This window comes from Leuresthes tenuis, unplaced genomic scaffold (genome assembly GCF_036924035.1).
Source record: "Leuresthes tenuis unplaced genomic scaffold, fLeuTen1.0.hap1 SCAF_20, whole genome shotgun sequence".
Taxonomy (NCBI): domain Eukaryota; kingdom Metazoa; phylum Chordata; class Actinopteri; order Atheriniformes; family Atherinopsidae; genus Leuresthes; species Leuresthes tenuis.
In genome coordinates this window covers 10,944,023-11,082,501 of record NW_027325374.1, presented here as the reverse complement: position 1 = coordinate 11,082,501, position 138,479 = coordinate 10,944,023, and the positions used below count along the sequence as shown (strand labels likewise).

Sequence of the window (138,479 nt, the reverse complement as noted above, 5' to 3'; positions counted from 1 at the left end):
ACTCTTTTTCTGACATAAGTAGACCATTGATATCCTTTCATCACACTGTGCAGTATAATTGTGGTAGATGGGATGCTGTTTTGTTTTGTGGGTTTCTGGAGCAAATATTTACTTTAGGAGGAAACGTTTAATCAGAATATATAAAAGACAAATGTTTGCGTTTTCCTCATGCGCATAGTTTAATGATTTCTTTCATCATCCTTATTGAAAGTGAAACCTTTGTACTTGCAAGAAGGCAAAAGAATGATGAAGAAATGTGTACACTTGTGTGAGACTTCGATACAGTAACAAGTAGTTTTGTGTTTTAGAGAAGAGCTCCATGGCGTCTGACGCTGCTATTTAACCTGACTTTTAGGATTTGCACTAAGAGAAGGATGTAACGAGTTGCAATGCAATGTCTGATCCAAAAGGGGAAAAGACAAACAGATTTCCACTATCACCATTGTCATTGTTCTCATTTTCATCATGGAGGAACATCAGCTAACCCTAACTCATTAGCCAAGGCCCTGGCTCTCTCCGCGTCTCTCTAACTTCCAAAGGGGAACCTCATTTCACAGGATCTCAAATGATCATCTTTAGCTGTGCTACAAGACATCTCCTCCCCACCCTGAAGCTGAAACTGACATCACAGAGGCCCTCGCCTGCTTTTTCAGTTCCCCCCGGAGGAGAAGAAAGCTACCCGCTGTGGAGCATTCCACTCTTCATCTCAGAATGATGGAAGAAAAGGAAAGGAGTGGGGAACAGAGCAGGGGGCTGGATCTGCAGCTCCGCTGTGTCCGAGGATCTCATTGTGCATTGTGTGTAATCGTGTGGGAGATGACGACACTATTAGCCTGCAGAATGACTGTCAGTTGGGGACCTCTGTGATTGATGTGCACCCAACAGAGAGAAGAAAAACTTTACTGAAAGCAACCAGAGCAGTAGTTAACTTGCAATGTTTTTCATCTATCCAGCTTGTAAAAGAAAAACCCATTCGGGTAGCTGATACTTAATTAGAATGTGAATGTAATATTCACTCAGTAAAACACATTTCAGGTCAGAGGAGACTTCTTTCAATATAAAACAAATCACATTCCCTTAATCAAAACTGTGCTCTCTCTGACTCTGCTATATACAATAAGTCTCACCTCTAAAATGTTGTACTAAGAGATAGGAGAGCAGCCGTGCTTGCGGTGCCTCCAATGTGCTCTTTTGCTAAACAGTCATTACAAAAACACTGTGGTATTGAGGCGTAAACAAGGAGTCTATGTGAGTTTTGCTCCTGAGAGCTGGTTAATCTGGTGCTGAAAATGTGGTATGATGGGAAAGTGCTTGCCAAAAAGCCTCCCACGCCGGGAGTAGAATGAGGACCTCTCTTTTGCTGAGAGATCATCCTCTCCATTCTTTCTGTCAGAAAATCTCCAGGCATCCTCCCTCTCTTGTCACTGCCAGCGCACAGGCTCTATCGGGATTGCCAGACGCAGGAGCCACTGTGAGTCGGTGCCAGGGCCCGGATTTACCGTGATGCTTCTGATGTCCTCCATCTTTTTGCTGGGGGATAATTAAAAGAGGAAATGGTGTTGGAAGAACAGAGTGGAAAAGTAGGGAAGGGGGGGGCTTGGACCGAGCAAATGGATGCAGCTGTCTGTTATGTTGAATTGTTGATATATTTGTATTTGCCTGTCTGCGATTTTGTGTTGAACTGTTCCCTATCCGGATTTAGTTTTAAAGTTTGTGGAAATCTGTGTTCCATACTTGTAATTAAAAGAAAACTATTAGGCTAATTAAGAACTCCTCTTAACAATGGATTGTTACCGTAAAGATTTTTCTAACTTGATTCGGATGACCCACAGGTGATCAGTAAGGTGCAACTGCCTAATAGGAAAATGTGCTTGAAGCAGATCTATTGTACCTCAAAGATTATTCCTTTTAATAAGCTTTTTGTGTTTACAGTGTGGACAGTTTTTTTTCATGACCACTCCAGTCTAACACCTTGCTGCAGAAGTATTCCAACTTCTTCACTAAATAAGTTTTTCCTTTTTATCTTATGATGGATTATCATAATTATCTTGGCTTTGCTGTATGTATCTGTTTGAACCTGCACTGTTTGGATCATCCAAGCAACTTTCTTTATTTGACTAAATCCATTCCAAATACTCCACCTTGCAGCCTGACCCACAGTCTGAGAAAAGCAGGACAACTTCTTCGTCAGACACACACCAGGGGGAGTGATGGCTTTTAGCTGCTCTCACTCCTCATCTTGACGTTCTGTTTTGACGTGGCATGTCTCCCGTACCCCAAAGCTTTCAAGGTTTAAAGAGCAACTTTTCACCCTGTAATCCAGGTGCATTTCAAATGAGGCGCACTGTTTACTGACACATGACAAAAAAGTTCAACCCCCTCTCATCTCTCCGCTTACAACACTGTAACTCACCTCAGTGCCTGGTAGTCATTCCTCCAGAGCACCTTGAACAAACAGAGTCAAGGCGAGAAGGGGCCCCTGCCTTTCACCACTCACTAAATTCGTAATAAGATGTGATGCTGTTGTTCACTTCTTCAAATTTGCCATCAAAGCAAATGTGTTCTGACAACAGCTAGTGACAAGTGCACCAGAGGAGAGGCGGCAAATCAGCTTATCACACCGCATATCAATTATTGATCATGTTGCTCCCCTCCCTTCCAACCCCCGCCACCCCACAAAGAAGACACCTTGTGATAATGAAATACATCAATTTAAAAAAAAAATAATAAACTGGGGTCGGCTCCATTGTTCCAAAGCCGTACGAGCTTGATTGACTGCCTGCACATTTTCCTCGTTGGCAGTCAGGCAGATCAAAGGAAGGTTCCTCTTATTGCCCAGGGCCACTTGCAATTTATTTAGAGGAGCAGTGCTGCTGTCCCAGCAGGTAACATTATTGGGCAGAGACACTCAGGATAATCATAGCTTTGAGGTGCCTCTCAAATCCTGCCTCTGCTTACTCTGTGATGCATGAACAAAAGTACATGCATATGATTTACAAAAAAACCTTTTTATTATACTAAATTAAGACTATGTTAAGATCCTCACATGGAGGATGCAGTTGCTCAAAGGCACTAACCTCTGCTGACCTACATATGTTGGACGGAATCAGCTTCAACTATATATATGTGTCAACATGGAATGGCTTTTTAGCCATCATATTATTCACATCCTGTTTGTCTAATAAACTAAAAATCCTCATATATCAAACCATTATGCTCATTTTACCAACCTAGGAATTTATAGTCTTGCTATGGAAAAATGCATCATGATGATAGATAAGACAAAAACTGTTAAGAAGAACAAGCAAGAGAAATGTAAAAATTTCAACAGGCAGACACAGCTGAAAATGAGAAAAGAGTAAAGTTAATATGTTTCAAAGTTGGCTTGTTCTTCAATGCACCTTGATTTTTCAATGTCTTTTCTTGTGGGTACCATATGAATAATACAAAGCAGAGAATGTATCATCAGTGTAATTTCTTCCTGACTCAGTCATTTACTTAACAGCACACATTTTTAAATAGCGTTTGTTCCCTTTCCCAAAAGAATCAGTTAAAACAAACTATTGTAGTTTTCAGCCAGTGTTGTGTCTGTGTTTTTATTTCAGCCTTTTCAGCTCAGCTGTGAGAAGTATTCAAGTTTGTAAACTCTGGAGGTTCATTTTCATCTGATTATGAGAATATATCAGAAAGTGAAAGAAAAGAAAGTGTATCTTGATTGTTTGGTGTTGTGAAAATGTTGCAGTAATTCAGAGAGAGTCTTATTCAACCCTTTATGAGGATAGATAGAACTTAAAATACCATGTATTTATGTAAATGAGTAAGATCATAGTTTAAAAGAAATAGATGGAACAGGCTGTTAAAATGTCAAAAAGAATAAATAAATATTTAAAAGAGCATATTATTGTAGAGCCAGTCTCTCTTTAAATAACACCTTTTGTTTCAATGATTCAAAATCTGTTAAATACAGAAAACAGTCTGTTTAAAGTTACATAGATCTTTAAACAGAGATCCAATTTTGATCTTTTACTTTAAATCAAATACAGAGGTTCATACAGTGGAATCTGCACATATAGGTTAATCTTTTATGAACTTTATTTTTTTATTATTGAAAGGTTGTGTTTATAAAGTTTTTGCATAAAGTTGCTGTGAAACACAATGCAAGGACATACATTTATTGTTATCTAAATGTCCTGTCTGCTTTTTTTCATCTATAATGGAGAAAATGTTCAAATCATTTTTGTAATGCATCAGTGTAAAACAGGATTGTAAGCTATATAACTATTAATGTTCATAGATTTATTTAAACTTTAAAAAGCACTATTAAAACGAGTATTTCTAAAGTGTTCCACTCAGTTTTCCAGTCAGTTCCAAACACTAGAGGGCACTAGAACCCAAAGCATTGTCTATCTGTAGGATGGTTGTTTTAAGTTCTTCATACAACAGCCATATCTCTGAGCAGCTTGTCTGTGTGTTTGTTTCCTTGAATATATTTGGAAGTAAGCTTGGACACTCATGTATGTAGACACGAGTTAGACAATGGCATGATTTCATGTGGCACAGTTCTTTGCATGTCAGTGCCATATCTCTTGTCTGTACTGATGCCTATCAGTGTGTCGACAAAGCTTTACCAAGGGAGAAGTTAAAAACAAATCACTAACAGGCTGACATGACCTGTGTCCCAGCGCACATGCTGCTTGTCCGCTTATTTGTAGAAGCAACCCACATTTTTTTGCTGCACACTCACACTGTAGCGTTTGAGTTGTTTTTAGAATGCTCGTTTCAAGCAAACTTTGACAAGGCGCAAACACATGCACACAGCACGGCCAAACAAAGTCTCAAACAGACAATGAACAGTTAGCTTTGTAGCAGTTTCAAGCCAGTATGTGTTTTTGAACTGCAGATGTGGGTGCTGACTGAAGGATCAGTGCACACACTGCAGGACTGCAGGGATGGCAGTTCTCCCATAGGGTCTGGCACAGCCCAGGCCTTTGTGTTGTACTGTTCATTTAGCCATGTTGAAAAGGTGGTGGTGCTCTGTGCCCGTGTGTTGTGACGAGGATCATTTGAAAGTACGTCCTTAAGCTGCTGCACGCACATTGTGCTCCATATGGCGTCTGTTTGCTTGTCGGCAATGGCTTGCGGGTATATTGTTTCAGTAAGATTTTTGTCCTGGTGCATTCAGGAGAGCAGTGTAAAAATCTATACAGCGTTGTCCATTTTCTTCTTGATACTGGAAGCAGCGTATCTTACATTTCTGAATTTACAGACTCCTTTATGGCAAGAGCTGATTTCTGTTCCTATTGGGAATCAGTTGCACAATCATACAAAGCTAGGCAAGATGCAATCAAGTATGTTATTAAGATTTGCGCACTGTTGTTTTGTGTTGAAAGATGGGGAGGTGAAATGCATAAGGGGCCTTACTTGATGTGAGTGAGGCCTCAGTGGAGAAGAGAAGAGACGCTGCTGTCCCTGGACCGCTGAGAAAACGGGCCCTCAGCAGACTCCCCAAAAGACCGAAAGCTCCACTCAGGAGAGTTTCAACCAAATTAAAAAACAATGATACACTAAGGGAGAAACTAATGCCAGTTTCCATCATCAAGACCCACATTCTTCACTGTTTTGCTTTTAACTTTTTTTTCTTTCCCTCTCTGTTTCTGACTCTCTTTCTCTTTTCCCTCTGCACTGTTGTTTTCTAGTTTGTTTTTCCATCCGTACTCCTCTGGCTGTCGCCGAACGCTACAGCCACTTTCAAAGGCTCGGCTGTCACGCACCGCCTTTGAGTCCTGTTTGAAATTTTAACGTACATGTTGTCAGGGTGCCGTCAGGAGTGATTGACAGGTCCGTCCCAGAGCAACACCGGGCTTGGCAGGCTGGCTGTCTTTTGTCAGAGGCAGCCGAGGAGAAGCAACAAAGAAAAGGAGCAGAGAAGGAAAAAACATACATAAATAAAACAAAACTGCTCTTACCCATTTCTCAATAAAGACCAAATTAGATTAATCTTAAGGCAGAGAAAGGCAGGCAGGCAGTTGTGGAAAAAGACTTGATATTTTTCTGGCTTTGTTCCCTGCCATTGATGGTGCACTGCTTCGACACCCTCTCAACAGGACACCAAAGGCAGCACAGCAAGAGTTGTATAAAGAGCCAGCTGTACATATTAATGTTTATTATCGCCTTCCTTCAACGCAGAGAAAAGTACTGAGCTTGTCCTAAACTCACCTTTGTTTGAAAATAGAGATATGATGTTTGTGGCCTTGTCATCAGCAGATGCTGTGCTTTAAAATATAAAAACTTGTGGCCGCTTGTGAGAAAATATAAAAATCCATCGTCATTGGAGTGCTGGTTCAATTTTTCAGCATTTTAAAGGTGGATTACAAAATGAATTTTCTGCTTGAAAATTAAAAATATTCATCACTCCACGACAGTCAAGATTCGACAGTTTCAGAAAAATCTGGCTGGCAGGACTTTTTTTCCAACCCCACGATGCGATTCAGCAGCAGAAGAGACAGACAGAAGAGAATGTGACAACACAGACCTCCATCCTCCTCCTCTCCTCTGTTTCCATCACCAGCACAGTTTTCTGAGCACACTTAGCACATTGGTCTTGGTGACCAGTCAGTTTACATTTGTTCACTTGAGTAATTAGATTTTCAAAGTATTTTGAAGACTGTTGTATTTTTCAATTACAGGTTATCTTATGCATCTTCAGATATGTTTGATTTCCTATTTGAAGATAAAAGTGAATGATTATTTTATTCATCTTTAGACAAAACTGGAAAATAAAGATAAGAAATTCATATCAGCTATCGGGGGTTTCAGCGTAGTACAGTTGCGCTCAAGGCCCACGGCAGCAAAAGCCCAAGATACTGAATCCTTGCCAGTTCCAGCCTGATCTGAACGCATAACACAAACAAACTCTCTCTGACAAAAGTAATGAGAATAGAACCATAGGTTCATGCTGAAGTTGTAAAAAAGTTTGTTTGAACAGTGCAATGGAGCTGTAGTTATTAGTTCAGTGGTGCACATAAAAACAAGCCCATTAACAATACTCACCACTTAGAAAATCAGGGACATCAACATCTCATCTCTCTTTTCGTACAAGTGTGAAGGGAGTTGAACATCAGCCAGAGGGGCTCAAACACGAAAATACAACTGTACATCCTGCATTGAGCAAACTGAATCTGTCAGTCATGAAATCTTTACGGGCCATTTTGAAATGTAAACATACGACTGAGGAGCAAAGGGTGCTGCAAGAAGACCTTGTAGCATTTTTAGAAAAGTGATCATGCACTGAGGAAAAGGCTTGTTTTAGCATTGAGGGTTATTAAATAATTAAAAGTTCCTGTATCTTCCTGCAGAGGAACAGTGTTGTTTGCCATCTCTTGCAACTTACTAAGTAATTAATCCCCCAGAATTAAGTGGGTTTTTTTACAGTTCCATTTATTTCAGCCATCAACAACTTGTGTAAGCAACCATAGATGTGAATCACAGGGAACAAGTGTAAGCTATTTGAAGAGCAAGGCTTTTGCTTGTGTGGAGCACCGCACATGATGGGATGACTGACTTCCACTCACTCGCTGAAAGGTTAGGCTTTTCCCTCTGCCGGTATCTTTTTAAAAGAAAACATGTCTGCTGTTTGATAACTGCTTGACATTTGACAGTCTTTTCAGACCAATCAGACAAGTTTTTTCATTTTTCATGTTAGCCGTCTGGAGGAGCAGCAACAAGGAAAACACATATAGCATTGTCACTTTCCTCAAGCCTTTCAAAGGCAGTCTTTCGCCACAGCTATCAACATCAGATACCGCTGGTGCTCAACTCTCTTCCCCCCCCCCCCCTTTCATTTGTGTTTATTTTTCTTATTTTCTTTTTTTTATGGCCAATCCCAGTCTACTGAGGCCTCATCACCACTATCAGAGCTGAACTTGAGAAAAATCCCACTCCAGTGTCAGAAGTGTCAACCACCTAACCTTACTGCAGCTTTGCCACAATGTGAACCTTTCTTGTCCTCTTCTCTGCAGTTCTCAAAATCATCTCTGCTGGTTGCACTGAAGAACTCTGTTTTGTTCTCAGTGGGGCATTGTCGCTATATCTTCCTTTAAACTTTCAGAATGTGTTCTACTGTAAATTATCAACTGTATGTTATCTTGGAGGAAAAGCGAAGAGCTAGAGGGAGGCAACAAAGCCAGGAGTCTCTATGGTTACATAATTCATGTCAGCCATATTCAAATAAAATTTATCACATTGTCAATCATCGAGAAGCAAACGGGTGTGTGGGTATGTGTGTGTGTGTGTGTGTGTGTGAGTAAGAGCAGAGTGATAAATTAATAACGTCCTACCATGGGAGCATGTGAATGAGCATGTTTAGTCATTCTGTTTGACAACAGAAGGAAACGGCCTATTCTGTGGGATAGGAATCAAATTTTTCACTTTTCATGGATATTGTTCCCTCCTCCAAATGTTTAAAATATGGAGCTCTGGTAGGGAGGTGGCTCAAAGAGTACTTTACCCTGAAGTAACTTTTCTTTTGGCCATAAACCAGGAGAACATTTTCACAGCAGTATGTGGTCTGCAAGTCCTTGGTTCTAGATTAAAAACTAATAGAGGATAATGCTGGTAATGCCACCTGCTTGTTTATTGCTATATTTTCCATTTTTCTTTGTAATTTCCAAGGATAATTCCCAGTGTCAGATTAAATCTGACACTGGAAATTAGTGGTACAGATTTCTTAACAAGAGAATTATTAAATACCAGGTAATTGAAATGAATGTGTAATCTGTTTAACACAAACAATGCACGTGCCCTCAGTACCGTGCTGTACCAGCTTGCCCACACCTGCTCTGGTAAAGCTCTATGATCTGTCTATAAAGATCTCCCTGAATTCATAGATTTGCACACATATAAAAAGTGACTGAATGGATGATTAAAAAAGCCTGAGACACACATACTTCTGTGCTGATTTCAGCTCTGAAGTCAGCCAGCCAGGTGTCGAGTGCTTGGGAGGAATCGTTTGAAAAAAACTTGTGAGAGACGGAGAGAGTGACTGATTGTGACTCTTGAGTGGTTATGAGCAAGAACAATGTGCCACAGATAAACAAGCTCTCACATCTCAAAAACTTCAACTTGAAAACGTTGAACGTTTGAAAGTCTTTTATAAGCGAGACGAGCCTCCCTCTCATCGGCATGGAAAGCAAGGGTTTTTTCAAGGGTGTATCAGCACAGACTACCACCATATGCACCCTCTACCTACTCCATTCTGTCCTGCTTTGCACAAATGTACCAATAGAAGTAGTCCTGGTCTCTAAACGGAGGTATGCCAAACAACTCATTCCCTTTTTTGTCTTTCGTTTCCTTTTGTGTAGGGCCAATCTGACCCCTGTCTTGCACCAGGTGTGCATTTCCTTGATCCCGCTCTCCTTCAACCCTCCCCTTTATATTTACACCCCTGCCGCCCGCAATGAATGATTCACTTGGAGAGGCTCCCTTCCTCCATCAGAAAGCTTTGCAACTATACACTATAGCCCAGCCTCTATTTCTCTGATCTCACTATGTTGTGTAACGCTTGAAACACCCTTGCGTTCTCTTACTTGTTTCTTTTTTTTTCCACGCTCCCTCTCTTGCTCTTTCTCTGAGTTACATTCAGTATTGACTGTTTATGCTTTTTAATGTTGTGGAGAGGGCCCGGGGCTTGCGGATGGGGGAAAAGCGCTCTTCTTGACACACTTACGCCCCCGTAGTGAACTCTAGCTCCCAGCACTCTAGCAAGTACACAGACCTTCTTTTTCCTTTCCCTCCCTTCTCTGTCTCTTTCGCTCCCAGTTTCTTTCTACAACTGGGAGCTCCTCTGAACATCAGCACCCCATGTTGCTCCACTCCAAAGATCACCTTATGGAAGATTAAGATGCTCAAATGCTCAAGCAAAATATTTACACAATAACCCCCTCGTTGCATCAAAGAAGAGGCAGTGGAGTTGAGGGGAGTGATCTCAGGAGTGTGTTAGAGGGCACCAGAGAGAGCAACAGTCACCTCTGAGCAGAGAAGGCCTCGGTCAAACCTGACAGAGAACAAAAGTGATCTTTCCATCTTTAGGTCCTGCATGTGTCTTGCATCTGTCAGCCCACCTTCAGATCCCCTTTTGACTCATACTCTCTTTTACAGACTTACTTTTATCAATCGATAGGCTGAAATCTCTCTCGCCCAGTTGTGATGAGGATTGACTTCCACAGATGATACTTAAATTGAACATGCAGACTTAAATAGTTATTTGTCTGCTGGTATATTTAACTGGGTTTTTTTTTCTATTACTTTTTAGCCTAGACAGGCATCTTCATTTTGTGTGGGTATTCTCAGAAGAACGTAGCAGAAATTAACTTGAGCTTACATATACAATAGAAAAGGCGATCTTAGACCAGAGAGCCAGAAGTTACCTGCTGTGTAGGAAGTGTGGGTCAGCCAAGTGTCTTGAATAGATCTCTTCCTGCACGGCTACAAGTCAAACAGGATCTCAGTTCTATGTAAATTGCCTTTTGCACGCAATACAGAGCTAATACAGAGCGACAGCTAGCTGCTCACTGAAAGGCCAGTTTCTGCTCTTTGTGTTGCCGCTGATACTCTTGCTGGCCATCTTCATAGACTTTGGTGAGTGAGTGGGAAGTCTATTGTATTATCACTAGATTCTCCTGTGTGTCCCCGCTGCTTTGATATCCAGTGATTGACTCCTCACTGGCATTTTCAAGAAAAAAAAAAGGAAACTTCAAGTCCCGCTCATCTTTCAAGTCTTGTTCATCTGCTTAAAGAGCATTTCATGGTCAAAACTTTCATTCAGATGCCTCTTGTTCTAGAGGCAGCCACTAATAGTCAGTTTGAAGGCTGTTTGGAGTGTGTTTAATGAACACTAGTACACAGTCAGATCCATCAGTGCTGGCTCTTTGGCGCTGACAACCAGATTCTGTAAAGTCGATGTTTGGAGATAATGCTACAAATTAAACAAGCACATCTGCCCCATTGTGCCCACAAGGGAATATGCGTTACAGTTAACGAAACAATGAAATACAGCTCCATCTAAACATATGACCAGATAGATAGCTATGATAAGAAGCACTAAATGGGATTGTAATGTGAAAAAAGCCAGGGTCTGTTTCTGCTGCTTAATCACAGAGCCCGGTGACAGACCAAAGAGGATGCTTTCACCATTCAAACAAAGGAGGAGAGAGGCTGAATCTGTGGTGGAGGAGGTTCACCACCCCCCACCACCCATCCCACCCCCCTTTTTCAACCAGAGGAAGACATCATTATGAGTAAATGACATGAGGCGGTTGGTTCTGTTCCACTCCTGGCCCCCCAAGGACTCTTTTGCCCCACTGTGTGTAGCCTGTTCCCATCCTGCTTTGCTGCTGGCCACAAGCCCTCAGAAGCTCAGGCTCAGGCTGCAACTCAAAGAGATGGACGCTCGCACATTATTGATTGGACACTCGATAAAAGGTCATGGAGGCCCTCCTCTGCTTTGGGGTCCAGCAATGGGAGTAAGCTTCTCTCCATCCAGCCACACACATATGTAAACACACACACAGCACTGTCCCCTGCATCAGCCACCTGGAGGATAGGCAGAGTTTGCAAACAAGCTAATCATTCTTTTCTTTTTCTTTCTCTCTTTCTCACACACACACACACACACAGTTCTTGAGTGCCTGACAAATGTCAGAATGGCTTGAGATTTTTAAGAAAATTATTTATTAATTGAACTGGTTAATTAGGTCCCTGAGGCCTGCACGCTAATTGAGAGCCACAGAGCTGGCGAGGCAAGAAAGCCAAAACAAAAGCGATGGCTCTAACAAATAGACAAGCGTTTGCAAACTGCTAACTCTCACACTTAACACACACACATAGAAATCTACATATACACTCATGAATTAACAAAAAAAAACAAACAACTGTTTACATTTTTTTCTTCTTGGGTTTCCCCTTTTCCTCGTATAATTCTGTGACCTGCCAAATGTTCTCCTCTGCTTGATGTTCCAGCGATGGCGAGAGATGCGCAGCCACTGAAATCTGCCACATTGCACAAAGCATCTGTCTCCACACAGCACCCTGCATTCATTAAGTTTGTACCAATTAACAGCAATAGCTTTTAGCACAAACATCCATTTGTGCCTCCCACTTTGAAAAATCTTCCTAAAGTGAATGTGTCCCTCAGTATGCCCTTGTGTCACCTAACTTTATCTTCACAAAGTCTCTTCTTCTTGCATAATTAGAGAAGAAATCCATTCCTTCTCCTATCTTCTCTCAGGCTCTGTCTTTGTCCCTTTTTACTTCGCTCTCGAGAGCACCTTGAGAGCGAGTGTTCTTTTGTCAAGAAATCACACCAAGGTTGTCTGAAAGACTCATGTGATGGAGTCATAGGCGGAGGTTGGTTCAGGGGACCAGAACACAGAGAGAGGCACGTTGACACCTCGACAGTTACACCTGTTTCAACAATTATCCTGCTCTCTGATAAGAGCTGAACTCCTTGGATTGGTACTCTGCCGAGTTAACTGAAAGTTTTTATCGAAGGCAAAGTCTTGTGTATTCTAACTTCCAAGCCTCAGTTTCATAGCATTTGAAGGTTGGGTTACTGTGAAGAGAAAAAAAGACAATGAGCTGATTCTGAACAATATAAATAGATCTAGAAATCTTTTTGTGTTTTAATTTAAAGTGCAACATGGGCACATAAGATTTTGATCTGTTGAGCAGACTTAAGACACTTGGTGCCTAATTGGTAACCTCCCTACAGTCCCTTAAATGTCAAGTGATTTAGTTACTCCCTCTAAACACCCATGTTGACATTGAAAATCTGGGTCTGGAAATGTTATTAAAAGTTATTACCACAACTTGAAGACTGTATTTCTTCAAATGCACTGTAAAACTTTTCACCGTATTTTTTCTTTACGTGCAACGGCTTCACTAGCAAAGTATGTTTTTAAAGTTTCTGTATTTGAGAAGTTTTATAATTGAAAATTAATTTAAAGCTAATTACCGCATTCCTGTTAATTCACAGCACAATACCGTTGACATTTTTTGTCAGTAAATTTCTATTTATATGCAGTGTGCAACTTGTATTTGGACCAGCAGTAAGCAACTTTTATTTGATCATTATTAAAGAATAATATTGTAATACTACTACAGCTACAAATATCACAACTTCAAAGAAAAATTATAAAGCATCCCGTATTGATTCCCATTTTATCCGGTTAAGCAGAGATAACCCAGCTGAAATAAGGGGAGATGCAGCACACACCCTGAACAGCTCACCCCGTCCTTCACAGGCAAAAACAAAAAGAGAGGAACCCACGTACACCCACACTCATAAGTACAGCTAATTTAAAATCACTAATTAACCTAACATTCATATTTTAGGAAGCCAGAGCACCAAGAGAAAAACAAAATAAGTGCAGGGAACAATGCAGTCTCATTTCAAATTTTATAAAATTGTTAGATTATGACAAATTCTCCAGTCTCCAAATTGTAGTATGTCTAAATTTGCTTTTGAAATTGTAGCATACCCATGTTTGTCACTGTGTGACGCTGTTAAATATGATCGAAAATTGGGAAATTAAAATTTTTTCGAGGCTTCAAAAATATTACATGCTCAGTTTTCTGATGAAAAATGTAACATACAGTCATACAACCTAAGTTTTGCATCACTTGTTACAAAAGTGGTATTGCCTAACTACAGCACGTTAGAAAAAAAATGCAATAAGCCGGTAGGATGGGATGGAAGGTGATATTACACCATAGACTTTAACGTCGGAGTTTGAGCCCCATCTGATCATTTATTGTCAAAAATACATATATTCTTTTAATTTTGCTCTTAGTTATGGTTGGTTAGATGCGAAGCATAAAAATACTTTTAATTTTTTTAATTGGCGAGGATATTAATGAATGCATTGCATTAAGACTTTCATATGAAAAACAATAAAGTGAAACATTACCATCTCACAATTTCTGCACCTTCATTGTGACAACTTTTTGTAAACATAGGCAAAGCACTTATTCCATATTTCCTTGTGAGAATAGGCTGCAGGAAAACATACCAACTCCACACAGCTAACTAGCAGGTTTGGACTTGCTGGTCTTGCATCACAGCACCATCAGGCTGTCCCAAGTTTAAATCAACAAAAAAATTCAATGCAACCTGCAGAAACAAACTTTTGTAAAAAAAAAAAAAAAAAAAAAAGGAATATATAAATTTATTTGATCTAAATACAAGTAAAGGATTGTTTCCCGGTATACATGTGGCCAAAGCTGCACGCATTATAATTCTTATCATCTTACCATGTTGCAGTCTCACCAAAAGGTCAGTGTTTGATATCAGGGGTAATTCTGAAGGCCTTTAAAACGGTCCTCCTTAACATTCATGAGCATACATGACCCCAGAAGCTAGAGCACTAACACATAATTATTACCCGCTTAACACTACCACATTGTAAAAATTGGCCCTGTACCCTCCTCAAGTAAACTCTGCCTCTGACCTGCATTGCCTCGTTCTTGAGGGACGGCTTGTGCTCTGTCTCAGAAGGCAGAGTCGGATGGTAGGGCACCAGGGTCAGATGCTATTGAGCGATGCTTCAAAAAAAATGTATGAATAAATTACTTCATAAATGAATGGCTGGATTGAAGTAACTGGAGAAACCCATGGATTTGTACTTGACTGAGTTGAATGCAGAAAAAAAAAACAACTAACTGACCTTTTTGAGTTTTGAAAATTTCAATTTAAGTTTCTTACTTTTTGCGCTATAGGTTTAAAGTCAGATCAAGGAGAAAACCACAATAGCACAGTAATGGTTATAGGGGTTTTGTTTTCAATTTAACAGACTGAATATAAATGTTATCAGGATATATCTACAGATATGTTCTGTAAGTGTAGGCCCACTGAAAATGAAAAAAGAAAGCAGTGTAAACATATTAGAGACAGGATGTATAAACAGCACAATTCTTTTCAGTCCTCAGAGCTTTGAAGTTCTGAAGGCCAAAGGCTGCTACATATGATACATAGAAGAGGAGGCTGTGCTTTGGCCAACACAGCTTGCTGCATGTGTTGATCATGGATATGTGTTGTTGATGTATTCATGTGACAGGCAGGAGTACATTGTGGTGCACCAAAGATCAAAAGAACTTTGCTTTTCTGGAATTCCTCACAGAACTGGAACAGTTATAAAAGATGTTTACTGTTTACAAGTGACAGTTTACAGTGCATCTAAGGCATGTCCAAGAATTCAGTAAAACAATAAAAGGGGAGTTTGCAACCCAATTTGTACCACTTTTTATGTGTAAACTGAGTTGAGCTCAAGCCCTCTCTTTGGTTTAATCTATGTTGCAGTTCAGTATAAACTATGGCTGCTATAGTATACATTAAAAGACCAAGAAAATTGTTTACAAATAGAAAAATAAGGAGAAACTGCAAGGTTGTGTGTGCTATTAAGCAGTATTTATTTTCATGTAAGTTACCCACTGTTGCAAACTCAAAATAAAATCCTTCAACGCCACTGGAATTCTTTAAACAGTTTGAGTTGATTTATGAAAAGTTTTTTTCTTTAAATTTCATTCATATATAGTACATCAGCACTGTTGCTGATTATGCTGTGCCACAGTAGAAGTTGTCATAAGATGGTCTGAGCTGTTGCTGAAAGGTCTGCAGTAGTCTGCCAGGATTTAGCATTTTCACTGCTGTATATTTCAGAAACTACAGTATGGCTTCTTTTTAGTTTATTTGCACAAAGATGATGTCCAATTTCAAGTATCCTATGAAATGTAGTTTCTAGTTCTAAAAAAATATAGTTTTCAAGCTAATTTCATCGTGTGTAGAATAACAATCCTCAGATAAGAAAGGTTCTGTAACAAATACTCTGACTCCAACGGAGGACCATTCATAGTGTCAGTATGGGATACACAAGGAAACAGAAACAACTACTTACATCCACTTTAGTGAGCTCTTCGATATGTTTGGATAATCTAGTAACCCAACGCTACATTACACCTTTAAATAAAAATTTTGTGACACCTCAATACATTATTTTTTTCTTTTACTGCATGAAGTTAACAAATAAAAACAAATACTCATAGCATGATTTGATCATTTTATGGATTTATACACATCCACTTCTTGAGATCTTAAACTAGATCTTATTGTACATTTGAGCAATATGAAGAGCCTTTGGGACTGTAATGATGACAGAGTTGTGTGATCTGATAAAGAAAAAAAGAGATCTTACTGTTTAGATCTCAATCATCATACTAAAATGAGAAGCCAAGCTGTCCTGTTCAGCAGAACAATAACCACATTATCATCTCTGTGTCCAAGCAGAGAAGATTTAAGGGTCTGCTGTGACTGTGCCTGCAGTCTTTAGCTGATGAAAATCCCCCTCTGCACCTCAAGGCCCTGCTGTCCCAATCCCCCTCAGACTGGCACTGATCGATAGCTGGTTGTTATTGACATGACACCTGCCGAGCTGGGCTTTAAGCTATCGAAAACCGATGTGGCACATCAAAAATAGAACTCCAGCTTTCATGTTTGTAAACAGTATCGATTTGCATAATAACCTTAAAAATTAGTTCCCTGGATTAGGCAAGGACAAACCTGTTTCAGCGTTTGTTATGATGCCTCCAGCATATGCCTAATTAGAGAAAAAGAGGCAGAGGCTGTGATCGGCTTGAAAAACAGGCTGTGATCGGCTTGACAAGTCGGTGCATTGCTGTCAACACCTTTTGGTATGCCACTGTTAATGAAAGCCACTTTCCATTGAATAATAAAATAAAAACACACCTCTAGACTTCTTGGCAGACAAAAGCGCTGATGCGTCACTTTTACAAGGATGCAAATTATCGCTGCATGTCACCATCGTTTATTCATGAGGGGGGGCCTTCTATCTCTTGGTGGGTTTACCTGCTCCGTGTAGGTGCTCTTTCCTCCATTGTGCCATGGTGCTGAGAGAGATGTCAGACTCTAGAAATGACGAGGAGACAGATGTAGTAAAGAAACAACACAAGCGTCTCTCACGTCACAAGACAGGTCCAGTTTAAAAGTCTTGAATAATGTATCTTAGCTGCTGACACAATCACAGATTTTCTTGCCAGTATTGAATATTTTCATTTACTGTTTCAAAGAGTGACTTAGTTGGACAATAAAGGGCAACAATTAGCTGCAGAGGCTTGCAGTTGTCTGACTCACAGAGAGGATACTACTGTCATCTGCATGCTTATGCCTTTAACGGAGAGATTACCCTCATCACAGTTTCTGAAATGAAACCTGCAGTTCTATATTTCTTGTGTATTTTAATACTTTTGCACTCCATTGCTGCAACACACAAGCATCACAACAAAAGATGCTGCAAGGCAAAGATGAAGGAGGCTTCTATTTCAACTCCCTGTTGTGGACATTTTTCGTATAATCCGTTGCAACACCATTCCTGCAACAGCAATTCCCCAGTGTGAAATGCAAAAGATTAAAAAAGAAGGAAAAAAAAGTTTATGGAAAAATAAAGGCCTTGTGGTGTCTGACAAGCCTTTAAATCTGGGACAGACATCCCAAAGAGGAATGCACATACTCATTGCAGGGACATAAAAGCAGAGTTTTAACTGTGCTACAAGGGAGATCGAGATGGTGGGCCATTAGGAGAATGTCATTCTTTCAGTCTGTGAAGATTTAACTATATTTGGGACCCCACATATTTGAAAAATCTTTCTGTCTTTTATACAAACGTTTTTTTTCAGAAAAACCAAACATCTGGATTTGCAATTTCAGTCATAATGGTTTGTAGCACCAGGTTGGTGAAGACAGATGGAGGAATTTATTGAATTCATAAAGGTGGCTTCATTTGGGTACTGGTATTGAAGTGGTCCTGAACTGCAAAACACATTTCAGAAAACCAAGCAACGAAACAGAAAACGGAGCATTTCGCAAAACACAACATAGTAGAAGTTGTATTTTAGAGACAAAAAAAAAAAAATGAACAAGAAACAAAATATTTTTAAACGCGAGAACAAAACCAAACAATAAATTTACAGAAAACCCAACGATGAAGCAGAAATTACAACAGAACAGAAAACACTAAATGAAAGAGAAACGTGACAATAAAACAGGAAGCAACACAATTTTAGAATACCCGACAATGAAACAAGAAACATGAGAATATGAGAAACACATGATATGAGAAAATATAACAATAAAGCGCAGAACACAGTACATTATTCCCAAAAGCAACAAGACAGAAACCGTGACAAAATTTTACAATAGACTGAGATAGAAGTTGGAAAAAAGTTCAACCCCGGTTTCAGAAAGTCCAAAAATGAAATATTAAACACAACAACACAAGAGAACACAAAAATGAAAGATGAAAATCAGACAAAAGAGACAACTATTATAAAAACAATATTTACTACATGGAATACTTAGTAAAAGACAATCGAACAAAAAACACAAAATTCTATATTTACATTTCACAAACCCCAACAATGATGCGGAACACTGTACAATAAAACAAAATATACAACAAAATGCAGCATTTAACAAAACGGCATTTTCAAAGGTTTTGATTACAGAAATGTAGTGTTTTCTCACATGTAGTGTTTCTGCTTTTGTTTTTGTATTTTCCACCTCAGGACTACATTATGATTTGCTTCAAATCAGAGGTCAACACTTGTCTTAGCAAGATAAATCCATGAGGAAATTGTGAACGAGGGACAGAAGACAAAAAACAGGCAGGTGTTAGCAGTAAGGAAAAAAAAAGGAAAACGTGGACAGACCATTTGAATCAGAAATAGCCAAATCAAGAACCAAAGGATTTGCCAGAAAAGCTCACAGGTTGATTTGTCTGAAGACAGCAGCCAGAATGGTTCTCCCAGGCTCACTTCTGAAAACAATACCATATGTTCTAGCTTTTTCACAAAGTGTTGACACCGGGGCCTGAAAGAATTAGTATTCTGCTAAGTAAATGTTTTCCTCCAGGCTCTGTTTCTGTGACAGCTTACAGATGTTTCAGCCGTGCAGAGAGAAAGGCTTATCCCACCACACCATGAATAAAAAAGCATGTTGAAGGTTTTGCCCCAGCCAAGCTCTGAAAGTGATCTACAACTTATACTCAGGTGCACTTACCAAAGTGCTATCTCATGCACTGGGCTGAGTTTCATCTGGAAAACTTCCTATTTATTACTGCTTCCATGGACTCCAGGGAATACTGTTCTGCAGACATTTATCAATTTGGCGATTCTCCAGTGACAGATGTACTAAAAAGAGTAAAAGCAATATTGAACGCATTTTAAGAATATTCATAAAGTCGTAGCTCTGAACCATTTTTGTTGTTGGTGAAGATGTGTAGTGTGAAGACAATTATTTGTGCTTCATTTTTTTTTTCCAGTCTCTCTTTTCAACTCTGTCATTCGCACACACACACCACTCAATTGTAAAAGCAAACTGAGCCAATCTTGTTTACAAGGAGTACCGTAGAACTGCAGACTGCTGCTGCTCTCGCTGCTCAGCCTTGACTCCCATTTACTAGTGTAACAAACCGTCAGGGAAGAGAGGAAGACAGGGGAAAACATTGTTATCAGCAGGCCAGATAAACCCCCTCCAGAGGTAGCGCTGATAGAGAGGCAGCCCTGCCGCTGGGCAAATAGAAAGATCCTATCTGGTCCTTGCTCTGAGCTGGCCAATCAGCCCAGCAGAAGCACTGAGGCTTTGTCAAACGGAGGAGGATGTGTGGAGAGAGGAGACCAGAGCTTCACCATGTCTGCTCCTTTTTCAGATGGACTTTTAGAGGAGGAGCCGGATCTCAAATGCCTACTAGAGATGGCTGAGAGAAGGGAGACCTCGGCAGCAGTTGCAGGTCTCTGGGTTGGGTGATACTGATTTGTGGGTCAGGCTGGGGTCACAAGAGGCTCAGTTTAGAGCAGCAAAGGGTTGAGTTAGGGTTTTTAAAACCTGTTCTGATCAGCAGATCCAAAGCCAATTTTGGATAATACTTTTCCTTGGTGCGTTACCAGACATTGATTCAGTGATCAATAATAATTGTGCGTCATCAAGATTTAATATTGATTCTTCGTATTTTTCATAGTTGACACATGGGGGAATACTCATGTAATTGATTACATGTAGTTATTATAAATAATTAGAATTGACTATCAGGAAATCTGGACCAATAACACCTCATTGAACAAATTAACCTGTAGTGGAATTTTCGCCCAGAGCAAACTTCTGTCATTGTACTTCACATGAGTATATTCTTTCTACCATTTGTATTGTTGACAGACTTGGAAAATAAACTTTCTGAAGCTTGAAATTTACTGCTCTCAAATTTATGATGTTATTCCTTTGTGCTTCCTCAAGTCGTCATTTTCTAACCTCTCACCGCTCAACCACATTTGTCATTTATTTTCCATTTTTGATAATAGCTTTTGCAGATTTCTTGATGTTTTAATTTTGGCTACAGGTGTCGGAACAGAACCGTGGATGGTAAGATGAATCATCTTTACCTAGAATCATACAGGCTGATTAGAAATGCATGTAGTAAATCATTAGTTTTCTTTTTTGCATTAATCATTTATCCATCATGTTTTCTCTTCCCCAATCAGTGTATTTTAGTGACTTTTGCTTTCTCTAAGAAGCACATGCCTTGAAGGGACCTTCATCCTAACATTCCCCACCTTCCTTCTTCTCCAACATCTATTAGATACTCTCCAGACCAGAGGATGAAACTAACTAGTTATTTCATTTTGTGTTATTCTGCCTCAGAACATATTTTGAAGACATTTCTGAGGGCCTTTAGTTCCATGTGATTCATTTAAAAGGACCTTTCTATCATTTTATTCAGCTGTCACTGAAGTCAGCTTTGAAGGGGGCACTTGCTGAAGTTGCAGTGATTGTGCTTGTGTAAAATATTTCTGCACTCTTTCCACCTCTGCACAACAGTTTGATATACGGTTGTAGAAAGAGGCCAAGATCCTCAATGACAAGCAGAAGGCACTTTTCTGGAAGCAGAGAGGAGGGCTGCAGGGTGAAGAGGCTACAGCTGTCATTGCTCATCTTAATGGCATGCTGCTGGAATACAGACACACACATGCACAGCACACACACACACCTACAAATATGGGGTAAATGAGGAAGCTTTGGATGTATGGGTTGGCCCCTGCACACACTTACAGCCAAACTGCACTCACATGCACAAAATATGCAGGAAATGAGGAGAGGAAGCTTTGGATGTACATATAAAAACATGAGTGCTCCTGTGTGTGAATGCATACTCACCCAGACATTCAAACTGAATCACATAAACACATTGACTGGAGGTGCACACAGATGTACATGCTCTTGCACAACATGAATATGTATCCTTTCACATTAGGAGGTGAATAAACAGCCATGCACGAGGATGGCACATACTGTATGGCACACAGACACACCTTCACACAGCAAACATTGGCTGTGACAGATGTTGGCAGGAATGTTGCCAGGAAGAAAGCGCTTTCATTTCTTTTTATTCTCTCTGTATTTTGGCATGCCTATCTCTGTACACAGTGTGGCCATGTCACCGAAGCTGTTTCTTTTACTCCTCCAGCTCCTATGTGCACGTTTCTTTTCTTCCTATGTTATCATCATGAAATTGAAGTCATTTGTGCCAAGTGAGATTAGAAGAGAGTCGGGGAAAGTGAGGGGGCATTAGCAGAGATGTTTTTGTCAGTAATGAGCTAACTCTTTGTTATGCGCTGGGCTAAGGAGGTCTAATGATGACGTTTGTACCAATAGAAAGAAACTGAGTCTCCGGAGTCCACGCACAGCCTGAAATCATGGGCTTTAGTGCAACTCTTAACTGTATTCAATTATGCAGATGAGCACACTAGGTCTGTGTTGGTCGTCACTTTAATGATGACGTGGGTAAACAGACATAGCTTCTTTTTCTTACAGAATCTCACCCCACCCCCGCTATAAACCTCTTATTGCTTATTTTTCACCCACGAGAAAGTTAATTGTCTTAGTCATGAAAGAGGTATCAGCTGTCATGCTACTGACAAAGACATAAAGAGAAGAGAAGACAGAGGGATGTGAAGAAAAGAGAGTTGAGAGTGATTTATTTTTACCTTCCAGGCTGATGGCTAAGAATCTCCTAAGATGCAATCATGGTGTTTTGATGCAGGATGAGAGCTGATCACCCTGTCCAGGCAGAGCTTCTTTGGAGATATCTCTCTGTTCTCCTAAATGGCCACCGGGTGGCAGAAGAGCACAAGGAACACAGTGACTCTTTGAAATGATTCAAAAATAAAAATGGCTTTTTCCTGTGATTGAATCAACTGGAAAGAAGAAGAAAAAAAACAGCCCAGGAAATTATTGTTAAAGTTGCTGTGAAGAGTGCAGATATGGTTCGTGATCACATGGCTGCAGCTGTACACATGCTAGGGCATTATTAGACAAGCCCTTTATTCATCTTAAAAGGGCCTTTTGTGAAAAAAGTGATAGTTGTTAAATTGCAATAATGAGCTGAAGTGTAGGCAGAGTCAAGTAAAACTGTTAAGGATTGAGCTAATATTTGCTGTAACTAAAATATTAAACAACTCCCAATCCCATGCAGATACATAGTTTAAGCATATTCCCGCAACTAAGTACGTGAAGTATAAATTGGATGGAAGATGATAAAAGTGAATATATTTGTGTAGTTTTGAAGACATTTTTATCTATCAGTTTGGATTTTGATTAAAAAAGAATTCACCTAAACACAGCACATTTTATAAGATAGTTTCTGATTATTATTTGCATGTTTGCATTTGTTTTCGAATCAATTTTATTTACCTCATTATTTATCATACAAATACATTTTAAGTGAGTTAGCAAAAAATTCCAGAAATTGAAAGATTTAATGGCATCAACATGAGTGGAAACGCACACTGTGACAAACACAGTCTGTTCTCTGTAAGATGGAGAAGATGAAACTTTAACTTAAGTAATTTAACTAAACATTGTGTATGTGTGTGTGGTTTGTGCGTCCATAGATGAGTGATGCAAAAGTCTGACAGATGCAGTTTCTTTATTGTTCTTAATTTAGAGTCTAGCCTTTAGGTAAGCACCGATCAACCAGCTTATCAAAGTGAGAACATTATTCAGAAAAAACAGATTTCTTTTGCTGGGGTGTTTCTTTGTCTCTCTGCTGATTGCACAGTAGATGCCCTGAGCACTTGTGACTGAAGACAAATTAACTTGGGAATGATTGTCACATCAAAGTCTTTCTCTGTGCTATTCATTTAAGACTCTGGGCATTGAGACCAAAGTTGCATCCTCAAAGTGTGAGAAAAGAAAAATTCTAGCTTTGGCTTCATTTTTCGCTTGCTCCAATTGTCTGCCCACTTGTATTTTCCCAGTCTGCCCAGAGCAACATGAATACCAAGGGTCACCACAATTCACCCCTTTTAGACGCTCATTCTCAAGCAGTCAAGGATCAAGGCTGCATGCTTCTCCTTCAAAGCCTTACTCTATCAAGGTATTGTCTTTTTACGTGTTTGCAAATGCAAAGGATTCTGGGTAGTAACAACCACGACAAAACTGTCCGCTTGTTACAATAGTGTCAGAAGATTCAAAAGTAGAGATTATTTCTCAGCTGGAAACGAGCTGAAAACTGCTGTCTTTCTCTGTGGACATGCATTACATTGCATCTTATTCTTAGCTGGTAAACGTGACAATGACACCATACCTGCACCCAGATTTGCATTACACTACTAGCCACACAATAAAACAAGCTGCCCTTCCCAACCCCACCTTCATAAAATAATCCACCAGGGAACAAATACTAAGTGAAAACATGTTAGTACACCAGACAAACTGTGCAGGAGAGTTGTGGCCATTGTGAGTGTTTATTGGATGCCATCTTCCTTGTGATGTGACAGGTGGGTGCACGCCTCATCTCAACAGCACGCATCTCGCCGCTCTCAGCGGGAGGCTTGCGCTCCCCTTTTCCCCGGTGCCACTGCCAGCCATCTCTGCCGAGGTGCTGTGCTAATCATTTAAATAGCCCAATCAAAGGCAATATGATGTTTCACACAAGGGAGAAAAAAAGGAAGGGAGGAAAGTGATTATTAGTGTTTGCAAGAGGCAGCCAGAGTGATTGAGCTGAAGGGGGACTTTGATTTTAGGGCCTCTTGTTTTTCAGAATGACTTTGAGTTTAGCTGCCAGGCTTCAGGAATTTGGTGAGCTGTCAGCACATGATGGTTAACTTTTTTTCCTTCCTCTTTTTTTTTACCCCCACACACACTACAAGCATCACAGAAAAAAGATTCTGGACAGTTTATTGTACTAAGATCCCAACTCTCTGCTTTTGAAGGGACTAAATTAGATTTTGTCTTTCAGGATTTTGCATTCAAATTCTATTTTTCTTTTTTTGTTTGTTTGTTTTTTTTTACTCATAACTGGTTGAGAAGAAAAGTACAATATTGGGAACACTTTGTAAGAAAAAGTCACTTTTACCAATGACTTCTAAAGGGTGGTTAAAATAGTTCCTGTTTGGTTTCGTTTCTTATTGGGCTGAATTGAAATCACAATCTGGAATGAGAATTTCCACACACACACATTGAGCAGACACACGCAGGCAGCACAGCAGAGATGAATCACCTTGGTTTGTCAAGAGGTTGGTTAATACACACATTTGATGTCACTCAAAGCCCACTGGTGTTGAAAGGGTTTTGTTAGTGTGTTGATATCACCTCCTGTGCATAAAGCTCCACTTAAAACAATAAATAGCAGTGTGCAAATCCAAAGCCCCTGCAGTTTAAACTATATCCCTTTGATATGGGATACCTATTACTGTTGGCTTTATCTAATGGATTGGATTCCCACACCTCGTCCCTCCGATGTTTCAAAGCACAGAAACCTTCAAATGTAATGTGTTATCAGCACATTAGCTCTTCTAAAACCTCTATCAGTGGCTAATGTGTCTGCAGGAGACAATGTAACACAATTGTAAAAAGGGCAATGACCTTTCACCTTTGCTTACTGCCTACTGAATTCATTCACTTTTCTTATTTCTTACTTTCTTTGCACTAAAGAGACTGCACTATAGTCAGATGCTCATGCTCGGTGTAATCCCTCTGTAATTTGCTCTGCACAGACCAGTAATTTTATTGCTTATTTTTATTTGCAGTGGATTTCTTTTCCATCAGTTGTAGGCTTTTTTTCCCATTTTGATTGGAGAAACCACATAGTGCAAAATGTCAGAAGATGAACGTCATCCCTAAAGAGCAGTTTAACACAAATAAACACATACCTTACATGGTTAAGATTTCAGATGTTGTTGCTGCTGTGCTCTGTAGTTTCTTACATACCTGACCAGTCTGTTTGTAGAAAAGAAAATCCAACACCATTAAGATAATTATACCTACCTCTTTCTTTGCCATCTCATCAGAGAGCTGAACAGTGATAAAAACCATTCTTAACACCTATTGAATGACAACAGCTTTAACAAGCCACATCTGCAGAGTCCATTTTCCTGAGTCAGTTTCCAGCTACTGGAAGGCATCTGGATTAATTTAGGAGATGCAGTAGCTTTATTTATGGCCAGTCATGCTTCCTCTCTTCAGTCATCTCTGATTGGTCAGGCATTCATACGTTAACCTACCTGCTTGCTGTAACTTCTTGGTGTAGCTTAGATAATCTTTGTTTTCAGGAATTTGATTAATTTATTGTTTGCTCTAAAAGAACAGGAAACAGGAGAATGTGTTGTTAATGTTACAGTGGTTACTCAAATTGAGTTGTTATTATTGCATGAAATTACTGAAAAGTGAAAAGCATTATTTCCCTTTTCAAATGTTGTTTTAACTTAAAAGCTCACTGTGATTATCTGTCACTCTTCCTCTACATGTGTCAAGTTACGTTTTGTGGCAGCTAGTTTGGTCCTGCATGCCTGTGAGTCCCCACTGTGCTTTACAGATTGAGGATATTTCCAGATTAAACCATAAAACCAGAATAAAATCTTCCTTGGTTTTCCAAAGATCTACAAGCACAAAGAGCTTAGAGTTGGGTGTCACTTTTGGTTTGGCTCCATTTCAGAATGAGAGTGTGGCTCTGGTTTGACACCCAGTGGTTTTCTACAATCGTACACCAGACCTTGACCTTTTTTTGCTGTACAGGCACAACTTGGGACAGCCCAGAAATTTTTATCAATCCAACTGGACACACATTGTACACTTTAGATAGTGTCAGAAGGAGGTTTCTTTCATGCCTTTCCTCCCAGGTGGGACCACTGATCATCACCTCCCATAAACTAGAAAATAGGGAATTTCTAAAATGCATTACACCGACAATGTGAGAAGGTTTAATCTAAGCCTTGATATTTCTTAACCCTAACCAAGTAAATTAGATGACAATGATTTTTATTGTCTAAACATATCCAATCAGCTACTAAAACTAAGCAAATGTGACAGACATGAGACAAGATTTGCGACATTGGGGTGATAGTTATGGACGAAGGACCACTTGCACTATCTCCTTCCTTCTAATGTGGACCTTTTTTCTCCTTCTTCTGCTTATATTTTTTGCCAGTGTACACTGAAAAAGGGAGAAAAACATGTCAACAAGACCATAGATCACCTTCAGCTGTAATAAATTGATGTGTGACTGTTGAATCAGAGCATGTGATACTTGATGTAATTTACAGGTCACGTACCTGTTCTCACATGAAGCTGGCAACTTATTTGGACTGAAATTTTTTTGGATGTTTGTCTGCATGTAAAAATACTTAATAATAGATTTTATTCAGAGATGGCATTAACCAGCAGCATGTTGACTTTAATTTCTCTCCTAGATTCCAGTTTTTGTAGGCATAGGGCTAATCTGAAATATCTAAATAGTTAATGGACATCTATTTTGACTTCATCTGCAGGTAAATGTATTTAGCAACAAAATGCACAGGTTAAACTATTCAAACTGTTCTTCTTTCATACATTGTCAGATTTTTTTTTCTTTTTAAATTTTAGCCTGCCACTAAAAAATGTTTCATTCAGGGAGAGTAGGGCTTTGTTTAGAATGTACATATATATATGTGTCTCTGTGTGTGTATATGTATATAATCTTCTATACATCCCTGTCAGTGGACCTTTCTGAAAAAGGGGAGGTTAAAAAATGGCTTGCCACAGTCCAAGTTTAGCACCACTCATGGGTTTTGGTTAACCACAGTGAATCTTTGATTCACTCTGAAAAGCTCCAATTAAAGCAAAGGACTAATTGTCAGTTTGCTCAACAACAACACTGAATTTGTGCCTTCTTTTCTCTTCAGACAGAAAAATCCTTTCCATCAGCTCTATAGGGTCTCACAGCTGAAATTATACATTGTGTGTCTGCATGTATGTGTTATGTATGTTTATCTTCATACCAGAGCTGTCATTAGAAAGTATGCAGTGCATGTAAGGTCTTGCATGATAACAGGGTAAGTTTATGTGCTTTTTGTGTATTGCACTCTGTATAGAACACATCTGGGTGCGCTCTTCTGATTGTGCTCTAAGGGTACAGCAAAGCATACATACATCTTCAGCAGCAAGTCCCAAATGGCTCCTGAAGGGGCGGTCAGGCTGCAACTGTTTGTTTATGTAGATCTAACTTGTAATTATGTCTGCGTCAGACTGCACCACGTAGAAAAGACATATTTGGCTTTGCTTACCAGCCAGTCGTCAAAGGGCGCTTGCTGTCCCTTCTGATTACTGTTGTGCACTGTAGCCATGCCATCTCGGTGGCTCTGAGAGAAGAACCACACAGATCTCATTTAAGAGGCAATTGTAAGTGACTCATCTGTTGTGAATTTGTTAGTACTTGGGAATGTTTCGAATAACACAAGAACACTTCGATTTTTCACCATTAAATAGGTGTGTGTTATTTTTGTGCCAGATGTAGTGGAATACATCGGTGCACATAGTAAAAGCAAACCAAAGTCAATAACTGAAGACTAGGTTGGCATAAAATTTAGTTTTTTTGCTTAAACAGTCCAGCAATGTGACAATACTTTGTCCAGGTTGAAAAAGATTTTTGCTTATCATACAAACAGTATGTAAATGTCCCCCTGCCAGAAAAGACATTCTCTGTGTTCCTTCATTTGGCATTCATAAGCCGTTGTGACGACCTCATCAGTTAGATGGAGCTGACTCCAAGACGGAGACGACAAAACCACAGACCTCAAAATGAGAGGAGCAGGAAGACAGAGACTCAACTTCACAGGAAGCGTGCAAACTGAACCAAATTCTCCCTCTCTGTCTACCCCATCTTTTCTCTTTTCTTCCTTCCTCTTTCTTCACTTGCTAGTTTAAAGTTGTCCTGGCTTTTATTTTGAGAAATATTAATTTGGTAGAAGAGTGGTGTCATATCTGAAACACAACACAAAGAAAGAAAAAAGAGAGGGGGAGAGTGAGGAAAAAGGGGGGAAAGAGGGGAGGGGGGAAAGAGGCGCAATGCGTGCACATTTCTCTCGCTTGACGTTTTGCTGAAGTTTGTACGCCACTTGAGCCCGCCGTTTCCCTCGCTAATGATACTAGCGGAGCCTCTCTGGGGAATGGCGTCCGTCGTGCGCCTGGCTTTCACATTTCCAGCACCAGGTATTTTGGGATACGCAAGCGGGGACTGTGAGGCACATCATTCCAGGAGCTCATCTGGTTCTTTCTCTCTGCCTTGCTTCCTCTCCTCTCTCCAATCGGTTTCACTCTCCTTTTTTGTTGTTGTTGTACTTCTGCATACGCAGACATTCTCTGTCTCACTCTAGTTCTCTGTCTTTCTTTTTTCCTCCCTCCCTTTCTCTTTCTCTCTTACTTTTTGATTTGGTAAGGATGATTTCAAGTGTGGAGAAAAAAATGCATGCACAGGAGAGGGGAAAAATCTTTTTATTAACTTATTCATTGTATGTGAAATCAAGAGGTTTTTTCCCCTTTCTCTTCTCCGCTCCCTCTTCCCCTTCCTCTTGGTTAAGGCAAATGAATGTTTAAAGAGGTAATTTACTGGGCCCTGGCAGGATCCACATTGTGTATTACACAAACAGGCGGCAACAAAAGGAAATTCTAATCTAGACAGCAACACCACTGCACAGAGGATCCTCGGCAGGGGGTCTAGATGAATTATACAACAATCTGTGTTCTCCCTCGTTTAATTTAAAGGTCTGTTTTCAAGGCTATCGCCAACCCTTACTTCAGAGGAGAGATTTGGCCTACTGAGGTCAAGCCCATATTGACAAATATCAAGAGGCAAGAAAGGAGAACCCAAAACGCAGATATAAAACAGTAAAGGAAAACGTGAGCAAATTTAAAGCAGTAAAGGAGAGGAGCTCAACATCTTGCTGACCATGAAATATCGGGGCCCAGATGAGGGGCTGAAAGAAACTGCAAACTGAACGTGAGAAGGTTCTTCTTCTTCCTAAATTGGAAAAAATGTTTGTTTGATGGCACTGCATGGCTGTTGTGGTGTTTTTCCTCACAGATTTACAGTAAGGTGTTATCACTGACGGTTTGTTGTGTGCAGAGGCTTGTTGGCCTTTGCCCTTGAGATGTTGTTAGCAGTTGACTGAATCGACTGAAGCATTACATGAGTTTTAGTTATATAATAGCTGTGTGACTGTGCCAGGTATCTCATGCTACTCTTGTTTTTAACTTCCACTGATGTAGTTTCAAATAACTTTGACTGATGTCTGCTTAAATCTCCGAACTGAAACATTCTTAGAAGAACAGCCCCCTGCTGGACACATTTTTCTCTCTTTTTCTCCCCGTCAGCCTTCTTTTTTCCTCACCCAGGTTTCGAAAAGAGCATCAGGTGGTGACAATATTGTCCAGCCACCCAGAGTCACCTCTTGTCGTCACTGATTTTCTTCATAGTTCACAGGCGCCACACACTGCAGCCTCCCTCCCAGTCCATCATACCTTGGACAATCAACAGGTCACAGCCCCCTCGCCCTTCCCTGTGGCTCACCACCAGCCTCCTTCTGACAGGATGAGTTTGACCTCTGACCCCTTTAGCAGACAGCTCAATCAGCTTTTCATGGCAGCAGTCATAGGAGAGAAAAGAGAGAGCATAGCCACATCACTTGGGGAAAAAAAACATTGGCAGCCTCTTTGGAGTTTCTTTTTTCATTGTAAACCTTTATCAGTCACGTAGCCTCGATGTTAGGCTTCAAACTGGTGGCATGACATGAATAATCACTTGGGGTATTTACACATGTCCTCTTATATTACTCACTTCCCTTGTTTTCCCCATTCATCAGAAACGGTCTTTAATAATCAATTCTTTTTTTTTCCTCTTGCTCGTACCTCGAAAGTCATAACCCAGTGCGGAAGAATCTGATATGATTGAAGAGGTATTTAAAACAAGAACTCTGATGCAAATTCGGCCCTTCTTTCACAGCTGAATCGCAAGTGATTTTTGCTCCCATACGTCCTCTGAGCTCCGACGCTGATTTAACCTCCGGGGATGAGCAGCCGGTGATCACAACGCTCAGAGGAAGTTGGCGGCCTCCGCTCTCCAGAGGCCAGCACTTCCTCTTGATTTTTGCCTGTTCTGTCGAGAAAAGAAAAGAAAGGTAAAGATAAAAAAAAAAAAACACCCCTGCTATGCTGTGTGTGTGGGCTTCACACAACTCTAAAACTGCGTCATCAGCACAAAGATAAAACTCTGTGTGCATGTGTGTGTGCGAGTGCAAGTGTGTATTTTAGGCAAGGTGCCTGCCCTGGAGCTAGATAATGTGAACAGAAGCAGATGGGGAAACTTAAACGCACTCCCACTAGGGTATAGCAGAGCTGGCACAAAGTGAGAAGAGGTCTTAGAACATCTCCCAGCCCGAGTGGATGCCAGCACTCTCGCTAGCACTGAGACTGGATGACAAAGAGAGTGAGAAAGAGAGCAAGTGGGAAATAGAGAATATGCTTTGTGTGTGTGCCTGTGTGTTTTGTGTAGTACCTCTACTTTTTGTTCTCTTCGCATATTTATTCTTTTACGAAACTGTCGGCCCAGTGTCCTTCTGTTTTGTAAATTATCTGCAGTTTTCCAACATTAGGCATGTCTGACTTTAATAAGCGCTCCTCTGTACAGTCCAAACATTTATTATTTGCTTACGGTTTTAAAAATGAAACACCGAAGAGAAAAATGAGGAGAGGGTAAAGATGCCTGTGTGGTTGAAGGCCAAACAGAAACAACAACAACAAAAAGGCAAAGCCTATACTTTAAAATTCATTTGCAATGGATTTTTAGCCTCACTATTATGAATAAGCATGTGATGTTTTTTTCAAGGAGGACGGGTGTGGTCCTGTTTTTGTTTTCAACCCTGTGAAATTCTGCATCAAAGCAGCATACGCAGTATAAAAGCTATTACTCATTCCCTTGATCAATTAACCTGAACAGGATATCAGCTCATCATGCAGACACACAAATGCACAAAACACTTGGTGAGATTCACCAACTGTCTCATCATTTCTAATAATCAAGGTGCAATAAAAAAAGCCTCCTAAACAGGCCCTATGGGACATGAATGTGTCAGTGAGAAATGGAGGAGAAGTACTGATGAATAAGGTAAGTTTTGAACCAACGGACATTTCGGTGACACTTCCTCAGTTGACTGCATTAAAACAAATATTAAAAACTTCTAAGAATGTATTTTTACAAATTATGCTTGATCTAAATATGAAACCACTTGCATAAATGTCCAATTTTCAAAGTATTTTTTCACCCTTTTTGTCCAGAGTATCAAAGCTGAAAAGACTTAAGCAAGAAAACCTCAGGAAAGGGTCAATTATATATACTTTACAGATTAACAACTGCATGAGCTTTCATGTCTCCAGAAAATTGTTTTTCACACTTTTTTAATTACTATTCACAACAAAAGTTTATTTCTACAAACCTTATTTTGATGTTGTATATATGTATGATCTGCATGCCTGGATACATTTTCATGGTTTGTCTGAGGATGTTTGTATATTTCTCTATACAAACATTCCAAAATGTATAGCTTTCACCACACTTGTGGCCTAAGCATTAACAAAAGAAAGTTGTCCTTTTTATATCTTGCACAGTCATGACATCCTGGGTCTTAAAAGTCAGAATCTTAAATCATTCAGACTATGCCTGTTCAGCAATTAGGCAAGAGGCACTTGTGCCAACCCTTAGTCATGCGTAATATTTTGCAAAGCATCCAAGTCACTTGGGGCCAATCTGCGAGGCCCATAAATCAGCTCTGAATCTCCACACAAGAGGTAAAGAAGAGGCCAATGAGTCCTACCACAATGAGATGCACATGTTGCTGCCTGGTGGGTGGGAGCTGGAAAGGTCAGAGAGGGTGTGTAGGTTAATAATGAGGTGAACTTGAGCTTCTCAAGTCCCAGAGATGATCCGTCACCGTTTCCCTCTTCCCCCCTTGGAGGGGGAAAAGACTATTATCTCAGTGATGTTAGAAGAGAAATGTTATGAGGGTGATAGTGGTGGTGTTTCTGAACTACTGGGTCAGATAATGTTAGATTATTATTTAGATAATGACTGCAGATAAATGGATTATTAGCAGTGGAAATAATGACAATTGGAATTGATGGTGTTGCAGTAGTGGTACAATCAAGATTAAAAAATAAATTTGAGAGAAAGAGGATATAAAGACAGAACAATTTATAGAAATAACAGTATCAGTACTTGACTAGACATTTTTGTGCTAAATCCCATATAACACTTTTTTATTGCTTTACTTAAGTCATTAGTAGTTTTTCTGTCATTAACAGGTCTGTCAAATATTAGTTCAGCTTGCATTACATGCCTTGAAAGTACAGCAATATAAGTCTTTTAAATATGAATTTATTGTTTTGTGTCATTTACAGTGGCTGTACTTGTAATGGTCAGATATAATGCATCTTTTTACAGATATTTTATGTTCTTCTGTAATTCAAAGCTGATGTTTTTGTGTTGAGGTTCCAGGTGGAGTCTATCTGCCATGATCAGCATGGATCAATTATAAGCCAGTGGGCAAAGGTGAGCGTAGCGCTCGGCTGCTTTTGGGGAAAGCAGGCCCTGATCCCCTCCGGCACTTTGTTCCACAGCTTAATGGTCATGACAAAACAGACTTTTAGCACCCTTGACCTTAAGTCTAGACTTTGGAATGACCAAAACGGTCTTAACCTGTGGAACTATTGCATGTCTCAGACATAAAAACATTATTCCTGGGCTATCTATTTTCTTAAAAAGTGGCAATAGGAAATATTTTTTGTCACTGTTATTTTAACTAATTATTTTGAGGTGAATCTTAATTGCTGAATGTAATATGATGAAATAAAGACACCATCTCTGCTGCTTAGTTCTGGATAAGCCTGACTTTCACTATGTAGCTCTAACACAAAGTACTGGATCTTTTTGAAACACTGAGGGCTCACTTTGCAGCAAAAAGAAAGGGCAACTTTGGCAACCAAATGTAATACCATGTTGTATTTACCTTGATTTTCACATGAACATGTCAATTGTCTCTGTTTTCACTTCATATTTTCTTTTATGTTTAAAATGAATGCATTTCTTGAACTGAATAAATCACTTATGTCTGTTTTCTATCTTTATTATAGACAAAATGAATAAACAATCTTTTTTCTGTGTTTTACTTCTTCTGACCCCATTCACCCCAATGCTAAACCCTTCTGTAGTTACATGTTAGTGCAAAGCTACTACTCTTATGAAATTAGGAAATTACATCTCTTCAGTGAGCATACTTCTGTCTTCTTTCTCATTTTCAAAGTTATGTTAATTGTTTCATGTCTTGTACTGTTGCTAGTTACTCAAAGGAAAATGAAAAGTGATCTCATCTTCCTGACAGTGACATCACCTTAAAATTCATCACCTACTAAAGATATAATTGTTAGAATAACTGCTTCATAGAATAAGATTGGTAGTGTGCATGTGTGTACAAACTAGTAAGCATCCTATAGATGTTTCCTCTTGAACTGCCAGTATTACGAATACTTCTGATACTTTAAGATTGAAGCTTCCAGTAGTTGCAGAAACACAATTTTTGTTTGTGCTTTTTCAGGAACAGTCCAAATCCATGACTAAAAGTTTAAGGGATTGTGCCAGAGGCTAAATAGCTGTTTATAGGAGATAACAAAAGTTAGCAGTAAATGTGTTTAAGTAGTTCTTCAGGAAATTAAGTAGGGATAACATCTAGTAGTGAGTTAGAGGATCTTATTTGAGATACTGTGTATTCAAGAGCTGAGGGTGTGTTTGGCTCTAAACAGCTCAACAGCTGTAAAGCTATAGATAGCAGGTCAACAAGAGAAAAAAAAAGAGTGGGTGCCGAGAAGAAAAGGACGAAATTCCCTTTTTTTTTTTACCAAGCTTTGACTGCCAAAGAAGTTAAGGTATGATGTAAGTGTGTATTTGAGAATGACAGCACATTTAATTTGAACAATCCCTGAGAAATGTAAAGGAAGACATGTCATACTTTAATGTGTTATTCATATAAAACAGACAGTAAATCTTTCTGCACATGTTAAAGCACTGGAGTGAATTCCTGCACTCTGTTAATGCCACTTAAATGCCCTTCAGGTTTGGTCTGCAAATTGCCAGTGTCTCACTGTCTCCAGAAGACACACATGAAGACACACACGCACGCATACATAAACACATATTCCACCCCCTTGTACGAAGACTCAAGTTTGATTGATGAGGAAATAGATGGTAAATTGCAGTGTCCATCCTGATGGATGACATCATTTGGCCCAATGTGCTGATCACGTATGCCAAACCAGAGGCTTGCCCCCCTCCCCCTTCCCTTCCTCTGCTCCCCTTTACTTCCAATTGATCAGTGGGAGTTTTGCACACTAGCCTCCTTTGAATTTAATGCATGAGGAGGGAGAGCAGTTGACGGGGCTCTTTACTGCCCATCCCTGTCCCTGGTTGCCCTCCCTCCTTTGCACTCCCCCATCCATCTTTATCAAGAGGGGGTTCAAGCGATGACAGATCCGGTGTTACTGTGTTTGTTTACCCTCATATGCAGACAATCACTCTGTGTTAAATGGCCCGTCTGCTTTTAGACGGATTGTTGTTTACATATGTTCAATTATAGGGGGTGTCTCAATGGAAATTCATTGAGGGGGAGAGAAGAAAGATGAGCAGTGATTTTTAGCCCTTGATATCCTATGTCAATATGTGTTCTCTTCATCAAACTAAAGCAAACATTGTCAAGCTTTCATTTCTTGTCCGAGTGTTTGCCAAGTAATTTGGTAAAAGTGTGTTCAAACAATAAGAGTCAACATTAGAGACAAACATTTTTGCCACAGGATAACAAGTTGCACCTTATGAAGTGTAAATGAGTTTGTAAAAGACCTCTGACTGGGGTGAGAGTGATTGCAAATCTGCTGGAACAAGAGAGCTGTGCATATTGCTCAGTCAAAATACCTACATGTGTAAACAGCTTTGCCGGGTCTTGTTCTCCCAGAAGCTTATTTTCTGGAAGCCATCCAAGCGCCACCTCATATTCAAATGGGCTGACAAGTGAAAAAGAGTTGTGAGGTTGGGGGCGGGATGGTTGGGGGTGGAGATGTCTTGATTGATGGGCCAATGGCACGCGGCGGCAGCTGAGTTTATGAGCCAGAGCAAATCTGAATATTGAGAACATGGACATCGTGTCACACCGGACATATTAAGAATTATTTGACAATGCATTATGTTGGAGATATGTCACGCAAAAAAGATGAGCATGGCCTCCCCTGCGGCTGAAATTACAGCCTGCAGTGCAGTGAAGAGTAGCTCCCACTTTGTCAATTCTCTGAGGACAAGTGTGACACGAGCCCCTCTGACCGGGGGCCTGCTCACTTATTCAGAGTTAGTAACTGCCAAAATAAATGATAAAACCCATCAGTATGCATTGATTCCACTGTCAGTATGTCTCTCAGGTTTATATTCTGTTATTGTGACTTTAATTTTGCACCTTAAAGACAGTGTTTGAGCTCAACACGTTGAGTCTAAATCTAAAAAAGTACATATTGAGATACTACACAAATGTGCCACACACGACAACAGAAAAATGACTTCCTGAATCTAAGATGAAAGCCTTTTATGACCGCTGTTTTAAAGACTTCCCAACTCTCTTGTGTAGTGAGGCTTGCTACTACATAGAAATGATTTGGCTTATAAGTATGCCAACTCAGCTCTGTCTCAAGGCTATTTTACACTTGGAATCGACATGGTGCTAACAAATGGCCTCCACCTGGGCCTACTGGATCAGGATTGTCCTCCTTGGCTCTTAGCTGCAGCTAATCATAGCTTTCTAAGCAGCGCGTGACCATTTTTTGACCCTCAAGGAATCTTCATCTTGTTACAAGGGGCCTCTCTGGAGTGCTGTAATGTGACTGATATACAATCAATCTGGTCTTTAACTCAGCAAAGCCTGTGTACGTGTGTGGTAATGTCATAACCAGGTGTCAAATGGTTTCTTATTTGGGCATTTTTAATAAGAGAAATTAACCCTGAGGTTGTATGTTTTTAATGTATGTGTCCATATCAGAAATGCACATAGGGCTTTATGGCACGCAGCTTCTGTGTGTGTATGTTTTTAAACCTTGCTGTGGTGCATGGGCTGAACATGACAACATGCACTGTAATAACTCCAAGGTATTAATCTGATATTCATTTAGATGTGAGCCATGTTCCTCTAAATGGTGGAGGAAACAAATCATTGGCCCTTTAATGATAATCAATGCCTGATCCCCCACCCACCAGCACCACCCCCTACTTTTCCCGTGCATCATCTGGTGTGCTGTTTGTATGTGTGCGTGTGTATGGTATAGTGTGTGGAGTTTCTTAGTGTACTCTGTGAGCCATGTTTTTTCCTCTGGGGGTCTCTTTGGCTGACCCCCCGACCCCTCTTTCTCTGAGGACAGCCAGCTAAGAACCAAGCAACATATCAAAGAGTGGGGGGGCACAGCCAGGCCACTGGGTTTCTGGCAAAATCATCTCAATAAATAAATATCACAAGACACCGCTGGAGGGAAAAGCTTTGATGTGGGGGGGGGGTTGAGCCCCATTCTCTCTTTTCTCTCTCACTCTTTTGCAACCTCAGTACAGGCGCTTCTCCTCTGGTGTCTTCGCTCACCACCAAACCTTCACCACTTGCTCTGACAAAATGGCTCATATGTGCCCCTCGACACACATCTCCACACCAACCAATGCGTTCTGGGGCTTGTAGTATTCCTCTCTGAGGAAGTGTGATTTATGGAAGAACAGTTTTGTTGTCGATAGATGGAAGTTGCTGGATTAGTTAGTAGTACTTGGCACCAATGGCGTTTGAGAAAAGCTTTTATTTTCTTCAAAGACGTTGAAAAGCAATTGACATGGCAAAAATATGTTTCTGTTTAGTTTTAATGGTTTCCACAAGGTAAGATAAGAGAGCTTTACAGTACACCTCTACTGTCAGTTATTAATTTCATTGCTAATTTATCAAACCCAACCATACTGCATGCAAGTGGCCAATTGTCAGTAAATGATAAGTTATATCCAGCCGTGTCTTGATAACTAAAAAGCTTCTTCACAATGAGTAATCATTTTCTTTCTTATCCACCAAGCACCTATTCACATTTATTCTTATTCACGATACATTTAGATAATTTTAAACTGTATTCAACATTGTTGATAATATTCAGTTCTGAGAGAGATAATAGTTGAAAAACATGATGTGATGTGTGTGTCCTCAATTTGTTCAAGGGAATTGCAACACTGTAGTTGGCTGTTGCCTCAGACTGTCACCACACAGAGAATGTTGTTGTTTTTTTTTTTGGTTTTTTAAAGAGTGACCCTTAGGGAGGAATCGCAGTGTCTACTTTTTGGAGAATTATATGTATGCACTCTGGACAGTTTAAGCTATTATGTTTTTCCTTTGCAAAATTGCCTCATGCCTGTGTCTACAAACACTAAACTTGAGCGAGAATTTAAAACAGCTGACTACTCTAAAATATTTCTGCTGCACTTCCCTGGTAAAAGATGAGAAAAGACATAGAATGTCAAATACACTACAGTGAATGGCCAAACACAAATCTGACAGGAACATTATTAGTTTATTTTTTTATTTCATTCCCCGTATTTGTGATCTACAATGAAAAAACAGCAGTATAACAAATGCTCTGTGGCTCTCAGGTCAGAATTAATTTCTTACTATCCCGTTTTTTTCTACATGTTGCATTTCAAACAAGCAGCTGTTTTCCCTAACAAAATGACCACATTCACTAAATCAAAAATGTTTGTTAGTTTATATGTCATCTAATTGGAATGAATAACTTTCAACATATGCTTAAGAGGACATGCCAGATTAATCTCAAAGCTTCAACACTTACAACAGGTAGAAGGTACAAACCAAATTTCAAAAGATTTGTCAATACTGTCACAATTATGTGATTACATCAACGGTAATTTGATAGCAGTATTGAAAATCTTGATTATATTACATTAATACAGAAAAATGCATACACAAAACACTTCTGTCCCTTTGATGTGGAAGTATGAGGAATTTTGGTTGAACATTTATGTTGAACATTAGTACTTTATAAACCTTGTTATACATAACAAGCCATGCATGATCGTTGAAAATCGTTGACAGATTACAGAGACAGGCATAGTTAATTCTCCATGATTGCATTAAGGTGTTGTTTGTCGCTTGGCAATGACCGAGCTGATGTGCTGTCACATGCGGCTTTCTCAGTTGACAACATGGAAGGAAACTTACAGCCAACAGTTCAATATCTGGAGTATACAGACACTTCTTTGTTGATACATGTCCTTGTCAACAAGCACAGCAATCCCTCCTGCATTACCCCTACCACTCTGTCTGCAGTCTGTGGCTGATTGTCTTGTGTGAGAAACACGAAGGGGCATTGGAGTGCTCAATATGTTCCTGCAGCCAGATCTTGAATAAACACATAATGCTGCATTCCCACCATGGCTCCATCAGTGCTCCAAACCATTTTTATCTGTCAATGATCTCACATACCCATTGATGATCAAAAGAAGTGTGCCTGCCCTTCATCCTAGATGTCTTCTCGTAAACTCGTTTTGCTTTGTTTCAGGCATCATTTGTGCATAGGAAAGATCTATCAGCTGCTCTTACATGCAAACAACTTTCCCATTGGCATGATCATGCGTAATGGCAGAAAACATTCAAACCATTATTTTAAAAAATCTTTTCATGGAAAAAAGCTTAATGATGAATATAAAAAAATGACAAAGAATTTCTTGTGTCCTCATAGAAATTGATCTCAATATTGTAAATATTTACAGTATTGAATCACAATGGATCACTTGTTTAAACAATCTAATTCAAGCAAAGTACACCAAAGAATAATGTTTAAAAGTCCTGTCAAATAATATGGTACCTTTTATATAAATGATGTGTATTAATCTTTCAATAATTCATTATTGAGAATGGTTATCCTGGAGGGGGGGATATAGGAACATTAAGCAGAGAAATTGGTCAATAATAAAACTAAAGCATGTATGCTCTGTTACATTTTGCACTATTGGGAATAAACTGTGTGTCTCTGGGGAGCATGTTATTGACTGTTGACCAGCACAAATTAATTTTCAGCAAACGTCTGCAGGGAAACAATGGAGATGGATTACTATTGTAAAAGGAGAGCCTCGTGTGCTTTAGGTTCACTAAGTGGAAGACTGGCCTCTTAATATGCCTCCATCTCAGTTAGTCTGCAGTGCACTGCTTATGTTGTAACTGCTATAGTTTTTATAGTTATTTGCATGCACATCCTCTTTAACTTTTAACATAAAGGTATGTTGGCAGAAGATCTTTTTTGCACCCAAATTCTTTTACCGGTGACACTGAGCGCAGTCATTATTTCCAAAGTATTATCCTCATATGGATTTAACTATGCCTGTGTAGTTGATGTGCTCGACTGTGGAAGTCAAGCTGCTGAGTTAAACAAGAGGCCTCATTGTTAATTTGAGCATCCTGGCTTATTAGTTTGGTTTTGATCTATCGAAGGCTGCTGGGTGTCATCCCATCGCTTGTTTTCCCTCTCACACTTTGAATGGTACAAGTGACAAAAGGCCTCCCACACACAGTAGCTACCGCAGTGTGATCACTGCATGCTGAGACACAGGGAGGTGTCAGCACTAATCTCCTTTAAAATGGCTCTCTTGTCTAACATCGGATGCTCCCAGCATCGCCTCAACACTGTAATTGTGTATACTCGATGAGACTCGCCGTCCCACTTTTACGCCACTTTTGTTTCATACAGTTGAGCGTGTGCCATTGAAGTTACGATACATTGCACTTGACTTAGTAGTTGAAATTCTGTGAAATGTTTTTACCTGCTATTCTCAGCCACATCAATGTATCTTGTGCTTTCTAATCTCCCATTGCTAAAAGTGATAATAAAAAGTAATATGCAGTACAAAAACTAAATCTGCTCCCAGTGTCAGCCTTGGGATGAAACCGACTTGTTAAGTGTATACTCAGGCAAAGTGATTGAGACTGCTGAATTTCTCAGGGACTCTGGAATACTAATTGACGCCTACTTCTTCTCCAGGGCTTATATTTTCTACCCTGCAGGAAAAATTGGAGCGGGTTTGAGGTTTTATTTAAGAGACTGCTAAAGTTTTTATTTGGCAACTATAAAGATACAGAAGGAGGCACCACTTTTAATTAATTGCAGTGATTTTTTTTATATACTTGTGTTTGGAGTGCATCATTCTTCACTGTTAAGTTGTGACACCAAGGTTTTGAGGGGGTTTTTGACAGTGTTGCTCAAAAGTTTCTAGATGCCTACATAAATGGCCTAGAATTTCTTCAGATTTTCACACAAGTGAAGTGGTCAGAGGCTGCAAAAAATCAAACCTCAGTACACTTATACTGTGCAAACTCATTTGAGACAGTTACATGTCACAATCTGCAAATAAAAACACTGGCATATAATGTTTTTTGGGGCCTTCCAAATGTAGCAGTTTTTACTATTTTTGACCCTTCATTGTGAAACTCCAAACATTTTACATTGTGGACCAACATTGTAGGTACTGCATTTACATTTGTCAGACAAATAGTTTTCTAGAATTTTCCAACTTTTTAAAGATTTTTTTAAATGACATTTTTGCAGAAATAATGAATATTCTTAAGGGTTAACAAACGTTCAAACAGCATTGTACTGTCATTACTGCAGTGTTTATGCATCATTTCGAAATTGGAGTGATCACATTTTTTCTACTCCAAATAGAATAATGTGATTTTGATTAAACCCTGTTTATAGTATGTTGTTAAATATGATGCTGCTGTTTGAGACAAATATTTTCAGGCTGAATGGAACTACTTAGTTAAATGTTGATGATTAAATTGAATTATGACTTTTTTCCTTTCTAAAGTTCATAGCATGCCTTTTCACCAGCTCAATCATTCTTCTACAAGTTAATCTTTTAACACTCATACATACTTATAAATATATATAACATATAAAGAAAGGCAGATCTTCTTCACTGATAGTGGCATCTTTGTTACTGTAGAGAATAGATCTCTGTCTGTTCAAGAGCATTGCCTCTCATGGAGACAGAAGAAACTATGAATGAGAAAAGACTGGAAGCTATAACATGAATTTCAGATTAACAGAGGAGAGAGATGCAGCCAGATGGCGTTTGTTTCTCCGGAATTTTTTTGTTTTTAATCCCTAAGTACTGTGCTTGGCTGCTGTGTTTCTGTTGTATTCTGTAAGTACAAGTGAAGACCCACAGCTGAGCAAGCTTTCCCAAGGTCACTGCTTGTGATGATGAGGAGCAGAGCTGCCTCTGCATCTGGATTTCATTTAATGAGGCTGGAAAATGCTAACTATCATTCCTTCTATGTGACGAGGAAGATGGAAGATAGCCACTGAATCTAACTTAGTAGGGCTTGCCTTCCATCTTTTCTCACGTTCAGGGGTTCGCCTTCCATCCTTCTTTTCTTTTCCCTTTTGTTATTTGAATAATTTCATCTTTATCTCTTCCACCTCTGAAGTGCTGTGTGTTTATTCAAACTCCATGTTTGGTACAGTTGTCAAGACTGAAGTGAAGATTGCATTGCTTGTCAGTTCTTTTACTTCAAGTCTGCCTTACTTAGATGATTCCCTCCTGTTCCCCCCTTTCACTTTGCTGAGAAAGTTTCTTCTTCCTCTCCCATGCCTCATTGTTGCCCCGGAAAAGTCGGAACTCTCCCTGTCTCGCCCCCAGGACAGAGAGCACCTAGCCACATGCCTCGTAGGCTCGCCAGAAGCTTAGCGCCTCTGAACTGACTGATTGCCACTCAGAAAAAAAAAAGAAAAGCTCCCACACTGTTGCCATTCTGCCATTTGCTGCCACATGTGCAAACATAAAGCACTTCAAAGAAGCTTGTTCCCTTCTCCATATCCTCATCAAGCCATCCACCCAGTGCTTCCCTGCAATTCTTCTCATTCCTTGTTACCTGTCAGTTTCTCTTTTGGCACACTGTAAATTTTGCAGATGAAACTATTCAAGCTAATTTTCATTGTGTAACAGATGCAGTGGCGCAGGGAGGAAAACCAATGCAGCACTAAGGGAGAGCACAAACTCAATACATAGGTTTCTATTGAGCATAATGCAAAGTCCACATGACCACAAGGCTGTGGAGGCCGTAGTTGTTCACATTAACTTTGAATATAAGTAGAATCGAATTACCTTTATGGTCCAGGTCCTTTGGTCACATACCTTAAAAGTTTAGTTTTTTATGGTGTCTTCAGTTTTCCACATACAATTATGTTGTATTGCAACTGCAACCTGGGTTATTAGCTGTCTCATGTTTAAACTATGCCTTGCTTTTTAGAATTTACTGAGTCAAATCAAGTTAAGATTTCTGAAAATACTTAAGAGAACATATTTTAAGTTCCTTGTCTTTTGTTTCATTGGTCATTCATTTATTGAAATAGAAAAGGCAGCTCTTTCCATATGAATGACACAAGTAACCACATTTTTGTCTTCATTTGATATGTCATTGGTGGACCTTGTACCACATCAAGAAACAACAGGGATCTATTATTGATGTCTGGCAGCTAAAGTTGCATCACCTTGAGAGTTCCAAAGGTGAAAAACAGAATAGCACAACTGGGTGTTTTTTATTTCTTTATTTATTTCTGTTTCCCTCTAGTGAGATGTCACTTCAAAAACAACCCGACCAAGGAATGTTATTATGCTGAGAGAATGTCAGACACTTACAATAGGCTGCTTAATGAGGTAGTGTTGCAAACTTTCAGGCAGGCCATAATATGAATTATTTGTCATTGGTTCTATGTGTGTATGTGTGTGTCTTTGGAAAGGGCCCAGTGTAAAGTGGGATGAAGGCAGGCCTTGATGGAGAGATGTGGCACTAGCCTGGGGGCTCGCTCCACTGTGAGGGTAGTTAGCTTACTGCACACCGTCATCATTAGGGACTAGGGCACTTGTGCTAGGAAGGTGAAACACAAGCCCACATTCAAACAGCAGCACACACAAGCCACACCTGTAAATATGCTGCACTTCTTCTCTTCAGTTCTGTTTGTCTTGGTTTCAGGGTATCAATGCTTTATAATCACTGATACTGGAGTCTTCACATGAAGCAACATTTAGCTGGAATCCACACATTAACAAAAAAAAAGCACAATGCAATGGAAATAGACTTAATGGTATGTTTCACATCAATGCACAGAATTACTAAGGCTAGTTCTGTGGTGTATTGACAATATCTTTTGGTGTACTTTCAACATTTCTGTGTATATTTGTATCACAATTTTGTGCTTTTTTTCGATGTCCATTAAGTATTTTTTTTAAATCCTTTAACCTAAAATAGACTTTTTTGTAACGCTTAGAGGTTGTTATCAAGTCATTTAATTTCAGTTTAGTGGAATATGGATTCGACATCTGTGTTTGTGCATCTTTTTTCTTTTGACCAATCGCACTTGTTGTGATCATGAACATGCTTGCTTTAAAGAGTGCAGTAAATCCATATTGCAAGAAAAGCTGGCACGCCACAAAAACTCCTGTAAATGTGTGTAGCCACTTTACCCAGTGTTGCGGGATGAAGCAGCTTTCCCATTTGAAGGGAGTGTTTTATATCTTGCTCTTTTGTGTATTAGTCCACCCCGAAAGCAAAGAGCTTCTGGCTCAAGCATTGCCATCTGTAGTTTCCCTATGGCCTAATTTGGGCCTTGAATGACAACATTAACTCAGGGCAAATGTGACTGTCTGAAATAGGTCCCAGATCCTCCAAAATTCACTCAAAGCTGCATTGTATTTGGGCCTTTGCACCTCATCTGGCCCTCACAACACTTGCTGAAAACCATGTCAAGGCCAGCTTATGACATCTGGGCCATGTCTGCCCCAGATAACACTTGCAAGTCCCTGACTGAGCTGTAAGTGCACAAATATGTCTGATATTTTGGATGTATGGCAGTTTTCCTAAAAATATGATCATTTCAAATCTCTGGTACAACATATTTACATCTCCCATCTGACAACTTCAGTTAAACAGAAACATGCTAAAAATACAACTTAAACTTATCATTACCATGCACAGAAGAAACTTAGCAGTGTTTGAACTTAAGATGGTCTTGATTTTGTCTTCTTTTGATGTCTTCTCTTGGTCTCAGGCTTAGCAGGCTTTTATTAGGATTTGATTTAGCTTTGATTCAAGACTAGTTAAGACTACATTTAATAGGTTGTTGAATTGCAGGTGTAATTTCTTTTTTGATATTGATGTAATTACTGTGATTTGATGTAAATCGTCTTGGTTCAAATGCAAAAACTAACTAATTTATCCTAATTTCTTATTAATGGCTGTCCTGCTTTCACGTTCGACTCTAAAAAGTAGGGGACGGAAGACGAAGCTAGGAGTCTGAGAAAATACGTGTGTTGGTCAACTATTCTGATGTAAAATTTAGCTTCTTAGACATCCTCAAAACACCATCCAACAGAAGGAATATAGAAGTACATACATTCTGTAGTGCTGTGCTCAGTGGAATGACTGGGACTACACCCTTTAGAAATAGAAAGGAGCATAATATAAAAGTAACTGATGCACGCAAAGCTGGCCAGCTTACCTTACCAATCTGCCTCTGTACCAGAACTCTTCTTCTCAGTCTCTCACACAAAGTGTTTTACAATAAACACATTATTTCACTCTTTAGAGTCTATAGGGTGCTACTTTCAGTTCTTCTGCTGTTTGCCATGAGCCTAGCTGGATGCATAGGCTATTTAGTTAGCACTGAGTGATACAAAACAATATAACTATATAGTTCATGTATATCAACGCTGCATTTCATTCAGTTTGTAATTTGGGTGTCAGAGCTGGGAAGGACATAATTGAGTTTAACCAGTTCAACAAGTGGCTCACTAGCCAGTGTAGTCACTGTTAGCACTGATGTTCTGTTGATAACAATCCCCAAAACAGTATTTTGAACATATAAACACCATAGCAACAAATCGATAGATAGAAGCACACTTCACATTACAGGTTGCTATAATGGTTATCCTACATGATTACACATATGATCTAATACAAAGATTTTTTTTAAAATTCATTACGTTTTCCTGGTGATAGTTGGCCTAAAGCCCCTAAATTCTCGGTTTCGTATGGATCTCAGTACTCTCTAATCTTGGTTGCAACGTGGTCCCAGTAAGGCTGTCTTGACTTACAGCAGATAGAATTTCCATGGCATCCATTTGGTGTTGTTTCTCTCCATTAGAGTACGCTTGTGTGTTTTTATTTAGCTTATTTAATGATCTGGTTCTTTGGAAAGTCATTTACTGGTAATAAAGTATCTAACCTTCAAAGTATGCTTCAAAGCTTACGCTAGCAGGCAGCACTGCCTGCTCTGTCTTGTTTGTCCTTACGCCCCTGTTGCCCAGTTGTTGTCTGCTGTGACTATAAAAGCTCACTTATGCTGCAAAAGCAACCAATGGTCATATTGGGTGATCGTGCAGGATATGTAATCAAATCCATTTCTTCATTTAGTTCCTTGTTGTTGTCACTGCATCAGATTTGAACTCCTATAGTAAGAAGACAGGTTTCAGAAAGGAATTTGGTGTTCCAGTTTGAATTGTGGAATATTTTTCTCCGATAGAGCCTCCCAGCATTATTTATCTATTCTCATCCTCTTGATCTATGTTTTGTTTGTCCTTCTTACCTGAATGGTTGCAGTGCAGCACTCTCAATATGGCCCTTATGGATCCAAAAACTTTCCTGCCAACCTTGCAACTAGACATTGTAGAATAGTCCTTTAAGGAAAAAAAATTGTACCAAATCTTCTATTGTCAGGTAGCTTCTATTTATTTGTTGGATAAAAGACTTTCATATTGTAAAAAAGAGGAAAAACTCTCCAAATATCCTCCTTTCATGTGCATCGTTTCCTTCTTCAAGGCCATAGGACAATTGTTACTGACTAAAGAGTGGAATTATTCTTTAATAGATTGTTTAAAGAAAACAAGATGGCCCTTATGAAAACCAAAGGGTGTTTTATTGATTTATTCTGTTTATCAAATTGCTTGTATTTGGCTGAAGATGCATACAACTAAGATTTTTTTTCATAACACAAAGACGGCTGCATATGGAAATTACATTGCGGCAGATTAATGTAATTTTCCCAACAAAGAATCAAATTTTTGCAGAATGAACATGCATCCAATATTAGAAATAACCTTGCATTTTCATTTGCAAAATTTATTTAAATGTCACTCTATTGAATTTAGATATATTACATATTACATCTTTTGCCAGTAACTTGCCTTTGTTTTTGTTCAAGTATTTACTGCCAAAAATGAACATGTTGCCATTTCACTTAAATGTTAAAGTTATTGAATAAGTAAGAATTTGGCCATACCCTGTGCACTTTGGCAGATCTTTCTAACTTTTGATCATTGCTACAATGATTGTTTTCAGAAAGTACTTTCTGAAATATTTCTTGAAAGCCTTTTACTTGTACTGTAATTCTGAATTTACTTTGTTTTTCAGACTATGATTTGAGGACGCAAACCAATACTGTCTGAAATATGAGGATCTTGCTGCACTGTTTTCTTTTGTGATTCCCTTCATCACCCTATTCTTTCTCAACCTCTATACTTACACGGTAGAGGGAAAACTTGTAATAAGTAGTATGGTGACCTCAGAATCTTCCTTGTTTTTTTTTTTTTTTCCTACAATACTGCAAAAATCAATAGAGTCAACACATGAATGAAATCTTAGAGATGTGGTCAAGAGCAGTGTGAAGAGGGCACTGACTCGGTAATGCAATTCCCAGGCAGTTACTCAAGTGCTTTTTGAACCCATGAATTTTGATAAGTGCGTTCAATTGAAACTCCTTGAGAGTGCAGCATACCAAAGTGCATGAGGAATGAATGAGGGTTCGCTCCTCCCTGATGAGGGTCACAACAGAGCTGCAATGCATTGGAATTACTTTCAATATATTCTTTTGAACTAACCATGCAATTCAGGCTTTTTAATTTTTATCCTTCAAGAGCGCTATGAGAACTCTTTTCACAAACAGAAGACGCTTTGCACTAAAAAGCACCTTTGAAAAACACGTCTAAATAATGAAACTGAGCAGCGACCCTCTACCCTAATTTCCTTTAAGTTCACATGAAACCTAATTGGAATGGAAAGGCGAACATCATTTTGAAGGACAACGTAAATTCTGTGTATGTGAAGCTTTGTTAAGGTGTGTAGTGTTTTTCTTCCCTAGCGGCGGAGATTGTAGCTGTTTATGCAATGCTGCAGCCATTTCTTTGACCTTTCAATTTTGTCCTACCACCATGATCTTGGTCCATAGTATAAATCCCTTTTTGAAAAACATCCAACACAACATCTTTTGTATCTTATTTTTTGTAACCCAAGGGACAAATGTAATGTCTTTGCTATGTTTTCCTGATTTGTATGCTTGCCTGCAGCAATGGCCTTCAACATTGTTTGCCCATGCCACACTGACATCAAAACACGTCATTTCTCTTCTCAGGTATACAAAGCCTCTCCCCTTTCTCTGAATGTAATAGAACGGCAATGGACACTCCAGTGTTATATGTTGATAGTCGGTTTGTAGTTCAAGGATACATCCAACACAATTACATTAAGGGTGCATATGGTATACATTCAAAGGGAACAAAGAATGGGTCCTGTATTTGCTTGATCACAGTGGAATCCTTGCTTTCCACTCTTCTATTCGTGGTATTCACTCTAAACTTTATGGCCATGCTCAAAAACATGTGTGCTTTAATTGGGCCACACTTTCATACTTTGCTGTGTTTGTTTGTTTACTTTGTACACCTAGGCAAACTTCAGATAAATAAGAAATCAGTGCAGTTCTCCTTGGTGCAAGCAGTAAATCCATAAAACGTTGCACACAATTGTAAGCAAGTACACAGACTCAAGTTCTTTTGAAAAACTGTTGTTGATCCATTGGGATTGTCACATAAGTGGACAATCTCAATGTACAATAAGTGGAAAAAAAACACAGCCCGATGTGGCTGCAATTTGAGGCTGTTGTGTTGTTTCTGATACAGAAATGATATTATATGACTTTTATTTCACAAAAGAAATGGCAAGAAAATGACCTTATACCAAATGGAAAATGAAATCATTGATATTACATATCTAACAACCTCTTTATTACAGCAAGTTTTTAAGTGATGGAATTGTCGAGGGGCCTTCTTATGTTTATGTGAGAAAGCTCTGTTCTTCAAAAAACATTCACCCTCAAAACAATGCAGAAAGCCATTTGACCACCTAAGAACCATCAAATCATTCAGTCATCGGCTCCAGTGATTCTGCTGCTTGGAGCTCCTCTTGACCGCTCCTTTCTATGTAGATGGAGGCAAGGGGCCAAAAGCGTTTCTGATGGGGAAAAGAGAAGTTTCCTTTTATGATTCATTTATTGTAAGAGGTTGATTTGCATGAGGCACGGGTACGGCTGAATGTGGTCAGACAATCTAAGTAAAAGGAATTTATCTTGTCAAGTGTTTGGGATCAGAGTGCACTAGTTCTTATCTATCCCAATCAGTTTTCAGTGTGGCTTTGTAGTCTTCTCTCATATTAATTCTGTTGTGTGATATCTACTTTTCGTACAAATGTATTCATAATGTTTTTTACTATAGATGGACTGCTTACACAGACAGCTGAAGATAGAGGATGTTGTTAGAATTGTGTATATGAACTGTTAATGTGAGTCAAATGTTCAGATTTGTAGTATAAACAGATGCAATATATATTTCAGTACATTTGAGTTTAGTCTGTGCCTGAAGAAAGGTATTGAATGCTAAGAGATATCCTATCTCTCTGTATATACGTTTTTGGACAAAACCAATTTCTCCAGTTTTATTCTTGTTTTCTGTTTCCTTCAGTTCTGACAATTAGATTACAGCCTTTACTCCAGCGTATTGTGGAAGTTAAGAAACTGTCCTAAGTCCCTTTGGAACAAGTAAAGCCACACTAATTTGCAACTATGCTGTTTTGGTTGTTTGAAGTTGAAAAATTGAATGTAGGATAAAAGACTGACAGCTGCTTTGGGTATTTTAATACCACGTCTCTTTAAAGGGGTCTTTGACCAAATCAGACCAACTATTGTTTCTTTATTAAATTGTTGTTATGGCAGAAAAGTTCCTTCTGACTCAGATCCATTTTTACTGACTTATTTCAGGCCTATTTGGAAGTTATCGTTGTTTAATCCAAGGTTATTCAAAAAGTATTCTCCAACAACTGTGTTCTTAACTATAAAAGGGTCTGTTCTCGATGCTGTTCTTTTTGTTATGTGAACGCTGCCTTCATGGTCTGGTCTGTCTTTAGAAATGACATCATCTCTTTTCACTTCCCAAGTGATGATCAGTTATATAAATCACTGAACTCCCAGCAGTCTCTGTCCTGCTTTTGGGGAGATAAACCTCAACAGCCCATATATAATTGGTTTTATGCAGACAATATCAGTGCTCCTTCTCATCATTTCTGAGTAAGTTTGGAAATTATCTTGGTGTTGAAACATGACAACCAGGTCAATTCAAGCCAGATCAAATCATCCTTTTCTTTGAGAGATCTTAAGGCAGCCACACATACTTACATTTAATCTAGATGAGACTGCTGCAACTCTCTGTACACAGGGAAGAGTCTGTTATCCATCTTGCCTCTGAAATTAGTCCAAATGATATAGGTCGTATATCAATTCTACTGTGGCTATAACTAAGACCACCTTTCTAATACTGTCGCCTCACTTAAGTGGTTTGCACCTCATTTCAGAAAAACGTCATTGTGTAAGCCTTTAGATGTTTTAGGTCCAACTTCTTGTGCTGAACTCTTCAATTTCTGTGCTAAATTGCTGGGCATTGGACCAGCTACTCCTGGGAAGGGGAAACCGTGCTTTGTTCCAGTTACTTCCCCGCAGTGTTGGAACAGAATACCCCGTCAAATCTAACCTGATCTTTGGTACAATCTTACTTTTTTCTTCAATTGTTACTTATTGTGTTCAGTTTTACTCAGGGTGTCAAGTTCAATGTTTTATTCTGTATTTTTGCACTTTTTCTCAAATCACCCTTAATATTTGCAAAAGCGTTGGTGTGTTTCCTGAGAGAATACAAACAAGTAGCAACACACACGATTGCCTGCAAAGATCCAGTTAAAATCTTCTCTCAAAAGTAAAGATCTATGGATTTTGAATTGGCCAGTGCTGTCAGAATGAGTCCTTGTGACATTGTTTACAGTGCTTAGCCATGTTGTCAATATGGCTAAGTGTTACATTACATGCATTTCTGTATATAAACTATGGTAAAGCTTTTGATAACAATGACCGAAACTGAAATTTCTTACTATCATTATCAACAGTGGAAAAGAATAGAGAGAGTTGATTACATTAGACTGCACAGGATTAACAATCGCACTTTTGCTAAAGTAATAGAGGAGACATTTGTTCTCCCCTGCACCTTCTGACAAGCCAGATCTAGAACATGGCTACTATCATGGCCCTTATTTCATTAAGAACATGCTGGGGTCCTTGGTCTCTCTTCCCTTTGACACAGAATGGACTTACTCATGATCTTCTTCCTGCCCGTTAACGCTCTTAATTTCCTTCTTATGCCATCACCAGCAACCGTTCTCTTTGCAATGCCTCAAAATAAGGATCAGCAGATGCAGCTTTTAGGTGTTTTAGAGAGTTGATCATTGATGAATCTGATGTTTTGCAAATTCTAGTTAACTAGCAAAACTCTAAATATGTCTCAAGAATTATCTTAATCAGCTCATACGTGTTTGGATAAAACTGTTTGACATTTGTACAGATTTTTATATCAATGCCATGAGCAATAACTATCATAGGAATAGCTTGTAATTGTAAATGAAAATGTGCTTCTGTAATGTGTGTAAATGGATGTTGCATAGGCTAAACAAATACGTTTGAGAATTTGAATTTAATTCTAGAAATGCACTAAAGTGACCAGAGGACACTAAGCTGTTGTATAGAACTTTGGGTAATACCCATTTTAAAATGCACTCTTCAAAGAAATAAAAGTTTGAATTATCACCTTGGATTTATCGCAAAGAACTTCTTAAGAGCTAACCTGTAGACATATTTCTTAAAGGGCATTTAACCCAAATTAAGTACACACGTATCCTCTACTTAATGTTATGAGGTTTAATAACTGTTTGCATTTCGTAATATGTGGAAACATAGTTAACAAACAAATTTGTTTAGATTTTTCCATGAGGATATCAATACAAGTAGAAAAGTGATGCCTCCAAATTTGTGGATAGTCTGACGTAAATAAGAGAATGTGAATGCAAGTCCATGTCTGAATTTAAGGAGAACACAGATGTGCACATACTAAGTTGCTTTTATTAATACAGAACTGCATGCTACAGAGACTGTACAGCATAAACATTTATTCATTACAAAAAAACATGGTTTTAGAACCATTTAAAATAACGAGAAAAAACAAACAAACAAAAAGATAAGAGCATAAAATAGAACAGGAACATCACAGCCGTTAAGGAAACATTCAAACTATTTATCATTAGCATCTTAATAAACCAGAGAAGAAATCGACAGATTACAGTCGCGTCATGTCAACTACAATGGCACCGAGTGGATGATTCTCTTGTAGCTTTTTTTACAGCCTCTTGCAACATCAACATGCCTATTTTTTCTATCTACCTATATGTAGTAGTGTACTTAAAAGTGGCAGTTTGTGTATTTTTTTGTATTTAATAGTTTTTTTATGAACCTCCTAATATACATAATTTGGCCCTCGTGGGTTTATACAGTATGATGTCCGTCTTTTTATTAAGTTTAAATTTTAATATTTGACAATTTGCTACCAAACACATTTGTTATAGCAACATTTATACTACATACATAGCAATCTATGTAACGTCACAGCAAAGAATGGTATCAAAATAAAATAAAAACAAACGACAACAAAACGAAAAAAAAACAAAAAGAAATCCCTACAGCATGTTTTTTTTGGGGGGGAGCAGAGAAAATTATCACAAATTTGGCACGGAAAATCTGTACACGAATCTACAGTCTGGGAGATGTGACTGTGCAATAAAAAAGAAGGGCTTTAAACACTTTTCCAACCACTGAACACACGGCACCCACTGTCTCCTTTCAAGTTTTCTGTTCTTCTTTTTGTATAATGGCTTATAGACGCATTTCTTGAAATGAACTTGTGCATACTTCCGTTTATGAGATCTACACAGCACACTGAGTGGAATCCAGGTTTTCAGCGAGGAAAAATCTACAACAAAAAGATTTGCCTTTTAAAACCTCCTTGTAAAAATGGATCATTCATATATTTGCTTACCTTAAGAAAAACATATTTGTACAATGTATCAAGGAAGGGAAAAAAAAACAAATAAACCAAAAAAAAAGGTCAAAAAGAGACACATACAAGATACAACAAGCAATCTCTAAAGCAATAAATACTACTGGTCCTAGCGTTGTGACATTTTTGAATTCAATAACCCTCAACCCTCCCACCCACCCGCCCCCCTCCCAACCCAAACTTGCCTGACTCCACCCCAAAGGTAAACAACAAAGAAAAAAGACAACGCAGTGGAAGAATGCATATTTAACACAGTAATCGCCCCCCTCCCCAATATTCTGTACATTTAAACAAGAACAAGTAACATCACAATTAAAGTTGTTCCTCAGAGAGGTGTCACCGCTAGCCTCATGCCCTCCAAGAGTTTGAACAGATGTCGAATGATTGGTTCGCAAGCTCGTATTTAATACAAATAAAAAAGGAGAACCAACTCTTTCAAGAAAAGGGCTCACTGAATAATCTAGCCTACCTTTTTATATCCGTCTTTTAAACATTTTGAAGTTGAAGGAGATAATTTTCTGTTTGCACTGTTTTAACACTACAAAAAGGAAAAGAAAAGAGAATTCATGAAACTTTTGGCAGATTCACAAAGCTATACTACAGCTCATTGTATCATTTCTTTATAATAATTAAGGTTGTTTTTTTTTTTTTGATAATCAGGGGTCAAATATTGACCAATGAACTTTAATAAAAGAAAAACTAAAATTTCAAAGCCTTATGGCACAGAAACAGAAAGTGAAATATAACAGAGAGAGGGCCTAGAAAGGTGTGTGTGTGCAGAGCTGAAAAAACAAAACAAAACAAAACAAAGAATAGGGTAGACTATTCTATAGACTTGGTCACTAGTGACAGAGGCTGAGGGGCTGCGGAGGGGAGGAGCGAGTGGGAATGACACAGCGATGCCGAAGGCCGGGCCATTGAGGATGCCACAGAGGAGCCCGGCTGCCGCGAAGACGAGATGTCACCGTGCTCCAGAGCTCCGTTGTGGGAGGAGGCGCCGGGCGTTTTGCTTGCTGCAGCAGAGTTTTCCAGCTGAACCAAAGAAGGCGGTGGAGGCCCAGCCAGGAGGTGTGGGTGGTGGAGTGGCTGGTGGGCCGGTTTCATAGTCAGTGAGAGAGGTTGCATTTGTTCAGTCTGAGGTTTGGACTCTTTTGATGAGGGGGAGGGAACCACTGAAGAGGGGGAGGATGGGGGGGAGTCTAGTAAGCTTCCGTCCGTAGAGGGAGGACTGGCACAGCTGCCTTCACCTTGGATGTAGCGAATGCACTTTTTTTTTCTCCTGAGGGACAAGGTGAGAGAGAGAGTATATTTTAGCAGCGAATCTTTAAACTACATGGCCCCTTAGCACTGTTGCTGACTTAAATGCACTTTTGCCTTTTTGAATTAACCAAACTCATTACTTGAGACATGATCCGTAAGATTTAGGTGCATTTAAGTAGCAATATAAACCTCGTGCTAAGGAGAAAGTCAGAAATACTACACCATGAGACAGGACAGACATTAAGAAAAGATCACAGGTGAGGCACCTGGACAAGAGGCAGGAGGGGAATGAAAAGCACACACACAAATGACGATGGAAGGACAAAAAAGGAAGCAGATTGGATGTGGTAATGTTTGCTCTCTGAATTTCTTCTTTCTTTTCCTAAGAGGACTAAACTACAGCTACAGATCAGCGTGTTCTCTCAAGAAAGTCGAGTTTACTGGACCGTTCTCGCTCCTATACTTCCACACGGCTCGACTTTCTCTTCTCCTGAGGGGCCAGAGTTTGGATACGAGGTAAAAAAAAAAAAAAAAGAAGTCAACAAGACCCACACTACCCTGCATCTGCCCCACAGACACAAGTGTGAGTGTGCACGAGGGGTCAAGGCATCATGTTTACATTCCTGCCTGGGGTTGGCACCCTCCCCCTGCATGCCGAGGCCTGAGGCCAGGCCCGTTGCGCTCAGCGGACGGAAAACTGGAGTGAGGGGGAGTTGGGAGGGTAGAGCAATGCTGCATTTATCTGTGGTGACTCTGCTGTGAAGGCTGAGTTCAGATTTGGTTATGGGGGAATCTCTGCCCACTTCATCTTTACGCTGACCCTTGAAGTGACCCATCTCTCTCAGCTCTGAATTCTATCACTAGAATGCCTTAGGTCATGGGGTATTTAAGCTTTAATGGGACATGAAGTAGTTAAAACAGACTAAGGAGTTTAAAAACAACAACCGACTCTTTGGGAACATATTAGGTGGATATGTTGTTTAAACATATATTTTCCTGTGCCTGTTATCCTAAAGGGGGAATTTTTGCATAAATGCAGAGAGCAAATTTCTGAGAATGAAGATAAAGAGGAACACCAACAAATTACAGACTATGAAAAAACTATGAAACCTTGATCACATACTCGGTGAAAGAGGGGCATGCATTTCTGATGAACTCAACAGTGCAAGCACACGACATCAGACAGTCTAGGACACTAGAAAAGGGTGAGGATGAGGCTTTTAAGTGCAGTCTGTGCTGATACTGTAGCTCAGGATGGTGCGGAGCATCGACCGGGAGTAAAAAGGTATCGTTTTGCTACTACATACACATCATGGCCTCCGTAACTGTCTGTCAAACTGCAACAAATGACCTAATATCCATTTTTTAACAGACATATTGATTTATAGTATGTGCCTGTGTATGTTATTGATTCTCTGTCTCGGGGGAAATTATACCAGATGCATCTTTTAGGAAATGGAGCCCAGAGAGAACTTTTAACCTCGCTGAGTGAATTACAGCACTTTCCAGTCTCTAAATCTTACGATGCACTTTTTTTCCTTTTAGGAATAACGCCATATTTTTGATCATTTGCGTATCAGCTGGAAGGGGAACTCTGACAACAGCGGACTGTGTGGAGGTGATCCAAGTGTGCTTGAGGATTGTAAACAGAAAAGTCAAAGGTGATCTGTTGGACTCTTCCTGGTGATTAAGATTGTTGCAAAAACTAAGAAATACTTTTCAAAAATGCTAATCTTCCAGACTTACGTTTAAATTTGAGTCTATTCACAAGTATGTTCAAAACGATGCAAATGAGACGCCTAACAGCAGTAAAAGTGTGTTGCAATGATTGGCACTGAGTTGTGTCGAGAAAGAGTGGGGAAGGGTGTGGTGCAAGCCAGACACAAAGAAGGGTATTACTCAGCAGAAACAAATACCTACCATGAAAATATTCCCAATTCAAAGACTGCTTGTGTCAGAACAGAAAGACAACAGGTAGGGACTAAGTAAGGGTTATTGAAGAGGAGTTTGGAGGAGGAAGAGGTGGAGAAGGAGAAGGAAGAGGGCACAGAAAAGAGTGTCACTGAACAGGCCCTTAGAGAAAGCAGGGCTAAATTTGTCAGCATAACATTGTTATTCAAAGGGATGCCAATTAGAACACACATGACAGTTAAGATAGGAGGGTATTATCCACTGCTTGGAGAGAAAATGGATTTCAATCCCGACAGTTTACAACGTAATAAATGTTATACCAGATATATTAAGAGAACCAATCTTGTATCTAAAACAAACATTATTGAGCTGTCTTATGTTGAAATCCGTTTTCTGTCACTGGGCTTGAACTGAGTTCAATGAGGAGAAATAGCTGTGCAGGAATTTAGAGGAGCAGGAAATTTCTCAGTGAGGAAAGGAGTTTTCCATCTGTTACCACACTGATGGAAACATGTTTTAGGAAGACATCTAAGCCAATAATGGAGAAGAAGATGCTCATTGTGGATGTCTTCCTGCCACTGGTACTACAGCAGTTATACCTGCATGGTTTGCACCATAAACTCAGCTGGTCAAGCCCGAACAAGGCACGACACTTCTTTGGGGTATTTGCATCTGTTAGCCAAAGAGGTAGACACAAACACACACAGACAAAAAAAAAAGAAAAAAAAAGGAAAGAAAAAGAAAATGGACACGTCATTGCACAGACAAAAAATGTAGCCAGGGCTTAGATTTAGGCGGGCAACACTAGGATGTCCTCCATATTGACCAAGCCATCAGACTCAAGATCCTCCAAGCCCCGACCTGCCAGTTTAGGTCTTGTGACCAATCTCAGGAAGGTTTACAGTACTGCAGCGAAACCCCTGTAACTCCTGAGTCTTCATCCACACATCCACACTGACGACATTCATACAAACACCCTGGTATAGGCTGTTAATACCCTTTTTCCCCGAAACAGGAAGTTAAAATCAAATAGTGAGAACCCAAAGATAGACCGGCAGGACGTGGCTGGAGGAAGCTTAGAGGTCACAACAGCCTGGCGGGACAGACAAGGAGGAAGGTGAAGAGGAAGAGGAACAGCATAGAGCTGGGGAGGAAGTCCCAGCGTAGAGTTACCCAGCCTTCACCTGGCCCTGGCCAGTGCAAGCACACACCATACACACCTGCACGGGCCACACCAGTTATTCTGTTGATCGAGCCCAAAGCGCGCTCGACACTTCTTAGGAGCGCTCAGGTCTGATGCCACAACAAGGAAGGAGAAGCCAGCAGAGAGGAGGAATAGAACCAAAACCAATAAAATAAGGAAACCAAAAAGAGGAGAGAAATAAGGAGAAAAAACAGATAAGGGTGAATCTATGAAGCTTAGCAGTGGCTCACTGAGCAAGAAATCCCTCCAAAACCCACTTACAGCCAGTATCAAGTGTGCATTTAAAGACAGGACTGAACGCAGTAGCTGTGTTCCAGAAATTAGTAAAATCAAAATGCATGCATGCATATTATTGAAGTATGACATTAATATTAAAACAATCACTTTCAGTCACATAATCTAAATTCTGACAGAAGTCAAAGTGGTAGATAAGATAGTGCTTTTAATTGGCTGAGAGGGTAAAAACGGAACAAATGCAGGTGGGATTAATTTGCTGTTAGATGCTATCAGTGTTCTATGATTTCAAAAAGATAGGGTCAAGGTAGTAGAACTAGGCAGTGGTAGCAGACAGCCAGGGGAAGGACTTAAAAGGCTAGAATCCAAAGACGGAATCTACTCTTTAGACCTGGCATCAAACCGTTGATTGGTTTCCATCAGCATCGTCTGCCTGTGGCAGAACAGCTGCCAGTCACTTGTTTGCTCTACCCTGTCACTGTGTTATTGTCAGAGGTAGAGCAGAGTGACAGCAGAGTACTGTGGTGGCATGTTTGAGTCCAGGCCTCATCTGAGCAGAGACACTTTTTAAAAAGGGGCCGATAGAACAAACTCATGCTGGCCTATAAGAAAGGCACAAGCGCAGCTACTGAAGCATATAGATTAAGGAGGTTTACCCTGACATCAACCTTTCACTTAACAATGACAATCTAACTCTATATCATCAGTACCTTAAGCATATTGCATAATTTTGCCTAGATATGAAAATGCTCCAAAAATCCAACAGTAAATCCACTGAAATATAGTCTAGCTTGAAGTCAAATAAACAACAGCAACATTTTAAGAAAAAGGAAAGCAGCAAACAAAGCAAATAGAGCATATTTAAGCTGAAACCTGCCTCATACTGCACATTCATAGGTAATTAAATATACATCCATTTTAAAAGGAAAAAAAAAACAGTTAGTAATTTAATACTCAAAATGACATTAGCACCTGTAATCGGAGGGAGTGAAAGGCAAGGGTTTGGAAAATATTCTCTGTGTTCTGAAAAAAAAAGAACAGATAGAGAGGCCTTCAAGAAGAAATCCGTCACCAAACGAGCGAAAAATACATGATAACAAGTCGGCATAGCTCCTCACAATATGATCAGAAGGGTATGAATCATATGAATAAAAATGGATAGATCATAGAATTAGCAAACCTCCTTAATTTTAAGATGTAAGTGATTTCTCTTAATAAAAGCATGCATGGAAGCAAGCGAGGGGCAGCCCAACAACATGCACAGTCAGACATTCTGCTCTCACACACACACAGTATAGTAATGCAATCAATCTGCAGGGCACAGGCAGTATATTAAAAAAAAAGAGCCACACACACAACAATGGCAAAGTTAATGGCTCTCACAATGCTTCAACTTCTCAAATACACATATCAAAATACCAGAAGGCTAAAAGCCAAAGGGGGAGGTGGGTGATGGGGGCGGGGCAGGGGGTGAGAAGGACTTTGGGGGGTTCATGCATATTCAGTTGTTATTAGCCAGGGAGACTTCGGGAAAATAGGGGTGAAAAGGGGAGGTGGTGTGGGGTGGGGGGGATTACAAGCACATCTACCATTTAAATATTGCATGGGGTAGCATAACTATATGAAAAAAAAAGAGGAAAAAAGGCAGGCACAATAACGGACTCAAAAAAAACATAATACACAAACACACTAGCTTGACTTTTATCTTGCAACATGTCACATCTGCCTGACACATGATGGGGCTCTTCTAATGAGAGATAATTGCAGCTCACTTACCATTGCTCTCTGCTTGCTGCTTTTCCCTTTTTCTCTTCTTCCTTTTCCCCTGTTGGTTAGCCGCCAAAAAAATAGAAAGAAAAAAATAGACACGGACAGGAACCTTAGTTATTATATTGCAGAATGCCCAAAACATGAGGCGGAGAACAGGACTCATCTTTGTGTTTACTTATTTATTCATTCATTCTTTCTCTGCCTTTTTTCTGCCTATGCCCTCCAGTTTGTTGCAACCACTGCAGGCCAGACTAGAATGATCCATTTTCTCTGTTTGCTTTGGTTTTTATTTGTATCTGCTCTGTTAACATCTAGCTGTTTTGACACACTTCTGCTTTAGAAGACAGATTTCTCTGTCGCTGCTCACTGAAGACTCTCCTGTTCAGCTTTGTCCTTGACTGTTCTGCCACAAATGCCAGATTTTCAGTTTAGTCCAGAGAGCCCAGAATTATTCTTTTGCCATTGTTATATAGTCTGATACTCTGTGCTTTTGATCCAGCCTAAAAATAATGGAAGTCTCAGCTTTGAGTAGGTTTACATCAACATGAAAAAAGTTGTGGAGGTTTTAGTGCCATTTGAAACCATTGTACCCAAAATGTAAGGGTTCAGAAATAACAGACTGGTAAATGTTATGTGTAATCAACAGGAGCTACATGTGGCTTAAAATTGACTGAGCATTTCCATTTGGATTGAGGTGACGTTTCTCAGCAAATGTAGTAAAGACGATGATCTACTGATTGTCAAATATTAAGGCTGAAAAAGCAGGTGTTTTTCTGATATTACCAGATGGGTACATTTTAAACAAGCAGCTGCACGCTGGAAATAAAACGGCCAAAGCCTTGTTTAGCTATTTCCATTGACCAAAAAAGTGGTTTGCTCGATGACGAATCCCCTTCTACGAACACACACTTAATCAAAAATGATCCCCAGGAAGGAAATGTAAACGATCAAGAGTTGACTTCACGAATGTAAACACGTGCAAAGAAAAAACAGTCGAGACGGCGAAATGATGGAGACAGAAAAGCTGGGTCCCTTTAAGGAAAACTAGCAAAGTAGTATATATATTTTGTACCCTAAGAATCCTCAAAAAAAAATTTTCACCACTCTGAACTGCAAACCAAAACCCCTGCGGAGCTTTTCAGAGTGAACAGATGGAAATTTTGTGGACTGGTTGAGTCAGTCTCCTACTATTAACTGAGAAGCAGTTAGACATCACAGCAAGTGAAACCTAAAAGGTGTCTGTGGTGAAGGCCAGCCAGAGCACAATGTTGAAGACTTAAAGCAGTTCCTCACTGCAAAGGGTTTCCACTAAATGATAATGATGTAGTTCCACCTTATGTACATCTGTCAGTGATTTCGGTTTGGGTACTATGGGTACGAGGGCTGTATGTCACGCAGTATTTTCCATGCTGATCTATACCTACTCAAATCAAAGCTGAGACTTTAGTGTAGTCCTCATCATGTAATGTCACACTGTATGACTGTATGACTTGCAGCACAGAGCCTGAAAATAAAAAACTCTTACTTGCAAATACTTGCACTGCAGACTGTATTCTTTTGGCATAACAATATTATTAATTGTAATTTATGTAGCATCTTTCATGAGACCCAAGGTGGCTTTGCGTGGGCTAGACTTGACAAAAACACCAATAAGTAAATAAAAAAAGTTTTTGACGTCTCGGGCCCGGTTAGAATAGAGCACATCAGACAAGGTGTCCTGTATGTCTACACCTAATGAAAGGGGAAAAGAACAGGCTGTTACGACTTGTAAACTTAAAAACTTACATAGTTGTCTCGTGCTGACCAGCCCGGGTACAGCTGCATGTGGAGCTGTCGTTCTTTCCTGGCCAGCTCATAGTACTTGGCCTGCTCCTCCCGTGATAGGGCGTGCCACTGCAAAAAGATTTTTTTGTTTAGTTTAGTTTTTACTTTTCAACTGCAAACGAGACAAAATAAATAGGCTGTGAACTCAGGCCTTCAAGGCTTTTCAGTTTGACTCGACACTTACCCTTCGCCCCAGGATCTGGTTGATGGCAGCACTTTCCTTCAATGTGCACTCTGCCACCACTTTGGCCCGCATCTCCTTCATGTAGAGCATGAAGGCATTCAGAGGCTTCTTTATGTGGACCTGCTTCTTTTTCTCCTCTTCCTTTTTAGCGTCTGACTGTTTCCTGTAGTGGGAGCAGAGGGCAGTGAGGTGAGCAGGGCGAGCCTTCAAGAGGGAAATGTAGTTTTGGGCCGAGAAGGTTTACTCACGAGCTGTTGAGAGAGCTGATGTCACTGTGGGAGGATTCTTGCTTGACGTTGGTTGTGACGATGGCTGGGTGGGGGATGCCCGTGGTGTGCAAACTGTGGTGAGGGGGCACCATGTGTGGGGGAAACCTAGAGGACAGAAGACTGTGTAAATCGTCAGAATGGACATGGGTGAAATGAGAAGATGGAGCACACACAAGACTGCGGCTGAATTCCATTCTCATTCTATATCAAGTCAAGGTACATAATCTTTCCTCGTCTGTCATGCAAATGGAATTGAGCCACAAGAAACACACATGGTCACATGCAAATATCCAAGGCTGGCGTCTGTGTTAATTACAATCAATTTTAATAAGATTTCAGATCAAATGAATGCTAGGTTGGATGTCATACCATTTAATTTGAGGACAGAATCCAGCCTGGATGGTTATTCATTGCACACAAATATAATGCTACAAATTGTGCCCAACAGTCACTAAAGTCATTAAAGCGGAACTGAACGAGAATAAACATTTCAACAAATCCCCAAAAACAACACAATGAAAACTCGAGCCAAGAGCCACTTTTCACATTCACTTAACAGCAACCTCCCCGAGATGAATGATGATGCTCTCATCAACAGTATCCTGAGGAGTGTAGGTGAAAATCCTCTCTATAGGCTAAATAAAATGTGTTGCCTCAAGGGCTCTTTTAGGTTTTTGGTTGGGTATATCTGCACCTTCTAAGGAAGCTCATCTTAGATGTAAAAGATGCACATGTTAGAATGTATCTGATGTAGTGCTGGCCATTTGCAAGGGGCAGGCCAATGTCATCTGAAAAGATTAAGAGGAATCACATTTTTTTTTTGTAATTTGCGGAAAAACCCCAATTTCATAACGTGAGGTCATTGTTGAATTAACAAGTTTTGCTGATATGAAAATGCCAGATTTTAGTGGGATAAAGCTTGTCATTATCTCTTATCGGGGAATACTGCAAAGTAGATAAAAACTGTCCTTTCAAAGACTAGCATCACTCCAGATTTTGGGTCTCCATTTGCTTCCTCCCACTCTCTTCTGCAAATTCAGCACTGTCAGCATCACTGACATTTTTATCTCCATCCCTCCACTCTCCATCTATCATCATTCCTTCGTCTCCAACTGTTCCACATATCTGGACCAGAATCCCTTGTTTAAGAATTTATTTCACTGGCCAGAACAGCCATGAGGCGCTGCCATCCCGAATGTGCGACTGTGTGTGTGTGTGACGTTAATTATTTGAACACCTATATCTGCATGTGTATGTTTAAAGCGCGGGGCCTCGTTTCCGCGTGACCACGCACAAATTTAAGAGAAGAGGATGAAGGGGAAAAAAAGGAGGAATAATTCTTTTTTTTTTTTGTTTTTTTTAAAGCAGCTCATTATCTGGCTGTGTCTGGCTGCATGGCTCCGAGCCAGAATATAATGATGAGGATAAACTCGCCAGGAACAACTAGTTTCTGTTGGAGGCCATCTCAGGGGAGTGCCAGTGCTCCCCCCTCAAACTCTTTTCCTCCTTTCCCCTCTTCTCCCTTCATCACTGACACATTGGTGTTTGTGCCATGTCATCCGTTGATGGGGAGCTCAGCAGCAGTGGCTGCATATTGCCCATCATTAGGGCTGCATTTTCTTCACTCGCCCCGTTTCCTCTCTCCCTGTTCACCCTCCCTCCTTCTCTCTCTGTGCACTTGTTAAAATTTCCTCTGTTCCGAGATCTATTTTTTTCCTCCCCTTCTTCTCCTCCACTCCTCCTTGTCCCCTCACCACCTCTACACTCCTTCGCTTCCTACTTGCCATCCCTCCCCTCCTCCTGCTGCCACTGCATGGCACAGGTGATGGTTTAAACATGACGGCCATCCCTTTGAAGCGTGGGGGCATCATCATGATCATCGGGCTCATCAGCAGCGAGAAACGGCTTGGACCAATTTAAGCAACATAGAAAGGGAGAAGCAGTGGAGACCCCCACCCATCTCCCCACCCTGAGGCTCTTACGTCTCAATCTGAAAGGTAAGAATGGCTGGCAGGGTGGAGGGGTCCATGTGTGGGTGGTGATAGGGAGGGGGGGGGTCACTGGCTCAGCAAGCCCAGTGTCAGCCAGCGCCATTTAATTGCCGGTACTAAGTAGTAGCCCCCGTGCCTGTTTAATGTATAATGATCCAGCCGTTGCGCTTCTCCCGTTCCCCAGGAAAAGAAAAGAAGCAGGATGATGGGGGAACATATCAAAGGGCAGGCTAAAGCATATGGGGCAAAGAGGCCTCGCATCCACCCACCTGTCCCACATACATTCACACACATACATTTTCATAATAACGTCTCTCATTTGCTCCACTGACTATTTCTGCACTGCTTGGCTCTTCTTATTCTCTTTCTACAAGAATGTATTTTGCTTTTAGCAGGACCTAGGTGGTAAGGTACTCACTGTGGGACTATGAGGTAGCAGACTCATTCCCTGCATCCTAATTCTGTTTCAGCACAGGGGACTGATATGAAGCAAGGCTCTCCTGCAAAGACCTAACTCCTGACAAGAGTACAAGGCCGGCAAGTCTTTTCTCTGCGATTTCTTTCAGTCAGGCTGCTCACTACAAATCGTTTGAGCCATCACAACAGGCCTATTCTTTGAACAAAACTAACTGGCTGAAGGCTACGTATAAAATGAGTCTGCTATTTGGCTGACACAATTAGACAAATTGTTAGTAGATTTTGTCAGCTGTTGTCTCCTTTACTCTAGCAAGGAGTTGTTTCAGGGTGGGGCAATGTGCTAAACCCTCCCATTCTCAAGAGAACTCCCAGAGCTCTCCATCTATTCAGTTATACTAATTCAATTAGGGGCCTCATCACAGGGCATTAGCTCTTCCCCATGGCCAGTCCCCCCCACACCCCAGCCAGTATATTCAATTAGCCGCACTGGAAATAAGATGATCATATTGTAGAGGCTCTCATTAAGGGACCAAATTAGCAGTCACTTAAAGCCCAGGTTGGCTGGGTTCTGTTGCCAGATGCCAGTGTCTGGACAGACCTACCATCTGCACCTGAGACTTGCTGGGGAGGAGCTTCAAAATGGAATTCTGACTCTGGTTGAGACACCACTCCATTGAGTTTTAAAAAGGGAAGTTAATGCAAGACAGTGCTTATATCAAATGCAAAGAATGTAATGAATCCCCTGCACCATCTCACAAACTTAGCTTCCCCTCATTCTCAGGGCTATGCTTAAAAAAAAAAAAAACCATCTTCCCTTTGAACTGTGGCCTCCTTGCATCTACATGATCCATCACTGTCACAGAGGCCAAAACAAGTCGCCCTCGTGAGCTGCTTTTCCAATCAGACTGTAATTAAACTAAAGCTTGGCTTCATCCCTGGACTCCAAACCAGCTCTGTCCAGAGTCCCTCGCTGCAGGGGCATGTAGAGAGAGGAGGAGGGTGGAGCAGGGGGAGTGGAGAGAGTGGGAGGCGGTTTGTTTTTTTTGTGTTGTATGTGTTGTTCCCTTTTTGGCTCATCCAAACCCACAAATCACGGGCTCTTAGGCACCCAAAATTAATTAGGTTCGCTTCCCACACAATATAGAGGACATGCGTTCCTCAAGGGAACAATAAGCAGTAAAAAACACCAACTGACAAATACACACACATGTATACAAGATGGCAACAAATACACTTACTCCCCATGGGTGCACTAATGTCCACAGTAGCACTTAAACCAAACCCTAATGGGCTGGACCAAAGCACCAGCCAAGTGTCGGGCCCCAGCTTAAATCATCTAAGTGCTGCTGTTTGTTTATCTGTCTGGCTGCTCAAACACACAGCAAGGACATGCCCCAGCTCATTTCAGATCTGCCTGACATGCAGTGGGGGTAAATGTACTTCAGGGGCCTCATTAGAAAATTATAAATATAATTAATATTTGAGCATGCTAGCTGGAGCCCCACACTGGAGGATTGGCCTTTTGAACACAGAGATGGGGAGTGTGAGCTCTCCTTAAGGGAGAAGTTTCTGCTCACGGTTGTGTGCTGCTCATGCATGTGCACCTGACACAAAAACACCAATGAGTGTGTGAGGGTGTGTGTATGTGTTTAACTCCTCCGGTTTGACTCACCTTGACATGGATGCGTTGACAGTGAGCGCAGTTGGGTAGGGGTGTCTAAAACCCCCTGTTGTGATTGGATAAACAGGTTGACCTTGCCTAGGAAGGGGGGAGAAAAGAAGAAAGAGAAAAAGGTAAAGGAACAAGGTTGATGGAAGAGGAGAAGCTAAAGCCCTCTGTCTCACTTCTCCCCACCGTGGGCCTCTTTATTCTCATTTGATCAGGACAAAAAATCTAGGGGATTGCAGAGCGCAGATCAAAGGCAGGAAAACTCTGAACAATTTGAATGCCACAAATCTTGATAGCAATGGCTAATTAAATTTCATAACCCTTCGCTCTGTGTCGACGGAGTGGGGCCCTGTTCCTCCCCAAGCTGGAACTAGGTGTTTTGTTGTGATAATTAAAGACGAAGCGCGGGTCCCTTTAATGGAGCCATCACACTAATTGAGGTCTACACATCCAAAGACAAACAATAATGAATGTAAATTTATACCAAAATAAAGTGCAGCAAATCAAAGGGCGCTATGACTGCGCTCAGGGCCTCTCTCGGTATTTAGATCGCGGTGAGAAAACATTAAATTAACAGAGCTTAATTTGTAGCCTTTTGTCATATTAACAAGTGTTGACAAGAGTTACCAGGGGAGAGCCCCTATGAGGAATTGTGGGTAAAATACAGGCAATCACAGTTCATTACTCTAATTGAACCATACACAGACATGCAAAGTAGTATTTGCCACAAAATAGCAAGGTGAGGTTAGTGAGAGCCTCAGGAAGCTCCAATGTGCTGGGCTTGTGTTAGAAGTTTAGGGGATTGAGTTCAAGCACAGAGGCAGACGACCCACTCTCAGAAATCAACAAGATGCAGAACAAGCTTCCACAACTGTGCACATAAATCCTAACATCCTGCTGCTGCTGTGGTGTGCTCAACACATCAAATGCATTAGCCACAGTTTACTGTTTTGTCTCTTTATGATTTAGTTCAATCTCCATTTTATGCTTATTAACCATTACAGTTTGAAGCTAGCTTTTCTGACAACATGAAGAGAATACTGAGTAAAAGAGTAAAAAAAAGGGAGTTGCTTACTGTGGTACTAACCATCCTAGCGGATGGGGAATCTGGCCGACAGTGCCAGGTGACAGCGGGTAATAAGGAGATATATCTGGAGGATGCGGAGGCCTCGGAATTCCTGTGGAAGAAAAAAAGATGACGGGAGCAGAGAGGAGGTGGACAGACGAGACGATGACAGAGAGAGAGAACCAAATATTTGTCAGTGCCGAATTCTTTGTTGAGTTTCACAGCTGAATGGGGCAGACATCACAGGAGTGCAGATGGGAGGTAGAGGGCTTGTTGCTCGCATGTACACAGTGCTAAAATCACACTTCCTGATCAAAGGGCTTTGAGGCGGTGCAGCAGCACAATGTGTTGGAAGAGGCAGAAGGGAGAGAGGTGAGGAGAAAACACCAACACGATTCTTGTCACATTTGTCTGGCAAATCAGGAGATTAGGCTTAGATGTTATTAACACACAGAAATATAATTAAAAGCCGTCTCTGTGATCAGAGAGATGCCAATATCAGAATGGCAGTCTGTCTGCTAATTTACAATGGTAGTCTGGATTTTTCCTGATATTACATACACAAATAAACCAACAGGAGAAATATACAGCAGTAACAGATTATGAGGTCAATACTTCTATAGTTAAGACTAATGGCTGACAACTTTACCAACTCTACGTTCAGTATGTGCATCATTAGTCTCCATTCATTCAAATGATCCTCAGATTTAACGTTAAAACGGCAGCGAATTTTGTTTGTCATCTCCCACCGACAAAGATGTCCAATTTAAGGACAGCACGCCAAACAACCAACGCATCCACAGAGTTGTTTACTTTCTGTGGCAGCTGACAGGCGAAGAAGCTGCATCAACATGCTGCCCTGAGTGAACGCCTTGAAAAGGTCCCAGACACAGCTGGGTGTAAAAAAAAAAAAAAAAACATCCAAAAACTTTCTCTCTCATGACAAACTTCAAACAAGGAAGACTTGTGTAAAAGCCCATAAGGCAGGGAGGTGCACTCAGTAGACCTAAAACCAGCGCACTGATTTGGCTGATGTGTGTTTTTTTCTACACAGCTGCTATTGTTGCAGATATTTTGGCCAGCGCCAACTCGGCTGTACTGAAGCCAAATAGATTTTCATAAATGACAACTTAAATAGTGCCGGTGTTTGCACCTAAAGCTGCAGCTGATCTGGGAGCTGAGTCTTCAGATCATTTCTGTTATTGATGCGAGATGTTTGCACGTGGGCGGAAATCTTAACTTTTCTTTCTATACTGTTACTGAAAAAAAAGCAAAAAAAAAAAGCATGTTCAAATGAAAAGGAAAGCCAACGTGGGGAACATTATCCCATCGCCACGCAGCGCTCAAGACCTAATATAACTCATTAATTAATTAAACACTGTGCCCAATTAAGCAGCCCCATTAAGCACTACATTAAACAGCAGCTGGCACATTATTTCCCCTTTGTAAGGGCCATCATAATAAGGGAACATTATTACCTAAAACACAGGCTGAATCCACCAGAGACCACAGAAAAGCATGAAATTATTCACCGCACTGAAAATGCATTAACCTGAAAGAATGGGCTGAATGACAGTTGAATGACAAAATTAAGCGCTGGGTCAAGATGGTCATGGAAATTACATAAAAATGTGCGCTAACTGTTTGTGGGAGATGCATGTGCAGGTAGAACCTGGACACTGAAGCTACAGGATCAACAGGCTACAAAGAAGAAAAACATTTGAGGTGTACTGCATACTAAGCGGAACAGATCCTCCCAAAGAAACAGACTTAATAACTCTGCGTGTTTGCTGCTCTCCGGGAAACGAATGTGAAGCGCTCCAGCTACAGTGGCCGTCTTGAGCTCAGTATTGGCAATTGGATTTGCGGTCATGGGAGTTTGAGGTTGTTTGCGAAATTCCAGGATTTACGAGAAGTTTATGAGCCACTGCTCAGGTTCTTGTTCTCAAATAAAAGGCCGCTTTCCACTAAAAACCAAACCACGTTAATGAGCGTGACAGCTGAATCAGTCGGAAACAGTTGAGAGCTGCAGCTTTCAACAAAGAATCACATGAGTTGACCTTGTCCTACTTTTACTATCACAGACTTTCGAACAGCGATAGTCATTTTATGAAGTCATCAATAAAGGATTAAAGAGGAAAAAAGCATTTCTCTTTACTACATTTCCATATTGCCTTTAATCAAATTATTTCAAATATCTAACTGTGTTTACATCACTGAATCTACAGACTAAAAAACAAACCTCACTGGAACATCATAAACAGCTATTTTTGCAGACAGCCTCTAAGATCTGTCGTCCCTTTTTTAAGGACAGCTGCTTCTGTGTTTTTGTGTACTTTGGTATATTCCTCTCTTGAGACTCAGTTTGTTGTAAACATATTAGACTTTCCAGCACTTCCATCGTGGCACTTTTCAAACACATTGTGCTCGAGTCTAAAGGTGCCAGTGCTATCAGGTAGCATGTTGCTACCTGAGATCCTACTTCTCTGGTTAAGTATGGATGGAGTGGAAAAGAACTATTTGCTTTACCTGTTTTGGGATCCACGTCTGTCTGTAGGTGAGGTGGGGGGTTCCCCGGTGTGAAGTGCTCATTGCTGTAGGTGATCAGAGGTGTGAGAGGGTGCACATGGTGGGGGTGCTGTACCACTGGAACCTTATTAGACTGAGAAAAAGAAGAGGCATACATAGAAAGATGGAAGGACAGCAATAAAGAAAGACAGAGAGGGGAAAGAGAAAAAAAAAAGAGGCAATGTTAATATTTGGGTTTGAGATTGCAGGCGCCTGCTAAAGAGTTACAGCTTGGTCTGAAAGTTCTTGAGAGAAGAGCTATCAAATTCTGGGGACACTCGAGGCGCCAAACCACCAAACCACAATGAAAATAGCATGGTTTGTAATTAAAAACACTTCTGCGGTGTCAACGTGGAATCCGGTAACACAATCTAAGAGGTTTGTGGGGTTGCCAATTCACATTTGAGTTTGATGAGTGATGAGACACTTTTTAACCACCGTTGCAGTGAAGTAATCGATCATCTGTAAACCACAAAAATCACGGCAGCGCGTGTAAATCTACAGCCATTAGCAGCTCCAGCCTGCTCGGCTCTCGAGCCTCCCTCCATCCTCGCGCCCCTTTCCCTCATCTTTTCCCCCAGGGCCCCTGTTCATGGAGGGTATGGGTATATTGTAATAAAAGGGTTAGGAGAGAAGAGGTGGGGCTGAAAATCCATTTCTGCATTTTTGCCAAATTAGTTTTAGCTATGTAATCTTCTCTTTGTGCTCCTAAGTGGCGCAGACCCCCTTTTTTTCAATTACCCAAAGATTACAGTGGAGCTTTAGGGGTGTGCTGCCGTGGGCCCCTGTGTTAACAGCAGCTCAGCCCCTCTCATCAGGCCAGGCCGGGACAGAGACTAATACACACAGTCCCCGAACACAAGATAACCAGATTAGAGCTCTGCTGTAGATTAGGCTAGTGGCAGAGGCTGCTCTCGCCTCTTTACCCACACATCCTTATCCTGCCCTCAGCAGTCAAAGAAGCAGCACTAATCAGGCTTATCATAACATGGATGATATGTTCAGGGAGAAGAGGAGTGAGACACCAAGCTGCTTGTGTGTGTGTATGTGTATGTGTGTGCTCAGTCTCCGCTCTTATAGGCCACACACCCTCATTAGCGACTTTAACCCATGCAAGAAAGAAAGAAAGCTCCACTGTGGCACATTTCCAAAAGACTTTGAAAAACATTAATGGGGCTAGATGTTGGCAGGGGGGCTACATGCACAAGATGCACAGTCGCCTGACGCTCATTGACAATACAAATGCAAAGCTGTGGGCCCATGGCAAGACAAATGTGTGCGGAGCTTAATGCTGCAAACTAATTGTGTGTCCGGACTAAAGTTAATATCAAGTCTGTGTGGGAGCCCAGTGCAACAACTGTCCATCCAGAGCCGCACGGTGAATTTCCACTGGTTAGTTAAAGCTGTCTATCTGCATGGCTGGTGTAAGCATGGCCATATAGACCTCAGCTCTATAGTGGCAGTGGGGGGGGGGGGGGGCAACACTAGGAGTGTGGGTGGAAGGGAGGAAGGGGTGTATTCCCTATTGCTGTGGTCCCAATGAAAGATTAATGAACCCCAGCAGAACTCCTGGGAGGCAGAGAGACTCCTGGGACTCATTCACAGCCCTGAGCTGAAAAGGCTACAGAGGGGAGAGAGAGAGAGGGTTCGGGACAGGGGGGGGGTATACATGTTTGTATCGGGGCTGGTGGGGGCGGTAGATGGAATGGGATTCGTTAAAAAGAATAACAAACCAAAACATTTGTTTGGGATCCCGTTCTGATCTGTACATCCAGAAAAGAGGGATGAAAGAGGGAGGGGGGGGGCAATTAAGATTGAGGTGATGGCAGCTGCCAAATACAGCTGATGAGTCCGGCTCATTGCTAGAAGATAGCCTTAGTCTCGTCTTTTCGTGCACCCCCCCCCCACCCAATCCCTCACCTCCTAACCTCCGCCATCACTACTCCCCGCTCCTCCCTCGGGTAATGATGTGAAAGAATGTTGTCAATTCTTCATCTCTCGGTGCTGAAAAGCTTTAGTGGCCATTTAAATTTGTTCTTTTGTCCAGGGACCTCAGCTATTGAGAGGACAGCTCAAAATGCCCATCCACTGAGTCCACATTTAGACAGAGGGTGTTAAAGAGGGTGTGTGCGGGACAGAGGGAGAAGCTAGAGGCCAGACGATTTACATCATTGTTAACTTGTGGTATAAGAGTGTGCTTGTCCTGAAAAGCAGAGGGACACAAACAGAGATATGCGGCACCGACCGCTGCCTCCAGTCAGCTGTGTCTGTTCGAGATGGTGAGATAGTAACACAAACAAATTTTTTGGGGTTTTCCTGCTAAATAACGATAAACTGACATGATTGTCTCAGTTTTTTTTATGAGGAAATCCATAGCCTCATTTGTCAAAACTCACATCAACATTGCTGTTCACTCAGAGCTCTTATCGATCTGTCAATCAGCTCACAAACACACTCTGCATGGTGTGTGATCATCACAGTAACATCCACTGTGCCCTGGACTGACGTCATGGCAGCATCCGGCGGTCCCTGCATAAAGAAGGCCCAGCACCTGCCTTGGGTGGCCAGTGAGGGGACAATACGAGCTCAGGACTGGACGTCTGGCAGGCTGCTGGGTGCTTCAGCCGCTCAGAGCCCTCCGAGCAATGAGAGACAAAAGCAGGCAACGTGGGAGGCTTTACTCTCTCTGCTCCACAAAAGCCAGGGGAATAGAAAAAAAAGAAGCACTTCCTGCCCCGACACCCCCGCTCACTTGCATCCTTCCCTCCACCTCTGTCCTTACAACAAACAAATATAGTAGAAGACAGACTCACTGCTCTGTAGACACGATGACCAGATTTCCAAGTCTCAGAAAAAGATGTTGCGTTCAAAAGCCCCTTAAGAAAAATTTAAGGGCACCCTCTTGTATGAACATCAATGAACACATTTACTCTTTCCACATCCTGGACTCATATGGCGCCTGTTGCTGAGAAAGCCAGTGCTCGAAATCCACACTGCACATGTTAGCTACAGCAGTTATTGCCTCTGGTTATGTTATTGATATTACCTTGGCTCTATTTACTCTACTCTATTTTTCATCTTCAAGCTGCAAGGCTCATATGGTCATAAGAAAAGAAGCCTATATGCTAGAAAAAGAAAAAAAAAATCTATCTAGTCATTGTGATTGCACGCTATTCACATTCCTGTAAATCGACTAGCCAGCAATGGCAAATACACATCCCTTGGTGAGCACTCTACAAGTGTTAGAAGTGTGAAATATTTCCTATACCGAGACTGGACTAATGCTGCTCCACCACCAGGAGAAAAGAGCCCTTTGGAAGTGGATAAGCTACTTCAAGTAAGGCCTCTGGGGACTGTGAGGGGGTACGAGAGACGACACACAAGGGAGGAAAAGTGACAGCAGGACAGAGTAAGACAAAGGGAGGGAGACACAGAGGTGGAAGCCGGACAGGAAAAAGCTGTTGGCCTCACATTTCCGCCTGGTGGCACCTCGCAGGGCCAATTTCAGTCCTAAATGTGAAGGTGGCGACCTTGTGGGCCCAGTGGGTGGCTGGAGCCCCCGTCTTTCTGCTTTATGTCATGAGATGATGAGTTGTCACAACAGCTTGCGGGGCGCTAATGAGCTGTAGTAAAGCCGGGAAGAGAGGAGCGAGATGTGGGAATGACAGTGCTGTGATGGATTGGGGGTCCTCCAAATTCCAAAGCAAGCGGAGAAAGCTTCCAGACCCCTGCCTCTTCCAAAGCGTGCAAGTGCCCCACATCCAAGTGACACCACACAAAAAAACATGCGCACACACAACAGCAATAGAAGAGGAGCTGGGTCAACTTTCAGTGTGTCAGTGTGGGAACACTTTTAGATTTGAGCACAACAAAAAGTGCTCCAGTCTTATGCATCCTCTGGTATCTTTCAATGTTGTCTTGTTTAAAATCACACAATTGCTGTTATTCTCTGGGAGGTGCAGAGTGCCCCCTCCAGGCTAAAGATCTTCATCTCCAAGTAAGCCCTGTTTCATAACTACTAACACACACAAGTATGCACAAGTCCAGCAAGCACTCAGTCAAATGAATCCTCAGATTCAAGCAGACGATCTAAAGGATTTCTTAGACGCTAAAAGCAATGGAATATGAAAAGCTCAGATAAATTATAGGATCATCTATCAGCGTTACAATCTTAAAGCATACCATGCTAATTAAAACCCTGCTGCATTTCAGATATAATATATTTTTGGTCAATCATGAGAGGAAAAGAAAAAGTTTAAAAAAAACACCACAATATCAAAAACCTGGGAATTGTAAGGGGTGGGGGGGTTGAAAACCAGATATAGGAGGTGTTGATCGGTTTCCTCTTGCCAAGAAGATGTGCCTCTGAGGGCAAGAGGCTCCCGAGACCACAGTATATTTAAAAGTTAATCTATTCACTTTGCTGCAGTGACACGCCGACTGCTTGATCAGAGCGCCGAACAAAAATATTATGTGGGCCAGAGCCTTTGCTCCCCTTCCTCCTGCTCTCTTCGCTCGCACTCAAGTCGTTCGTCACCATTTATTTTCACTTCCCATCTTTCCCATCTTTGATAGTCGGCACATCAAATAGAATCACAGAAAGGACATGTTCTGATATGTCACAGATAAATAAAACTGCGCACAAATAGCTTAAATATGAAGTGGTATTCGGCAGAACTGTTGTATTCTGTGAAGACAAATCGCCTCTTAGACACGCATGTGTGTTAAAGCTTTTCCCTTTTCAGGGTAAACAGGCTCTTGAACTCCCATACCTGAGTTGAAGGGGCTTCTCTAGGAGGTGATATTGCATCATAGTGTTAAGAGCCAGGCTGAATTCTGCCTTTTGAAATGCAATCAGCCCTTCAGAATTTCAGTTGAAAGCCAAGCAATTAAGAATTTGAATTGGGTGGCAACATTAACAAAGGAATATGTTAATCTGTGAGGTTATTGAAATCTTACTTTACATTTCATGGTTAAGGCATGAGCTTGATCAAATAATGTTTTGTCAAGTAAATAATATTCCTCTTGAGAGGATCGTGTCTCAGCAAATTTACCTTTTTAATTACTTCAAATACATTGTTTATGATGTTTATCATGAGGGCTTTAAGACTGCCTTCAGTTACCATTACCATACCATGTGACAATATGGCATTAATCTTTCAAATATTGGGTAATAACACGCATTTATAATGTAATAAGCACGTGCATCCTTGAGCAGGAGTTAAATTAGACGTGTCAGAGTTGATTTTTTTTTGTTATAAAGATAAACGAGATGACCACCACTCCTTCAGCCCAAATGCGACCCTTACTACAAACTACCAACGTTCAGCCAAAAAAGAACCGGTCAGAACAATCCTGAACGCCTTCAGTGAAGAAGAGCGTGAAGAAGCAGGGGAGCAGAGCTGCGTTACTCACCCAGCTGCTCAGACTGAGGTGCCAGCAGCCCACCTGCTGGAGGAGAGAGAGCCCGGGGCCTAGGACTCCTGCCTTGGCTCCCGTCTCCTCCGGCCCGGCTGGAGCTCCATCCCGGGGGTGCATGACCCCCTCTGTCCCACCCTTGGCCCCCTCTACTCCTCCTTCCACCTGGCGCCCCCCCCCCCTCCCCTCTCCCAGCTCCTCCTTCCCCGCCTACGCCGGGGAGAAGCCCTCTTGCTTCTCTTGGCCTCTTCTTTCCTCTTCTTCTACTCCTTCTTTGTCTGTTTTTGTCTTGGCTCCTTCCTCCACTGGTGTGCACGTGTGTTGCTGGGCATGTGTGGCGGATGTGCATGTGTGTTTACAGTCCCCGCTCAGTTTGGTGTCGCAGCCAGCTGACCATTGTTCCCTCAGGTTCTAACATTAGATTGTGTATATTTCTTGAAGCATTTAAAGCAGGCTCAGGGTCTGAGGCCTTGGTTCTCTAAATACATACACACAGTCGGCACAATGCTCCCCACCCACCAACATCCATCTTGTGAAAAAAAGGAAAGGAAAGGAAAGAAAAAAAATCTTTCACTGCAACCAAAGAAGCTCTTGCTGTTAGCAGTCAGCAGTCTCCTCTTCTTTCTCAGTAAAAGTTTTTATGCCGTCGACACGAAGAGCAAGAAGTGAGGCAGAATGTGGACAGAGAGAAGAATGAATGATTGTGAGCAGCTTTTCCACGAGAAATAAAAAAAAAATCAACTCACAAAAGACACACGCAAGAAAGAAAAAAAATAAAAAATCAGTTATTACCCAAATCCCTGCTGTACGTTAAGTCTGTGTATGTGTTTCTGAGGAGAGTGTGTGTGCGTGTGTGTGTGTGTGGGCTCCGTGGTGCCTGCAGGATGCCCAGAGACGAACTGGCAACTTGAAAAGCTTTGGCTACAAGGTAAAGCGAGCAAAGCGAGAGATGGGAGACAAAGAGGAGAGAGCAGGAGAGCGAGAAATGCAAGAAGAAAAAAAAAGGAACAAGACACAACAACATCCACAAAGGGAGGGCAGGCTCAGCAAAGTGTGGCCAACAGTCACTTCATCTGTGTGATGCTGACAGTCCCCTCTTCATGCCCACTTTCCAGGGGGGACACCGAGCAGAGAAAGTCTTCACTCTGACACGGACGTGGTGTTTTTTGTTTTTTTTCAACGCAGTCCATCTTCCTTTTGTATTTTAATCTTTTCCTCCCCGCTCTTCTTTTTCCAAACAATACCTCGGAGTGGGAAACAACTCCCCCCCCCCACCAAAAAAAAAACCTCGCTCAACTCCATTCAAGGTTCATGTGAGGAAGGCCTCGAGCCCCTCCTCACGGCCCTCCTCTCTCTATTCTCCTTTCACTGCAACTATTTCACCTTCAAAACAATTATTACCCTGAATAGTAAAATCAAATGACAAGCTTCATGTGGTCATTTTTTCACAGGCTGCAAAGAAATTCAGTGCATTAAAAACAAAAACTCCTCCAAAGATTATTCTGAGTTTGTTCTGTCAGAAGCTAAACATGCTCTGAAAAGGGCTGATATATATATATATATATATATAAATATATATATTCTGGTGAGTTATGTACAAAGAAAAGAAAGGTGCAGAGAGTAAAAAAAAAATTGTTTGTTTTTTTCTCCAGAGAAAACATTCAGAGCCACATCAAATATTTAATCTAAAGGAAATATTATAAAGGTTACTTAAAAAAATCCATAAAACTAAGATTTAAAAAAAGAAAGCAAGACGATATGTTCTTTTTATAATCACGCGTAAATATTACAAAAAACAGGATATCAGAATTAACTGTTATTGTCAGAGCAATTATAATCTTTACATTATTTAATTAATGTGTCTTGTCATTTTTTAATTATAACCTCCAACAGCCTGAGCTTGACTTACATCCACAACAAATTAAATATTGATTGAATGAATTATTTCCGGTTATGCTAAGTAAATATAATTTTAACTCAACCGAACGGGTGAAATTGAAAACAAAAAAAAATTCAGAAAAAGCACAAAATATCAAATTAAAATGAACAAATATATGTATATCTTTGAGTGTGTGTAAGCCCCATAAAGAAATGAATTTCAAAAGTTGGCCACAGAAACGACTCAAAACTTTTCTCTGAACACGCTGCTTGTCACATACTCGTCCAGCCTCTCCATCGCTGTTAGAACCCTGCTCTTGCCTTGGCCTGCAGCAGGCAGTCCTGAGGCCCTTAAAGCCAAAACAAAGCGCAGAGAATGTTCTTTACACAACTTGGACAATGGCGCCGGGGCTCCAGCTTGACAAGTAAAAGAGCTCCGACAAGGCGGTGGCTAATTGCCTGCCCTCCCTCCATTCAGCCGCCCTGCCACGCTCCTGCCATCTCCTTTTGTCCCACGTGCACTTTCTTAAGTAAACTGCCAATTCGCCAGCGAGTGATGGACAGCTCACAATCACTCAGCCACAATGGCATCAATGCCACAACACAGAAGAAAGAGGGATGTAAAAAGAAAAAAAGCACTATTCCTCTTCACTGTCAAAGACGTTCGCGCAAGAGCCGAAAGTGCGCAAGAAAGGAGGAACGAAGGACAGAAAGGACAGAAAGTTTCACGACACATGGAAAACGGAACAACCCTATGACCTTTACTAATCCATTGTTTTCTATAAAATCCGAACAATTAGACACAAAAAAGTGAAGAGACAACGCTACTGATCCAGAAGTCCAACTTCAAAAGTCCTATTTTTCAGCTGCAGCGTTTACTAAAATAGGTGCAGCACAATTATTGGAACAAGCAAAATTATATTTGTAAAAAAAACATATATAAAAATGAAATTAATCAAAGCTTTAAAGTAAGAAAAACAAAAAGATGAGCAAAATTAAATTTAAATAACAACCCTGATTTATTACCAACAGAGGAATAAGAAGGGCTGATGTGACTAAAAGTCGAATTTACACATTCAAATGTAAAATAAAAAAAAGACCTTTCACGTTGATTCAGTTGCAAGTAATGGCATTATTATCTAGATAAACAACAGATAACAATACAAACAATCAGATTTAGCTTGATGTCTTAGAATAATACAACGCTGTCAGGCTGTCAGGACAAAGCAATCAAACGGTGCCTTTCATTATCCAAATTGTCAATCTGTCACTTAGCAACATAAGTGTTATAAATTGCCAAACGGAGCCCAGAAAAAATGTCTGAGCATAAATTCAATCAAAACATAGTATTTAAAGTCAAACAAGCCCCAGAAAATAAAAAACAGCGATGATTAAAATGTTGAAAAGTCTTACCATTTAAAAGAGCTGTATTTGGGATGCTGCTCGGTTCCTGGTTAAAACAAGCATGCTGGCACTCATGGAAGTGCACAGACTCCAAGCAGACTCCCACCACCATGTCAGCCACTAATCCACTGGGGGGCAGCACCTCATCTACGGCAGCCCCTCGCTTAAGCCCGATGGGTTAAGCCGATAAGACAGCGATCGGGGGACCGGGCGAGAGCCGAGGTAGGCTGGAGCGTCTTAGGACGGCGGTTCCTAAAGTCCCAGAGCGGAGAGGAACGCAAGCAGGCTGCCGGAGCTGGCTGTTCACCGGCAGCCACCTCCTGCATTCAAACGCACACTCAGGCTGCGCTGCTCTTCTCCGCGTCTGACCGGGACTCCCTCTTTTCCCCTCGCCCATCTTCATATCCCCCCCAATAAGCTCTTTTGTGTCCATCTCTTTCTTTGATAAGTTGAAAGAACAACAAAAAGAGGGAGAGAAAGAAAGGACTTCATTCAGCGGCTCGGCAGACATAAAGGTAGTGGAGTGCCGTCTATAGGAGTTGCCCTAACTTGGCTAAACTCAAGCAGCGGGGTGTCTCTCGTCATGTCATTAATCCCCAAAACTAGCCACGCTCCATTCACTGCTAGTCACACTAAATTAAATGCAAAATCAAAAACACAAACACAGGGCAGATGAAGTGTCACAGAAAAAGGCTCAAGAAAGCATTCCGATCCAGGGCAAAGAGTGTGTGGTGATGCAGCCACATTGGCCCCAAGTCCTGTCCGTCGGTAGCCCCAATTTTTCATGTATGAAGCCCCGGAAAAAGCAGCCACACAAAAGGCAAAAAACTTTTTTTTTTTTTTTAAAAGAAATAGACATTCATCAACAAAAAAAAAGAGTCTGTGGTGCAGCTTTTGGACCTCCAACTCTCCTGCCTAAACTCTCCTCAGACAACTGAAGGGAAAGAGAAGCCCCAACTCTAAAGTCAAACCTGCCAGACAACAAGCCAACAACAGCAGCTAAAACAATACCAAAAACACCAATAAATGGATACATGCCGCGGATGGTTTTCCGAAGAGCTGGCAATAGAAAATTCAACCCGGCCAACTGATGGCTTGAAGAGAGGAAGCCCACTCTTAAAGCCGTGATCCGACCATCCACTATACCACCGCTGTGAGCCTTTTAACCACAGCAGAAAAAAATTACTATTGATCTTCAAATGGCGATAATTGAAAAGATCAAAAAGATTAAACAAAAAAAAAGGGAAAAAATTGAGAATGTGCTGACTTACCATGTTATGCTCCTTTATTGTAGTAAGGTTTTGTTTAAATAAAAAAATATTTGCTCAAAGACGCAGCATTGGAGGTGTCAAATTTTTGTAGCCGTCTCTTGATCGTATTACTTCCACAGTCCTGGGTTCCAATGCGTCTGAACTTTTTCCCTTTCTCTTTTATTTTGTTTGTGGTACCTAGCCTTTTTTTCCCCCCCTGCTTAAGACTTTAAAAGCCTTCAGCTCAGCAAAGCAGCACAAATTATCTTGCCACCTTGCTCAGCTCTGATGCTTTGGCCGCTAACTTTGGAAGGCCCTTTACTACTGCATCAAAATTAGCATTGTCAAAGCAGTTAATGAATATTAATATTGTATTTGTCATTGGAGCTGGCCCATTGCTGAACTCCAAGTCATCCATCAGGGACAAGATTAAGCACACAATTATTTCTGACTGACAGGGACCAAATCTGGAAGGTTTTTTTTTTTTTTTCCTCCAACAATTTAAAGAAAAAGACACAACATCATCTTAAGGTACCTCCCATGAGACGAGACAAGATTAATACACTTTTAATGAAGCAAGATTTCATGGTGCATGAACAGCAGGAACCTTAAGAAAAAAGAAAAAAGGAAAGGAATACAGGGACATTTTGACTCAATTTTAACCACTTTTTTAGAGGAGTAAAATGATAAATTACGACAAATTTTGACGGCAGAGGATAATATCTAAACACAGAGACCTTCCTTTTTTTTCTCCTCTCTTTTCTTTTGATGAAACAAACCACATCTCGTTTTTATTTCTGGAGGATTTGCTTTTTCACCTTTGCCGGAGCACAGAGATGAATAAAAGAAAAAGACACACGGGCGCTGCTCTGTGAACATCGCTGGCGCTAAATTTAACATAAAACATTCATTAAAACCCTGGACCTCCGGCACTCTCGGCAGAGCCCGGCGGAGCGCCGACCGCTGAGGACCACACAGGCAGCCTGCATCAGCACCGCCCGCCGCAGCGCTTCAGCTCCATCCAGGAGCTTTCTCCACAGAAACAAGCTTCACACGGACAAACTAAAGGTTCTGTCAAATGCGGCTCTCTGCACAATTTTTCCACAGCTTCCTCAAATATGTCACAAACACAATTTGAATTATCATCGAAATAAATCATGTCCGTTCAGTTTCTCCATTGCAGATTATTTCTGGAGTGGTTCGATAAATTAAAAACTTTCCCCACCTGCACCCGTCTTGAAAAATTAAGCAGATCATCCTCCTCACGCCTCTTTGCCCAAAGTGTCATAACATCCTCTGCACGTCTTTAACAGGCAAGCGCTTTTTTAAAATGTTCTTACAAATTCTGAATTGAGCAAACACAGAGTCGAGCCTTGCAAGCAGCATCAGTCCCTTTTCCAAAATCATCCCATCACTTTTCTCCGCTCACTGATTTCAGTCAGGAAAAAACGTTCCACAATCGCATTCGGGTTCAATCGAAACTTATATTCAGTTTGCATCCCTCTTAGAATACACTTTGAAACAAACTGAAAAGCACCGACGGTCGCACAAAAACTAAACAAAAAAAAAAAGTGGCAGATGTGGGGCACTAATGCCAGCAGCTCAGTGAACTGGTGTGAGTCTGGGGGTCAAGCTGCGGGCTCACCTTGGAGCGCCGGGCCCCTGCCGACCACCCTGCCGGCTCCCTAATACCATTAGCAACCCTTAGATGAACATATTAAATTGGCCTTTTGTTCTCGAGGTGCCGATCTGGCCACACCAACTCGCCGGTATCATGGCACCAAATACAGATGGTGCTGCTTTCTTTCTGAAATGAATAGCGCGCTTAAGAAAGCGCTTCTTTCTCCCGATTCTTACGATCTCCAAAAGCCGTCGGCTTTTCTTCCCTGCGTTCCATTCGCTTAAAACTTTATAGAATTTTGTAATCTTTCACAATAACACGGGCCTTGTTATACACGTAATAGCTTTAAATTATCAATATTTCAACTTATACGATCTCACATTAAGACAGCCAAAAAAATCCTACAGGAAAGAATTCTAAATGTAGTAAAAAACAATTCAATATTATGTGTTATAACAATTACTCTGAGTGAAGAATTTATTACTTAAACTGATAGAGAATCTATTATCCACATTAATAATTATGGCTTGATAATTCAATAATGAAAAATAGAAACATAAAATGCAGATCATCAAATTACTGCAAGGGAACGCCGTAAATTAAATTCTAATTTCACCAATTATATTTCAGTTGTTGTCACACATGACGGATAATGAGTAAGTTCTCACTCAAGAGCATGAAAACACTGCGACTTAATTCAAGTCGAGCGCCTAAACAGCTCTAATCTAGGTGAGGAGGAGAGAAGGGAGACGAGAGTGAGCGGAGCAGGCAGCTCTGCGGCCCAGCGTGATCACATCAGCGCTAGTATCAAATTAACTCTCCGACTTTGAAATTTATTGATCTGCTATTAAGACACTAGTGAACTTGATGAAGTGAGTGCTGTAGGTGACTCTGGGACTTCAAAGTCTTGCACCAGCCACATAAAACAAGCCACTTTGATCCCCGCTCCGCTCCTCGGCTCTGGAGAGGGAGCATCAGAGGAACCCCCCAATTCTACTCTGTTCTCTTCTCCCTCTCACCCCGGGCCCAGGCTCCAGCTCCCTTCTTTCCCTTCCCCTCATCTGTCGATGCCCCAAGAACCGGCAAAGCGCCGGTGCCACACAATGTTCCACTGCAGCACATTTTACAGAATAGTTAGTAAGGCGAGAGCACAGCAGTGTTCGGTGGTGCAGACAGATCTCCTGTCTGATTCACTAAAAAATAATAAACCAACGCACATGCACAGAAAATGCAATATGATGTCAAAAACAACTACTAGGATAAGGCGACCATCTGAGCGTATTGGCATTAAAATTCAGAGCCGATAAGAAGGGGTTTCTTCATGCCAAATACGGCATGTAATAAGGTCGGCGATGAGAGAGACAATGCAGAGAGGGAGATAGCAGTACTATTGTATGATGAATACATCCCCCCTCTTCGCTTAAGGCAAGTCTTCCCACTACATTAAATACTGTGTGCTGCCAATCACACCTGCCTTTTTATTTATTTTTTTTATTTTGTGCCACTGGGTGGAGGTAGTAGTTAATTTTTTCAGCATGCACTGTATCACTACAGTACACTCAACACAGACGCAAACCAGCGGAGCAATGTAAAAGAAAAAGAAAATGAACAGAAAAATAAAAAATAAAAAAACAAGAAGAAGAAGAAACTCTCAAAGAAATGTTGAGAAACAGCCAACAGAGCCGAGGAGCAGAATCTCTGGTTTGCCCTCCAATGAGCCGCTAACTTCGCAGTACCGAGCAAAAAATATATATTAACGGGTAAATTAATCATCGGCAGGACAGTGTTTGCGCTCAGGCTCCAGTGCTCAAAGGCACAGGGTGTGTGCGAGAGCGTTTGCATGCGAGTGTGTCTGCACTTGGAGTGCCGGGGCTAAGCTGCATCTGTTTAATTAAGAGGGGTAAAACAGATGACAAATGCGAGACAGTTAAACATTTAATGTGTGCTTATCTCCCCCCTCATTTATTTAGTTGGGAGCGATTCAGAGTGGGTGGCGTTGAGGAGTGATGTGCCGGCGAAACGATGGTGGAATTAGAACGCAGCCCTGTGCGTCGTGAGCAAGCAACACAGACATTTCCCTGGCAATTGTTTTGACATTTTGCAACTTAATTCCGTTTGATGAGAATGAAAGAGATTAGGTGATAAATCAAATAAACACAAATATTCTGCCACATGCAGCTGCTTCGGTACAAAAAACAAAAAAAAGGGAGAGATTTTCAGTGTCGGTGCAGTGGCAATTATCTGTGTGAATACCATTTTTAGCGTGATTGCCTGAATTCTCCAAATCTTACAATTAAAAATACCGTATCAAAGGCCTGGTTTCCACTTTATTCACCTGACAACGATTCAATGTTTTTTTTCCACTTGATCCCCATTGTGCATCTCACACTGATGCACATTGCCTAGAGTCAATGTCAAATCCCAGCTCAGAAAGTCCCGCAAAAAATACAGAGTGAACAGTGCCCGCGGCGCACACACACACACACACACACACACATTCTGTTTACTCAACCCAGTTGAAAAATCTCACCTAAAGTTATCGCTTCCAATGTGACAATGTTAAAATAAAAAATGTATAATATATATATATATATATACATTTTTACACATACATTTACATATTCTGCATGTTCTATATTTTTGTACCATAGTATGAAATGAGGAGAAGGGAGATCAATGAAAATGGATGGCAGTGGTAGTGGGGATGGATGGATGGATGGATGGATGGATGGATGGATGGATGGATGGATGGATGGAGGGGATGGATGGAGGGGATGGATGGATGGGGAAAAGCTAAAGCAAAAAAAGAAAAAAGAGAATAAAAAAAACAGAGAGAAGGAGAAAAAGAAGAAAAGGAGGAGGAGGTAGAGAGAAAAAAAAAAACCTGTGCCAAAAGCATATATAAGAGAAACCTTCACCAATTAGTGGGGAGAAACGGGAGAGGGAGCTGCCGCGGCGTCGGCACTCAAAGAGCCAGGCCTCGCGGCGAAGCTGTCATGTCGGCAGGATTGATCAACAGGCCTGCTATTTCTAATGGCATGTTGTCATGAAGCTGCAGCCATGGGGAGCCACCTGCCTCAGTCCTCGCTCAGCACTCTACGTATGTGTGTGTGTGCACGCGTGTGTGCTTATGCGCATGAAAGATGGGGTTGGGGGTATTGCAGCAGCCATACCTATTCTGTGCCCATATATCTTTTACTAACAATTTGAGAACAGCCTGGAATCCTCCTCCCACTCTTTGGCAGTCTACCTTGCCTTTTCCTAAAGGTGGAAGAAATGTGCCATCTTGGATTGTTCTTTATTTGCTCACAGTAAACCCCAGCAACAGTAAAATGCAGCACAATGATTGCAAAATGTATGGCAAGCAGATGCTTTTTGTAGTTTATTAATAGTAATTCATTATTAACATTATAATCATTCACATCGTAATCGTTACCAAGTGTAGATTGAAAAACTGGACTTATTTGCCATTTTTGTTCAATGTCACTTTCTTCATGAGTGTTTTGACTGTTCACTCCCCAGTTTCACTGTGTGAAACACTACATCAAAAACATCTGAAAGACAGCTTGATTAAAGCCTATTCCTTTTTCCCGAAGAGCAGGCTGTCAAAATAATCAGCAGACAATGAAAACTCGTCTGTAAAATACCGATCGCAGGGAAAGCACAATCAAAAACGAGAAAAGCTTTAAAAAGGTTCACGTTATCCTCGATTCGGAGCAACGCAGCGACAAAAAACAAGGCCAGGCTCGCTAACAATAAAAAGTCAAATAAAAGTTACAGAACTTGAGGGTTCAAGGTAGCGCGGACTGCTTGGAGTGCGTGTCACGTACAGTTAACCTTTTTATCGGGCATGCCTGTGGTCTCATCAGTCGATGAAATTCTTTGCCCGCGGCGGTGGCTTAGCTGAGGGACACGGACCGATAGAAAAATATTTCATTGTGTTAGCATTTCAAATGGCGAGTGGAGGGTGGAGAGGAGGGCATCTGGAAGGGTGGTGGGGGAAGAAGCTCGAACCGATCGTTGCCAGCGGAATTAATTGCCTATTCTGAGAATAGTGTCCCTTAACTACGGTCCTCGGAGGCCCGAACGCCAGCAGAGGGCACTTTTTTTTTTTTTTTTGTTTGGCGTCTTCAAAAAGAAGAGCGCTTAGGGGTACTGAACGTATTAGGGGTTTAGCTCAGTCCCCTTTATGCCGGGGAAAAATAATCAGAAGCACTGAACCGAACTCAACTAATCCGTACCCCAATTAAAAATCGCTGAAAACGTTACACAACTAACATTAATGTGAATCGAGATATAAATACTTTTAAATGAGGGATGAATTTATTAAACGCTGGTATATTTCGATTAATCATTACATTATTAAAAGAAGTGCACTTTAAGAGAAAGAACATGAGAAATAAACCATCTACGTCTGGCTTTAAGCCAGCACTCGATAAATGGCTCAAGATGGCGCGACCCCGGTGGCGCTTCTATCCCTTTATTGAAGGGGATTTAAGCTCAGGCTCTGCTACACATTGGCCAAACATATGCAATGACCCTAACCGATATTGGTGCATCTTTTAGCCACATCTTAATCTAACCCCTATAAAGCAATGCGGCTTTTCAAACTCAAAACACCATTAAGAATGAGTATTGTTTGGAGCCGCGCAAGAGGCAACCCTTGGAGAAAAAAGCTGGACCCAGGCCGGGGCAGGAGCCCTCTGGAAAAACAGCTGCTTATGCACTCCAATCAGTAGGAAACCAAAACCGAAACCCAACTGCTAAGGAAGAGGACGGGGGGCGGGGGGGACTTTTAAAAAAAAAAAAAAAGGTGGATGGGGCATTCCAACCGCTCCATCCCTGGAAGTCGACCTCTACGGGCCCATTCGCGCTCGGTGTCGATTTCATCCCTCAGCAGATGGACGGGCGAATTCGCAGCAGTCCCCATTACACGCCTCTCCTTCGCTCATTGTGAATTCAGTCAACGAAGTCAATCTTATTAACTTCCGCGCCGGTTCACACATGACATTTTCTTCAATTTTCTCGCCGACATCAAAAACATCAATTAGCAGCTCGAAAATGGGAAGGAGCGAATGACAGAGTACGATAACGCAGACTTATTTGAAGCCGAGGGTAAATCTATTCTCCAGTTTTGAATGTGTTCATTACAATTGCATTTTCAAAGAAGACCTCCAAATAGCAAAGAAATTAAATTTATCTCCTAGAAATGTCCAGAAATTGTTTTTTTCCCCTTCTTTCTTTTCTTTTTTTTTTTTTTAAATCCTGTGTCTATCTCTCAGCCTCAGTGGGTAACACAAAGCATTGTGGTGCTGCATTTTCCTTTCCTCATTAGAACAGATCACAACTCTCACAGAAGTTGAAACCTTACACTGTAACCTCTGGTGTAACCCAGAACATTCACTTTAAAAGGAGTCCAATATTTCTTTCTTTTTTTTTTAGGAAGAAAAGATAGCGATAACGTAGCCTGCCCACGACCCATGGTTTCAACAGAAATAGCAGACGACAAGAAAAGCAGTATCTATCTTTTAAGAAGAGCCATTATCTGATTAAAGAAATAAAATGCTTTGAAAGAGAACGTGATTTTCTTTTGTATTTACAGATTTACAGAATCGATCTTCATAAGAAGCATTTATCAGTTCATTACAGAGGCTGTTTAAAATGTAGCATTAGATTTTATTTGTCATGCAGGATTACTGTCAGATTATGCTGATTAATTATAAGCAATTTCAAATTTTTCAATATAGATTAATAACGTTGTTTGTTTTGTTTTTTTTAAATCTACACATGCTGGTTTTTATCAGCAAAGATAAAAATCAACTAATTCAAGGCTCTGTCTTCTAAATATAAAAACATTTCATAATCCTTGAGAATTTGTCTCTTCAGCCTATATTTTAAAACAGTTTTCCATGTATTTTGCAACTCAGATAAGATGCTGCTCTGTTCAGATTTTCTTTTTCCTTAAATACCATTTTATCCACAGCCCCATTGATCATTTCCTGCTACTCCTCATCACGGTTACATCAAAATGTGAAACACAAACCTACACATTAATGAAGCTCTCTCATGCCTCAACTCTTCTGCCTCCCATCACTGATGAACGTGTAACTCAATAAACCTCGGCCAGTAACCTTTAAGTAAAAGCCTGTTTTTTTGCCGATATTCAAACATTGTCAGACAGCTTCCTCGTGCTTGAGTTACATCTCTGAGGGGGGTGAACAAAAGCAACTTTAGTGGCTGTGGAAAGACAAGAGAGTAGTAGAGCAGGCGGGGGGTGGGGGTGGGGGGGTACAGGAGCAGGCCAGTCGCACTCGGAACCGTGCGGATCACGTTCCTCCGGCCCATTGATTTCTGATCTTTTGACATTATTTAGTTGCTTTTTATTTTCTTGCCCGTCTTTTATTCCATGTCACAAAAGACAGAAATGTCCAAACAAGTGATGTCGGGGATATCTACTATCTGTCAAAAGAGCAGGCTTTTCCCGGCATTAAAGCGACCAAATGCTCTGACGCAGTGCCGAGAATCGGCGGGATGAAAATATCACTCTTTATAATGGAGGCTAATCAGATTTCGGATTTGCCTTCTAGCTAAAAGGAGATGGAAACGTGTGGCGCAGTAGGGCTGTAACCAATACACTTCTAGTTCATCACCACCCTGACCTCAGCACAAAAGGCCCACACTTATTTTCTCGGATCTAAGCTGCTATGTGGGTCACCACAGTCAAAATCTAAATGAATTTTTAGTCGAATCTTCCTTCCAAATAGACACTACTGAGGGGACAAAGCGGGCACGCTAAATGCAGTGAAAGACGAGGAGATGCATCTGTAATACGGCTGTCGGCTGAATGTAGAACACACAGTAGTGATCAGTTCCATTAAGTGGGGATTTGATCATCTCCCCCGTGCGCTTTCACAGCCTGACTTTAAATTATATCACTGTGAAAATGGTCAAATGGTGTGTTTATCTCTCTATAATTATTATGATGCAGATGACAGAGATTGGCTGTTTGCATGGAGCTAGATGAGTGTGCGCACGGTGAGCCAAGACAAGCAAACACACACGCTGGCACGGAAAGAGCTGAATGGATCTCCTCAATGCCATTAATCCATTAGATAGCTTCAACAAAGGCCTGAAAATAATGTTTTATGTGCAGACAAAAAAAAAAAAGTCCGCGCATATGAAATTACTGTGCCATAATCCTTATGTTATGACTAATATTAATGCGATGTTGGGCGAGAGAAATGGACTTTCAATGAGACTGAAAGTGAAAACCCAAGGCAACAATGAAATGTGATGAGCTAAGCTTACAAATGCAACCGCTGCAGGAGAACACCAGCACACACATCTTTAGTGGCAGAAGTAAAAACATTTCATTCTCCCTCTTTTTATTCAAATTCCAAAGCTTCCAAAGTATCAAATACCACAGAAAAAAAGCAACTTAGCCACTACTTACACTTGTCATGGCCGCCTGACATTTAAGTGTGAACTTTAAGCTGAAAACTACTTGAACTACAGCCAAATTTGAGTATTTTTTGATCAGTTATGCTGAACTGCTGCAGCTACTTGAAGGTCTCTGCTCCAACCAAGGTGCTACACGAACTGATCCCAACTGTCTGAGGGTGTTTGTACGCTTGCAGCTTTGGCGGCGCTCAGGACGCCCTTCAATCTTGCGCTGACCTTACGTAACGGTCTTAATCCTGAGGGTTAATTCTAAGATCCACTGCACACTAGCAGAGCTGATAATATATTCAGATTTATTTGAGATTGTGCGCGTGATCTTACCCCTCCTGCCACTGTTCTCTATAATCACCTCTATTTTCACTTCACTCAAGTTAGGCTGTGTCACCACATTACTGGCCCTTCATATCTACCTTTCCAATTACTTTTAAGAGTTTTGGATGGACAAATTTAAGCTTTCATGTCCCGTGTTAGTAGATGAGTTGATGCTTCTGGCCATGAAAGGAGACTTTTTAATGAGCTGAGGTGAGGTTAATTGGTTCACCAAGATCCTCTGAGTCATGTGCCTCTATATGAAATTAAGTCCATTTCCTGGAGTTTCCCTGGATGTATTTAATAACAAACACTTCAGCCCAATTTCCCTTTCCTACAGAGGAGGAGAGTGTCAGTGATACTTGGTGGAGAGAAAGGTTGTTTTTGTATGTTATTTGGATGAACTGCTCTATGCAGCAAACATTAAGTGTAATGTGGGCTTCCATTTAGATCCCATTAATACCTTCTGTTCTTAAGTTCACATTCTGTTTTCTAAACATACATGAAAGCTCGTTAACATCCATACAGGTCGTTGTTTTATAAACCATAAAAAGCTTTGAAGCGGGACACTATTATGTCTTTATTTCTAGTTCTCTCACAGCATTTCATTAAAGAAAGACAGAAATACAGTCCCCGTTGCATTTTCAGTACATTAAAAGGAATGAATTCTACAATGTAGCAATGCTATTGTACCTAAAAACTGTATAGTTTTATTTCAACAACCAAGGATGCACTGGATGCTTGGATTTCTTCATAAACTTTTTGTCTGTGTATATCAAAGTCTGCACATCCAGAACACACAGCAGTGACAGTTCAGGTGCCTTTTTAACTCAAAAGCAGTAACAAACTGCAAACTGTTTTTCTTTAACTAGTTTCTCTCCGGTATGAAGGCCGGATCCAAACTCGATTTCTCTCATGTGTATTTGTCTAAAGCAGAACAATGAGACACCATGGTGCGCTTGCTAATGTTTTTCTGTTTTCCAAAAGAACACGTACATTTCCTGCAGTCTCTCTATCACCTCAGCGCAGGGGAACTGCTGCACACACACCACTCCGGTGCACTAATCTTCCACAAATGACTGAGCCTTTCACCTGCTATTAGGAACTACATGATGTGAATCTGCCCAAACTAAAAGACCTTGTAATCAACACTGGTGTAAATGTGTTAAGTTCAGCAGCTCATACTAGGGGGGGTTCAATGGTCCTGACAGTGTAATTACGGGCTGCCGCCACAACGCAGCGGCCAGCACCCTCAACACTAATTCAATCCATCTTCATTTCCAAGAGCAACTCCCCTACCATTGATGGATAGTTATCATTAGAGAGTGACAAAGCACTGAAACAACTGAGGCGTGAGCAGCAAAGTGTGTGTGCACGGTGCATCTGTGTGTACACTGGGTGTAAAGTCAAGGAGCAGGAGGATGCGTCCTCTCAAACACACACTGCTGCCCCACACAACGGGATTATATATTACAACGGGAATGAATATGGAGCAACGGGATAGGGAAGAAGTTTGGGTCAGGGAGCAGGTCGGCATCCTTCATACAAACACAGACTCACACACGTACGGGCAAATAAATACAGAAAATACCCACATAGAAAACGTGTACGTGTTCACATACACGCACAAACAGTTTGGCTCACCGTGACCCCAACACACAGAGAGGCTATGGCTCAACTCACCAGCCTTTTATAGCATGCTGCTCACACTGCTGACAGACACACACAAGTCTGGGCACTGTCTGCAGGAAAACACTAAACCGCAGGCTGTGATTGAGGCTGACTGGTCTGCTCCTCTGTATTTTCAGTCTATATATTCAGTCTACCCTGGCCTGTATATCTTAATTATGTGCTCTGCCTCTTTTCCTAAAAGAAAGGGTGACAAGAGTCTGCAAGCAGGCCACTGAAACGATCCAGCTTTTATGAGGCCTCACTGCATTATTACATGACTTTTAAGCTCTAGACAAAAACACAGTGAACGCCTCGTTTCCTGTCTCTTTCCTTGTATAAAGCATTTGAACACTGCACAATTGAAATTTGCTTGTTTGTGGCATTTTCTCAATCAGGCTGCAAGTCTTGACAACAAACTCTAAAACTTTGAGAGAGGACTAACAGGCTCTAAAAAGCTGTAAAGAGTAAATTGGAGAAAAAGTAGCCGGAGGGATTTTTTAGCGCTGTGCTTCTCTCACTGTGATTAACTCTCCTTTTTCCTTGTGGGTTGCAGCTTTAGGGTCACTGCCACTAACACACAGACACACAGGTTAGGCTTTGCCATTTCAATGGCTCAATCGCGTTTCTATCGATTGCGGTCAGTGACCCAGCAAAGGCCCATGTGGTGAGCCTGCTCCGCCTCTCTGAATTCAACCGCATTCGAACGAGAGCAACTGTCATGGCCGCCCCCGTACGTTAACCAGGAGGTGGTGCTACTGGGATGAAGAGCTTCATCTGCCGCTTCATCTTTTTGCTTACATTGCTGAAAGACAGACAGGGATTTGTTTGGTAGGGGTTTTTCAAAATAGCAGGGATTTAAAAGGCTTTTCTGACACCTAGAGCTGTGGACACTTCCTCAAAAGACACAGATGTATTCTGTTTAACAGTCGGTGTCGACTTTGCGGCAGAGAGCGCTGTGAGGTTCGCAGTCAGGAGATGCTACCCTTCTTGAATGCATAATATTTTCAGACTTGTGTGCTCTTGTTCAGCTGGTTCACCGGGAGGAATGAATGGCTTGCTGCACTTCTACAAACACGGCACCATGTACACCAAACACAATTAAATCTGACGCTTACTCATGCACATTCCTAATGCGCAATTATACACTTGTGCATGCCGAACATTTACACAACAGCTTTGGCGATTTGTGCACATACATAGAGGCATGAGCTCAGCGGCCAATGTGCTGCAGCAGACTGCCTGGCCTGCTTGCAGACCCTGCAGTTTGTTTAGCAACACTCTTTTTGACGACGCCCGAAGGGTGCAATTAAGCCCAATTAGAGCCTGTCGGTTTTATTAAGAGGCACAGACTGGCCAGGCTCGGGGGCAGTGAGGGGTAGAGGAGGGGAGAAGGAGGAGGAGAGGGGGGAGGAGAGTCAGCAGCACCAATCTACTGCTGCTCTTGAGAAACTAGGCAAGCATCGCTGAGGGGAAACTGGTGTAATTAAACTGTATGCCAGCTAAACTGATGCTAAACAGAAATTACAGCTGTGACAGTTATAACTAACCAGAGTTGGACTTTGAAACAAAGAAATGCAGAGGATACGCACGACTGGTCAGGTTAAGCATGTAACCTCTGATGTTCGCAGTTCAAATACATGGAGATTACTTTTATGATGGCACATAAAAGCAGTTTAAAAGTACAATTTTGTGATCAGAGAACCTGTAGGGATCAATGGATGACAAAACTAACTCATCTATAAATACTCACTGGTTATAGTAAATGCAGACATGTGTGGATGCAGATGTCACAAAGCATTTTCAGAAGGGGGCTAAGGGGTGGTGGCTGTGTAGTTATGTGATTCTGCCCTGATACATTAGTGTGGTTGTGAAAAGAGCAATACAGCTGGCTTGGAACAAAAACTGCAGCATCTCTTTCATCAGCAAATCAAAAAAAGAAGAAAAAAAGGCAAATGAATGAATGAATGAATGTATCATTTTCCCCCCCTCACAATTCCTTTTCCGTCGACCCCTTGACGGAGATGTTTACAGATAGCTATCATTCCTCCTCTTTTTCACATTTGTGCTTGGACATGTTTCAAAAGACCGGGCCTTTTCATCTCCCCTCTCGCTGTGAGGAAATTTGCTTCTTAATGGCTTTCAAAACAGGAAGCGCAGACAATAAAAAAAAAAAAAAAAGGAGAAGTGAGAAGAACGCCTTGCTCCCCAGTCCCCCCCACCGCCACCCGCCTCAGTCGTCGCATCCTTTACGGAGCTGAGTGCTGCAGCTCACTGCTGCTGTGCCAAGGTGCCAACTGTGCCAGTCACACTGACCTCCATCTGCAGGCAACTTGATACCATCTCTTCAACCGCCGCGTACTCTCACTGAATGGGCTCGCTCAGTCACACTGAAGTCTGAATGCCATTCAAAGCTCAGGCTTGGAATTGTGTTTCAAGTTTGTGTGCTATTGTATTCTTTGTTCACAGCTGCTGTGTAAAAAAAAAAAAAAAAAAAAATCCTTTATCACTACACTGAATACTAAAACGGTTGCACTGGAGGAATGCACAGAGGAATACATTACTGCCAATGTGCAAATCATCCCACTATCAGGCAAATTAGAGCTGATTTTCCACAAGACTTTATCAATGACCCATAGAAGAGTAAGGTTGAGCTACTGTGGACTGGCTCAAATTACTACTAAGATGGTCTCTTGCCAAGTACGAGGCTTACTATTTTAACAGTATATGTAGGTGTCTGTTTACTCATGTTGTATTCATAATTCCGCCTCCTGCAGGGCATCCGTGTCCACCGAGTGCCCTTGAACATGCCATGAGTAGTCTTTCTGCGCCTCAACTAAAAAGAGACCTGAAAGACAGCTACACACGCTTCCGCACAGTTGGATAAAACAAACCTTAACCACACAACTCAACCTCACCAAAGAGCTAGCTTTTTTTCAAAAGATGTTCAGAAGAGCGTTTTTTTTTTTCCTCCCTCCTAGTCTTTGCTTTTTTCCCTCCCTGGGTAAAACAAATGCATCATTTTTCAGTTTAAAAAAAAAAAAAAAAAGAATCTTTATTCTCTCCTCTCCCTCCCATTGTGCCATTTCCGTGTATGGAAGTACTCCCTCCCATTGATTTTCTCCCAGCCAAGGCCCTACCCTACACGAGCTGCTTCCTCGCTGGTGTCATCTCCCTGTGCCTTTCTCCTTTTAACTGTGTTTTTACTCTTGTGGCATAATGTACAACTGCCAAACTGGTGGTGGGGTGGGGTGCGATGGGAGAAAAAACTGATACATGCGCTCAAAAGTTTTGGCTATTGATTTCTTTTTTTGATGCAGATCGGGAAAAAAGAAAACTGTTCAAAGCTGCAGAGAGCCTTTTTGATCACCACTACAGTCGAACCAGTTGCTAACATTGTTGGTGGAGAGACATTGTGCGTTTTTGTCTGTGCATTACATGGCTTTGTTGTGCTTTATGTCACGGTTCAGCCCCCGAATGTGAGGAGTGAGAGGGTTTGGCGGACGTGCCGTCTTCTCAACGTTTGCTGAATCATTAATAGATGCAATTACCTGCAGAAAGTATTTATTCCAGTAGATAATGTTTGCAAAAAAAGTGGTTTATGATGGGAATATTGATGACATCCATTTACTCATGACAGGATGCTGAAGTCAAAGGAAGCAGAGACTCACACGTAAAGATACAGATATGGAAGAGAAACCTAGCAGGAATAATTTCTAGCCTCTGCAGCTCCTCAGCCCCCACTCACCCACTCACTTTGCCATCCCTCTGTGATGTGTGCCTGTGTCCACTGGGGGCTACAATTAGCCCATCAAACTCATTCTAGACGGGAATCCACACCGCCTCTCCAATCCCCTTTTCTGACTCTCCAAAGCCTGGGCTCCTCTAAAGAGACAGGCAACTTGTAAGACTGAGGGAGGTAGCCTTTGAAGTGCCAAGTTTTGCAGAGGCCTCCCTTTTTGCTCATATCAAGGCTGGGGAGATATAACAATTAAAATGGCGGGAGAGGCAGGCTGACATCGCAGTGCGTACTCGCAGGGGCTTGGGCTCGCTCCTTCACCCACTGGCCCTCACAGGTAGGGGGTGCACCTCTGTATCGGGTCGCCAACTGGTAAAGCAAGGAGAAGTCACATGCAAATTGAGATATGCTCTTTATGCTAATGCTATAAATCTGTCATGTGCCTTCTCCTGGCTTCTGACTGGCTGGCTATGTTTCCGTCTGTGTCTGTCAGTTAAGATCTTTCTACAGCTGCAGCAGTGCAGCATTTCACAACCTTATCTGGCCTGTGGGCTTGGGTTCGCTTTTCATAATAAATCAGTCAAGTCATAAACTAATCAACAACTCTTATTATCACTTAAATGTTTAAGTATGGTAGAATGCAAAGATACCCATACATTTGTTTGGGTCTTGTCCCACGATAGGGCATGTAGCCATCTTGGCTACAGGAATATTTTTCAGACATAAAGTCATGTTAATTTAAGTGTGAGACACTTATTTTTGCTCAAATGTTGCATGGAGGATAGACCCTGAACCATTTTTAAACACATCTTAAAAAGGTATGTTTGGTTAAAAAGGCAAGTGTTGAGGAATCTCCCCCGATCCAGCCTGCATGCCAAGAGATACCTTGTTATCTCATGACCCCATGCTGAGCAAACTTTGGGCCAGTGGTTCAGGCAGGCCGCTGCATTACCCAGTGTAACACAGAGCTCCAGTTCTGTCTCTGCTCCAGTGGGGGCTTGGTGGCAGACAGCCAGATAATTACACAGCGCTGACTACCAGCCCGAAGAGAAAGGCCCTCTACTGCACGCATATACACAAAAACACTTATTTGCATTCACTGAGTATACAGTTCACAGACGTCGTCCTCCTCCTCACACACACATATGCACACAGCCAAATACAAAGACTACATTATGTCAAGGAGGATTACAATGACTCCAACCTGACCCGGCTCCACAGCCGCTCTGCCTCTGGCGTGAGTGTGCCTGAATTTACCATCTGAGGTGAAAGACTGTCCGCAGTTGAAACAGGTGTGTACTTATGCAGATGCAAAGCTCAAACATGTGGTTTGCATTAGTTGCTGCAGTGGAGCCAGAGCGCGACTTTCCCTGGAGCAGGAGTCAAGTCCAACATGTCATTTTGGGTTAGTGATCTATTCCCTCTGAAATCCCCAAAGTCAGGAGGTGGACAAAATGAATGAATAAATGAATCACTGGAGGAACCATATGCTTATTTAAGCTTGAGCAAATTTTGGAATGGTGCGTAAACTGGTTTAATTTCTTTGAATTATGGAAGATGAAGTCTGGCACAGGAACAATAGGGGCTACAGTGCCAGTTTACCTTGTTCTACCTCTATGTTTAAACACTTATCTGTGTTTAATTCAATTCCTTTAATCCTCCGGATTGAGCCTGAAAGTGCAGATCCTTTTTCAGTAAAGCTTTTGTAAGAGCTTAAGAATTCCAAACACCGGAGACTGAACATTGGTTGAAAAAGTAGATGGATATCAAATTATCTGCAGGGTTGATTTTATTAGTTTTTTATTTATTTATTTCTAGAACTGCTTCTTCACTTACCACTTCTTTTCAGTTAATATAGTATAGAAGAAGAAAGCCATAATGACTTCATGAGCACATTAACGTTTGTTTTAGGATGTACTAATCTAGTGCTGAAGTACAACAACAAGGGTGAGGGATTTTATTCAAGCAAAAGCACAAAAGAGCCAAGAACCGAGATGACATGAAGGCAAGTAATTTGCACCAACAAAACAAAAGAGAAGTCATGCTTCAAGGAAGCAGGAGGTAGTCTCTCCCCCTTGTTGGTTATTCCACACTTTCTCCAGAGAAAGAATCTCACTTTAAAAAGGAAAAAAAAAAAGCCACAGATTCCAGTCAATGCCAGTGAGAATCAAGCAAGCTATTCATGCTGCCAGTTGATTTAGGCATGCCTCGCTACACACCAATCAGCCCAGTCCCGGCCTCGCCAGCCACTCACTTGTCTGCCATTCCAACGCAAGATGGAGACAGTGCCAAAAGTTCCAATTAAAATATCCATTTGTGATGTCTGTGCAGAAAAAAAAAGAACAAATAAAAAACAAGTACCAGGCCTTTCCGATGGCGTAGGAGAAAATACAACAGAGCTGCCAAAATTCTGTGGACAAGTCCCATACTTAGGAGTTTTCCGTGTAAACAAGCTAAATGCATAAGATGAGTGTGTATGTAGGCAGAGTGTGTGTGCGTGAGGAGAGACAGACTGAGCGCGTGCGTGCATGGGAGTAGGAGCGTGTTGTTGTGGAGGAACAGAGCATGTTGCAGATAAGAGGGTGATACTGTTCAAAGAAAAAAGGCAGGCCAGTAAAGTGTGTGCCGATTCGACATCATCGCCTTACTGTCCCTTAATGAGCCTGGAGAGGAAGACTGGTGTCCACAGATTCTGCTCCTGTCTCGCTCCAATCACGCTGCTGGGCTTTTTATTCAAATCTCACACACAACTGTCACGCAGCCAGTCTGGCCTCGCTGTTCATCTTACTCCAGGAAGATGTTAACAAGACAAATGAATGAATAAATACACAAATAATGCGTTTAGGTAATGTTAATAATGTATGAAATGGAAGCTGCTTTTTGACAGTAACGCTGTACTCAGGATTCTTCCCAACTTTGGTGACAGGCTTGTTTATTCTTTTCCCAGCATGCACTTCTCAGCATCTTTCGAAGGCGATGTCTGGCCAATGATGGGCGTTTTTTGCACATCTTACAGATGAGAAGAAGTGGTCTGACACATTTAGGGTTTTCGCCCATGAAAAATAGTCCATATACTGTTAGTTCTATGCCATCTCCCCCTTCTTCCAAAACCTCCAGTATGTTGATCCTCCTTAATCTCACAGACTACATCTCTCCCTTTTCACCCCATCACACTTACCTCCTTCTATTACATGACTGATTTTGCTGACATTTTAACAGGCCATTCCATTAGAGTAGATATTTTTTGAAAGGCTGGATAAATAAATGCTCCTGCATGTCATGTGCACACCTGCATAGGTATGCAAGAGCAGTCAAATCACAGGGTCACCTGCCTGAAAGAAGAGTCCCAAACTTCCCCTGAAAAAACAAAAGCAAAACAAAACGGCAGAAAGGGAAAATTGCTCAAAGAAGGTGACTGGGAGGAATAAGTATCGCATCAAATTCTGTCTCCAGGCCGAGACAAAAGCAGGGCCTGGCACTATTGACAATTCAGACTTTTAAGAATACGAAGAAAATAAATAAATAAATAAATAAAACAACACGCACATCAAAACCAGAGCCGAACAAATCCAAGAAAAGTTCAGACAGGTCCTCACTGGAACTGCAGAAAGGAACAAAATCAAATAAATTGGGGTGTTGGAATCATTCAGGCTGCCCCAACAAACCAGAAAACACTGTTTAGAATACGAGGAAGGTGACTGAGGGCGATGCTTAATGGCTCAGAAAGCAGATACTCGGTGTTTACCCGTGCAAACTCCAAAGAAAAGCCCCTCTCCTGTTATAACACGGGCGGGGACAGAAAACTGAATTCAAGGCAGCTTAAGTGCTCTCTGGAATCACTCAGCATTCCAGTGTCTTCAACACACACATCCATGAAGTCGAAATTTGACTGTGACAGTGTATTCATCCATAACAGTAAATTGTTCTTTGGGGAATTTGGCGGGGCTTCATGTTCTCCCTCCCATCTTTCCCCACCATAGTCCCAGTCTACTCTCCCTTTCCAAAAAGCTGTCTCCATCACTCTCAATCACAAGTCGCTTGTTCGTATGTAAAAAACACACAGTTGCCAGAGCAATTGTGGGATTGCTCCACGCTAAATCATTTTAAAACCCAGAGATATCCACAAGACCGCAGAGTGATCTGGAGCTTATAAAGAAGGATAAAGCAATAACTTGTTTGGTGCGTCACTGAGTGGGATTTCATAGTAATTTCTCTGGATACCGATTGCTTTTTTTCCTCAAAGCTTTGAAGTGATTGTGGCACCTAGGAACGGTTGGATTCTTAAATGCAGATATCTTGTCCATCTTTTTTTAGGCTTAGGATTTGCCTGGTAGGTGCAAGTGTATCAGCTCTGGTAATAAAACCATTCCAGACCAAATGCATAAACTTTTTTAAAAACTCTGACTCAAAGAGGACATCCTATTCTCTGCTAAGAGACCAGACTAATAGCTACGCCGCAATGCACTTTTCAGTTTTAATATGATTGTTGTTGTAAACTTCCTACATATAGAAAAAGCCTGAATTTTCTTTTTTGTGAAAAAAAAGCAGCATTTTTCTGAAAAGATGTCTTTAAAGAAGCACATAGGCACCTTCACTTGGAACATCTTTTTAGCGCCCTTTTTTACTTCATAATTTCATGTATCTGTAGAGCACAAAGTGCTACAAAATATACGCATGAGCACGACAAAGTCATAACATTCTAGAGTCAAAAGCTACTCTAAATTCTTCAGGCCACCCCTGGGATATTCACTAAATCAGTTTGCCCTGTTCTCAAAAGTTCACTTCAAAACTTCCTGGAAAAAAAACAGACATTTCTGAGGAATAACAGAGAGGGTTAGTGAGACTAATAACAAAACACTTTTTAATCTCACACAATTCTCTCTAATACCAGAGTACGAATGGCATGGCTGACGGGGGGGGGGGCGCAGAAAATACAAATTAAAATTCTGGCTGAAGTACCTGTGTTCGCAAAGTTTGCCTGTGACAAAAAGAGCAAAAACAAGTTCAATTTGAACTTCACTGATCAGCAAAGTGCAAAGATGATAACTTTATTTTGAAAAGCTGCCATGTGTCACTGTGTTGTCTTCCCACCCCATTCTTCTCCTTCCATGTAGTTCCCCTCCTCAGCTCAAGCCTCAGCCTCTTCCATACAACTGCTGGGAAAAGGAGGAGGGGGGGGAGGGAATGAGGTCAAGGATCGCCTTACTCCAGCCTGCCTCCGTATGGTCACACTCCACCCCTCCCCTCCCCTTTTCCTCCCCTTGCCTCTCTCCACACCTTCCCCTACCAGCCCCTCTCACTTAAAACCTCATTCCATCACTGCGGCCAAATCCGCCTCCCCAAGTTTTATTTCTTCCCTCCCCTCCCTTTTCCCTCCCACCCTTCCTGTGCCCTCAGCCCAGTGCTAATTGGTAAATCTGTTGAACCATGCCATCCCCAACAATGAGACACCTGGAGTTCTGTCAAAACAAGTTTCCCTGTGAAACGGCCTCCAGTGTTAATACAGTAGCGTGCCAAGCTGCTGAGTCTGTTGTCGCTCACAAGGCTGGCTGCAGAATGCAGATCATCCCATTCTGGAGAAATTTGTCAAAGATGAGCAGAGTGTGAGGAGTGTTTCATCATGACTTACGATTATTCATTCAGATTGCATCTGAACCTTGATTCTGGTTCTTTGTACAAAGCAGTGATTAGCAAATCATGATTGCCACATCCTTCTGAGACCTAAATCTTCTTGCTCAGTATCCACTCTACATGGGCCTGAAGTCAGCTCACGTGGTTAAATAAGTTCAAACGGTTGCATAGATACTAACAAAAGTTTAACATCGCTCTGACTACCTGTCATCTAAAACTCAAGTAACACCTTAGACCCAAGGACACTCCATGCACACTAAGGTAGACAAAGGTGTGTTTATAAGACACACAAGGAGAAAGACAGGCACACCCAGACGAGATCCTGCCAGACCTCGTCAAACAAGTTCTAGCAGAGGCACTGGTGTAAAAAAGAGAAGGAGGAGGGAAGGGAGGCATCAAGTTGACACGGGGAGAGAAATGCCAACTATCATTTTAATCGGTTTGCAAGCAGGATTTACCTTCTTTGTTTGCCATCTTTATCTCCGAAGGACTTGTGTTATTCAGTAATAGCAAAGGCCCTACAGAGCGTACATAATCAACAAGCAGTGGATTGGTCAAACAGTTCAAGTAGGCAATACAGAGAGTTATGGTCGCCTCAGATGAGATTAAGACTTCTCCTCTGGGCTTCGTAATGCCAGCCTATTTCAGGCTTCACAGTGCCTGACTGTGGCAAATCAAAACAAGGTTTACTGATGTCAAATCTGCAGTAAAAACAACGCTAACTTTACCGATAGGCCCTCCATCTCTTTCATTTATAGCTCACATTCTGGAAAAATTCTTCAAAATAGTTGCAGGACAAGGGAATTATCGAGGGACATCTCTTTCAACTACAGTAATCTTTACACAAAATCATCAACGAGAGAGCGTAAACAGTGTATTGGTACTTCATCTCTGCATGTAAAATGATGCTACGCAGATTGTGTTGGGAAAGAACTATTCAAAACAGCTGCACTAGAGAGCTCAAACAAAACAAAGACCTCCTTCCCGTGCTGTTCGGATTCTAGACTAATTCAAACCAAATACATACACGATTTTTGTGACTAAGGCTCCTCTAAAAATGTATGCTAATTGGAGCGATCCATAAACTGTTAGACATAGTACAAACAAGTCAAACAAATTCCAAAAGACAGAGATGATTTCAAAGCCAAACATTATTGAATAAAAGCACAACTAACTCAAGCAGCTAAACAGTCTGAATGTGTATCATGAAAGGCATTCTTCTGACACAAAGATCTCGCGCCTTCTAGATTTCATACAAAAGGGCATTTTAGACAGTCAAAAAGCATATCAGCAGCAAAGCAGCAGCACTGAATTAGCACAAAGCACAACACAGCATGATTATCACAATCATCATCACCAGGATTTAAGCTTTTATTGACTATATATATATATACACACATATATACATATATATATATATATATATATATATACACATACACACACATATATATATATATATATATATATATATACATACATATATATATACATACATATAGATATAGATATATATATGTGTTTTTAAAATCAATCATCAGCTGTTAATTTGTGTGTGGAATCAACGAAAAAAAAAATCCAAAAAGATATTTTTGGAATTCAAAGGTCTCTCACCAAATGAAATTGGTGAAGGCTCAGATCTGACTGTCCAGGGAATTCCCAGCAGAAGGGCCCCTGAAAGGCAAAGATGGACGTTCCCAAGTCACACAATTATATCAGCTCTCCATCTCTCCTTTATTCTCTCTCTCTCACACACACACACACACACTCACACACACACACATGCACAAATATGCACACAATCCCAGCCGACCAGGTTTTATGCAAAAGCAACGTGTTCTCCCTGGAAATAATGCATCCCCTGGCTTTTTAGTTATTTAAAGTACTGCCTCATCTCTGCTGGCTCAGCTTTCTCCTGGGCGCATGTTCGACCCCTTTATTACTAATTTTACACAGGAAAAATGGGAGAACACTGGCTCTTCACTGGTTACACAGTTGCTGGTACTGGCTGGCTGGTTGTTAGAACAATGTTTCATTTTGGTACTACATTTCATCTCCTGCACACCTTTGCGGATGTTCAGCAGCGGTCAGCTGATCTGGAGATTCACTCTTGCCACTTAAATGTGGCCTGAGGCAGGGGGAAGGGTCAGATTTGTGATTTTTTTATGACGTTATGGCTCTTAAAATTCCAATTATAAACCAAGCTTTAAACAAAGTAATTGAGTGTGCAGACTTTGAGTTCCCGGGAGAGTAATGGCTTATACTTTTACTAGTTCCTTACATATGTAAAAGTTTCATTGGTGACCTGTCTAGCAAGCTGTTTAAAACAGGGATGTTTCTCTCGAGGAGGAGGCGCTCAAAGGTTAAACTAGGAGCTTATATTCTCCCTAAAAGGAAGAAATCAGATCTTGAGCAGATATCAAGAGATGACAGAGGACATGAGGAAAAAGAAAAGAGGAGAAAAAAGGACATATCGATTTACTTTGGAAGAAAGAAGAGACTAGAAGAAGTCAAAGAACATGCAGAGAAAAGCAGCAGGGCCTTTAGTTTACTGAAAGGCTTCAGTACCTAAAAGCTACTGTGCACTCAGATCACTGAGTTCTATTTGTACTTGAGCTTGACCCTCGGGCCAGCAAGATAACTGCTCATAAAAGCTAGCCAGTGAACACAGTGGTTATTGGTGAAACACACACGCACACACTTACAGATACAAATATCTATTATCCTTTCCAAATGTGCGTGTCCAACATCGAGTCACACATTTTCTGGGGTAGCTCAAGTTCAAGGGGGTTATTCAACAGTCAAATGCCACAACAAGAACAACAACAAAGCTGTGACTGAACACACACATAAAGCTGCTGTTCACATCCCTTACAAACAAATGTTTCGACTCAATATACACATTTTATTCTGTAAGCAATTAGTCGGGCATTTTACTTAAAACTGTTTCGATATTATGTTCAAAGTCCAAGGAGCCAGAAGCCTCTTCAGTCATTGTTGTGGGATTGTTGCTGACTAAGCCAACACTGAGTGGACTGTCTGTGGGAACAAGCCACATCCAGACTATTGGATAGATACATTGACTGAGGTGCTCTCATTCTCATTGTCACAGTTCCCGGGCCTGACGCCATGTCTCGACAGCCTCAGATTTGGGCCCAAACTGATGATGTAAGCGTGACCCCTTGAACAAACGTCTTGTCTGGAGGAGACAGAGAGAGACAGGGGAGCGCTTCTGTCTGAGGGCTGGATCACTTTGCCAAGAAGAGATGGGAAAGACGAATAAAATCTCCAATCATAATTACATATCAGTATACATCAGGACGTTTTTCCCTCAGAAATTCAATTGAGAGACCATTTGCACATAAAAGAAACGGCCTACTTCATCACTCAGTTCTACATGCCAATTGAAATGTTTGATCTAAAAGTGACAACAACAATAAATTAAAGCATGGGATATGAGTCCTCGGTTGCAGCAAAGGTTGGATGGAGGGACTCGTGCACAGAGAGAAAACAAAAAGGAGAACAGAGGGATTATTCGGATGAAGGCTTAAAATGAAGCAGGAAAGAGCAGCTTAAGGTCAGCACAAGTGAGGATACAAGTCAGGATAGAGAAAGGAAAGGTAAAGCCTGTGGACAGTGCATGGGTGGCGCCTGATGACCACAGGGTCGCTCATTAACAACAGGGAAGGCTGGGCCTCCCAGAGTTCTGGACAATTGTCTGGACAGCCCAGGTGCATGGCCTATTCAAACTACAGGAAGCCCCCTTTATCCCTACTCCTCAACGATGGGCAGAGAAGTGTTCCCCGGAAGGTGAATGCGGTCCTGTCTTTTTTAAATACTAACCTAGAGCAACAGTAGCACGTCAATCCAGTTCTTTGGCCCACTACAGGGATCCACAGTCAGTATGGCGTCTCTTTTCTGAATGCTTAGCCAAGACGCAACTCTCGCTTTTTTTCATAATATCAAAAACTTGTTGGCTCTTTTCACTCTTCTCTCAGCCTCTACCCAGTACACAGTCTTGGGAGGAACAGGTTGGACTGAATGGGAATAAAATAAGCATGTTCAGCAGTTGTAAAGGCTCAGGTGGGAGGTCTTTGCAAGCCGTAAAAATGGCCAGATTCCATCACTTCCTCCACATTAATTACCATACACTTCGAGCAAGTGCCCTCCCTCTCTTCATGCCTTCAAGCCCATGCTTCACTACCTCTGATACACACACGCACAATGACACACAGTGAGGTGCAGTTGGGAAATGGTTAACACTCCAGCCGTCCCCTGCTGCCAGTGAAAGCCCACAAAACAATGGAGACATTGTTCAGTCAGGGCTAGACTCTAGACTCTAAGGCTGTGTATGCACATGGAAGTCAGAAAGTAGTGTGTATGCTCTCAACACTGACCCACCCACAACACCCCACCCCCCCCCTGCCAACCCCCAGGTCGCAGAACAGCAAAATAATGAATGTGATTTGATAAGAATGACTTGTGTTTAACATGGTCTCATACCTCAAAATTCAAATGACAGTGGCAGAAGATTTACTGGGTCTCAAACAAAAGATAGCACATCACCAACATGAGCCCAGAGCCCTTTTACTCCATTTTTGTTGATGTTATCAACATACGCAAGATGTGGATGCCCAAAACCGTCTGCCATGGCACGTTGCCTTACTGGGTCGATGCAATACTTATTTCTTAGTGAAAAACGCCACGTACATATTAATAGAATTATTTGCCTTGTTCAAAAGGCTACCAGCTGCTTTAAAAAAAAGTCTGGAAGTCTACAATGACCTATCGAAACATCACGATAAGAAAAATGAAGCATGAAATGTTTCTTGGAGTCTTGCCCTAAAAAAAACTACACATCAATATGTGGATAAATATTGAACAACTTTCAGCCAATCGCATAAAAGTTCAGCAGCGGCAGGTTTAGAGGCTGCCTGCGGGGTGGTCAGGCACTTCAAAAAGGTCCAGCGCAGCCTCCTTTGAGGGGATGGTAAACAGGGGCATACAGCGTGCCCTAAGAGAGACCAGCCTGGGTGAGGTCACTTCCTCTTTTCTCAGCTGATCCTCCAGCCTTTCACCTCAGCGGAGCTTTCCAGAGACAAATTAAACCATCTTTCTATCCTGCTCTTCTTCCCGCAGTTTCTCAGGGGCTTCATCTACATCCCTGTGTATCTCTCCTCCCATCTATGGCTGTCTGCTGTTGTTTCAACCGACTGTGGGTCACTTAGGCTGTTATCGCGCAGGCCATTCAGCGGCTTCTTATCACTACCAATGCAGCCCGCGAGTGCTCCAGGCAGGCAGAGGTCAACGTGCTTCAATGTTTCTTTGCATTTGTAAACAAAAAGAAACTACTGTTTACACCAAAATTCATTGATAAGAGGATCACGCACCAGACCTGTAAGGCATACAGAAAAAAGGAAAGAAAAAAAAAAAACTTGACCAATTGAGTGGCACCGATGGGAGTCTGTGTGGGGTTATCATTGGAATTCACAATGCTGTACACACTAATCTTTCTTTTCTATATGGACGACTGCCGGTATGATGCAAACCAGGGAAACATTCAATCACACTTCCTTCTCAGTCAGAGGTGGATGCTGGAGCAGGATAGAAGGCTAGTCAACAATACAGGCTGCATTTCACATCCAGTTTCATCACTTGTACTAACAGCCAGTTGTGTGCCTATGCAGTGATGCTGCAACGCCTCTGATCTCATCAGCCTGCGAATCAAACAGATCACACAGGGTTGAGCAACAGGACCACAAATATTCCAATCTTTTTTTTTTTTTCCCTCATATTGATCAGCGTCAGTATCAAACTATCAGTTTGACTGTGCTCAGACGACGGATATCTACTTCTGCTATTGTTTTTGTGCTTAGAACTAAAGTCTGAACAGCAGAAGAAAGAAAAAACATGAAATAAAAGAATAAAATGAAAGCCCCTGTAAGTTAACCCTGTAAAGGCACCTTAATAATTCATATTTACACTTCACTTTCATTAACGGTTCTTTGTCCAAGGCAGATCGCTGCCTCAACGGTAAAAATCAATCTTGGTGAATACAAGCATAACTGTGTTTCTAATTTAACCTCTAAATTAAGACGTTTAAACTTGTTGTTTACAAAAGACATAACAGTTTTATTGAATTGGTTTTAAAACCAATTTTACTTTAAACAGAAATTTGTTGTATAACTTAACAAAGGAGAAGCTTAACTGCCAGATAACTGAAGTTTCAAGATTCTGCTCCATCTGGACCATTAACACTGGGTGCAACATGTGAGAGTATCTGTGCCTCAAGTCTTAATTGTTCAATGGACACTTTTTTTTTTTGTTTTCCAGGCGTATTTTTACATTTCACCAACCTTCTCATCATCACCAATCTATGTCTTCATGTCTCTCATCTTTTCATGTATCTCAAGGAGTACAGTCAGTACATTTTGCAGTTGTGAGCGGGTCTTGTACTTCAGCAACGTACAAGCTCAATTCTTCCATCTGGTTGTCATTCTCTGTTGTTTTGAGTTCGCTTTTGCCCCAGAGCTAGTTTCTGTTTTGTTTTTTTGGAGCTGGTGTTGCCTGTTAGAGAAACACGCTTGACTGACTGCCCAAAGCTGTAGTACAACTTTCAGTAAATGTCTTAAAATAGAGAATTCAAGCCATAAACAGAGTTTTTATTAGAATTAAACATCATTCTGGGAACTTATTTGTCATCAAGCGAGCTAATTCAAAAAAGGTTACAACAGAAATGTTAATAAAATGAGACAACACCAATCTAAAAAGTTAGCGTTCCAACAGTCTGCTATTGTTCTCCAACTTCCTTCGCAAACTGAATCATATTAAAGCTCACAGCAGGAGTTTTTGTATATGTAAGGTGGTAAGTATTTACAGCCATATGACTCATTGCAGGAACGATCCTCATGTATTTACCTGCAGTATTTGCTGCCTACAACCACTGTAATGACTACATAGAAGTTGGAACCCTTTTTCTGAGCGTCTCCTAAAATAACACGAGTAAGTAGAGGCCCCTGAACCCTTTGGTATAAAAATAACACTAACATTGCAGGGGAAGATAAGGAGGGCCTTAGCTGGGCTTGTTTTGCTCAAAATAACACTGTCAGCGCTGGCTTTTTGTCTTAAACACAACTTCTGACAGGTTTCTGTTTCAAATAAGCTGCCTTGTCAACTCATGCTATTTTAAGACGTGCTTAACTTAAATGGGCAAAATACCAGGGAGGTCTCAGTTTGCCAACTTTTGAGTAACTGTTTCAGGTGGAATTTATTATGGACCATAAAAGTGACTAAGCTGATCAAATGTCAAAGATGACTCAGAGGGACACCGTGTCTTGACGGTGTAATCTGTGCGATAAAAATCCCCGCTACCTTTCTGTGTGAACTCCAGAGCCAAAACGAACAGACAGAATGCATAAACAAATAGGGCCAGACGTGACTGACTCCAACACTCAAGTGTTATCACAGGAGATCCTGTTTTTCATGAGCGTACAACCTTGGAAGACCTCTCCTTCTCAAACTGTTATGTGCCATGTACATTTTTACCATAACAACATGTTAAAGCACAACTGTAAAACAAAAGTAACAACTGTGTGGCCTCGGGCACCAACGGTCACCTCAGTGATACTGCTCAATCCCCAACTCATTGATTTTCTTGCACGCTAACCCTGTGACCACACACATTCACCTCTCTACGCTCACCCTATATACAACCTTTCCACTGACCTCCCGTAAACTTTACGCCTTTAGCCAACTACTTAGCTCACATTCAGCGGTTGATTCTAGGGCAGATAGCCTCTAAGATATTGACTTGCCTGAAGTGGGTGCTCCGTTATGAGTATGTGCTGAATATGCCCCTATGGCTGTCCAGCCAACTCTCCTGCCAGAGCACTCCTCCAACTCCTTGGACGATCAATGTTTAAGAAACGCCCACACCTCCCTCAAAGAAGTGCGTTCGCAGCCTGACTCGAGCTTATTCTCATCAAGAAGTTGCGAGTGTGAGGTCAGTTTGGCTTGGGAGTTACCGTTTTCTCTGAGGCTACAGGGGACCTGGCTGTTCAAAAAACTGCCAGCACCATTCGCCTGCCGATAGTTCGGTTGCATCCACAAAACTTTCCTTATAAAAAAAAAAAAAAAAAGGTGCACAGATAAGAGAACACGTTTATAAAACTGACTAGTTGTGCTAGTGACTGATTTAAAGGAAGCCAATACAAGTATCCACAGTGGATGAGAGGAGGTAGTCAGGGTTTGTTTCTGTTCTGCACTGTCATGTATAAGGGGATAGAGGGCTGGTGAAAGAAGAAAAGTACCGAGCGGAGTGTTACTTACAACGATGTGTGCCGGTGACGGGGACCTGGCATCTTTAAGTGCTTGTCTACTTTGAAGACCTCCTGGTTGAACATCTAGCAGGGGCCATTTCATCTGTAGGTACTGAATGGCAGAGGGGAAACAGAATGGAAAGAAAGAAACAAAACATGTTAACAATGCAGAAAGCAAAAAACCAAAGGAACAAATAAAAAAATAAGACAAAAAAAGGGGGGATTTTTTTTTTTTTTTTTTTTTTTTACATGTGCATGGGGTGTGGAAACTCAAAAACATGGAGACGCAAATAAAAATCTTAAAGGGGATGATAGACAGGATGAGGATGGCCTAAAGCAGGCATCTGAGAGTTCGGCAGAAGAGCACACAGTGACTGTGTAAACCAAATGCACCTTTAGAGAAACACAAAGCTCAAAGTCTTCCTTTGGAAGCCAAGGCAGTCGAAAACCAAAAGACAGGTGACTTTGAATGTCCCTGAGTCAGGGTAAGTTAGAGGTTGTTGTGCCCACAGTTCATGGCTTTACGATGACCTGATGTCATCAATGTGACTGCTGTCTGACTTTTTTTATTGGAACCCATAAAAAAAGGTAAAGCGTGGCGTCTCAGCACGCTCCTGTGTGGCTAAATTTCCTGACTGCGCCCATAAATGATTAACTTTGCCTCTATCAGAAGCCAGCCTGTCTGTCGTTCCCCCACCTTCTTTCTCTTACACACCCACACGATTGCAGGAAAACAGATAAGCAGAAACAAGGGTCATGAGAAACATCTGTCTGTGTCATAAACCGGGTGGATTTCATTTGATGACATTCACATTGATGATCCAAATTAGAGCGTAAACACCCCCTGACTCAGCGTGGAAATTATTTATCTGCAAATGTTTAGGTCATAACGAGAATGGCAAATGCACAAATCTGTTTTCATTTGAAAATATTTTGATCTGACAAATTGCATTGATTTTGCAGTCACTGACTGGAAAGCTTGTGTTGACTTTTTGACAATATGACATCCAAACTCTGCTTATCAGTGTCACAGGAATTCAAAAAAATCAAGAAGAGCAAGAACATGGTGTAAAAACAACAAAAATTATGATACTTCAATTTTATAATTTTTAACTAGTGCAAGTGATTATTCTTTTAAAATGGGTTAGACATATACATAAAAAAAAAAAAAGTCCTAAAAGATTTTCAAATGCAGATTTCGGTACAAAAAATATTGTCTATATTTGTCTCAAGAAACTAAATGAAAGGACTGGAGCAATCGCTGGTGGCGGATAATTAATGCAAAGGAGGGGAGCTGGCCTATGTTGTAACCTTGGTGACACAGATACTCATTAAAAATTGTCAAGATACTTTATTACAACTAAAGAGCTCTGACGAGTGAATCTGAACTTGGAGCTGCATCAATAATGCCATTTGGACACAAACCTTTGACATGATCAAAAAAAATGTGGAGGGGCTTTCTTCTCTTCCCATCATCTTGAATAACATTTCATGACCGACTGAGGTCATCTTTGCAATAACGACCTTTTTAATAATCACCTCAACATAATTATAGAAGCCAGGATCACATGTTGGCCAGTTGGAGACAAAAAGTTAGCCATTTAATAAATTCAATCATCCACATGCAATCTGGTGCAGAGGGAACTAAGTAATTATCTGGCGCTTGTATGGTGACACAGGTGCATCGGATTCAATTTCTTTCTGTTGCCATCCTGCAAAGGTGACCGCTAGTTTGTATGCATGTCTGACAGTATCTGTGTGTGTGTGTGTGTGTGTGTGTCAGTGCTGGTCGGGGAGTGAGTGTGTCGCGACCCTTCCTGAGACTGTGTCTAAATCAGTGGTAATTAGCGAAGAGTTCACTGTGGGGTGCCTGCCAGTGGTAGACGCTGGAGGGAGTTATTGACTCCATGTCTTCAGTTACAGACCCTGCAAGAAGAAAAAAAAAAAATTTGCCTGGTACTTCTTCACCAGGAACACTCATTTATGACCCAAAGACTGCTTTAACTGCTAAAAAAAAAAAAAAAGATAGAGTTTGTTTATGCTTGTTTGTATGTCCTCAGAGTGGAAAAAGAAAAGACTGTAAAAACTCCAGAGTTGAGGTCCTGCAGGGTTTTATGGACCCCTCACCCACACTGGATATTAATTGCCATGAACACGGGAGGAGGGTGGTGTTGCAACAGTAAAATAGGAGTGTGTCAGGGCTGCTGTCATCTATGAGGTAATTCAAGACGGCGTCCACTGGTGCCAAAGGGATTCGAAGACGGGGCAGTGCAGGAGAAAGAAGAATTGTGAATCCAGCCATGGGAAACTTCAGCCATCGCATGTGTGCACATGCTCACACATGCTCACACATGCAAATATTCAAACACAGCTGCAGCCGGGAGAGCGGTCGAACAAGAGGACATTCTGAGGAGGTGGGGAAGGAGCCTGAAGGTGACACCCCTGAGTGTGGCAAAGGGGTAGTGAGACACCACACGACTGAGGAGAGGGGGGGTTGTTGGGGTGCATGCCCTGACAAGTGGCTCCACTTCAGCCCCGCTATTGCAAATGTTCTCACACACTAATCTCTCCCGCAGATTTTATAAGCATGCCAAGGAAGACTGGGCCTTGGCAAGCGCCGGGCTTTCCAACCACCCCCTTCCTGGCCTCCTGCCTCTCTCTCCACCCACCCTTCTGCCTTGCTAACGGACACACTGCCTGGGCTTGAGTAGGCCGTGACCTTTGGCCCCTCTTTGCTGCTCCAACCCCCTCCTCGTTCCCCACTCTGCAACCTGAAAACTCTCCTGCTATGAAGGGGCCCCCCATGTAACTCAAGAGCCATTCCAATGTGACAAATTGCTCCAGAGTTCCAGGATAACTCTCTCTTCTCTTCTGTCCCTCCTGCTTGCCCTGCACCTCCCACACACAAACACTAACCAGCCCCCCTTGACAGACCCCCACCCAATGAGAGCCACCCAGTGGTTGCGATGTGGCTTTGGATTGTGTAGCTTCTCCCCTCTCCTTTTCAGCCTTCCCACCCAAAGTTGTTCTCTTCCCCTACCCCGCACCCCTCCTCGCCTGGCCAGCGCCACAATGGGAGTTGAATGACTCAATTGTCTCTGATGAAGTGAAAGACAACGGAGTCCTCTAAATCCTTACAGAGGGATGAACTCCCCCCTCCATGTCCCGATTTTCCTGTCATCTACTGTTTTCCCAAGTGCATGGATTGTGGATGAGGATTGGTGATTGGTGAGGTTGTTTTACAGGGGCTACAATCTACAACGAACTTCTTTATTGATAATTTTTACTGCTGGTATTTCAGTTACACATTCAGTCTATAAAAGCTGTCCAAAACACAAATATATCCTTACCTTGGAGAAGCCAAATTCCTCTACATGTTTCAGCTCTATTTTGCTATTCTTCCGCTCCTCTGTATTTGAGCAGGTGCTTTCCACTTGCCTGCTGAACCACCCACCCATATGCGACTGACTACTGCGGTACCACAGTTTGGCATGTTATAAGTGTTAACCCAGATCCACACTGACTGTCATCGCAGTGAAAACAAGCTGGGGCCCTGGTCCCAGTGTCACAGCGGAGGGGGAACAGGATAAAGGGCAAATAGAGGGGCATCGTCCTCACATATCCGCATGGCAGATTACATCACTGATGTTATTTATCTCAACAAGATGGCACAGAGGGAACTGGTTTGCGGGGCCAGAATCTGATCCTCCCAAAAAAGGAAATAAGCCATTTTTTGCCTACACTCCACCACCCAACAACCAAATATTGACTGTGCAGATGACAAAGTCTCCCTGACACTGTGACATCTAAAATGACACACAAACAAAGTGCAGGACTGTTTTGTTGGTTTCTTCTCAATTGCAAGCTTCTTTACCATGAAGCCCCTATCTGATGTGTTTATCACATGCTGCCTGGCAGCCGCAGCAACTGCCATCACACAGCTTGTTCGTTTTGTTTTGGATTAAGAGCTGAGGGCTTGAGACCAATCAAACAAACTGAGCTCCTTATGTGCCAATGTGGCTCCCAAACACTGCTTTACTTTCCAGCAGGCGACCACGGGACAAATGATGAGGACCACTGGGGCTCCATCAAGCATTTCAGACATGTGAAAATGGAGGGGAGACAGACAGACAGACAGCAGCTTTGGTTTAGTGTCAGCATATGGATACTGGGTGTTGCTCCAGAGAGAGCGGCGGATCTTCAGGCCATCTGTGTCTGCCTCATAGCACAGATATGGCACAACTCTGCACAGGGATGTTCACAAATAACGCATGTTCATTCACAGTGACCCCCTCTGACATAAAGCACATGCTTACTCACCGATTCACACCTGAACAACAATGCTCACCCATTTTTGAACATCCCCTGGGGCCAACTAGCCTAGCGGCTCCCAAAGGAGAGTGCTCAGAGATGGGATTGACAGCTTGCAGATTACACCAATCAAACCACTACTATAAAGAGCTTTATTTAAGTCTGGAAATGATCAAGGCTAGTAAGAGGGGACCATTCAAAGCTCTGCAAGTAAACTGCACAGAGCTTAAAAGATTAGTTTATCCAGTTTGAATGAATTTATCCCTTTAAAAATGAGAGCTGAGCATATTGTCTCGATCTGTTGCAGATATTGTTGCAGATAAGTCTTTGTCATCACGCACAGATGCAGGAGAAGCAGCAACATCGTGCTTATGTAAACACGTCATTTATCGAGGAGGAAAAAGCAATTTTCTGTAATTGAGGGTGGGAGATGCCCACCGCAGATACTTTAAAATCCTCTTTAAAAAAAAAAGATCATCGGCCCACTATACGATATGTGGAGTGGAGTGGGTGCCGTGTAAAGAGAATGGAAGCAGTCCAGAAATTCCTTGATAAAACAGAGGAAGTTAGCCAACACTAGAGGGTCCATCATGGCTCCTTTGGTTCTGCTAATGCACATTTTATGAGTAAATATTAAGGAAAAAAAAAAGAGCAACCCACCTGCTCTGATAGCCAGAGGCATTTTGCAACCAGGAAAATAAAAGTGAAATGTGGGAAGGCCTGGGGTTTGCGTGCCCTGGGGCAGGAAAGGGTCCGTTGGGCCTGCATTTACTCCAAAGCCAGAACCGCTTGGGGGTTCCACTGGCCCTGACAGCACTGGAGCCGCCGACCTGATCCAAAACCTCTCCTCCTCACCTCCTTTGCCAACAATCACCGTCTCAACCTCAAACTACCCCATTTCTCTCTTTCTTGCAGAAAAACTCAATCTGATACTTTCATATAAGCCTTTTTTCCACAGGGGCAACAAGCATGTGATCTCTCCTTCCTCTCCACCAGACTCGGACTTTGCTCACCCCTTAAAATGAGGCAGCAGACGTGGACTTGAGCCACAACTGCTGTTCAAAATATATCAAAAGATAGTACGGCCTTTTACAAAAAGAGTGAAAATAAAAATCTTTTTTTTCTGTTGGCATTTCCATGAGCACTGGAGTTTTATCAAGTCTGTTTTGGAAGTTAGCTTCAGTCTCTCAACCGCAGGTTCAGGTGATAAGCAAGCTCCACTTTGACTTGTTTACTTTGCAGGTGTGGGCAAATGCGCTGTTCAAACACCAGCTGATGGAGTGAAACGTTTCAAAGGATTGCACAACACACCAGTGACACTCTTTTCTATAACACATGTTTAGTAAATATGTAGTTCACTCCCTTTATTCATATTGATTAGAGGACGAAAGAATGTAGTAAAGATTACACACACCTGGATGTACCTATAAAAATCTCAAAGGAAGTGTGAGGCTGACATGACTGAATTCCAAAATATCTCAGAAAGAGTAAACAGCGTTCCATATCTGACTTTTGCACCCGCTCCCCCTTAACCACTGTCCTGTGTCATTAAGAGTTTCTCTTGGCTGCTCTATAAATAGTGGCAGGGAGGGTGAAGGCCAGCAGGAGATGGCTGGTCTTCCATCAGCCCTGCTAATGAACAGGCACTCTGGCACCTTTAGCATCAGGAGCTGTAGCAGAATGCCTCTTCTTTCAGGTGGCTCTGCTGCTTCACAGAGCTGCGCTCGGTGCTCCGACTGACTATTCCATTTCTTTCCCCCTTCTTTACTCTGATGCAAATATAACTTGGGTTCTGTGGTAATTCTATTAGCTTCCATAATCACTAGCGGTGACAAACTGCTGTTATGCTGAGATCTCGGATTACTGCAATGGTGACAAACGCGGCTTAATTAAGTTGTCTAACTACAGTTGGGGTGGCAATTCATCAATTAGGGGGCCCATATTAAGTTCAATTACAGGTTCATCATTTTATGCTACGATTTCACTGTGGGAATTTCACATTCTTTAATGTTCATAAAACCAATTATTTATTTTTTTTTGCATACAACGGTATGTCTGAAAAAGACTATTTTAGCTCCTGTCTCTTTAAAGTCCCGCTCCTGAAAGGCCCAGTATGTTCTCATTCGTCAAAAATGGGGGCGTGTCGCTGCTCATGCTCATGCCACTAGTTTCATTGTGATGTCATTAAGGGAACAAAGACAAGCCTGGAAAACACGAGGCATTTCAGGCACTTCAGGAGCAGCAGCACCCACTATAAGAGAGAATAACTACTTTATATGTGGGACTTTTTAGAGAAAGTTCTCCTTTATTTCCCCCTCTCTCTTTTTTCAGCATGGATACAGTCTGAAAAGACACCTGGATATGAACCGCTCAGTAAACTTCTAAATAAGAGCTGTTAAGCTGAAGTTACTTTTGTTTTTTTTGGCATGAAAGTAAAACATGTCTTTTGTCCTCTTTCAAATCAACATGAAAAACAAGTCCCTCGACTTCAGTCAAGCATGTAATGAGATATCTAGATGTGTGCACTCCATGGCACCTACAGTTACTGGTTTTGGAAAACTGGGTGGAATGACTGTCGAGCAAGTTGTTTGTAGATTTTTTTTACTTTCATGAAATTACATTTATATAAGTTTATGAGCTGGCAAACATTTTTATCAACTTAGTCTGGGTATTCATAGTAACTGCGTTTTGTGCAATTAAATTAGCAACAGATTAATGGTAGTCATCTGAAGACCATCATTACAGTAAAAGTAGGCCAATGAACTAACATTCCTTGTCGGAGTCTCATATGCGCTGACCTACTCTGAGGCTAATGTGGAGGTGAAAAGGACATTCTGCAGGCCAAGGTGTGTCTGAACCCCTTATGCAAGGCCAGGTAAGAAGGGTGGGAGGAAAAGAGGTTGGGCAACCCATATTCTCACTACACGCTTACCTTTGTTTGCAGGAAGCAGGCTTACGGGTGTGGAGGGGAGAGTTAAAAAGCTGAACAGCAGCTGAGCTCTGCTGAGGGAGAAAAGTAAGCCGATTGCAGCGCCTACATTCTGCTGGAGAAGGCTGTGTTTGGTATCGCGCTAGAGGAGAGCTGAACGCTGCCCTTGATGTTGGGTGTCTGGTTTTGTTCTGCGAGAGTTCACTATGAATTAGTTAAACGGTAGACTGGATATAAGGAAGCTATGAAACATGCCTCAGAGGGAGAGAATGTGTACACTCTCAGGCTTCACAAAGACTTCCGATATTCTGAAAACACTACACGCTATCACACAATTCCACCTACGCAAAATCATCAATCAGAGAGCATCATGTCGACGGCATCTCGCACTGATATCAATAGGCAATCCATCTGCACAAAAGAATCGTATAAACACTCAGTCGGTTTTGTGTCTTTTTCACATGTGCACATAACACCTTGAAGCAGTTGAGCCTCCATATTCATGAGGCCGACTCCCTCAGCATACCTAAAGCCCAAGATTTTAAGGGTTTCAACTCAAATCTTAAATATGGTTTCAGGTTATGGACTCGTAACCCAACCAACTAGGGTAATTCATCAGCTTTGAGCTATTTATTTTTGGTTCGACTACCTTTAACCCAACTTAACTGCTGTAGTGCAAACGTGTTATTTACTACGGTCGTGCATGAGAGACACACAGGCAAATACATGCACACTCACACAGCAGGGCACTGCTGCTTTGCCACAGTAGCTTAATGAATAAATAAGTAATAAGGACTCATTAAAATGGGCGATGCTTCCAAGACAATACGACCTGAAGAGGGTCAGGTGAGGCAATTGTGCCAATAGGGCTAGAGCCCCCCCCCTTGGATGACCTGACCAAATCAACCAAATCAACTCTGTCAGAGTTGCACCCCCAACCTTCTCCTCAGCATTCCCACCTTCCATGACACAAATGCCTCTTCATGGGCACACACACACACACACACAGCTGCAACCCAAGGCCCAAAAAAAACACACACACACACCTCTCTCATGGTTAATTACCACTTAGCTCAATCACGTGGTGATCCGGCCATAAGAGCCCCTCCACCCTCCTCCGCCGCAACACAAACAGCAGCACACATGCCAATTATTGATGAATCTTTAATATGGCGTTTTGCAAAGTCTCCATCTCATTTCCTACCACTGAGCCAATGATTACACTTCCAGGAGAGGCTTTAGCATCTCACATATCATGTGAATAACATTGAGTGAGAATAAATTAGCTTAATGTAACATAATTGAGGGGCTGACATAAAGTGGCCTGCTCCATTTGGAGAAGATGGCTAACTTTTTTTTTTTTTTTTTTTTCTTCCCCTCCTGTGCTGCATCTCTGTTTAGGTCTGTATGAAAACCCCCGGACAAAAATCCCACGCCGCGATAACATGTCAATAATGAGCTGAGGCCATCTATTGATCAGCTTAATTTTGCATCTATTAGCTAGGGAACGGCTTGCTCCGGGGGCGAGGGAAGCCAGGCGCTAACACGCACCGACAGGCTGGATGGAGATCATTACAACTGATGTTCACACACACGCTGTGATTGACATGGAGATAAGGCAGGAGAGAGCTCAGGCTCGCACGCCTCCCCGCACACTAAGCTAATGATACACCAAATGTGTGCTTGGTTGTGTGTATATCAGTGTGCGTGTCTGCGGCAGCGTGATGGAGAGAGCTACTGTCTAGAAAGAGAGTTGGAGCAGCAGAAAAAGAGCGAAAGAGAAGAAAAGCAGGCCACACACACCTTTGCTAATTGGCACAGTCAGACAGGGAAGCTCATAATGGATAAAAAAAAGCGTTTAGTGGAGAACCTCAGCTTTCTAGATCACCTTATCAAGTCGGTGTCATTTAAATACAGTTGATAACACCTCACAAAAACATGGCTTTGACCTGGAATGTGTGGCTTCATCTGACACTTCCTTAATTTAGAGTTTGCATAAGAAACTCTGAGCTGAGGCGTTCATTATGAAAATCGTTTGTTTTCCTGGGATTGCAAGCTTTATGTGCCGCATGTCAACACAACAACCACAGCAGCTGAACCATTCTCAACCACAGGGCTCTCCCCTGATGATGATTTTCTTCTTTTTTGAGTTTCAAGAAATGCAAAAAAATCGAGATAAAAAGGTCAGATTGTGGGATCTCAATACAATATTCAAGATGCTCTATCCATCCACGTCTTAAATCATATGCGTTTACAGCCATTCCAAACATGTACTCCAAACAGTGGGCTGAGAGAATAATTATCATTTATTTGTCAATTACAATTTTGGCATCAACACGTGTCTAAACTCGCTGTTTAGTTCATCTTAAACAAATATGGTAGAACGAGAGCCTTAGTTCGACAAGATTGAGTGAGAAGATGTAAAAATTGTTGGTCTTTCTGAAGATAGACAGTGGCCATATTTAGACAAACGGGGGAGATTGATCCTTGAAAACTGATTGGATAAGAGTGTGATTCTTTGAACACGTGTAAAATTAAGAAATTACTTTAAGAAGGCATCCGCTGTCAGCTTTTTGTCTGATCACCCCAGAGTAATACTGATAGCATTCTAATTGATTGTTTATAATCCAGTGCAATTGAAGGTAGGGATTTTCAAAGTTCCCTGACCATCTGACGAAAAAAGAGTGAAAAGAAATCAAGCTGCAGCTAAAGACCATTAGCAGATCCATTCATAGAAGGTGTGCAGAAAACAATATGGCGTGACACCCTTTTCCTCATGCTAACCTAGCCACCTCTTCTGCACGTGTCCTGGCTTAGTCTTGATGCAACAAGCCGCAACACAGAATGCTGCATGTTACCCACACAGAAAGAGCAGGGCCAGGTGCCAGGAGCTGCACCTCTTACCTCACCGTCAAAATGACGAGTATTTGTGTACACCATCGGTACACCTGAGTTTTTATGGGGAGAAGATCTTGTTTTATGTCTGATAGGTTCTATGGAAGTGAGGTCAGAGGAACAAAAAGAAGAAGAAAAAAAACAAAAACAAAAAACCCTTGGCTACAAACTGTGTGTTTTTGTCAGCTGAGGGATGCAGCGAAGGGATCGAGGGAGCAACGGGAGGAGGGAGGTGAGGGGTGGGGGAGGAGAAGAGAGGGAAAAAAAGCCCTCAGCCAAGCCATCAAGTTGAACATTGAACTTCACAGTAGTAGCTGCCTTTCTATGCCTCTCCTTTTGATGTTACCTCCAAAGCAAAGGATCAAAGGCTTGGAGTGTGGCGTGGGGAAGTCCCAAGCTCTTAGCCTGCCAGCCTGCTATATATGCAAAAGTCTACGCCAAAAGAGAGGGAGTCAGGCAGAGAGAGAAACAGAAAATGCAAGAGTGGGGGTGAAAAAAAAAAAAAGAGGAAGCTTGCATGGAATGTGGCTAAATGGTATGTTTTGTGTCTAATGAATGACAAGAGGATGATGCAATCAGACATCCAGTTACAGTATGACGTAGAGAGGGATAACACAACTTTTAAAGAACAGCAGACACTTGACACTCAGAGGGCTGAGCATAAAGGCAGGGAATGGGATGGGATGCGGTGGCAGAGTGCGTTGCCCTCACAACTTCCCGTCAAGCACACACACACACACTTCCTCACACCAACCCCCAGCTCCTCTCCAACATCAAGGAGGTGAGAGACTGTCGTCTTGACATAAATATACAGTGCGCCGTTAAAGTGAGGACTACAGTAAACACAGCGCACATGAAATCCTGGATGTGTCTCACTGGAGCAGAGACACTCACACGCACGCACACACACACACACACACACACACACACACACACACACACACACACACACACACACAGTGGGCTCAGCTGGGCCAAAGAGCCGAGCAGAGGTGTGCTAAAATTGACAAATCTCTACGAGACGAACACAATCCACACAAACAGACACACACACCCTTTCCCCAAGGCTGTAGGATTAAGAGGTCCAGCTGGCTGACAGCAAGCCCTTCCTTCCCACGTATCCCGTCGATCTCGCCCCCTCTCACACACCCAGCCTCGTCCCTCTAGAGCCCCTCCCTTACCTCCACCCCTGGTTCGCCATTCAACCGGCTTACCTAGCATGCCAGGAGGACACACCTGATTGTGCCACTTTCACCAAACTTCACTCCACACACATCAGAGGACATAGAGACTCTTGAGTATTTGGTGACATGCAAAAGCCCTCAAGATAAATGTGAACGTGGACCAGGAAAATGCTCCCCATTAGCAGTTTATCAGTCCATCTTGTCCTCTTGTCCGTTACATTGGTTGTATTCTTCCTAAAAGGCATAGCATTGAGGGATGGAGGAGGAGCAGGGAAAAAGGAGGAGGGGAGGATGATCATTTGCTGAGAGAAAGAAGTGAAATGTAAATGAAGTGAGACAGAACGAGTGAGGAAAAAGAGCAGGTACTGCCAAGTCACTTTAAAATTTCTCCACAAAAGTATACGGTCTGCTGCAGGGGAGTTTCAGAATGAAAGTTAGGATTATGTTAATGACTTCAGGAAAGCAAATGTTTCATGTTTGTATCAATCAATGCAAGCAGAGAACAGACAACCAATAAGTGAGCAGACAACCATAAGCCAAAGTGAGGGGAACTGAAAGTTGAAAAACTAAATGTCATCGTGAGGTGAAAGGTGAGGTTGCTCAGTAGACACAATACCTTTGAGGAAACCTGACATATTTCACTGGTGACTGCTGCAGAACTTCCAACCGAAACAAAAAAATAAATAATAAATTCAAAACCTCTCACTTTCAGTCAGGCCATCATCGCCAGAAGGGCTGTGTTCACCAATACTACCTTGGAGGTCCGAGACAAACAGATCTTCAAATGAATTCATCGGCTTCATTGATACTTAGAGTGCCAGAGGTGAGTGGCAAACTTTATGTGGGTAAAAGACGAGGCAAGCTTGGGTGAAGGTGGCAGCAACAGAGTTTTATTTCGGTTGTGATTAAATCCAGACGATGTTAAAGGTGGGCTTGTGGCAGTCATGCTCCAGTGAGCAACTAATGAGAACAGAAATATCGTGAAAAACACCACTGTCAAGGGCAGATTGCTACCACAGATAGGGTTGGGTGGGGGGTGTAAGAGTTGGGGGAAAAAAATAAAAACAGACAAGGCAGCGGGTGTCAGGATAGAATAAGAATTAGGGAGTGAGAAATGTAGAAAGGGGAGTGCGAGAGATAGAAGGCAGGAAAAAAACTTCACAATGATGACACGTAAGTGCAAAGAGCGATTAAGGATTTACTTTCAAAAGGACTCCCATTGATCTTTTTTGATAGACCTACGATAAATCAAACCGGATTGACTCGCATGAGAACCAAGCCTAATCCTTTAGTCAGATCCAGGAGAACTCCAACCAAACCAGCTGTTAATTTAGGCTTTACAAGATAAAGCGGGAGAAATCCAACCTGATGTACCCTAGGGCAGAGGCTTACATCATCTCTGTAAAGCAATCAACTTATTGCCAGTTCGGAGAGGTAATCAGAGCACATACTGAGAGGGAGAGGAAGAGAGGGGAGGATTGCTGGGTGGTGGAGGTGGAAAAAGAAAAGGGAGACAAGAGATGGCTGAAGAGGTTAGAGAGAGAACAGAAGCATAGTAATGTCAGAGAAAGAAAAAAAATGCCTCTATTTTTCTGGATGCTGGGCAGATACATAAAGTCTTTAAACAATGAAGCTTAACTTTGAGAGAGAAAAAAAAACATGTTTACACAGAATTCGACTCCAATTATCCCACAAGTTTGAAGATGAAACAGAGAGAAGCTTCCTAGCTGCAAACAGAAGCTTTCTGGGCTGACAGCAGGGATTGGAGGATGGATTCAGTGCCCCCCCCCCCCTCTCTCTCCAAACCACCCTGTAATTTCCCTGGAGGCAGGCCCAGACCTTGTCCCCAGCCCCAGCGGCCAGTGCCACCTCAGCCTGGTCCTACCAGTCATACTGTGGCTGCACCATAGCACAACCATAGTAATTAAAATAGTTATTTTTGTCCAAGAAAGTTTTTTTTTTCCTTCTAAACTCTGGGCGGAAGTATTGCAAAACACCAACCAGGCCACACTGAGTAACCCTTGCTGATGTTTCTCTTTCAGATGCACTTACTGTGTTTGTGTGTGCGTGTGGACTGTATGTCATCAGGGTACTATGGGGTTTTAGTTCCTCTTCCTAAAAGGGTGTGTGACACCACATTGGATGATGAGAATGATGCCTAAATTTTTTAAATTAAAAAAACAAACATACAAACACCCTCCCAGTCCACACACACCAACACAAAGACTCATTAGCTTCCCATCTCCCCTGTCTTTAATGTCCTGTTTACAACGCAAAACAACCAGATCAGGACTGAAATCCAATCAGAGCACTTCGCAGGGCCCTTCACGTCGGCCTCACATGAGAGATGAGGAGAAGCAGGCCTTGTAGTCTCTGGATACTATCCACGGGAAACCAAGCCTCAGGAGTCCAAACAAAAACCACACATAAAATCAGAGTTAAAACAGCAGCCTCCATTCAGCCCACCATGACCCCACCAGCACGCACAGACACAAACACACACTCTCTGACCCCTGCTCGTCTATCCTCTCCTGGTTACACTGTATGCACACAGGGATCATGCCGACTTCAGCAGGCCTCCTCTAGAATTGCCAAGTTGAGTGAGGCTTGGCAACTTAGGGCTTTGACATAGTCTTGCCGGTGTGTGTGGGTGTATATATGAACACACAAGCACACACAGGACGCATCCATGTAAAGACTGCCACTTAAGCTCAACTCACATCAGCCTGCGCTATCTTTAGCAGCTGGGCTAAACTTTTAAAACCGCACAACAACTCTCCCCCCTCCCTCCAACCAGCCTCCCCTGACTTCAAATAAGACAGCCTGCCTCTTTGGCAGTGGCTGCCCACTGGCACCACCCTCCAAGGCCGCAAGGTCACACGTTTAATTACACAGAAATTAGTAATCTCACCAGACAGATGGCAGGCAGACTGCCTCTTAATTATTTTATGCCCAATCGAATCATTACTGATGTTATTTACTGAAATGTGGCACACTGAAAACACTACAACAAGTGGATTTGTGATACAAGTGGGAGGGGGAAGGTTACAGGGTCAAGGCAGTGTTGGGACATGCAGATGTACGTCTTGCCAAGCAACTGTGACTCAGATCAAAAAAAAGGCGTGAATACACAAGCACGACTGTGTTAGCTTTTGGGAGAAAGTGGAAGTTTAATACCACAGTGATCAGTGCCAGAAAAAACACATCCTTTATTTTCCTCAAAACCCATGACTGGTACAGAACATCGGCCCGTGTGGAAAAACAGTCGGCTCCCGGCAGCTCAGCTGAGGAAACCGCACGACAAGGCCAATTTAAAACGTGAGGAAAACGACTGTCTCTTTTAAAAAGGCCAAGAAAGGGGGGAGGGGGAGGAAAAGAGTTCTGGTTTCAAGAGTTTTCTTTTCCTCTTAAGGACAACCAGTTTTGACATTGGGTAGAATCCCCGTCGGCTCGACTACTTTCCTGAAAAACTCTGAACGGCAAGTGTGAGCCATCTCCTCTCAGCAGCACCCCCCCCCTCAAGCTCCCCGTTGATGCCTCGCTCATTGTATCTTAGCTCCTCCTGCCAATAGCTTCTGTGAACAATTAGAGGTTGACTTTCCCAGCGTTTAGACCGCACCATCTCAGTCTCTGGCCAGGAAGCTCCAGTGATGGAGACGGCTTGCCAAGTGACAAGATTCTCCTCAAGTTCAAGTTTGAGTTTGAGTTTTACTCCGACTGTTAGTGAAGCCTCTCTCAGGCTGTTTATGACCTAACATGACCACAGGGCTAAATAACAGCAAATTAAATTTGCTGACTGGACTCATTAATGTCGAGCATAAAATGTTTTTACTGAGCTTGTTTCTGGGTGTATGAGTTTGCTACCATTCAGTTACCAAACTTGGTTCTTTGGCCGAACAGATTATAAATTCCCCGGCCATGTTAGGGTAACACCTGCTTGCACATACAGGTGTTCCGACTTGATGCCTCTTTGAGGAGGATCACATTGTACGAGTAAATGAAACATTTCACTCTAAACTAACCAAAGCACAGAAGGAAAATTAACTTGTTGGTTCAACTTTGTACCACTGGCTATAATAAGTGTGGAAACACCACTAACTGGGAACAGTCGAGAGGCACGTCTACTTGTGTAAAACGATCTGTGGGAGCATATAGAAAACTTCCAAGATATTTTTTTTTTTTTCCTGTCTGAGTCAGGGTGAGGAATTCCGCTGGCTTATAGATGGTAGACAGCAGTTGTTCTCCCATGGGGTGAAGAAGGGTGGGGGCAAGCATTTGGGAAGAAGCAAGCAGGCGGATCAGGAGAAAATGATGACTAGATCTGCATATTTGCAGCAGAGGATTTTTGGTTTTCAGGACTCAAAGTGATCCCAAAGGCGAGTGCAAAAAAAAAAAAAGAGAAGAAAGAGTCCATGAAACTTCCCCTATAAGACTCAGAGGACTTACAGTAATGGCTCCCAGGCACATCTACAACACCATTACCCTGAGAGAACGGGGTGGGGGGGTTTCCTGTTTGAGTATCCAGTTGTGGTATTACTCTACTTCGGAGAGAAGCTGAACCACAGTTTAATACCGTAATGTTCACAGTACTTGAAAAATCTGAGACATTAAAACCCTTAAAAGAACGTCTGAAAAGGGATTTTTCACATGATATCTCACATTCCCCATGCTATGCTGTAATGGAAACGAACTTTTAAATGAAACCATCGGAAACGGAAACCATCCCACATCCAAAGCTGAAACACAGTATCAAACAGCCACCAAACCAAATCCTTAGAAAGCACTTCATTGTCTTCCTTTGGTTTGTAATTGGGCAACAGATGTTAAACAGAAAGACGTTACATGCTTCGTGTGGTTGTCGGTGCCTTCAAGCACGTGACGGTTCTGACCTATGATGTAATGGCAGCATGTGGGCACATCTGCACATGGATTTCTGACATCTGCCTGATATGTTCAACTGTTTAGATTTTCATTTAAGAGTGAATTCCATTTTCTCCTGCAACTTTATCTCTGATGTGCAAAGACTCGAGTTCAGAAATGTTTGATAAACCCAGTGGCTGCAGGAGGTGCAGCACAGGCACACTCTGCAAATTTAAGCAATGGATTTCTGCTCATTTCGCCCCCACCCCCTACCCGCTCTGTCAGGGAATTCTAGCTGATGCAGTCTCCCAGTGGCCCACACTTGACCACGGTCTTTCCCCAGCTGCTGTACGGCAGGCATGGGTGGCAGCGTTGGCACCTGTCTTTGACAAGCCTCGACATTCACGCCTGGAAACTCTGGTTTCCTAAGGCCGGCTGCCTGGCAGTCAGGTGACATTTGCTAGTGCACACTTTCTCCAACGCAGCATGCAGTCCAAATCTACAAAACCAAGAGGCACTTAAGCATGATCCCAACCACTTAAAAAGCATCGGCATCACAGTGAAAGGTCTTAGCCTCTCACGTCTTTCTGTCTGATAGCAAAACTTGCCCTGATTCAGGCTGTGGCTTGAAGCTGTAAACCAAAGCTTCCCTCAACGCCTCACACCCGCCCGCCTGTGCTCTAACCACTGTTTTTGCATACCACTCAGCTTGTGTAACCATTGAGTGGTTTTGCTCCACCAAGACAATGGCTGTGTAACAGACTAAGCAGAGTAAAGCCATTTAAAGTAAAAGAGATACAAAGAACACTGCTGACAATAACTCAGAGCAGAACCTGGAGAATAATATAGTAAAAGTAGCATACATGATACTGAGATTTCAAAGTCAGTGAACTTCAAAAAAATGACATGATAACAGCTTTAACACAGGCATAAACCTTTCATAGTTTTTATTTTGTTCTTTTTAAATTCAGATCCTACTGATACATCGACCCCAGAACCAGAAAATGGCTGGTCACAGTGTGGCTACACTTGCTAGCAGTCATTTAACTAGTGGGATAGCAGGAGGGTGCTGACAGGACTTGATTGAGCTCTTGGTATGGCAAAGCATTCTGGTACTCACTCTGCTGTCCAGCAGACCACAGCCATGTTTCCGCACCTCATTTGCAAAGCAATCCTGCTTCCCACCTACTCAGTGCACTCAGTGCATCTTTTTGTCATTTCCATGATGAGGCCCCATTGGTTTTGTCCACTGAGCTGCCAAGTGGTGTGGAGTGGTGGAAGGCATGGAACCAGTTCTCAAGGAGACTGCTCTGCATCCAAAGAGCATCTTCGCATGAAGTCTCCCCTCCTCCATAAAACAAAGAAAATACACATCCACCCAATCTACTAAGCCAACACACACTCACCTCTCTCCCTGCCTGACTAATGTGCCCTGACACTCGTACATCACCCGTAAATTGGCCAAATGAATTAACCACGGCCCCTGCTTAGCTTTACGGGCTTTAAATGGATTTTCTCCTCTCCAGGTCTGTCCAATAATTGCATTTATCCATCTTGTTGAAGCCAGGTTTACACACTCACGAAGATCATGCCAATCCCTGGATACATTTTCCGCTCTGGTGGCAAGAGTGTGAGAGATGTGTCATCGGATCATAACAGGTAATTCAAACAACAATTAGCTTGACAACTCTATCGTATGTCAACGTCTGGCTCCTTGTTGGGCGGAAACCTCGGTTTGAGCAATGAGGTGCTTTCTACCTCTTCATCTGACTGCGTGTTGCCCTTCTCTCTTGTCTCAGTGTGATAAACAGAGCCTTGTAATACTTTTTATCTATCATCCAAGCCTCCAGGTGAAAGCAGCAAACACCCACAGCAGGGAAGAAAGTAGTGGCTACGAGTCTTCATTGTTCATAGGCACATTCAGACAGAGACAGGCAGGGTGAAGGCAGAGCTGTGAACACTGGCATCAGTGGGGGTCATCGCCGCACTTGTGAATGTTTGAACAGAAGTGCATTAGACACCAGGGGGGCCCAACGGACAATTCAGCTATGTAAACATGCAGCAACTTCCTTCCCTCCAGTCCTCCAGGCCTGCACTGAGACAAGCCACTGTTTAAACAGCACACACAGCATTCCTGTGCCTGGGCCTCAGCCAGCTGCTGCATCCTCACTCCAGGCCTGTCTGCCTGCCTGAGCAGAGACAGATACAGGCCTTACAACAGTAAGGGTCATCCGCACCAGACAAAGAGCTTTTATACACATGCAAAACTGGATTCACCTCTTAAAAATGCTCCAGAGCCCTGCGCTGGCTACTTAACTGCATAATACCACAGCCCAAGCTGACGTCCCACGGAAGAACTATTTGCGAAAATCATCACATCACTAAAGGTTCCTTCCTGAAACCCTAACCACTTGATTCCATCTGTAATGACAAAGCTGGAAATTTATCTTTATTGATATTTGAAATATGCAAAGTGTGGCAGACAATAAAGATAGCGGAGGCAGTAAAGTGGAGATAAAAGCCGCCTGGTTCTAAAGTGCACTGTGACGTGCATCACATGACACAAAGGGCATGCCTGTTTAGTAATGCTGGTCCCTAATCTCAACTTTCATTATAACTGAACTGTAGGTTTCAGGTTCACAGTTAATAACTGAAATGAACCTTTGGTTTACATACCATGTGATAGTAAACAACTTTTCATAAATTTATAATGCTCATAAGGTCTGTTTCTTTTACAAACACAGGGCAGCGCCTTGAATATGCTGCTCATACTGCACTATAATATTATGTTAAGAAACTGAACCAAGGGCTTAGTTCTGTATATGTGGTATATGCTCAACTCATCCAGAAAGTTACAGGCCAGGCTGGAACCCGCTGGAATAAGATTTTTATCCTACTTTGGGTCAGGATCCACCATTAGGAAAACCATCATGTGGAATTGTAATCCTGGAGCATTCCTGAGCCAAAGTATGTAAATTTCACTCTGGGAGCATGTGTTGCACTAATTACACCTAATATTTAACACAGAGATCTACCAAATCGGCTGTCACTCAGGATTGGATTTATCAGCGGAAGAATACAATCACTTTCTTCCTGCTTGCTCCCTGTGTCAATGCCTCAGCGCTGGACATAAGCCGAGCTGCCAACAGCGGTGAACTGCAGGTCATTACTGCAATCAAACAGCAATTTCAGGGTGACTAGATTGCATTGTTTTCCGCATCAACAGGACCACATTCCCTATTGCCCATCTGTTTGTCTGCCAGTTCATTTGGTCGCTCTCCGTCTGTCTGTGTGTCCGTCTGCCCGTCCCTTTAGGCCTGATGCTGAGGGCCACTCATCTCACCTCGGGACAGTTGTCCAAACAAGACACTCCATTCACTCTGACCCCTCGAGGGAGAAAGACAATTGACAATTCACTTCCACGAGTCAATTTGTTCACTTTTGGAATCGACCCCAAACACCGCTGTCACACGGGCCACTTACTGGAGAGGAATGAATGCATAATGAGAGCAGAGAGGGGGTGACAACTGAATGTTCTTAAAAAGCTTAACACATGCTAAAATGTATCAAATAAAGATTTGTTCTGAATAGAATGAATGTAAAACAAAAAGTGTGTGGTCTTGAAAAATGGAATGGAAGAATGGGAAAGAAACAAGACAGATTTTTTTTTTTATTATTATTGCAATCCGTTTAAATTTGTATTCTCCATCTTTTCTGCTTGATGCTGCATTTTGCAGCACAATAAACACTCCATGCGTCCTCGCCAGCACAATGGTTGGGCAACTCAGCGCTCACATGCTTTAGGTGTAGGCCATGTGTGGATGTGACAAGCTGTTCACATGAAATGTTATCTAGCGCTGTACACAAATTGACAGCTGTCTCTTTGTAAGGAGCGTATTATTATTGTGCGTAAATAGGTTTCTAACAGCTGGTTAAAGAGCTCACATGGGAATTTACTCTTAATCTGTTTTCCACTGGAATTGGTTCATCAAGTAGAGAGGTGGGGGGGGGACTAGCACTGCTCCAAACTGCAGGGTAAAGGGGTTACATTTTATTAGCCGTGTGCATTCTTAAGTAATCTTGCCAACAATTTTTTTTTTTTTTTTAAATCCTACCATAATCCGCAGATTAGTAGATTAATTTATTTCTGCTCGCACTCCAAAACCTCCCTCACCTTTTGCAGGCAGCTATGAATCCGCAACCTTTAAGTACGACAAACGGGCGAACGATCACCTCATTAGCCAACTCCCCTCGCCTCCAAAACCCGCACGCAATCTAGCACACACTCCTTTAGAGCTTATCCTGCCACAATTAAAAGTTTAATTAGCAGATTAAAAAATACATTGACTGGAGTTTTATCACCTTAGACTCCTCCTCCGTTATGTGTTCAGCACACGCAAGTGCCTCCTTCCCATCTGAGACGTTCTGAGCAGATTATCTGCATACTGAAATTCCCTTGACTGCATTGGGACTGAAGATACTAAACTGGATGCAAAAACAAGACTGCTGTTAAACACCATCTGCAGAATATATCAAACAGTATGTGGCTGAACAAATGTTGATGCAGAGTTTCTGAATATTCGTGTTTATATCTTAATATCAAAAATAAGACGCTGCATGATTCATAGGCTACATAGAGTCCAAAAAATATCTTGTTTATTCTAAATAGGACGAGGGAAGCGCCAGGATTTTCCACTGCTAAATCGTTTGAGTGTGAAAAGGTATAAGCATGAATGAGATTCTTCTTCTATGGTACATTCCAGGGCATTTTACCACAGCCATAAAAGGCTGGTCTACCACAGGTGTTCGCTGCACACTGGCACAGTTAGTCATTATCTAACCCAAAGTGATCATTAAGAGCTGTGATGGCAGTGTGGCACCTCCTCCCTGCGCAGACACATACACACAAGCTGGGAAAAAAAAGGAAAAAACTCCAATGGAGCCTCAATCGTTTCCTAGTTGTTCTAAAAATAAAAAAAAAAATTGGTGGTGGTGGAGGTGGTGGGGGGTGGTTCCTTTCCTCGACAAAAAGCATGTCAGTGCCAGTGCACTTTGACCCTTCCCAAACACACTCCACAATCCAAACAGAAGGTCGGCACCAGCGGAATTTCTCCAGCGTCACAGCGGCCCTCGTACCCCAGAGCTTTTAGGGAAATTTTTTTTCATGACAATAACGGTGGGAAGAGAAACCTGGAAGTGAGGGGTGGGGGGCGCAGAAGCCACACACATGAACACATGCTTGGTCGTCAAGCGTGGCTGAAAACTGAATCTCTCCTGTTCCAATCTGTGTTCCCTTCAGTCCTCCTTTTCTTTTTGCTTTTTCTTTTCTTCCTTACACGAGAAGATAAATGTGAAGCCCAGGGGCACTATTGTTTGGACATCTAACCAGGAACTGTCGCTGCTCTCATTGCCCTGGCATTAACAGCAATTATGCGCTCCATTCAGACGGCTTTTGTGCGTCCCGACCCCCAGGCCCCCCCACCGTCGCCCCTCCACTCACACACATTTCCCGCTTTTCTCTGCCCCCTCCCACTCTGCTACTGGTGAACTCATTTGGCTACTGCAGCACTCTGGACCCATTATGAATGAACTTACAGAAACGTGTACACTCAGGCGAGGAAAGGAAGCCACATACCAAAAGTATTTCTCAACTGATATCTGAGCGGATACCTGGAGTTTTTTTCTCCTGAACTGAAAAGCTGTTAAAAAACAGTTAGATCCACTGGTTTTGCAATTGTGATTCTAGGTCAAAAATACAGATTGTGGAAAATAATCTCTTGAAACTACCTAATCCAAACCCTACCTATAACCTTTTTATCTAAAAGATGGGATCAATAGTCATTAACTTTATCTTTTCAGCTGATGCAGCACAGTTACAATGCCAATAAAATTTCAAATCTTCAGCAAGCACTTCAAATCGTCTTATCACCATTTTCAACAAGTATGGACAGGTTGACCGATATAAGTTTTTTAATAGCAGACTGGTTATTTAAACCGCAGGGTCGTGGGAGGCTAATGCATCTTTATAATTCTTTGTTGCATTTATGAACTACCCTTTATGCAGGTATCAACAAAATCAATGGCCAAAGTTTAATGGAAGAAGATGATGAACAGCCACACTAACAAGGCTGCTTGCAATGCATGTTGTACGCGCTAATTTTTGGTCTACCAGCGTTGACGAATCAGTGATGCCAGTTATCTCAAAATGACAAATTGATCTGCTAATTCATTGGCCAACTGTCTGAGCACTTGCCACAGTTCTGTCTCTTTGGTAAAAATGCTTCATATTCCCACCAATGTTTTTATGCACATTTTAACAAATATGCTTAGGAAAAGTTGACCAAAATGGCTAAATCGGAAAATAAATTCCAAACTTTAGCTTTTTGGCTATACAAAAAAGTAACTTGAGGGATAAGAACTATTTTTTTCTGAATGAATCCAGAGTTAGCGAACACTTGCTCAACTAATCCAAGCTGACGTTTCAGAGTAACAGCAACACACACCTGAAGAAAATTCCCATTTTTCTAATATACAGTTTAAGTGAAAAATGGTTGGGTTCTTCTCTTTTTCTTCAAGGTACACTTTGCGATTTCCAAGTCTTCCTCTGCGTTTACAGTCGTGTGTTACTTGCTATACTGCCCCCTTTTGACGATGCTAGTTCATCTGCTCCGAATCGGTTAAAGATTCAAATGTTTACAATCGTATGAAAATTTGCCCAGAAGACATTTGCAACACCTACATTTGTACCAGGGCGCCTTACTAGCTTCGTACTGTCTTTTAAAAAAAGTGGATCAAAAAAAGAAGGAAAATTTTACGTATACTTGCTATTCTATAATGTTAAAAAATTACAGATCATACACATTTTCTTAAGAGTGAGACGGAGAATAAGAAATGGGCCAAAAACCAAATTAATAATGAATTCAGAGTCTAATTCTGCGCCGCTTTTATTGCTATAAATAAACTCAACGAGCGATTCTAGGAAATGCAGAATGTGGTGTCCAGGCAGCACGGTCTGTATACAAACTTAACTGGTGGCTACATGCTCACAGGTATGCAAACTAAAACACACACACACACACACACACACACTTAGAAAGAATAATTCAATTTCCATGTTTAGGGGAGCCCCGAGCTCTGGTGGCCAGGAGCGAAGCTAGCCTATACTTAACAGATGACACAAGTTGCATTCCAGATGTACAGTACCATCTTTGTGTTTAGCTCTATAGAAATGCACAGAAGGAGGAGGGAGGGGTAAAGTGGGAAAAGGAAGAGGGCTACACTCACTCTGGGGGGCTGGGGCGAGAGGGACCCCAGTGCACAGCTGCTTAACTAATGCCCTTTTTTCCCTCTTTTCTCAAACACAGAAAAGCAGAGAGTGGTGGCTCACTGACAGAAACACGCACGAATACAGGAGGTGAAAAGGGATTAATTTATTTAGCGAATAATTTGTGTTATCAAAAAAAAAAAAAAAAAAAGGAAAAAATACCCAGGCTGTGCGGAGACTTAATGAATAACAGGCATAATCTGTCACTGAAGTCAAAATTAGGCCTCAGATTAGCTGTGATTACATTAAAAATGCTGAAGTCAATGATTTAATTAAAAATAAAAAGAAAGAAAGGAAGAAAAAGAAAAAAGGGTTCAGCTCCAAACCAGACTCAACTGCAGCTGCTACACCCAAACCCAGCTCACACTGCCACCAGGGAACCACTACTCCCCTCACACTAGTTCAAAATCTGATTAGAAACACACCCCACAAACTGATTCTTTTTTGCTTTGCTTCTCTGGTGTTTTAAGCAGAGTGACAGATCGACGAGCACGTAAGCTCTCACACAGCCCAGCCTGCCAACATCATCAGCATTAGACAATTAAGCCCACGAGCAGCAGGGGGAAAAAGAGAAATTCTATACACACATATATCTCCTCGGTAAATATTTACTGCACAAATCTTTTCCATTCATTCACCAGGCGCTAACAAAACCTTACTGTACTACCTCTGTCTCTCTTTCTGAGTCCTCCCCACCACCCCTCCACCCCTACATCTGCGATTCATTGACTTTACAATTTACCACATGTCGAGATGGGAGAGGTCGAGCCTCCATCTGAATCACGGCACAAATATGCAAGTGATTTATTGTTTTAAAAACGCTGGGCCAGTTTAGTGCAACTCCACTTTTCCTGAGCATTACTCCTATTGGCAGACCATGAACAATTACAGTTCGGACTAATTAAGCTCCGAGAATGTGCTGTGCACCGCTAATGTCTAGCAGACCCCAATTTCAGTTTAATGGTGCCAAACTTTGCTTCCCAGCCCCCCCCCCCCTCTCTCTCTCTTGAACTTAACTCCTCAAATCCAAAGCAGATTGTACTTTTTTATGGATGTTTATTGAGTCGAAGAAAAATAAGGACCTTTTTCTTTTTCCTCTCGTCGCATAGGATGAGAGGAGCAGCAGAGAGGGAGGAAGAGAGGGACCGGTGGGAGGGAGACAGAGAGCGGGAGCCGCTTCCGCCATACTTTGTAAACAAAAGTGATTTGCAAGACAAAAGGAGCGCAACCTTCCGACTAAATCCAGAGTGCATTCTGCAGCTTGAGGGAGAAAATGCAGCCACGTCGTGCCATGGAACCCCCCGCGGACACCAATTAGGCCCGATTAACATGTAAAGCCAATTTGATAAGGTGTGGGCTCTATCCTTTAAATCCGCATTAAACTATCTTTCCTCTTGTCACAGCCTAAATTCCATTTACAGCAGCCGAACACATATTATCCATATGATATACCATTGTTATGCTTATGCTGCTGACATGTTTAGGAAAGATACCGTCTGTGTCGTTTATAACAGATAAGGCCACAGCAGTGTGGACGTGTGAGCACAAAGGAGGTGGTGTTGCATTCACATGTGCATGTTCATTACAGGGAGAAAGTCCTTCATTATTTCTCACAAAAAAAAAAAAGGCGAAGCAAAAGCGGTAAGTCGGCCTGCATCAGAGAGGATTTAGTTGTTCGAAAGGTGAATCTGCAGCAACATGAGCAGCCCTGGCACAACAACACAACTGAAACAAAGAGGCAAAAAGGGGAGAAAAGCTATTGTTTCAGTCACACAAAGCCTTTTCACCATCTTGTAGGAGAATCATTGCAGCTTCTGGGAGCGTCTTTGTTTTTTTTTCTCCCCACTCTAAAAACAGAGGTGGATGCTCAGCGTTGCATTTTCATACCCCCATTTGCCCCACCTCTGCTCGCTTGCTCTTTTCTAAAACTACTCGTAATTATACGTCGAAACTCAAAACCTCCGCCAAAAGTCTCCAGGCCTGGAGAATTATGGGGCCAGGGGTGGCGTCAAATATCTTAACATTCATAAGTCCGAAAGGCAGTAAATAAAGCCGGTGGATTTACGGCCCTGCAGCCCCGATGCTGGAGAGCTGGCCGCCCAGATCCCGCTCACCCTCCCTCAGCCTCCGCGTCTCCAGACCTGTTGAGGTGCGATGTTAGCCCACAGCACCGGAGTTAACCCGCCACCTTTTTTTCACAAGCCCCGTGTTAGCATTGGCAGGAAACAAAAGACAGGAGCACAGAGAAAGGGAGATAGAGGGAGCAAAGGGAACAAGGAGGAGCGTGAAAGGAGATGGAAAACCAGGGTGAACTAGCCAGGCCACTTCCCCAATTCAACCTGCACCCAGCGATTCAGAAGGCCTTTGTGTGAGGTTTAGAGAGGAAGGAGACGGCAGGGAGAGGAGAGAAGGAGACAAGGGCAGGAGGGCTTTTAAAGTCCGGGCACAGCTTCATGTCAAATTGCTAAATGATACTAAATTGTGAGCCTCCTTGGACTTAGGTGGTAGGAAAAACAAATTCTCACTGGTTATGACTCCCAGAGGTCAGACAAACTATAGTAACAACCTCATGCAGGAATTTTTTCCCCTCTCAAGTCATCCAAACACAAAAATAACACAAACAAGTTAAGTTGTCCAGATGGATTAGTGGAAGTGCCAGCTGAAGAAAAAAAAAAATTTAAAAACAAAAGCTATAAATGATTTAAAAATTAAAAATGTTTTTAAAAAAAGTAAAATCCTAATTTAAAGGCCTCAGAAAAAAACAAAACAATAATAATATAAATCCTGATGTCATAGCATCATCAAAACCAAGAAGAGCTGATGAAGAAAACCGGAGGGATAAAGCAGCGAGAATCAAAGGCTCTCAAAGTCTCATTCTAATAATACTAGCAGTCATATTCAGAGCCTAACATGACATGTTAGGGAGCAAGACAGCTAATCAATGTCCAGGTGAATTATTTATACCAGCTTTAAGTCTAATTGATTTATATTACAGCCACCGCTGACTTCAAAGCTCTAATGGCTGGACACACAGGGCGCTGCAGACAGAGGGGGCCGAGGCAGTACAGTAGGAAGACCCCCGCAAGCCAAAAACCACGTTCTGTCATAGTTACTGTTCAGGTATGTCGCTGACTTTAAGCTGTGAGAAATGTTTTCTCATGACATGCAAAAAAAAAAAAAAAAAAAAAAGCCGTCGGCAGAGTCTTCAGATTTTTGTTATGACTTCCTCGACTGTGAGGGAAACGAGCAGAGAGGACATAGCTGGTAATAAATCAGGAAGCATGATTCAGAAAATAAAAAGACACACTCCCGTTCTTCACTTGTGTGTGAAAATAGATATTCGAGGGCCGCATTAAGAGAGCAAAGGTCGACGTCGACTCGCTGCAGCATCCTCCATACATGCCACACAATTTACTGCTTTCCTAACTGCTGCACGAGCACACAATGAAGCGAGCGCTCCACAGACTGCAGGACACAGCGCTGCGATAGCCACAAAGAAAACTACAAAACTCCACTGCCACTGGAACAAGGAAGTCCTTTACTTCAAATCATGCGCGTTGCTGTGAATGAGTGCTTCTGTCAGTGCTGATGAGAATAACGAGAGACTAATTCCACATACCAGCCAGCAGTGTTAACAAGGCTGACAGAGAAATAATGGCAAAATGCTCTCCTGTGCACACACACACACACACACATTTGCATAGAGAGAACGCAAAAATCATTTCACGTGAGACCATGGGCGATTGAGTGAAAAGCAGAAATTGTGTCAAACACAATAGAGAGCCTCATGTCTCAGACGGTTGTTCGTTTTCAAGGTGAGTACATGCAGAACACTGAAAAAATTAAAGAAAAATGAGGAAATAAACATCAGTTTCATTACGCAGAGCCGTTAGTGATGGTGCTGGTGGGGGGAGGGAGGGTGGTGGCAGAGGGTCAGATTTCCTAATGCCTGGTCTTTGCCTTAACCTTGTAAAATGAGATGACAGGTCCTAAAGCGCAGGCTTGTAATTGCAACCATTTAGAATAAGAAAAAGGGAAAAAAGAAGAAGAAGAAACTCCAGTGGTAGAGAAAACGATGCTGCCTAAGGACTGCCATTGCCCTTTGAGACCAGCGAGGTGCCGAGCAAATAGCTAAGTGTGCATAATTACAGTGTGGCTGATTGTGTCGAAATAAATAACACGAATTTATCTATAAATATGGGTTTAAGTGGCACACGTTTTGGGTGAAAGGCAGCCGATTGTTCCAGGAAGCAAAAACATAGCATGGTGTTGCACAATCATTTCCATTCAATAAATCACATCTTTTATATTTTTCTTTCTTACAAATCCGCTTTAAATATAGATAAATATATATACAGATATCACTGGAGGAATAATTAATAAAGCTCCAGGTTTCAGGAATATATATTTATATTTATATAAATATATATATATCTTTTTTTATTTTCTAAAAAAAAGCTTTCACGCCTGCACCTTTCACATTAACCTCTTTCCACGTTTTGACACATGCAAATCACTGAAAAGCTCATTAGCATATCGATTTCTGTTTCTGTGTGTGTGTGTGTTTTACATCGTTTTACACTACTGTCAGGGAGCCAATGTGAAGGTCTGCAGGCTGGTGCAACTTGTGTTTGAAAAAAAAAAAAAAAAGGGCATTTTTGATGAGGCTGTGCAAACACAAGCCAACTGCATTAATCAGTAGGTGAAAATCATGCACTTGCACCCTGGATAACACTAGACATTATTAGAAATTATAATTAGAACAAGAGGGAGGATTTATCTTTTTTTTTTGTTGTTGTTGTTTTGTTTGGTTGGGGGTTTTTTGTTTGGTTTTTTTTTTTTTTTTGTGGTGCTCGTGCGTTTCTGTTCAAAGTTGTTCAAGCAGAAACACCAAGCAGCACCTGAGCGCGCCGGACGCATCACCTGCCATATGATCACAATGTCCCCCTTTTTTTACACTGCGATTAGCACTGTTAGCATGTTAGCTTCCGTGCAGGCTGGGAGCTGCACGCCCGCCGCCGCGCTGTACACTTCAGGAGGAGTTGCAAAACTTGGCCCCAGGTTTTCTTTTTCCCCCCCTTTTTTTTTTTTTTATCGACAGCACTTCTGGGTGACAACGCTCCGCGTCCGGCTGCAGTCGGACCCGTGTGTGTGCCTGCGTGACAGGGAGTGTGTGTGTGCGTGTGTGTGTGTGTGTGTGCACATATCCAGCTGAAAATAAAGTAACTTACTGTGCGTGCTGTCGGAGAAAGTGATCCATTGGGAAGGTAGGGGCTTGTGAGATCGGGGATCATTATAAATGGATAGCCCGGGTACGGTGGGCTCTTGAACAGCCCTCCATCTTGCCTTTTCGCAGCTAACATGGCGGGGGGGAAAAAAGAGGAAAACTTTTTTTTATAAAAGTGGCCTTGGAAACTTATTTCCTGAAAATTGCATTTGAGGAACAGAGCGGAGGAGATGCACCCCCCGTCATGCACATATAATGTCATGATGCAATAATAATATTAATAATAATAATTTAGAAAAAACAACAAGAGGACAATAAAGCAGAAACTCACCCTCTTCTAAACTTTCTCTCGTTTTGTCTCTGAAAGTTTCAGATCTAGGCGGAGGCCGTCTTTCCGCCTTCAAATGCAACGAAACACAAGGATTGCGTTAAAGTTAACACAACGGGCGACGAGGGCGATAGTAAACTTTCTTTTCAAGTCTATCAGCGTTTCAGTGCAAGAAATGTAGGCCCTTAAGTTAACAGAGCCGGGGGTCGATCGATCCCCGCGTTTATTCTGCAACTTACCTCTGAATCCGACGAGCTGTTTTGATTCGTTTCCGACTCGTTTACAAGAGAAGATTTGACATCTGCTAAATCCCTTTCTGCCGAAGAGTTCTCCGAAATTTTCTCTTCCTGCTCCCCTTCGTCTTTGAAGGAGATCATTTCATCGTTTGCGCCCAGATCGTCCCCTCCACCGCCGTTGAGCTGCGGCATTTTTCCCGAGCAAAAACTGTTTCTTGAGGGGCAAAACACAAAGTTTTAAACCCTTGATCTCGGTGATCTCGAAAGTCCGAGTGTGAGTTTGGGGGGTCTGTATTGGCGTTTTCCAAAGCTCTGGCGGATGGTACAAAACTAAAAAAGAAGGGAATCTTGGCAGAAAAAGGAAGCCGGAGAAGGAGCCGAGCCGCTCGGATTGAGTGAGTTGAAGTTGGTCGGAGTGGTTTTCAGTTCAAAGGCGGCGCTGATTGACAGATAGAGAGGGATGGAAATAGAGAGAGTCTGGATTCAGGATTATTGACAGGGAGAAACACACAAGAAACTAATGAGATTCAAACAGGGAGGGACTTGAAGTGACGTTTTCATAAATAGGAGGAAAAAAAAGACAGAGGAGAGGAGAGGAGGAAGGGGTGGGGGGGAGAGAGAGAAAGAGAAAGAGGGAGTGCAGGAGGAAGCCGGCGGACGACTGCAGTGAGAAGCATGTGAGGAGGAAAAAGGCAGTTTGGGAGCAGGACAGTGATGGTGAAATAGCAGGAAGATAGGAGTTGCTTGCAAATGTGGATTAAACGCGCACATGGGCGGTCTCCCAGTGGGGAAAAAAAATGAAAAGAGGGCACTTCCTCAGGCTGTTTGCAACCAGTTTGACTCCTCTATTTCCGACCAGTCTGTCACACTTGAGCCAAATAAAGTTAATATTATACCTCAATTTAAAGGATTTTTTTTCTCTCCCCGCCCCCTAAAGCCAGTCTCACATTCAGCTTCCATAACCTACTTTTGTCTCTGTCCTTTTATTTCTGCTTACTAAATACCAAAGGCCTATCAAAGCAGAATTACTCTGAGCTTGTTTTCCTATTTTACCTGCTTTGTCAGCTCCTTAGATCTATTTTTCATTATATTGGCTAATGTTTCCTTAGATCTATTTTTTGGGATGGTGGGTGTTATTGCATTCTGCTTCCTTGACAGGTGTGATGTCCTCTGGGACTAACCTGAATTCCTCACTGGCAGCACAGACTGAGCTGCTTTTATTTTTCCTCTTCTCCTTCAGCAGCCAGACTGGACACAAATAACTGACGTAGATTTGGGTGTTCCAATTCTGCGTCTTATTTTAGTGGGGCTCAACCCTAAAAACAAACAAA

At 41.8% G+C, this 138,479-nt stretch overlaps 1 protein-coding gene across 30 annotated transcripts; it reads right to left on the bottom strand.

Moving 5' to 3' along the window:
* Positions 1-52,970: 52,970 nt before the first annotated feature.
* On the bottom strand, positions 52,971-137,795 carry tcf7l2 (transcription factor 7 like 2). Of its 30 annotated transcripts, none has more exons than XM_072374035.1 (16): positions 137,152-137,794; positions 136,916-136,982; positions 136,589-136,713; positions 107,865-107,966; positions 101,151-101,210; positions 69,119-69,251; positions 66,599-66,701; positions 65,527-65,613; positions 61,426-61,566; positions 61,178-61,340; positions 60,955-61,062; positions 59,176-59,239; positions 58,372-58,422; positions 57,182-57,254; positions 55,971-56,031; positions 53,997-54,069 (listed from the first exon to the last, which is right to left on the bottom strand). In XM_072374035.1, exons 1-15 carry the CDS (start codon positions 137,338-137,340, stop codon positions 55,989-55,991), a joined length of 1,509 nt encoding a protein of 502 aa, XP_072230136.1. In that variant the 5' UTR covers positions 137,341-137,794; the 3' UTR covers positions 53,997-54,069; positions 55,971-55,988. The 30 variants fall into 30 exon arrangements, with proteins under 30 accessions (XP_072230122.1, XP_072230124.1, XP_072230119.1 ...); XM_072374037.1 differs by having other exon boundaries at positions 54,010-54,069; positions 55,971-55,995; positions 137,152-137,792; XM_072374021.1 differs by lacking the exons at positions 55,971-56,031; positions 57,182-57,254 and adding an exon at positions 56,561-56,633 and having other exon boundaries at positions 52,971-54,069; positions 61,426-61,551; positions 137,152-137,788.
* Between the last annotated feature and the right edge of the window lie 684 nt (positions 137,796-138,479).

Bases quoted from the DNA above. Each gene is read 5' to 3' on its own strand.
- tcf7l2 (XM_072374018.1), bottom strand. From the start codon at position 137,340: ATGCCGCAGCTCAACGGCGGTGGAGGGGACGATCTGGGCGCAAACGAT. The intron at 61,341-61,425 runs GTGAGTAAACCT...CTCCCACTACAG, and splicing joins ATCAGCTCTCTCAACAGCTC to GAAACAGTCAGACGCTAAAA. The intron at 61,063-61,177 runs GTAAGTGTCGAG...ATCTTTTTGCAG, and splicing joins ACCAGATCCTGGGGCGAAGG to TGGCACGCCCTATCACGGGA.